This window comes from Entelurus aequoreus, linkage group LG04 (assembly GCF_033978785.1).
Source record: "Entelurus aequoreus isolate RoL-2023_Sb linkage group LG04, RoL_Eaeq_v1.1, whole genome shotgun sequence".
In the NCBI taxonomy this organism is placed as follows: Eukaryota; Metazoa; Chordata; class Actinopteri; order Syngnathiformes; family Syngnathidae; genus Entelurus; species Entelurus aequoreus.
In genome coordinates, this window is record NC_084734.1 from 13,067,264 (window position 1) to 13,179,763 (window position 112,500).

Genomic DNA, 112,500 nt, shown 5'->3' on the forward strand with positions numbered 1-112,500 from the left:
ATGATGATCTATTTAATTAAAATATGACATTGTCAAATAATACTGCATATTATTCCAAATTATATTAGTTAGATTCTAGTACAGTGGTATATTTAGATTTTCTAGTATTGATAAAATTGATCGATTTCCTTTTAAACCTCGCTTTTTACTGCTTAGATGTTAATGACAGCTTTTGTTGAACTTTTGTGTATTTAAAGGCCTACTGGAACCCACTACTACCGACCACGCAGTCTGATAGTTTATATATCAATGATGAAATCTTAACATTGCAACACATGCCAATACGGCCGGGTTAACTTATAAAGTGCAATTTTAAATTTCCCGCTAAACTTCCGGTTGAAAAACGTCTATGTATGATGACGTATGCGCGTGACGTCAATAGTTAAACGGAAGTATTCGGAACCCATTGAATCCAATACAAAAAACTCTGTTTTCATCTCAAAATTCCACAGTATTCTGGACATCTGTGTTGGTGAATCTTTTGCAATTTGTTTAATGAACAATGAAGACTGCAAAGAAGAAAGTTGTAGGTGGGATCGGTGTATTAGCGGCTGGCTGTAGCAACACAACCAGGAGGACTTTGACTTGGATAGTAGACGCGCTAGCCGGCAACCGCACGGATGATCGGGTGAAGTCCTTCATCTTTCCGTCGATCGCTGGAACGCAGGTGAGCACGGGTGTTGATGAGCAGATGAGGGCTGGCTGGCGTAGGTGGAGAGCTAATGTTTTTAGCATAGCTCTGTCGGGGTCCGGTTGCTAAGATAGCTTCAATGGCGTCGTTAGCAACAGCATTGTTAACCTTCGCCAGGCTGGAAAGCATTAACCGTGTATTTACAGGTTCATGGTTTAATAGTATTGTCGATTTTCTGTCTATCCTTCCAGTTAGGGGTTTATTTCTTTTGTTTCTATATGCAGTTAAGCACGATGCTATCACGTTAGCTCCGTAGCTAAAGTGCTTCGCCGATGTATTGTAGTGGAGATAAAAATCACTGTGAATGTCCATTTCGCGTTCTCGACTCTCATTTTCAAGAGGATATAGTATCCGAGGTGGTTTAAAATACAAATCCGTGATCCACAATAGAAAAAGGAGAAAGTGTGGAATCCAATGAGCCAGCTTGTACCTAAGTTACGGTCAGAGCGAAAAAAGATATGTCCTGCACTGCACTCTAACGTTCCTCATCCACAAATCTTTCATCCTCGCTCAAATTAATGGGGTAATCGTCGCTTTCTCGGTCCGAATCGCTGTCGCTGTATTGAAAACAATGGGGAAATGTGAGGAGCCCTTCAGCCTGTGACGTCACGCTACTTCCGGTACAGGCAGGGCTTTTTTTATCAGCGACCAAAAGTTGCAACTTTATCGTCGATGTTCTCTACTAAATCCTTTCAGCAAAAATATGGTAATATCGTGAAATGATCAAGTATGACACATAGAATGGATCTGTTGTCCCTGTTTAAATAAAAAAAAATCATTTCAGTAGGCCTTTAAGTCCCATTTCCTCTTGGCAGTTTCTTACAGTTCACTCACACGGTGACTCCGGTTTCCAACCAGTCGCTCTGTTTGTTTTCAAGACATATTGCTTTAAGTTGTCTGTCTTGACGCGTCATTGGTCTACAAGTACGCTTGACTTTACAACCTTTGGTTTGACTTTATTTTGAACATGCATACTATTGTTTGTACTTGGTCTAGATTTTACACACAGCTGACTGATCCATCAACATATTTTGTAACATTGCTTGAAGATTGACATTCTTAAGGAAATTTAATCCTCTCCTTTGTTTCAATTGACATCTCTCACGTTCGAGGCATGATTCATGTTACTCCACCTGGTGCAACAGCTCTCGCAGGTATGAACACTCCTTTTTAACTGCAGACTAACAAACAAATCGGATGCAGGTGGTAATTTACAGGGTGTTTCTGTAATTTTTTGGACTGAGCTTGATCTAAAAAATGAAACTGTTACGATCACAATTTATATTTTTGATTTCTTTTAGTGTTCCTTAAAGCTAGAAAGTTGCCATTTGAAAATAATTGCGTCGTTATTTTTCTCTGCAAAATTAAACAACTGTATGAACATCCTCCAAGACTAGTGATTCCATAATTGTCTTGCCATACAAAAAAAACCTGTCTGGAGCCGCAAAAAATTAAAAGCCTTCAATAAGTGATATAATGAAGTCAACACAAAAGTGTCTATATTAGCTATATTAGCCTACTATCATAATGACTTTAAAAGTCTTATATAAGTGTTATAATGAGGACAACACATGATGTAAGTGTCTATATTAGCTATATTAGTCTATTATCAAAATGACTTTAAAAGTCTTATATAAGTGTTATAATGAAGACAACACATGATGTAAGTGTCTATATTAGCTATAGTAGCCTACTATCAAAATGACTTTAAAAGTCTTATATAAGTGTTATAATGAAGACAACACATGATGTAAGTGTCTATATTAGCGATATTAGCCTACTGTCAAAATTACTTTAAAAGTCTTGTACAAGTGTTATAATGAGGACAACACATGATGTAAGTGTGTCCATCCATCCATTTTCTACCGCTTATTCCCTTCGGGGTCGCGGGGGGCACTGGAGCCTATCTCAGCTACAATCGGACGGAAGGCGGGGTACACCCTGGACAAGTCGCCACCTCATCGCAGGGCCAACACAGATAGACAGACAACATTCACACTCACATTCACACACTATTCACACAATTTAGTGTTGCCAATCAACCTATCCCCAGGTGCATGTCTTTGGAGGTGGGAGGAAGCCGGAGTACCCGGAGGGAACCCACGCAGTCACGGGGAGAACATGCAAACTCCACACAGAAAGATCCCGAGGCCGGGATTGATCTCACGACTACTCAGGACCTTCGTATTGTGAGGCAGACGCACTAACCCCTCTGCCACCGTGCTGCCCATGTAAGTGTGTATATTAGCTATATTAGCCTACTATCAAAATGACTTTATAAGTCTTATATAAGTGTTATAAAGAAGGCAACACATGATGTAAGTGTCTATATTAGCCTACTATCAAAATGACTTTAAAAGTCTTACATAAGTGTTATAAGGAATCTATAAAGTACTATCTATCTATAATGAAGACAACAGATGATGTAAGTGTCTATATTAGCTATAATAGCCTAAAATCAAAATGACTGTGTCGCAGGCTGACACAAATCTTTGATGACAGAAATATGGAAATTAAATATTTATTCTACCTAGTTTTACAACATTGGAAAATATTAGTAAAACGCAGGCTTCTCAGAGGATGAGATAACTCCTCTAAATGACTGGCTTAGAATGACCAAAGGTATACATGTGTGTCCAACTTAAAGGAAATGGCGGGCTGTCTTCTTCGAAAGGATTTATAACAATCTATGCAAAAAGCTGGCTTACATTTGCTGTGGTCTGGAACAACATGGCGCACAAACAACTATCAGAAATGCAGCCAATATTACATAAAGATAATGTGTCATGAGAAATGCAGATATAAATTAAATACACAGAGGACATAGGAAATAAAATGAGCTCAAATATACCTTCAAGTGAGGCATTATGATGCAATATGTACATACTGCTAGCCGAAATAGCGTCGATTAGACCAAATATGCTTGATAAGCACTCCAACAAGTCAATATCATCAACAAAGTTCACCTTTGTGCATTCACACACAGCATAAAAAGATTGGTGGACAAAATGAGACAAAAGAATGAGTGGCATAAAATATGTCTTTCTGTGGCATCGTTGAAGAAAGTTGTACATGTAAACAAACTACGGTGAGTTCAAGGACCGCCAAAATTAGGATAAAACGGCGCTCGCCAAATACTCTCATCGGAGAATCATGTTTAGTATAAACAGTGTGATTTCTAACAATTAGGGAGGTTTGTGTCATGTTTTCCTCCTACAGAAACCATATTTAAAGTAATATATATATTTTTTCTATTTTCATACATTTTTGAAAAAGCTTGAGGGAGCCACTAGGGCGGTGCTAAAGAGCCGCAGGTTGCAGACCCCCGTGCTAGAATGCCACCAACTATAGCATCACAATTATTGTATGTTGATACTTGGCTGATCTAAATGATGGTTCTGATTGTCATCTCCAGTGGACCAACCTTCTCCATGTTCTTGTAATACTGATCTTTGCTTGCTGCCACGGCTGCCAGGTTGTTGGCCTCAGCGGTAGCCTTGTAAGACAAGACAGACACCTCTTTTTAATATTCTCAACCAAACACGACGATGATGATCCTGAACTAACCATGAGCATACTCTTTGGCTCTGGCAAGTCCTCTCCCTGGTAGATCTTGATGTAAGCCTGGTAAAATACATTTTACATGTGACAAACTGGTTTTAAAAGCTTGGTAGCGACATGCGGATTGAGAGGACGTTACCTTGAAAAACTCCAGCAGGCCTCTGCAGGTGACTTTGTTGCCATTGATTTCTTTCACGGCCAGGTTGTCCGGATACAGGAGATTAGGGATCAAAATCTTCAGTTGATCTTTGAACTCGGGCGCCACAGCTGACAACGAGAGATGAGCAAATAAATATGAGCGTGCACATTGTGTCCAATGAAGTGAAGGGGAAAAAAAACCTGGGGCTCTCACCGTTGAGTTGTCCCTCAAAGGAAGGGCTGGTGGCAACATTCAAGCCTGGGTGAGGCAGCAGGAAGCAGGAAATGTGGGTAAAGCAGGAGTGGATGTGCTCCCTCACTGTTTGCAGCTCCTCGTGTTGTTGATCTGTAACCTTCACGAGCAAAGCAGCAAAGTTAATCACTCGAAATAGGAATGGAACAAATCCTAAATCTCACCAAACCAATCACAACTTTTAATTACAGGACTTTTGCAAAAGTAAACTTGGAGACCCCATAACTGAACTTTTTTGTGGGCCACTTTTCCAGACAGCCAAAAGAAGGGAAGTCAGACTTCTCCCTTTTCTATTAGTCTTCTTTTGTATACCGGTATCTTGGAGAACCAGTGTCCTCTACAATGACATTTGATTTTCTTCTATTTTGTCTGCTGTTTTTAAAGGGGAACTACACTTTTTTTTGGAATGTTGCCCATCGTTCAATGTTTTCATTCAATGTTTACTTAGATAGCTCTAAATCACGAGTGTCTCAAAGGGCTGCACAAGCCACAACGGCATCCTCGGCTCAGATCCCACATCAGGGCAAGAACAAACTCAACAGAAAAGGGAGAATGGATGCATTTTGGCTTAAAAAGTAAAGATAAAGGTGAAGTTATAACACTGAAACGTCCTCAGGAAGAGGTGTTTTAAGACATGGCTAGCTAGCTAGCGGCGAACGTCCATCCGCAGTCTACAGTGTTTTAGCTACTTCTAAATCACTAATCCTCACCTCCATGGCGACAAATAAAGTGCATTTCTTACAATTATCATTATCACTGGAGGACGAGGAACAGCTAAACATGCTTCACTACACACCGTAGCTCACCGGTGTCACAATGTAAACAAACGCCATGGGTGGATCTACACCTGACATCCACTGTAATTATACCAAGTACAGGAGCGTATCTAGTCAATACTACTATGATTACATTGATATTTTCTATTGTCACACAATCTTTTTTCCTTTTTTTAAAATTCATATTATGTTTATAATTCAGGAAATATGTCCCTGGACACATGAGGACTTTGAATATGACCAATGTATGATCCTGTAACTACTTGGTAACGGATCGATACCCAAATTTGTGGTATCATCCAAAACTAATGTAAAGTATCCAAACAACAGAAGAATAAGTGATTGTTACTTTTTAACAGAAGTGTACATAGAACATGTTAAAACATAAAATTAGCAGATATTAACAGTAAATGAACAAGTAGATTAATATACAATTTTTACAGCTTGTCCCTCATAATGTGTACAAAATAATAGGTAGATAAATGACAATATGTTACTGCATACATCAGCAGACTAATTAGGAGTCTTTTGTTTGTTTACTTACTACTTAAAGACAAGGTGTCTAGTGTGTTCTGGACTAAATTACAATAATAAACATATGTTTAATGTACCCTAAGATTTTTTGTTAAAATAAAGCCAATAATGCCATTTTTTGTGGTCCCCCTTATTTAGAAAAGCACCGAAAAGTATCGAAAAGTATCGAAATACATTTTGGTACCGGTACTAAAATGTTGGTATCAGGACAACCCTAATGGATGGTTATGTCCACAACCGCTTAAGTCATCGGCCTGAGTCGGCGTCTACTTAAATGGATTCCCACTTATGTGAGACACTGAAAATGAGTTACCTGTAGCCGCTTATCCAGGAATTCATTGCCTCCAATGAAGCCATATTGGTATTCATAAGGAAAGCTCCAATCACGAATCAGAAACATCAAGGACTGCAAAGGAATAGTTGTTGAATCAGATTCAGGAAACAAAATCTAACGTTCTTTGTCTTGGGAGGATTTATACCTGAAAGGGCTTCAGGAAGATTTCATCCAAGGCGAGGCGTCCATACTCTGTGAAGAGCTGTGAAGGAAGCCAGGGGATAGATTTAGAAAGAGGCCATGTTAAACATTTGCACAAAAGCGACTACATTCCTCACATTTCAGCAACAATTTTTTAACAGAGTCTCAAGAGACAAAAGGGCTGACATGTGAGTGATGTACTCACTTTTGTGAGGTACTGTGAAAATAAAGCAATCATGTTTTAGTCAAGAAAATGTTCAAAGAAGCAACCTCAACATACTTGTAGCTGCTGCAGATCGTCTTCTTGGATGTTCTGAGACAGATTGTAGAGCTACAAACAGAAAAGTGAAACTCTATCAAATGTTTCATATCACTAACAGTTGTTGTCTTTTTGCTTCTTGTACTGAGAGTACAGTCTACCAAACCAAATGACTGGTGTGTTAAACATACTTGACCAATAAATCTGATACTGATAATATACTGATATACAAAACCCAAAAGCACTGAAGTTGTCACGTTGTGTAAATGGTAAATAAAAACAGAATACAATGATTTACAAATCATTTTCAACTTATGTTCAATTGAATAAACTGCAAAGACAAGATATTTAATGTTCCAACCGAGAAACATTAATGGTGCCTTCACAGATGTGTAAGTTACCCATGCCTTGGGCACTAATACACCCCCATACCATCACACATGCTGGCTTTTCAACTTTGCGCCTATAACAATCCGTATGGTTCTTTTCCTCATTGTTCCCGAGGACACGACGTCCACAGTTTCCAAAAACAATTTAAAATGTGGACTCCTCAGACCACAACACTTTTACACTTTGCATCAGTCCATCTTAGATGTGCTCGGGCCCAGAAAAGCCGGTGGCGTTTATGGGTGTTGTTGATAAATGGCTTTGGCTTCGCATTGTAGAGTTTTAACTTGCACTTACAGATGTAACGACGAACTGTAGTTACTGACAGTGGTTTTCTGAAGTGTTCCTGAGCCCATGTGGTGATATCCTTTACACACGTATGTCGGTTTTTGATGCAGTAGTACCTGAGGCATCGAAGGTCTGTATTTTCTTTGCTTACGTGCAGTGATTTCTCCAGATTCTCTGAACATTTGATTATATTACGGACCGTAGATGGAGAAATCCCTAAAATCCTTGCAATAGCTCGTTGAGAAATGCTGTTCTTAAACTGTTCGACAATTTGCTCATGCATTTGTTGACAAAGTGGTGACCCTCGCCCCGTCCTTGTTTGTGAATGACTGAGCATTTCATGGAAGCTGCTTTTATACCAAATCATGGCATCCACCTGTTCCCAATTAGCCTGTTCACCTGTGGGATGTTCCAAATAAGTCTTTGATGAGCATTCATCAACTTTCTCAGTCTTGTTTGCCACTTGTGCCAGCTTTTTTGAAACCAGTTGCAGGCATCAAATTCCAAATGAGCTAATATTCGCAAAAAATAACAACCTTTTCCAGTTCGAACGTTAAGTATCTTGTCTTTGCAGTCTATTCAATTGAATATAAGTTGAAAAGGATTTGCAAATCATTTTATTCTCTTTTTATTTACCATTTACACAACGTGACAACTTCACTGCTTTTGGGGTTTGTATATAATAGTGATCGGTCAAATGATAATGATGCATCGATGCATTTCGAAACACACACTGTGTTCCTCTATGTGTGTTTCACTTTAAGAATAAAAACATGACAGATACACTCGCTGCGTCATTTGACTGTGAAGCGCCAACTGTGTTAATCAGGAAGCGCTTCTTTCGGCTCACAAGTGACAGCTCATACTGAAAGAAGTCGGAGGAGTGGGGCATTGATTTCCGTAGCCATCAATGATCTAAATGGAACCAAGAAAAACTAAACATTCCAAAGTGTGGAATCATTTTGATCTTGTAGCACTAAATGAGTTGAATGTTCCCCTTTTCCTGTTTACTATTTGGGCTCATTGACAAGAGTAAGACATTTCCTTTCTGCTAGGGATGTCCTGTTCCAAATATCGGTCGGATAGCAGCAAAAAAAACAGTACTAAATGATATCGGCTTGCATCTAAAATCGCTGATGTAAGCTCCGATACAAGCAGTCCATTTAAAGTTAAAGTTAAAAGTACAGTGGTGTAATGTGTGACAGACAGTTAACATCTAAATGTCCTTCAATAAGCACACACGGTTGGCCATTTCTTGTATCTCAGTCAAGTCATTGACAAAAGTTAAACACGGTAGGCTATAGCAGTGTTTTTCAACCACTGTGCCGCAATCTGGTGTGCTGTGGGAGATTATCTAATTTCACCTATTTGGGGTAAAAAAAATATTATTTGCAGACCAGTAATTCTAGTCTGCAAATGATGTGTTGTTGTTGTTGAGTGTTGGTGCTGTCTAGAGCTCGGCAGAGTAACCGTGTAATACTCTTCCGTATCAGTAGGTGGCGGACGGTAGCTAATTGCTTTGTAGATGTCGGAAACAGCGGGAAGCAGTGTGCAGGTAAAAAGGTATTTAATGCTTAAACAGAAAATAAACAAAAGGTAAGTGCCCCTAAGAAAAGGCATTGAATCTTAGGGAAGGCTATGCAGAACAAAACTAAAACTGAACGGGCTACAAAGTCAACAAAAAACAGAATGCTGGACGACAGCAAAGACTTACTGCGGAGCAAAGACGGCGTCCACAATGTACATCCGAACATGACATGACAATCGACAATGTCCCCACAAAGAAGGATAAAAACAAAGTAGATGCGGGAAACATCGCTCAAAGGAAGACATGAAACTGCTACAGGAAAATACCAAAAAAAGAGAAAAAGCCATTCAAATAGGAGCGCAAGACAAGAACTAAAACACTGCACAAAGGAAAACAGCAAAAAAAGTCTAAATAAGTCAGGGTGTGATGTGACAGGTGGTGACAGTACACCTACTCTTTGAGACAAGAGCTATAGTGATGCATGCTTGGTTATGCTTTAAAGTCATATCCAACAATTGCGACGACGACTTTATACTGTCAACCGAGTTTAGTTTTTTTAATGATTTCTGCTGGTGGTGTGCCTCTGCATTTTTTCAACGCAAAAAATGTGCCTTGGCTCAAAAAAGGTTGAAAAACACTGGGCTATAGGACCGAGGTTCTTAACTTTTTTGACCTCGGGGTCCAACTTTTCCACTACTCAAATATCAACACTGAATTAGTAATCTTATTCTTGATTTTACACGTATTTAATTATTATATCTAATGTACTTACAGTTAAACAGGATAAACGTTATCAAATGGTATGAAAGCATGTGTTCACAAAGATTATTATCAAGGCTTTTATGTCAGGCTGAATACAAAAATAAATACTAACGAAATATACTACAAAAGAAGGGACTGATGAAAAATAGATTCAATAGATTAACATACATTACGCAGTGCTAAACTTAATCAATTCTAACTAAATTAATGATAAACAATAACATATTTGTTATTAAAATAAACTGTCAATTAAATTAAAGTGCAAATTAATATACAGCTTCACCACTGTGGTCATAATTTTTGCGCTTATACTTCTCTTTGACTTTAGCTCCAGACTTCTTCTGTTTGTTTGAGATTGTCATTACTGCCACAAGTGGTAAAAAAAAGTGCATTACAACTGAGTACAGCTGCGGCCCATATGGACCACTGTTGAGAAACAGATATTTTTTGGAGGCCCTCTCGGGGTCCTGTGGTTAAGAAACACTGCTATAGGCTGTAGAAGCTAGCAGCTACTGTGCACAGCAGCTAAGCACACAATGGCGCACAAGCTAGACATACGTTGGTTGGTTGTGGTTTATTTCGAACATATATGCAATTTCAGCGTGACACACATTATTTTTCCAATTCTCGTAACATGTCCGAAAAGGAGCAGGAAGAAGCAACACTTATTTAATACTAGCCCTTTCCACTTCATAGCAACTACTAACACATTTGTTCACTTCCTGTTCTCAATATGTAACACAGTTTACATCAATAAATTCAAAGTACAACAGTTATCTTACAGCAGGGGTCGGCAACCTTTACCACCCAAAGAGCCATTTTGGCAAGTTTCACAAATTAAAGAAAGTAATGGGAGCCCAAAAAAAAATTTTTAATTTTAAAATGAAAAACACCGCATACAAAGCTTAAATGCTTTGTGCTATGTTAACCAGGGGTCTCCGACACACGCACCGGCACGCACTTTAATGTGGAAATTTGATGTTAGTGCAGCCCGCGAGTTTTGAATGAATGGCGCTTGATAGCGTCATACTTGCCAACCCTCTCATTTTTCCCGGGAGACTCCCGAATATCAGAGCGTGATGACACTGCATTTGGCGCCCTCTACTGTCTGCCCTAACAGTGTACCTGCTCGACCACACGTAGAATGCAATTTCAGCTTGCTCACGTAAGTGACAGCAAGGCGTACTACCTCAGCAGCCACACATCTTACACTGACGGTACCAATACCCAGAATCCCATGCAGCCCTAACTCTTCCGCTCAACCAACGCACGGAGAGGGGGGGGGGGGGGGGTGTTGATGTGTGGGGGGATTTGGTGGTAGCGGGGGTGTATAATGTAGACCGGAAGAGTTAGGGCTGCATGGGATTCTGGGTAATGGTTGTGTTGTGTTTATGTTGTGTTACGGTGGGATGTTCTCCAGAAATGTGTTTTTCATTCTTTTTTGGTGTGGGTTCACAGTGTGGCGCATATTTGTAACGTAACAATGTTAAAGTTGTTTGATACGGCTACCGTCAGTGTCTCCTGTGTGTGCAAGTAATAACAACATGCAACATGTGGCTGGACTGGCACGCTGTATGTAAATGCTATAGAGGACAATTACTGCAGTGCAATTAGGGCACGCCCTTTATTTAGTAATTAGAGTGTAAATAGGATTATTTTTTCCCTGGGAGTAATCTATGAGAGACGCTGAGATCCATAAGTCTCCTGGGAAAATCGGGGGGTCGCCATGTATGTAGCTGAGCCGCATCAGAGTGGTCAAGGAGCCGCATGCGGCTCCGGAGCCGCGGGTTGCAGACCCCTGTCTTACAGTAATAAATCATTGAGTCAAGTTATAATTAACATAATAACATTAATCTTTTTTTCCCAATAAGTTCAAGACGATTATCAAAATGATTTTTCATTGTACTTTGTAAACACTTGTTGTTTGAACATGCTCTTAAACTGCATCAAATTAGTACATTGCTGGAGTTCTTTACTTAACCCAATAGTAATAAGCGTCCTGAATTGAACAAATATAAAATGATAGTTCCATAGTACTTAAAGATACACATACAAAGAAGCAAGAAAGTATCTACTAACATACGTGTCTGGATCATTCAGTTTACTGTGTCATGAACTTAATGAATTATTGTAAATGATTGTCACACAAAAAAACACTATTTCAATTTAAATACAGTGTAAGTCTGTCATAAGGTTAATGTTTTTCATACCTAGCATTGTTTTCAGAGTAATTTTACTTTATCAAGCCTCTTCCATTCTCACCATTCCACACAACAAAATAATATAAGTATGTATTATGATTCCTGCTGATATCGTATCTGATTGATATCGGTGTCAGCCAATACTCAGGACTCAAATATAAGTATTGTATCGGAAATCACTTGTGATTTAGGACTATATAAATCAGGCATGTGATTTAACCACAATGAAAAAGACTGAAAAAATTTCCGGGGGTCTGGGGGACGAAGGCCCCCAGCCAGGTCCAGGGGGCTCTGGTGGGGGGACAAGGGGGGCAACGCCCCCCCGAAGCTCCTGGTTTTTCACCAATTTAACATGCTAAAATTAACAAAGACAGCACCATTTGAAGAAAATGTTTTAGTGTTTAAAGACATGAAAACATCATTAATAGAACATACATAACCCAATTATCCTAATGAATCACTGTATATGGTTCAGTCCCAACAGTATTTAGTCACTAATATTTACATCTTGTGTTCATTTCACATCCACGGGTGTCACATTGATCAGTGTTATTATCTACAGTTTATTTACAGTATTACCACATTACTTCAGTTCATGTAATGTAATGTAAACATTTCATTCTTTTCGCCAAAATAGGATATACATTTATGAAAATAATTAAACATGTTTAGTATTGTTTACTCATATTTGAAAATAGGAAATAATAATAATGTGAGGACACTGACATATTGCATGAAACAAGTGTGAAAATATTTACCTTCAAGATTGTTACACCACTGACAATAGTTTCAACAGACTACATAAGAACTTAATATTACAAAATAGTATTATATGCAAATTTATTTCAAATAAATTGTTAACTGGAATCAATAATGCGACTCTTTGAATTTCTGTAATTTCATAATATATTTTCACGTGGCTTTTTATTTTTCGAAAAACCCATTTATATTTCGCAAAGCAATAATTGGTTAATATTTCAAACAAACATGCGTATTTCGCAAGCAAATATTTTTTAGCTTACCTCATTATTAACAACCCTGTCTGCAACTGAAGTGGGTGGATCTTTCCTCTCGATGTCTACGGCAGTTGTCGATGTAAACAAAAGATGAAGTCCGTAAGGTTTGCTCACTTTCGGTTGACATCCAAAAGTACCAGTGAAAAGTTTGTTTTCCTTGCTTCAAGTTGTTTCATATGTTTTTGGCGTTTCACATGTACTTCCAAAGCCTTGAAACCTTGTGATCCATAGTCAATATTATCATGACACCACGTGCACAAAACCTTTCCGGGACGATCGATTTTCCGAATAAAATGACCGAACAAAGTCGTAACTTTCTTCTTCCCAACAGTATCAGTGATTTCCCTTTCCATCCAGTCCCATCGAAACTTATTTTTGACATGTTTATCAATTTCTTTTACTCATAAAGCGTCCTTTCTCTCGAGAACCGACATCGTTTACATATGGAAAATGGCCGTAATAACCATTATGAATGATGACGTTATTAACGTCATCATTCATAACGATGTCCTGATTGGTCACAAGGAACATATCGACCAATCAACTACGGCGTAATTTAAACTACGTCTGGAATCTTGATTTAGGGTCGGGAAAAAAAACGGAAAAACGGGAGATAATTTTTTTCCCCCCCGAGATTAAAAGACGGAATTCCGAGTTTAGACGGAAAAATCACATGCCTGATAAATAAACATCGATTGATGATTGATTGAAGTGAAAACGTTGTATACAAGCTCATCGAGAGAATGCCAAGAGTGTGCAAAACAGTAATCAGAGCAAAGGGTGGGTATTTTGAAGGAACTAGAATATAAAACATGTTTTCAGTTATTTCACCTTTTTTTGTTAAGTACATAACTCCACATGTGTTTATTCATAGTTTTGATGCCTTCAGTGACAATCTACAATAGTCATGAAAATAAAGATAAATGATAAATGGGTTATACTTGTATAGCGCTTTTCTACCTTCAAGGTACTCAAAGCGCTTTAACAGTATTTCCACATTCATCCATTCACACACACATTCACACACTGATGGCGGGAGCTGCCATGCAAGGCGCTAACCAGCAGCCATCAGAGGCAAAGGGTGAAGTGTCTTGCCCAAGGACACAACGGACGTGACTAGGAAGGTAGAAGGTGGGAATTGAACCCCAGTAACCAGCAACACTCCGATTGCTGGCACAGCCACTCTACCAACTTCGCCACGCCGTCCCTGCACACAAAAGCTCCTGGTTTTTCAGCAATTGAACATGCAAACATTAGCAAAAAAAGCACCATTTACAGATGTTTTAGTGTTTAAAGAATTGAAAAATTATGAATAGAGTTGACATAAATACATAGCCCATTCATCAAAATGAATCACTATGTCTATTTCGGTCACTATGTTATTTAGTCACTACAGTAATTACAACTTGTGTTCACATCCACAGGAACCACATGGGTTAGCCTACTCTATACAGTATTTACAACCTTACTAGTGTTCACTTCACAGCCACAGATGGTTCATCTAGTTATTGACATTATTTACACATTACTTTGCCATTTTATTGTATCGGAAGTGAAAACGTTGTATAGGGACACCCTTACTCTCTGTGGAGCTATTCTTAAAACACAAAACAAATTATATTCACTAAGTTTTATTGTTATTTTCAGGCCAAATGTAGTTGACTTTTTTTAATCAAACTGATGAAACACCCACACAGTATCAGTGCACTGTCAATACAGCCAGTGAGTACCCATCACTAATATATATCATTACTGCACCTGAATGGAGCTGGTCATGGTGCTGAGGGCAAAGATGGTGGCACAGTCTTTCACTGTCGACTCGTTGTCGAACGCTCCTTGAGTGTCCATTAACACAACAGCCAACTACAGGAGGAAACACAACAAAGGACACATTTCAGGTTGCATTTCTATTCCGCAGGCAAAAAAATTTATGTAGAAATTAGGGCTGCAACTAACGATTAATTTGATAATCGATTAATCTGTCGATTATTACTTCGATTAATCGATTAATAATCGGGTAAAAGAGACAAACTACATTTCTATCCTATCCAGTATTTTATTGAAAAAAAAACAGCATACTGGCACCATACTTATTTTGATTATTGTTTCTCAGCTGTTTGTAAATGTTGCAATTTATAAATAAAGGTTTATTAAAAAAAAAAAAAATTTTTTTTTTTTTAAATAAAAACAAAAACAAAAAACAAACAAACAAAAAACTCTGCGCATGCGCATAGCATAGCTCCAACGAATCGATGACTAAATTAATCGGCAACTATTTTAATAATCGATGTTAATCGATTTAATCGATTAGTTGTTGCAGCCCTAGTAGAAATACAGCTCACTTGGATATTATTAGTCTGTGCAAGAGGCAGTTGGGAATTGTTCACACGTGCATCACCCAAATTGTTTCTATAGCGCCTTTATCTGTAAATAAATACTATGGTACCTCCGTTCCATCAGTCTTTTTGACGAGGAAGACCTCGCTCCAAATCTGGATGCCGGTCGTCTCCGGTTCTGAACCGCCCCTCCAAGAGAATCCGGTGAGCGGCTCATCATCCCGACCCAGCCAGTTTGCGTCGCCCTGCAGTAACACAACAACACAAGGGAGAGGTCATGTGACGCTGCAAAGGTTATTGGTCTGTAATCACGTGGGTTGCATCCTAAAATGGGAAAGGTAATGCTTTAGTTCAGTGGTGTCAAACGTAGGGCCCACAGGCATGAACAGGTTTCATCCTGCCCGCGAGAAGAGTTTGCAAAGTATAAAAATGAGCTGAAAATTTGGAATGAAAGAAACTGCTGTTCTAAATGTGTCCACTGGATGTCGCGATAGCAATTCTTTGTATCCATGACTTCAGAGGGGGCGGAGCTATGTTCCCTGTTAAGATAGAGACAATGCTTCTGTGTTTATAGGGTTGTCCCGATACCATTAATTTGGTACCGGTACCAAAATGTATATTGATACTTTTCAAAATAAAGGGAACTACAAAAAATTTCAATATTGGCTTTATTTTACAGAAAATCTTACAATACAATAAACACATGTTTCCTATTGTACTCAAAGAACAATTTTAGAAGGTTTAAATATAAATTAAAAAGCATTAAACATGTGTTTTTCTTCTTGCACTCAAAGAACAATTTTCCTTTTTGCATATAGTCTGCCATAATCAAAGATTAGGTTAGAATATAATAAAAAGCTTTGTTAACATTATATTAAATGCTTCATGATTTATGGTTGCCAATCCTGGTCTGTGCTTTAAGAAAAATACAATTATTAGTAAGTACTAAAAACCAAACTATGGATAAATGTACACAGATAAGCCATGTAGCAGGTAAAACACACTTTTTGTTAAAGATAAAACACAAATTGCATTCATAAACGGTTAAAAAAAACAACTAAAGTGATATTTTGGACGTAAGAACTAATGTTTAAAAACGCAAATTGACGCATTTTTGCGGACGTTTCACATGCCTGAAATAAACGTGTCCACTTATTCAACTATAGCCCTTCTCCATTTCTCAGCAATTACTGATGAGTTTGTTCACTTCCTAAACAACCTCTGAAATTTGGTGCACAACTTCAGGACACTGACAAGCATGTGTGTGGAAAATTTAATGAGGGTTCAAAATTGTGGCTACCATCAAACCAGGGGTGCCCGCGGTGGATGGTGGAGGGTGTGTCAGTCGATCGCCAGCCAGGCATTAAAAAAGTAGACCTAAAAATGAGCGATCGTCAATCTTCACCAAGACGTCACTTTCGTCACTTGATTGACATTCTCGACACCAGAGGGTCTTGTGAGATTAAGCTGGCTGCTGCCAGATCATTATTAAGAAAAAATGACCGACAGGAAGGCGAGAAACACTTTTTATTTCAACAGACTCTCGTCAACTCTAAAGACCGACCGCAGTTCCTATCTTCACAAAAAAAGTGCTGCTTCATCCTGCCTGCGCGAACAAAATAAGAGTCTCAGAAAGCTGGCGTGTACGAGCTAGCAAGCTACGGAGTTTGCCGCCAATGTATTTCATGTAAAGTGTATAAAAAGGAGTATGGAAGTTGGACAAATAAGATGGCAAAAACTAACTACTTTCATGTGGTATTGGACAGAAAGAAGGACTTTTTTTGTCTTCCGTTTAAAAATGTGGACGTTATCATGACTACTGTCCAATCAATGCAAGTCATTAGAATCAGGTAATACACCAACTTTTATTATTGACTCTATATGTGTTAGCATTATAATACATGCTTGTATTATAATTAAACACATTTAACTTGTTAACAAAACTTTCATAAATAAATCAATATAAATGATATACATGAACTAGATGAGGCCATTCCTAAAGGAATTGCGTGTGAATGCTCCAATGCTGAGGCTGAACTGAAATCCTGGAATTTTTTTTAGAATTATTGAAGTAGAGCACACAATTCCCAAACAGGCTGAATATTTTGAAGTTGGAAAAGTTTTAATCAGATGAAAAATGTGGGAGTTGTGGAACTTTGAATGTCCCGTTGATTTCAACGAGAATTTCCAAAACATTTGGTAATTTCGGGAAAAGCAGGAATTTTTTTGAAAATGGTAAAAAAAACTTGAATGAGTTGAAATTGTTGGTGTTGGAATTTTTCTAATCGGTCGAGAAATGTTGAAGTAGTAACATGTTGAATTCAGAAATGGTTTTACGGAATTCCTGGACTTTCAGGAAAACCGGGAATTTTTTAAGTTAAAAAAACAACTTCGTTTTTTGTCCTGATTAAGAGGAAAGTTTTCACGGTGGAACGGTTGAAATGAGTTGAAAAATGTGGAAGGAGTGGTCGCCAGAAAAAAATGTGGAAATAGGGCTTTGGAAAACCAGGAATTCTTTAAAATCCTGGAATTTTTTTGAACTTGGAGATAGGGTAGTTTGAATTTCCAAGATTGTGAAATGTGTTGAAGGTGGAATGGTTTGAATAGGTTGACAAAAGTGGAAATGGTGGAAATTAGAAAAATGGCCAATTCATTTTGAATGGAAAAAATGTCCAGGAAAACCTGGAATTCCGGGAAATCTGGGAATTTTTGGAATTTGTCAAGGGAAAGCCCGCGATTCACGAATAGGCTGAACAGTTTGAAGTTGGAACGGTTTGAATCAGATGAAAAATTTGGGAATTGTGGAACTTTGAATGTCCTATTGATTTCAATGAGAATTTCCAAAACATTTGGGATTTTCGGGAAAAGCGGGAATTTTTTTTTTTTTTTTTTAAATGGTAAAAAACTTGAATGTTCTGAATAAGTTGAAATAGTTGGTGTTGGAATTTTTCAAATCGGTCAAGAAATGTTGAAGTAGTAACATGTTGAATTGAGAAATGGTATTAAAGTTAAAAGTTAAAGTACCAGGGATTGTCACACACACACTAGGTGTGGTGAAATTTGTCCTCTGCATTTGACCCATCCCCTTGTTCACCCCCTGGGAGGTGAGGGGAGCAGTGGGCAGAAGCGGTGCCCCGCCCGGGAATCATTTTTGGTGATTTAACCACCAATTCCAACCCTTGATGCTGAGTGCCAAGCAGGGAGGTAATGGCTCCCATTTTTATAGTCTTTGGTATGACTCGGCCGGGGTTTGTACTCACAACCTACCCATCTCAGGGCGGACACTCTAACCCAGGGGTGGGCAATTAATTTTTACCGAGGGCCGCATGAGCAACCCGAGCACTGCTGGAGGGCCACACCGACAATATTTCAATTAAATTTTGCTCAAATTATTTTTGATATACCGTAAGATAAATAATAATAATAATAATATTTTCATTTAACCTAACTTATCTTTATACAAAAGCAGATGGCTTTTAATGGTTTTATTTTTAACACTTTCTTACACAACACTTCCTGATGTATAATACAATGCAAAAATTTTAATTTCTGTCACTTTATCCTGCATCCTCTTTGTTGTGAACGTAGCACGCCTGTAAGGTGATTGGCGAAGAAGGAGGAATGATAAATGATAAATGGCTTATACTTGTATAGCGCTTTTCTACCTTCAAGGTACTCAAAGCGCTTTGACAGTATTTCCACATTCACCCATTCACACACACATTCACACACTGATGGCAGGAGCTGCCATGCAAGGCGCTAACCAGCAGCCATCAGGAGCAAGGGTGAAGTGTCTTGCCCAAGGACACAACGGACGTGGCTAGGATGGTAGAAGGTGGGGATTGAACCCCAGTAACCAGCAACCCTCCGATTGCTGGCACAGCCACTCTACCAACTTCGCCACGCGTTGCTGTTGCGGAAATGAGGAGTGAGGATAGACGTGCGTGTGGAAAGAACGAGATAAGTTGAGCTGTGTTAGTATAGGTTGCTCAATAAAAGTTTAAAAAGAGCGTCAGACTTGGTGTGCACTTCTTCTGGACGCGACAATTGGTGTCAGAAGTGGGATGAAATGCCTCCCAGTTCGCCTTGCCATCAAACCTGGGAGTCTTCATTGAGGGCAGAATTCCCCCATGCTAAGCAGCGTGCGCTGCACCTGTAGACGCTGCCTCTCTCCTTCCTCCCTTTCTCTCTCTCTTTGCGACGAGTTTCTCACGTCCGGGATACACACAGACATCTGCAGTGCTGCCGGCACCATAAGTCCCCACTCAATGTCCTTTCCCTCCCGTTCCATCTTGACAAAGTCGCCAGGAAACATCGTGGCACGTACCTCCCGATGACGTAGCAGGCTGAGCACACAAGCAGCGCAGTATGCGCACACAATTAAGCAGCGGCAGTATGCACAAAGTTTTACTTATGATACCAAATGTAGCGTCCAGAAGAAGTGCACACCAAGTCTGACGCTCTTTTTAAACTTTTATTGAGCAACCTATACTAACACAGCTCAACTTATCTCGTTCCTTCCACACGCACGTCCCTCACTCCTCATTTACGCAACTCAAAAACACAACATCAACTTCAGCAGGTCGTTACACTATATTCTTTAAACACAGCAACCAGTGCAGTCCATGTCTTGTTGAAAACACGCCATTCGTCATCAACTTTTCTTTTTTTAGCGTCTCGGGGATAACCGGGCATCACTTGTCGCTGCATGTGCACCTTCACTCACAGGACATACGTCCATAAATAGCACTTTTCAAAATAAAAGCAGCACAGTTGTATTGCACGCACGACATAGATGTTTTTTTACATTTATTTTGTAATTTGTGATTGCCGCTGCGCGCACGAGCATATGTCCACACGGAATTAATACAAATAACGTTTTTCAAAACAAAAGCAGCACCGTTGTATTGCACACTCGAAATAGATACTTTTTAAAATTTATTTTGTAATTTATGATTGGCCTCACGCGGGCCGGACAGGGACGTACAAAGGGCCGGATGCGGCCCGCGGGCCGCAGAATGCCCAGGTCTGCTCTAACCACTAGGCCACTGAGTAGGTGTATTACAGAATTCCTGGAATTTCAGGAAAACCGGGAATTTTTTAAGTTTAAAAAACAACTTCGTTTTTTTGTCCTGATTAAGAGGAATGTTTTCACGGTTGAACGGTTGAAGTGGGTTGAAAAATATGGAAAGAGTAGTCAACAGAAAAAAGGGTGGAAATAGGGCTTTGGAAAACCAGGAATTCTGGAAAATCCTGGAATTTTTTTTAACTTGGAAAAAGGGTACCGGTAGTTTGAATTTCCAGGATGGTGAAATGTGTTGAAGGTGGAATGTTTTTAATAGGTTGAAAAATTTGGAAATGGTGGAAATTTGAAAAATGGCCAATTCATTTTGAATGGGAAAAATGGCCCGGAAAACCTGGAATTCCGGGAAATCTGGGAATTTTTGGAATTTGTCAAGGGAAAGCCCGCGATTCACGAACAGGCTGAACAGTTTGAAGTTGGAACGGTTTGAATAGGGTTAAAAATGTGGACGGTAGAGCGCGCCAAAATTTGGAGAAGAAGAAGTTGAATAATAAATAGATGAATTTTGGTGTAGAAAACCATTTGTGTGAATTCACACAATAAGGTAGATCCCCTCCACTTGGTCAATTGAAAAGTAGCTGGCCTGCAGAAAAAGTGTGGACACCCCTGATTTTCATGTATGCTATCATGTCTTCCAAAGCATTTAGACCACAACCTGTAATACCACAAATGGTATTTACAGTCATGTGAGAAAACGAAGATAACACCCTATGGGGTAGATTTTCACATGATCGCATTTGGAACAACTGAACTGGTCTGACGACTGAAGTCAATGAAACAACGCATTTATAACATAGTACTACTACACACAGAAGAGAGTGATGAACTAAACTGTGGATCATTTCTCTTTGGCAAACTTGTCAGTTCACATGTTGCAGCAGGGAGGGGCAATAATGTGACTTGACTGCCTGTGGAGGTCTTGTGTTCAACTTTTCCCTTTAACCTGAATAACCTGCATGTACTAAGCCACTGTTTTTCAACCACTGTGCCGCGGTACACTAGTGTGCCGTGAGATACAGTCTGGTGTGCCGTGGGAGATTATCTAATTTCACCTACTTGGGTTAAAAATGTTTTTTGCAAACCAGTAATTATAATCCGCAAATAATGTGCCGTTGTTGAGTGTCTGTGCTGTATGGAGATCGGCAGACTTACCACGTTATACTCTTCCATATCAGTAGGTGGCAGCAGGTATCTAATTGCTTTGTAGATGTCGGAAACAGCGGGAGGCAGCGTGCAGGTAAAAAGGTATCTAATGCTTAAACCAAAAATAAACAAAAGGTGAGTGCCCCTAAGAAAAGGCATTGAAGCTTAGGGAAGGCTATGCAGAACGAAACTAAAACTGAACAGGATACAAAGTAAACAAAAACAGAATGCTGGACGACAGCAAAGACTTAATGTGGAGCAAAGACGGCATCCACAAAGTACATCCTAACATGACATGACAATCAACAATGTCCCCACAATGAAGGATAAAAACAACTGAAATATTCTAGATTGCTAAAACAAAGCAGGTGTGGGGAATAGCGGTCAAGGAAGACATGAAACTGCTACAGGAAAATACCAAATAAAGAGAAAAAGCCACCAAAATAGGAGCGCAAGACAAGAACTAAAACTATACGCATGGGAAAACAGCAAAAAATTCCAAATAAGTCATGATGTGATGTGACAGGTGGTGACAGTACACCTACTTTGAGACAAGAGATATAGTGATGCATGCTTGGTTATGGTTTAAAGTCATATCCAACAATTGCGACAACAAATTTTTATTGTCTACTGAGTTTCGTTTTTTAAATGACTTCTGCTGGTGGTGTGCCTCCGCATTTTTTCAATGAAAAAAATGCGCCTTGGCTCAAAAAAGGTTGGAAAAACACTGCCTTAAATGATAGGCATGAAAAGGCATTGAAGCTTAGGGAAGGCTATGCAGAACAAAACTAAAACTGAACTGGCTACAAAGTAAACAAAAACAGAATGCTGGACGACAGCAAAGACTTAATGTGGCGCAAAGACGGCATCCACAAAGTACATCCGAACATGACATGACAGTCAACAATGTCCCCACAAAGAAGGATAAAAACAACTGAAATAGTCTTGATTGCTAAAACAAAGCAGGTGTGGGGAATAGCGGTCAAGGAAGACATGAAACTGCTACAGGAAAATACCAAATAAAGAGAAAAAGTCACCAAAATAGGAGCACAAGACAAGAACTAAAACACTACACACAGGAAAACAGCAAAAACTCCAAGTAAGTTAGGGCGTGATGTGACAGGTCGTGACAGTACACATACTTTGAGACAAGAGCTATAGTAATGCATGCTTGGTGATGGTTTAAAGTCATATCCAACAACTGCGAGAACAACTTTTTATTGACAATATCGGCTGCTGAGTTTAATTTTTTAATGTTTTGTGCTGGTGGTGTGCCTTCAATGAAAAAAATGTGCCTTGGCTCAAAAAAGGTTGAAAAACACTGTACAAAGCAATGCGGCACTTTCTCTCCTTAGACACAACTTCCAGGTAAAACATGGCCCACCTGTCTGTGCATGTAGCGCAGCATGAAGTCAAGCAGGAAGCTCTTCCCCTTCCTGAAGGCCCCGGCCACCGACAGAACCACCACATTTTTGTCCCGGACGTTGGGGGCCAACAGGACACGTGCCAAGGCCTCCTCGTTCAGCGTGAAGGAGTGCTCCTCCTTACACACCGACACAATCTGAACTGCACACGGTTCACTGCCCATTGTTCCCGGCTCCTGGTCCCTGTGGTGACAGAGCAGGGAGTGAAAACGTGATCATCAACAAGTTATTTGGAAGCACATTGTGTACAGTCATTTTTACTTGGAAGGTGCACTATGAGCTGGAGTTTGGTGGTAACACCTATAAATTGTATGAAGAGGATATAGGGGGTCATTTGCTAGGTTTCGATATATCATAATCAGAATCCTTTTTATTGCCATTGTTTGAGAACGGGATCACTAACTAGGAATTTTACTTGGTGCAATCGTGCAACATAAAACACATAACACAGAATAGAATAACATGAGCTGTAACTGAGCTATCAGATCTTGTTATTGTTCATGTGCCGGATGGCCGAGGGGAAAAAACTGTTCAGGTGGCGGGAGGTGTGGGTCTGGATGGACTGTAGTCTCCTGCCTGAGAGGAGAATAGTTTGTGCAAAACAGGCAATAGCTGGGTTGCATATGACATCACATCCGTGTTTCTTCTAGGCAGCTTAATTCCCACCATGGTCAAATAGCTTGAGTGTAGCATTGAAACAAGTGAGAGTGAGTGTAGAGTTTGGGCAGAAAATGCCGTACTGCTGTTCTGTTCTTGGGTGTTCCAGTCGTTCAAATAAAGAAATAAAAAATAACTTTTATAGAGTCCCGGTTTATAAAAGAGCTTCAAAGAAAATGGCTCTTAAAAACATCACTTTCATTGTCTTGTCGAATACAATCGGACCGCTTGTGTCTGCAGTGATCACTTTGTAAAATGTTTGCTTGTTGTTTGAGAAACTTTCTGTGATGCAATCGAGTTTAAAGGCCTACTGAAAGCCACTACTACCGACCACGCAGTCTGATAGTTTATATATCAATGATGAAATCTTAACATTGCAACACATGCCAATACGGCCGGGTTAACTTATAAAATGCAATTTTAAATTTCCCGCTAAACTTCCGGTTGAAAACTCCTGCGTGTGACGTAGCCAGTGAAACAGAGGTATGGATAACCCATTGAAGCCAATACAAATTAGCTCTGTTTTCATCTCATTATTCCACAGTATTCTGGACATCTGTGTTGGTGAATCTGTTGCAATTTGTTCATTGCATTATGGAGAAAGAAGCTGAGCAAGCAAAGAAGAAAGTTGTCGGTGCCAAGCGGAGTATTTTGCGAGGGAAGTCAGCAACACAACACAGCCGGTGTTTCATTGTTTACATTCCCGAAAGATGCAGTCAAGATCGAAGAACTCGGACAACAGAGACTCTTATCAGGAGGACTTTGACTTCGATACACAGACGCCTGTAGAGAACTGGGACAACACAGACTCTTACCAGGATTACTTTGATTTGGATACACAGACGCTGTACCGTGAGTACGCAGCTGCGCTTCCAAACATTTGATCGCTTGCCCGTACGTGCGTGTCACGTACGTAACTTTGGTTAAATATATAAGCTTTATGAACCTTGGGTTAGGTGAACGGTCCTTTGGGCTGAGTGATTGTGTGTGTTGTGCAAGTGTTTGAATTGTATTGGCGGGTTACATGGACGGGAGCTAGTAGCTAGGAGCTAGGAGCTAGCATAACAAACACCTAGGTGTTTTTATGCTGGATTAATTTGTGGCATATTAAATATAAGCCTGGTTGTGTTGTGGCTAATAGAGTATATATATGTCTTGTGTTTATTTACTGTTGTAGTCATTCCCAGCTGAATATCAGGTCCCACTCGCGCGCTTCCAAACATTTGATCGCTTGCCCGTACGTCCTTCATTTGCACTTTCCTCATCCACAATTCTTTCATCCTCGCTCAAAATAATGGGGAAATCAGGATGTCTGTCTTTGTCGTCTTACTTGTTATATGATTGTGCCATATGTCCCTTGTTGGTGTGACCTGAGTGGGGCGGGAGGGTGGGTGGGGATTTGGGTTTTAAGGGAAAGGGTGTGAAGAATTTTCTGACTTTAAAATTGTACTGTTTCGACTTGCACTTTTTTCTGTATTTGAAAATGCCAATAAAAAAAGTTGGATTAAAATAATGGGGAAATCGTCGCTTTCTCGGTCCGAATCGCTCTCACTTCTGGCCGCCATCACTGTAAACAATAGGGAACTTTGCGGAAATGTTCAACTGACTACGTCACGCTACTTCCGGTAGGGGCAAGGCTTTTTTTTGTCAGATACCAAAAGTTGCGATCTTTATCGTCGTCGTTCTCAACTAAATCCTTTCAGCAAAAATATGGCAATATCGCGAAATGATCAAGTATGACACATAGAATACATCTGCTGTCCCCGTTTAAATAAAAAAAAATCATTTCAGTAGGCCTTTAATCTCTACTGTATTAGTAGTAGTGTTTGAGAGCAGAACTAAACGTAAAAAAAAGACAAGATGTTACATTAGTTGGTGTTCTTTTGTCGTTACCATGCCTAAATATAACTAGAAGACCTGCTTGTGCAAATAAACTAAACGTCATGTTAAATATTAGTCGTAGCTATTGTAATTGTTGGCCCAACCCACCCTGTTTTCGTTGTCCATTTTCATAACAGAAACTAAAAGCTTTGTTGTTGTTGGTCAGAAAACCAAGTGCTTTATTAGACATGGATGTAGGGCTGGGCGATATATGGAATGTACTCGATATATCGCGGGTTTGTCTGTGTGCGATATAGAAAATGTCTATATGGTGATATTGGAGGATACGTTCTCACACAGTTGCTTTTAGCTCCAGGCATTACACTACAGGCGTTTCTCACTCTCTTTCTTGTCTCTCCTCACAGAGACATAAAACAAGCGCACCTTCTTACATACGTCACATACTGTCACGCGTGCAACGTCATATGCTCTCGCGGAGCAGAGAGGTAGCGGCATGGTAACGTTAGCTTTGGTGCTAGCGGAGCGGTAATACCAGAGAGAGAGAAGGTGCGAATCTGGTAACAAATGAAGGAAGAAGAATTAATTCCCAAGAAAAACAGCACGGGGTCCATCGTCAGGCAGTGGTTTGGCTTCAAGCGGGAAGATGTCGAACAGACAACCGTAATATGTCAAGTATGCAGCAAAAGCGTTGCTACAAAAAGTAGCATTACTGCTAATTTGCAGCATCACTTGAAAAGTCACCCGCTAGAGAATAAAGAGTGCTTGAAACTCCACATGTCAACATCTCAGTTCGGTGCCACACCCACAAAATGCCGAAGCAACCATTTCCAGATCAACACAGTATGAAAAAAATAGTCAACAACAGAAGGAGATAACGTCCGCAGGAATCTACCACATAGCGAAGGACATACACTATTTGATTTGTTATTATGCAGCTCATTTTTATTTGACACTTATTGAAATATCTTGAGTGACATCATGCACAAAAGTGCACTTTATTTGTTTTAAACTATTGTAGTGGCGTTCTGTACAAAAAGTGCACTTTAATTTAGTGTCGTTTTGATATGTCATCTTAGTGACATCATGCACAAAAGTGCACTAATAGCTTGTTTTAAAATGTCTCTGACAATCTTGCACTTTCTGTTTTGGAAATGACATGAATGTTTGTGCCACTGCTTAATAACTGTTTAATAAATACTGTTTTACTAAATTGACATAGTTGTGATTTCCCTCTCTGCATGAAAGTTTAAAATGAGCATATATTAATGCAGTATGAAGAAGAATGTTTTAATGTAGACACATAGAATCATCATGTGGGTCGGATCACAGCTGACTCTTCTCACCCTGGACACAAACTATTCTCCCCTCTCCCCTCAGGCAGGAGACTACGGTCCTTCCAGACCCACACCTGAACAGTTTTTTCCCCTCGGCCATCAGGCATATGAACAATAACTCCTAACAGTAGCTCCTTTGAATTCCTTCTAAGTCTATAACAAGATCTGATAGCTCAGTTACAGCTCTTGTTATTACCAAATCTGTGTTATATGTGTTTTATGTTGCACGATTGCACCAAGAAAAATTCCTAGTTTGTGAAACCCTTCTCAAACAACGGCAATAAAACTATTCTGATTCTGATACTGCTGTGATTATATGCATCAAGTGTTCATTCAAGGCTAAGGCAAAATATGGAGATATATATGGTGTATCGTGACATGGCCTAAAAATATTGAGATACTAATAAAAGGCCATATCGCCCAGCCCTACATGGATGACCACATTATAGCGTCTTTGGTGCTATTTGTTAGCATCAAGAAAATACCCTTAATAGTATTAATTAAGTAGATGAATAAATCTCTATTAGCATATATTGAATCTTGATATCGCTAGCAGACATTGCTGAACAACAGGGACATCTATAGCTAAATAATGAGACAAAATATGAACCTCACAGCATTAAAAACAACTGCAGACATGATTTATAGATGAGACTAATATTTGTAGCAGGAAATCAACTGCAAAAAACCGTATCCTTTTTCTCATTAGCGTCATGATCACAGCAGCACGGCACTCGTTGTCATTCAAATATGTTACTTAGCGATGCACATATAAGTCCAACTTTGTCTTTCATGGATTAATGTTAAATTTGTAGAGCCCTCAGATGTAAAGACATGATGTGCCTCCAATCTTCTTCCTTTAAATCTGTGACCTCACTTCCTGTGTCACAGGAAGTGAGGTCGTAGCAAGCGTACTATTTGTGATGATGAATTGTATAAATCTTTCAAGAGTGATTTCAAAAAAACATTTTTCTTAAGAGTCAATAAATCCACTTTATCCCATTTTAAATATTATTTTCACGATCCCTTATACATATATATTTGCCTCTCAACTAGGGCTGGGCGATTAGGCCTTTTATTAATATCTCAATATTTTTAGGCCATGTCACGATACACCATATATATCTCCATATTTTGCCTTAGCCTTGAATGAACACTTGATGCATATAATCACAGCAGTATGATGATTCTATGTGTCTACATTAAAACATTCTTCTTCATACTGCATTAATATATGCTCATTTTAAACTTTCATGCAGAGAGGGAAATCACAACTAAGTCAATTTACCAAAACAGTATTTATTAAACAGTTATTAAGCAGTGGCACAAACATTCATGTCATTTCAAAACAGAAAGTGGAAGATTGTCAGAAACATTTTAAAACAAGCTATGAGTGCACTTTTGTGCATGATGTCACTAAGATGACATATCAAAACAACACTAAATTAAAGTGCACTTTTTGTACAGAACGCCACTACAATAGTTTAAAACAAATAAAGTGCACTTTTGTGCATGATGTAACACAAGATATTTCAATAAGTGTCAAATAAAATGAGCTGCATAATAGGAAATCAAATAGTGTATGTCCTTCGCTATGTGGTAGGTTCCTGCGGACGTTATCTCCTTCTGTTGTTGACTATTTGTTTCATACGGTGTTGATCTGGAAATGGTTGCTTCGACATTTTGTTGGTCTGGCACCGAACGGAGATGTTGACATGCACTCCTCATTCTCTAGCGGGTTACTTTTCAAAGGATGGTACAAATTAGCAGTGCTACTTTTTGTAGCAACGCTTTTGCCGCATACTTGACATATTACGGTTGTCTGTTCAACATCTTGCCGCTTGAAGCCAAACCACCGCCAGACGATGGACCCCGTCCTGTTTTTCTTGGGAATTAATTCTTCTTCCTTCATTTGTTACCAGATTCGCACCTTCTTTCTCTCGTATTACCACTCGCACGGCTGTGCTAGCACCACAGCTAACGTTACCCATGCCGCTACATCTCTGCTCGGCGAGGGCGTATACGTATGTGACGTATGACGTGACAGTATGTGACATGTGTAAGAAGCTGCGCTTGCTGTCTGTGAGAAGGAGACACAGGAAAGAGCGAGGAGAGCCTGTAGTGTAATGCCAGCAGCTAAAAGCAACTGCGTGAGAACGTATACTCGAATATCACGATATAGTCATTTTCTATATCGCACAGAGACAAACCCGCGATATATCGCATATATCGATATATCGCCCAGCCCTACTTGCGGGTGTGTTTTACTTCTTTTACACTTGCAAGGCAGCAAAGCATGCTAAAATTGCACAAAACAATTGACTCCAAAGTTAATAAAGGTTTTTTGATGGTGACAGTTTATGAATTTCTGTTTTTCCCCCAGGAGTGTACATTTTTTTAACAGATTTATTTTTGGGAGCCACTTATTTTGGTTGTATGACAATTAAGAGCATTCAAATAATACAAAACCCAAAACCAGTGAAGTTGTCACATTGTGTAAATGGTAAATAAAAAGAGAACACACTGATTTGCAAATCCTTTTCAACTTATATTCAATTGAATGGACTGCAAAGACAAGATATTTCATGTTCACACTGAGAAACTTCATTTTTTTTGCAAATAATCATGAACTTAGAATGTAATGGCAGCAACACATTGCAAAAAAAGTTATCAGAGGAGCTTTTTACCACTGTGTTACATGGCCTTTCCTTTTAACAACACTCATTAAATGTTTGGGAACTTAGGAGACACATTTTTGAAGTGGAATTATTTCCCAATCTTGCTTGATGTACAGCTTAAGTTGTTCAACAGTCTCCCTTCTGATATTTTATCCTTCATATTGCACCACACATTTTCAATGGGAGACATGTCTGGACTACAGGCAGGCCAGTCTAGTACCCACACTCTTTTACTATGAAGCCACGCTGTTGTAACACGTGGCTTGGCATCGTCTTGCTGAAATAAGAAGGGTCGTCCATGATAACGTTGCTAGGATGGCAACAACGTCATTTTCCCTAGCTCATGACATCACATCTTTCCCCCTATAAAGAAAGATTTTAACTCAATAAAGTGTATTTCTTTTTTTAGCTTTAACTTTTCATTTTTTAGCATTGTAACCACATTTGCAAACAACTTTTCTCTTCATAGAATTTTCTTTCAATAAAGAAATAAAGTGCAAAAATGTCAAAGCATCATAACAAACAGTTATGTCAAATAGCAGCAGAAGTGCACTTTTTGGAGAGCTGTATTATTTTCAGTTTTGTGCCCAAGGGACTGATTTTATTTAACACTATATTATTATTTATACACCTATAGTGATCACAGAGACAGGTTGTTTTTTTGTTACTGTATATATTTGTTTTTCTGAAAAATCCCACTTAATATACTTTGGGTAACAACAGTCAATATTTATTTATTTTATTTTATTTTTTTTTAGGGGGTAACAGTCAATATTTATTTATTTATTAGATTTTATTTTTTTCTTATATACTAAAAGTGAGCTTTTGTTAAACCAAATATTGGGTGTTTTTTCCATATACAACAACCTATCTGGACTCGATAAGAGAATCGATAAGGAATCGGTTCGATAAGAGGATTCGATAATAGGCTCGAACTCGATAATTTCTTATCAAACATCATCCCTAATGACTGTAGACTACTCCAGCAGACTTACACTCAAGCTGTTCCTGTACTTGTTAAATTATTTTGGGGCCAATATCTCTAGCTAGCTAGGTTTATGTACCACCACAGTCTCTTAATGAACCGAAAATATTTCTCCGTTAGCCGTGATGCTAATTTTCCCTATGTTAAATCCCATTAATTTATGCTAACAACGTTAGCGATCCGAATTGACCTTTTTTGTGATCTGTAAAGTTCAACTAGCAAATACTAAATGAAAAGGTGTAGTTTCCTCTGCCTTCTGTTCTGCTAGCCATTCTGTTGTCATACTAGAATGTACAAACCCCGTTTCCATATGAGTTGGGAAATTGTGTTATATGTAAATATAAACGGAATACAATGATTTGCAAATCCTTTTCAACCCATATTCAATTGAATGCACTACAAAGACAAGATATTTGATGTTCAAACTCATAAACTTTATTTTTTTTTGCAAATAATAATTAACTTAGAATTTCATGGCTACAACACGTGCCAAAGTAGTTGGGAAAGGGCATGTTCACCACTGTGTTACATGGCCTTTCCTTTTAACAACACTCATTAAACGTTTGGGAACTGAGGAGACACATTTTTGAAGCTTCTCAGGTGGAATTCTTTCCCATTCTTGCTTGATGTACAGCTTAAGTTGTTCAACAGTCCGGGGGTCTCCGTTGTGCTATTTTAGGCTTCATAATGCGCCACACATTTTCAATGGGAGACAGGTCTGGACTACAGGCAGGCCAGTCTAGTACCCGCACTCTTTTACCATGAAGCCACGTTGATGTAACACGTGGCTTGGCATTGTCTTGCTGAAATAAGCAGGGGCGTCCATGGTAACGTTGCTTGGATGGCAACATATGTTGCTCCAAAACCTGTATGTACCTTTCAGCATTAATGGCGCCTTCACAGATGTGTAAGTTACTCATGTCTTGGGCACTAATACACCCCCATACCATCACACATGCTGGCTTTTCAACTTTGCGCCTATAACAATCCGGATGGTTCTTTTCCTCTTTGGCCTGGAGGACACAATGCCCACAGTTTCCAAAAACAATTTGAAATGTGGACTCGTCAGACCACAGAACACTTTTCCACTTTGTATCAGTCCATCTTAGATGAGCTCAGGCCCAGCGAAGCCAACGGCGTTTCTGGGTGTTGTTGATAAACGGTTTTCGCCTTGCATAGGAGAGTATTAACTTGCACTTACAGATGTAGCGACCAACTGTAGTTACTGACAGTGGGTTTCTGAAGTGTTCCTGAGCCCATGGTGATATCCTTTACACACTGATGTCGCTTGTTGATGCAGTACAGCCTGAGGGATCGAAGGTCACGGGCTTAGCTGCTTACGTGCAGTGATTTCTCCGGATTCTCTGAACCCTTTGATGATATTACGGAGCGTAGATGGTGAAATCCCTAAATTCCTTGCAATAGCTGGTTGAGAAAGGGTTTTCTTAAACTGTTCAACAATTTGCTCACGCATTTGTTGACAAAGTGGTGACCCTCGCCCCATCCTTGTTTGTGAATGACTGAGCATTTCATGGAAGCTGCTTTTATACCCAATCATGGCACCCACCTGTTCCCAATTTGCCTGTTCACCTATGGGATGTTCCAAATAAGTGTTTGATGAGCATTCCTCAACTTTATCAGTATTTATTGACACCTTTCCCAACTTCTTTGTCACGTGTTGCTGGCATCAAATTCTAAAGTTAATGATTGTTTGCAAAAAAAAAAAGTTTTATCAGTTTGAACATCAAATATGTTGTCTTTGTAGCATATTCAACTGAATATGGGTTGAAAATTATTTGCAAATCATTGTATTCCGATTATATTTACATCTAACACAATTTCCCAACTTATATGGAAACGGGGTTTGTAGGTTATAGTTTGATTTAGCATGCTGATTGAGTGTTCATTTATTCATCTAGCCTATTTCTATTCATTTGTCCATCAGTCAAATATTTTTAAAGACTACTCCAATTGTTTAGCTGACTATTTATATCTGTGTGTGGCATTGCATAAGTGTTTTACAAGAATAAATAAATAAAAACAGAATAATGCCACGTACACCATCTGATGTGTGGAGACATTTCACCCCAACCAATGTAGGCGGAAAGGTGGTGTACATTTGCAAATACTGTGCAAAGAGCTACTTCAAAAATGCCACAAAGATGCAGCAGCATGTAGACCATACTTGCCAACCCTCCCAATTTTCCCGGAGTCACAAATTTCAGTGCCCCTCCCAAAAATCTCCCAGGGCAACCATTCTCACAAATTTCTCTGGATTTCCACCCGGACAACAATATTGGGGGCGTGCCTTTAGCGTCCTCTCTCAAAAAGTCTGCCGCAGCTGTGATTGGACCTGGATAGCCTCCGGGAAGAAGTAGTGGAGTAGCAAGTGCTTGGCAGGGAAGATCTTCCCCAGGAAGCAAGGATTGACCGGTTTTGGGCCATGCTAGTGAGAGATGGAAGATTCTAGACTCTGGTGCATTTGATGAAGGCACTTTTGTGCGTGCCACACAGCAATGCATCATCAGAGAGGGTGTTCAGCATGGTTAGAAAGATAGTGACAGAATAGAACGAGGATGGACAATTCCACCCTTAACTCACTCCTTTCCTGCAAATTAAATTTCACAGGTGCTGACCATACCTATGCTCCTTCAAGGGCTGTGCTACTGGCTGCGAAGCATTGCACCTTCAAATACAACCACATGTAGAGGAGTGTTATGTGTGTATATGTGTAAATAAATGAACACTGAAATTCAAATATTTCTTTATATATATATATATATATATATATATATATATATATATATATATATATATATATATATATATATATATATATATATATATATATATATATATATATATATAGCTGTAATTCACTGAAATTCATTTATTATATATATATATATATATATATATATATATATATATATATATATATATATATATATATAGCTGTAATTCACTGAAATTCAAGTATTTATTTTATATATATATATATATATATATATATATATATATATATATATATATATATATATATATATATATATATATACATATATATATATATATATATAATATATATAAAATAAATACTTGAATTTCAGTGAATTACAGCTATATATATATATATATATATATATATATATATATATATATATATATATATATATAAAATAAATGAATTTCAGTGAATTACAGCTATATATATATATATATATATATATATATATATATATATATATATATATATATATATAGCTGTAATTCACGGAAATTCAAGTATTTCTTATATATATATATATATATATATATATATATATATATATATATATATATATATATATATATATATATATATATATATATATATATATATATATATATATATATATATATACCTGTAATTCACAGAAATTCAAGTATTTCTTATATATATATATATTAGGGCTGCAACTAACGATTAATTTGATAATCGATTAATCTGTCGATTATTACTTCGCTTAATCGATTAATAATCGGATAAAAGAGACAAACTACATTTCTATCCTTTCCAGTATTTTATTGAAAAAAACCCAGCATACTGGCACCATGTTGTGGACATTGGGGGTGCAGCATACACCAATAATAACACAGAAATGTAACTCATCAGAAGTGAATCAGATATTGTACACGTTTCTGTTGTGAATAATAAAGGATTAATTTTAGGCTGCCTCTGAATAATAGCATGAAATATTCCAGCACCTTCATAACGTTTAGTTATACTAAAGCGTCACTCAAATCTAAATATATTTATATAGCTTTATCGGGCCCGGCTACATTGATCCATTATGAAACCAACCTGAGATATTTCTGTCCGTTACGTTTATTTCGAAATTGGTAACCGTGCGTTTTCTCTCTCAAAACGGAGTCAAATGTGCCGGAGACACATTATCAGCCCCGCGTTGCAACAAAGGAATAACGTTAACGTTACTCACAAAAAAGCTGAACTCATGAATGCCTGTTGCCACTATGGAGTTAAAAAGTTACGTACTGTGAGTTCCCTTCATCCATGGCTCCAACATGTTTCCTTTTCAGGTGCTCCTGAAGCAATGTTGTACTTCCGTGCCATTTTGCAGGAAACGGTGTTCTTTGAAGTCTTTAAAGTGAAGTGTTCCCACACTTTTGACGACTTAGGTCGTACACTTTTCTTCATTGAAGCAATAACCTCAAGATGTTTTTCTGCTGAACTATCCGTACGGTTTACCTGCGCCATTTTTCTAATGTTTCTAGACGGCGTCGTCACGTGAGCTGCACATGACACATCATTGGCTAGCTTACCTCCACCTCATGAGACGTAGCCTCAGCGCCGCCCTGGCGCTGTTTTGTACTGTTTTTGTACTTACTTTGATTATTGTTTCTCAGCTGTTTGTAAATGTTGCAGTTTATAAATAAAGGTTTGTAAAAAAAAAAATTAAAACTTTTTTTTTTTTAAATAAAATAAAAAAAGCCTCGGCGCATGCGCATAGCATAGTTCCAACGAATCGATGACTAAATTAATCGCCAACTATTTTTATAATCGATTTTAATCGATTAGTTGTTGCAGCCCTAATATATATATATATATATATATATATATATATATATATATATATATATACATATGTATATATTATATATATAATAAAATAAATACTTGAATTTCAGTGAATTACAGCTATATATATATATATATATATACCCCACCCCAGCGGGCCTTTTGAATATCTCCTTAATTCTAAGGTCTCAAGGTTGGCGAGTATGATGTAGACAAGTGCCCGATAATATATAATAATTGTAATTCCCCATTAATTCCCATGGACGGTGTCCAACTTTGAATAATCAAAAAATGGCCAATACTTCCAAAGTTCCCGAAGTAAATTTCCGGGAAGTTTCCGGCAATTTACCGGAAACTTTCCATCCCTTTGCAACCCTAGCATTAAATGAGATGAGACAATGTTGAGCTGTGTGTTAATAAATATGTGTGCAGTGTGCTTCCAGCATAGTTCATTGGACATCCTTAAAGAAGATCCTTGTGGTTCTCTGTAGGAAGTCATTCCACCATGGCCGCACACTGTGTTGACTGTGTTATTCTTTTTTCTTTTTTTTTTAAACTCAACTTTCTCACCAAAAAAAAAGTGAACTAGTGAAGGGCGTGGCGCTCAGATGCCAAACACTGAATGTCTTTAATCAGCTCCGTGAAATGTAAAAATGCCTTAGTAATGTAACTTATTTCGCAAGGATACAGAGTAGTCGAATATGTTGCAGAACGTAGTTGCATTACGTTTTGTTATAAAAAAAGATGACGTTTGTGACTCAGCGAGTTTTAGCTAACCAACTTAACATACAACAACTAGTTAGCAGTGTCGACAAGACGGAAAACAATAGAAAAGCTAACATTTAGCTAACATTTAGCCGGGCAACCACACACCAATTTCGCACAACTGCAACGCCAAAATACGGTCGTAACAAGATCACTTTACCTCAGCTGCGGCTTATTCTTCTCACTTGCGAAGTGCCTCCAAACGACGTCAAACACAAACTCGCTACGAGTCGAAAAAAGACGAACGTAACTTTTTTTTTTTTTTCCCTCCTCTAGACTGGCATGAAAACAACCATGTCAACTTACTCGGGTATTACATCCGCGCAATGGCTTGTGGGAAGTGAAGTTGGACCGCGCGTTCATAAGCGATTGTGTCAGTCGGAGGGAAACTACAATGACCGTCATGCCGCTGAGAGGCTGTGATGCACGGGAAATGTAGTTTACTCACGCAGAAACACGAATCAGAGTCTCCTCTGTGACTCACTTCGTAGTCATGTGTTTTGGTTTTACAGGAGAGGATTAAGGCCAGAAAAAAAGGACTTTTCAAAAGAAATATATCACAAGCGGTAGGAAAATGGATGGATGGATATATCGCTTAGGGATTTTGAAATGTGGTATTTAAGTAAATGTAGTTCCAGATTAAATATTTACATATACTTGACAACAAATCGGTTATATCTATAACTTTGAATCTCATAATTATGACTTTTAGCTCATAATTTCAACTTGTTAATGTGATGATGACCTTTTCCTTACAATTATGACTTTTTATCTCATAACTATGACTTTTTCCTCACAATTTGTATCTCACATTTATGACTTTTTAGCTCATAATTTCGACTTTTTAATGTCATAATGTTGATTTTTTCCTTACAATTATGACTTTTTATCTCATCACTATGACTTTTTCCTCACAATTTGTATCTCATAATTATGACTTTTTAGCTCATAATTTCGACTTTTTAATGTCATAATGATGACTTTTCCCTTACAATTATGACAATTATGACTTTTTATCTCATAACTATGACTTTCCCCTCACAATTATGACTTTTTATTTCATAACTATGACTTTTTCCTCACAATTATAACTTTGAGTCTCATAATAATGACTTTTTAGCTCATAATTTCGACTTGTTAATGTCATAACAACTTTTTCCTTACAATTATGACTTTTTATCTCATAACTATGACTTTTTCCTCACAATTTGTATCTCATAATTATGACTTTTTAGCTCATAATTTCGACTTTTTAATGTCATAATGATGACTTTTTCCTCACAATTATAACTTTGAATCTCATAATTGTGACTTTTTAGCTCATAATTTCGACTTGTTAATGTCCTAATGACTTTTTCCTTACAATTATGACTTTTTTATCTCATAACTATGACTTTCCCCTCACAATTATGACTTTTTATCTCATAACTATGACTTTTCCCTCACAATTATGACTTTTTATCTCATAACTATGACTTTTTCCTCACAATTATAACTTTGAATCTCATAATTATGACTTTTTAGCTCATAATTTCGACTTTTCAATGTCATAATGATGACTTTTTCCTTACAATTATGACTTTTTATCTCATAACTATGACTTTCCCCTCACAATTGACTTTTTATCTCATAACTATGACTTTTTCCTCACAATTATAACTTTGAATCTCATAATTATGACTTTTTAGCTCACAATTTCGACTTTTTAATGTCATAATGATGACTTTTTTTATCTCATAACTATGACTTTCCCCTCACAATTATGACTTTTTATCTCATAACTATGACTTTTCCCTCACAATTATGACTTTTTATCTCATAACTATGACTTTTTCCTCACAATTATAACTTTGAATCTCATAATTATGACTTTTTAGCTCATAATTTCGACTTTTCAATGTCATAATGATGACTTTTTCCTTACAATTATGACTTTTTATCTCATAACTATGACTTTCCCCTCACAATTATGACTTTTTATCTCATAACTATGACTTTTTCCTCACAATTATAACTTTGAATCTCATAATTATGACTTTTTAGCTCACAATTTCGACTTTTTAATGTCATAATGATGACTTTTTCCTTACAATTATGACTTTTTATCTCATAACTATGACTTTCCCCTCACAATTATGACTTTTTATCTCATAACTATGACTTTTTCCTCACAATTATAACTTTGAATCTCATAACTATGACTTTTTAGCTCATAATTTCGACTTTTTAATGTCAGAATGATGACTTTTTCCTTACAATTATGACTTTTTATCTCATAACTATGACTTTTTCCTTACAATTTGTATCTCATAATTATGACTTTTTAGCTCATAATTTCGACTTGTTAATGTCACAATGATGACTTTTTCCTTACAATTATGACTTTTTATCTCATAGCTATGACTTTTTCCTCACAATTATAACTTTGAATCTCCTATATTATGACTTTTTAGCTCATAATTTCGACTTGTTAATGTCACAATGACGACTTTTTCCTTACAACTATGACTTTTTATCTCATAGCTATTACGTTTTCCTTACAATTATGACTTTTTATCTCATAACAATGACTTATTCCTTACAATTATGACTTTTTATCTCATAACTATGACTTTTTCCTCACAATTATGACCTTTTATCTCATAATTATAACTTACCATTTTTTTAGTGGGAAAACTGGCTTCCACAATATACACAAAATCATTAAAAAAATAAAAAAAATAAATATATATATATATATAAAGAAAATTACATTTCGGATTTAAAAAAATGTAAGGGACAATACCAGAATTACAGATTTAATGTGTTAGATAAAAAATCAAGCAAAAAATAACATTTGTAGGATTTGAGGTGATCAGTTCAGAGGACCCTGACATGGCAGTGTTGTTATGATGGTGTAGGACATTAAACAATGCCAAAATAAACATTTATATCCAGATTCTCACATTTTACAGGAATATAAAGACACTAAAAAACAGAATGACCACAAACAAAATGAGACTAATCGAGAATAAAAATCCAAATAATCACTAAATGAATATACAGCGAACCTTAAGTAAAAAGTTCATACAAAACTCATTTGAAATGACAGTATGTTGATGTTGTTTAGTCATTTAACTATATCCTATAAAATGAGGCCACAATTAGGTGTTCAGACAGAATAAAAGTGTTATACATAAAAAAAAAGTGTTAAAATCTTTTCCACAGCAGAAACACTGAAGGTTGCAATTTCTTAGTTTTAAACTTTTCAGCCACTCTGACAAATCATATAGTTGATGTAGATAATCAATATCTGCTGTACACATTTACTTTAGAAAAGAGAAGTGTTGGATCGCCTATGATATCGCCTTGAGGTTTGATTTCACATTTTCAGGACTTACGGGGATCCCGAACACTCACAAACAGGTACCCGGGTGAGAAAAGTTTGGCATAAAATGACCCCTTTCAGGTATTTCCATATCCTTTTATTTTTCTCTAACCTTTTAATTTTTTTCCCCATCCTCTGTAATGTTCTGCTGCATGCAATGTTTTAGTTTTATTTCGGGAATTATGCCGCAGGCCATTAGAAAAAAACGGTCCGCAAACCTTGGCCGCAGTTTGATCGCCCCTGCTTCAAAAGTAGCTGACGTGACATTTTGAAAATGGAGTTCTATCAAATATCAAGAAAACAACGTATGTCTTATATTTGCGTCATAATCTCTTTTGGCTGCTTGGGGTGTTGTTGATATCTGCATGACAGTGGGACAATATGAAGAAAAATGGGTGCTATTTCAGTCAGAAGGACATCTTCCGCACCTGAGATTGACAGACAATTATGAATACTCCCCTAAAAAGTCTATATTTTGTCCACAAAGTGCTGACTTATCAGGATCTACATCTAAATCACCGGGCAGTGCCATCGTCACAGATAAGAGGCAAAATACGAGAATTATCCGATCCGTGGATATTAATATACGCCCCCTGCCAAGTCCAGGAGGGACCCGGCAGCTTCCTGGGCCTCCACGTCCAGCTGGAGTATCTCCACGGTCTCCAAGTCCAGCTCGGTGTCGTCCGGCAACACCAGGTACTCGTACTCTTGAGACTGGTAGTAATGCAACTCGATGTAGCCGCTGTCCCCCAGGGGGTCTTTCTCTAAGTCCGCCCCGCTCAGCTCCTCTTGTTGGTATTCCACCGGCTCTATGGCGACCAGCTCCTCGTGATCCGGGGTCAAAGGAAAATCCGGGTGGTCGGCGAAGGTCGGGTTGTCAGGGGTCAGCATGAGGGAGGGGGAAAGGGAATCTGGAAGGGGGAAAACAGGAAGAAATATGGGTGACATTTTAAAATAGGCAATAAGTTGCAAAGTCCCGCAAAAAATATGTTTCTCAACTCAGCTGTAATACACTTTTACACCACCTGTGGCAGTAGAGACAATATCAAACAAACAGAAGAAGTCTGGAGCTAAACTGATAGAGAAGTTGCTTAAGCGCAAAAAATATGACTAAACTGGTGAAGCTGTATTTTCATTTGCACTTAAATTGTTATGGACAGTCTATTTAAGAAACATATATACTGTATTATTATTATTTATTATTATTTCATGTAGAATTTATTTATTTTAGCAAAGAAAATATTACCAAATTGAATAAACTGTTTTTTCATTTGCACTTAAATTTTTATTTACATTCTATTTAAGAAACATGTATACTGTATCATTATTATTTATTATTATTTCATGTAGAATTTATTTATTTTAGCCAAATAATATGACTAAATTGATGAAGCTGTATTTTCATTTGCACTTAAATTTTTATGGACAGTTTATTTAAGAGACATATATACTGTATTATTATTATTTTTTATTATTTCATGTAGAATTTATTTTAGCCAAAAAATATGACTAAATTGATGAAGCTGTATTTTCATTTGCACTTTAATTGTTATGGACAGTCTAAGAAACATATGCTGTATTATTATTATTTATTATTATTTCATGTAGAATTTCTTTATTTTAGCAAAAAAAATGACTAAATTGATGAAGCTGTATTTTCATTTGCACTTACATTTTTATGGACAGTCTATTTAAGAAACAAAAATACTGTATTATTATTATTTATTATTAATTTGTGTACAATTTATTTATTTTAGCAAAAAAAAATACTAAATTGATGAAGCTGTTTTTTGATTTGCACTTACATTTTTATGGACAATCTATTTAAGAAACATATATACTGTATTATTATTATTTATTATTAATTCATGTAGAATTTATTTATTTTAGCAAAAAAAATTACTAAATTGATGAAGCTGTATTTTCATTTGCACTTAAATTCTTATGGACAGTCTATTTAAGAAACATATATACTGTATTATTATTATTTATTATTATTTCATGTAGAATTTATTTATTTTAGCAAAAAATATGACTAAATTGATGAAGCTGTTTTTTCATTTGTACTTACATTTTTATGGTCAGTCTATTTAAGAAACAAATACTGTATTATTATTTATCATTTCATGTAGAATTTATTTATTTTAGCAAAAAATATGACTAAATTGATGAAGCTGTTTTTTCATTTGCACTTACATTTTTATGGTCAGTCTATTTAAGAAACGTATATACTGTATTATTATTATTTCATGTAGAATAAAAAAATTTTAGCCAAAAAAAAATTACTAAATCGATGAAACAGTTTTTTCATTTGCATTTAGATTTTTATTTACATTCTATTTAAGAAACATATATACTGTATTATTATTTTTTTATTATTATTTCATGTAAAATTTAGTTATTTTAGCCAAAAAATATGACTAAATTGATGAAGCTGTTTTTTCATTTGCACTTACATTTTTATGGTCAGTCTATTTAAGAAACATGTATACTGTATTATTATTATTTATAATTATTTCATGTAGAATTTATTTATTTTCACCAAAAAATATGACTAAATTGATGAAGCTGTATTTTCCTTTTCACTTAAATTTTTATGGACAGTCTATTTAAGAAACTTATATACTGTATTATTATTATTTATCATTATTTAATGTAGAAATTATTTATTTTAGCCAAAAAAATATGACCAAATTGATTAAACAGTTTTTTCATTTGAATTTAAATTTTTATTTAAATTCTATTTAAGAAACATGTATACTGTATTATTATTATTTATTATTAATTCATGTAGAATTTATTTATTTTAGCAAAACAAATATGACTAAATTGATGAAGCTGTATTTTCATTTGCACTTAAATTGTTATGGACAGTCTATTTAAGAAACATATATACTGTATAATTATTATTTATTATTATTTCATGTAGAATTTATTTATTTGAGCCCAAAAATATGACTAAATTGATGAAGCTGTATTTTCATTTGCACTTAAATTCTTATGGACAGTCTATTTAAGAAACATATACTGTATTGTTATTAGTTATTATTATTTCATGTAGAATTTATTTATTTTAGCAAAAATATGACTAAATTGATGAAGCTGTTTTTTCATTTGCACTTACATTTTTATGGTCAGTCTATTTAAGAAACAAATACTGTATTATTATTTATCATTATTTCATGTATAATTTATTTATTTTAGCAAAAAATATGACTAAATTGATTAAGCTGTTTTTTTCATTTGCACTTACATTTTTATGGTCAGTCTATTTAAGAAACATACACACTGTATTATTATTATTTATTATTATTTCATGTAGAATTTATTTATTTTAGCCAAAAAAATATGACTAAATTGATGAAACAGTTTTTTCATTTGCATTTAAATTTTTTATTTACATTCTATTTAACAAACATATATACTGTATTATTATTATTTATTATTTCATGTAGAATTTATTTATTTTAGCCAAAAAATATGACTAAATTGATGAAGCTGTATTTTCATTTGCACTTAAATTTTTATGGACAGTCTATTTAAGAAACATATATACTGTATTATTATTATTTATTATTATTTCATGTAGAATTGATTTATTTTAGCACTGCATAAATTTATTTTTCCATCAGTTTTTACATGTTTTTTCTTTTGCAGTGAATTAATTTTTGTAATTAGTTTGATAAAAAATATTTGCGATTAATACAAGGTTTCATATCACCACTGTAAGTAGGTTAGCTGTAACTATTGAATACCATTCCAATCTAGAGTGAGATTACTAATGTGTTAATATTTGAGTCGGCCCCAGGCCTTTGTGTAGTGGAAAAGTTGGGGCCCGAGGTCTAAAAGGTTAAGAACCCCTGCTAAACACTAGACATCCTAAAGTGATACAATTAATGTTTTTGTAGCGTCAAAAAGGAAAGTCAATCTAATTCATGGGATTGCATAACAGCGCCACCATGTGGTGTGTTTGTTGTTTCATGCACATGACATGCGCAGTCATGGAAAAGACCCTCTGGATGGGGGCCCCATGGACACGTAGACATTTATACGTACGGAGGCTTGCATATAAAACACATGGACGTTAAGGAGGCTATTGCTGCGTTACCGGGGAAATAGAAGGTCGTTGCCAGGGCAACAGAATGCAAACACAGGAACAATGTCGCATGCTGAGAGAAAGCCGGTGAGGGGTTGAGAAGACGGCGGCAATAAAAGTGACACGGAGCGCTGTTACGGCCGCGATGAAACACAAAATCCATAGAGAAGGGTCGCATGTGCGCTAATTGAAAAGTCTTAATGAGCTGGTCTACTGACCTGACATCTCCATGGAGTCGCACACCACAGACACGCCGTAGTCCACGCCTTCCAGTCTGCGCAGGCGAGAAAGAAAGACTTAAAAAGTCTCGTTTGGGGTATTTGCAATGAAAAAGGGGTAAGAAGTTGTTCTTACAGGGCGGGCTTGTTGATCAGACTGCAGTTGGTGCCGTGGTAAGTGTGGGTCTTCCGGAGCACCTCCAGGAGCGCCGCTCGATGCTCCGGACTCACACGCCACAGAGATCCCTTCCCCACCGACTGAAAACAAGCATAGAATAGAATAGAATAGAAAGTACTTTATTGATCCCGGGGGGGAATTCAGCACCACAGTTCGCTCACAATAGACAATAAACACTTGGGTATTTTTTACATGTGAATAACATAAATACATTCTATTATACAGCATTATTCACATGTGAATAACATAAATACAGTCTATTATACAGCATTATTCACATGTGAATAAGATAAATACAGTCTATTATACAGCCTTATTCACATGTGAAAAACATAAATACAGTCTATTAAACAGCATTATTCACATGTGAATAACATAAATACAGTCTATTATACAGCATTATTCACATGTGAATAACATAAATACATTCTATTATACAGCATTATTCACATGTGAATAATATAAATACAGTCTATTATACAGCATTATTTACATGTGAGTAATATAAATACAGTCTATTATACAACATTATTCACATGTGAATAACATAAATACAGTCTATTATACAGCATTATTCACATGTGAATAACATAAATACAGTCTATTATACAGCCTTATTCACATGTGAAAAACATAAATACAGTCTATTAAACAGCATTATTCACATGTGAATAACATAAATACAGTCTATTATACAGCATTATTCACATGTGAATAACAAATACATTCTATTATACAGCATTATTCACATGTGAATAATATAAATACAGTCTATTATACAGCATTATTTACATGTGAGTAATATAAATACAGTCTATTATACAACATTATTCACATGTGAATAACATAAATACAGTCTATTATACAGCATTATTCACATGTGAATAACATAAATACAGTCTATTATACAGCCTTATTCACATGTGAAAAACATAAATACAGTCTATTAAACAGCATTATTCACATGTGAATAACATAAATACAGTCTATTATACAGCATTATTCACATGTGAATAACATAAATACATTCTATTATACAGCATTATTCACATGTGAATAATATAAATACAGTCTATTATACAGCATTATCTACATGTGAGTAATATAAATACAGTCTATTATACAACATTATTCACATGTAAATAACATAAATACAGTCTATTATACAGCATTATTCACATGTGAATAACATAAATACATTCTATTATACAGCATTATTCACATGTGAATAATATAAATACAGTCTATTATACAGCATTATTCACATGTGAATAACATAAATACATTCTATTATACAGCATTATTCACATGTGAATAATATAAATACAGTCTATTATACAGCATTATTCACATGTGAATAATATAAATACAGTCTATTATACAGCATTATTCACATGGGAATAACATAAATACAGTCTATTATACAGCATTATTTACATGTGAGTAATATAAATACAGTCTATTATACAGCATTATTCACATGTGAACAACATAAATGCAGTCTATTATACAGCATTATTCACATGTGAACAACATAAATACAGTCTATTATATAGCATTATTTACATGTGAGTAATATAAATACAGTCTATTACACAACATTATTCACATGTGAATAACATAAATACAGTCTATTATACAGCATTATTCACATGTGAATAACATAAATACAGTCTATTATACAGCATTATTCACATGTGAATAACATAAATACATTCTATTATACAGCATTATTCACATGTGAATAATATAAATACAGTCTATTATACAGCATTATTCACATGTGAATAATATAAATACAGTCTATAACACAGCATTATTCACATGTGAATAACATAAATACAGTCTATTATACAGCATTATTCACATGTGAATAACATAAATACAGTCTATTATACAGCATTATTCACATGTGAATCACATAAATACAGTCTATTATACAGCATTATTCACATGTGAATCACATAAATACATTCTATTATACAGCATTATTCACATGTGAATAATATAAATACAGTCTATTATACAGCATTATTCACATGGGAATAACATAAATACAGTCTATTATACAGCATTATTCACATGTGAATAACATAAATACAGTCTATTATACAGCCTTATTCACATGTGAAAAACATAAATACAGTCTATTATACAGCATTATTCACATGTGAATAACAAATACAGTCTATTATACAGCATTATTCACATGCGAATAACATAAATACATTCTATTATACAGCATTATTCACATGTGAATAATATAAATACAGTCTATTATACAGCATTATTCACATGTGAATAATATAAATACAGTCTATTATACAGCATTATTTACATGTGAGTAATATAAATACAGTCTATTATACAACATTATTCACATGTGAATAACATAAATACAGTCTATTATACAGCATTATTCACATGTGAATAACATAAATACAGTCTATTATACAGCATTATTCACATGTGAATAACAAATACATTCTATTATACAGCATTATTCACATGTGAATAATATAAATACAGTCTATTATACAGCATTATTCACATGTGAATAATATAAATACAGTCTATTATACAGCATTATTCACATGTGAATAACATAAATACAGTCTATTATACAGCATTATTCACATGTGAATAACATAAATACAGTCTATTACACAGCATTATTCACATGTGAATAATATAAATACTGTCTATTACACAGCATTATTCACATGTGAATAATATAAATACAGTCTATTATACAGCATTATTCACATGTGAATAACATAAATACAGTCTATTATACAGCATTATTTACATGTGAGTAATATAAATACAGTCTATTATACAGCATTATTCACATGTGATTAACATAAATACAGTCTATTACACAGCATTATTCACATGTGAATAACATAAATACAGTCTATTACACAGCATTATTCACATGTGAATAATATAAATACAGTCTATTATACAGCATTATTCACATGTGAATAACATAAATACAGTCTATTATACAGCATTATTTACATGTGAGTAATATAAATACAGTCTATTATACAGCATTATTCACATGTGAATAACATAAATACAGTCTATTATACAGCATTATTCACATGTGAATAATATAAATACAGTGTATTATACAGCATTATTCACATGTGAATAACATAAATACAGTCTATTATACAGTATTATTTACATGTGAATAATATAAATACAGTCTATTATACATCATTATTCACATGTGAATAACATAACTACAGTCTATTATACATTATCATTTACATGTGAATAATATAAATACAGTCTATTATACAGCATTATTCGCATGTGAATAATATAAATACAGTCTATTATACAGCATTATTCACATGTGAATAACATAAATGCAGTCTATTATACAGCATTATTCACATGTGAATAATATAAATACAGTCTATTATACAGCATTATTCACATGTGAATAACATACATACAGTCTATTATACAGCATTATTCACATGTGAATAACATAAATACAATCTATTATACAGCATTATTCACATGTGAATAACATAAATACAGTCTATTATACAGCATTATTCACATGTGAATAACATAAATACAGTCTATTATACAGCATTATTCACATGTGAATAATATAAATACAGTCTATTATACAGCATTATTCGCATGTGAATAATATAAATACAGTCTATTATACAGCATTATTCGCATGTGAATAATATAAATACAGTCTATTATACAGCATTATTCACATGTGAGTAATATAAATAGGTTATACATTTACAGTTTATGTAGAGTCAAAGAAACATATGCATTATACAGTCTGATGGCTGTCGGTATGAAGGACCGTAAGAATAATATATAATAATATATAATAAATAAACAACCGTTAATGTGGCCCTTTATTAAAGCAAGGAACCACATTTGGCAACGTCACCTGATTGACATTCGAGGGTCTTGGGAGATGACGCTGGCTGCTGCCAGATCATTATTAAGAAAAAACGACCGACAGGAAGGCGATAAAAACTTTTTATTTCAACAGACTCTTGGGTAAACTCTAAAAACCGACCGCACAGTTCCTGCCGTCACAATAAAAGCGCAGCTTCCCGCCTGCGCTAGCAAAAAGAGAGTCTCAGAAAGCTGCCGCTAATTATTATTATTCCTGGGATTAAAGGCCTCACCTTTTCTCCTCCATACATATTGCTGGGTATTGTGGCCAAACAGCTCCATTTTTGTTTCATCTGACCACAGAACTTTCCTCCATAAGGTCTTATCTTTGTCCATGTGATGTCAGATGAAACAAAAATAGAGCTGTTTGGCCACAATACCCAGCAATATGTATGGAGGAGAAAAGGTGAGGCCTTTAATCCCAGGAACACCATTCCTACCGTCAAGCATGGTTATGTTTGGAGGAGAAAAGGTTAATATTTGCTTACATGTCCCTTGGCAAGTTTCACTGCAAAAAGGCGCTTTTGGTAGCCATCCACAAGCTTCTGCTTGAATTTTTGACCACTCCTCTTGAGAAAATTGGTGCAGTTCAGCTAAATGTGTTGCTTTTCTGACATGGACTTGTTTCTTCAGCATTGTCCACACAGGACTTTGGAAAGGCCATTCTAAAACCTTCATTCTAGCCTGATTTAGCCATTCCTTTACCACTTTTGACGTGTGTTTGGGGTCATTGTCCTGTTGGAACACCCAACTGAGCCCAAGACCCAACCTCCGGGCTGATGATTTTAGCTTGTCCTGAAGAATTTGGAGGTCATTCTCCCATTTACTCTCTGTAAAGCAGCAGTTTCATTGGCAGCAAAACAGGCCCAGAGCATAATACTACCACCACCATGCTTGACGGTAGGGGTGGTGTTCCTGGGATTAAAGGCCTCACATTTCCCCCTCCAAACATATTGCTAGGTATTGTGGCCAAACAGCTCCATTTTTGTTTCATCTGACCACAGAACTTTCCTCCAGAAGGTCTTATCTTTGTCCATGTGATGTCATTCAGTATTTAGTATAAAAACTAATATTTGTGTGGAGATACATAATAGAAATACAGTCTATTATACAGCATTATTCACATGTGAATAACATAAATACAGTCTATTATACAGCATTATTCACATGTGAATAACATAAATACAGTCTATTATACAGAATTATTCACATGTGAATAACATAAATACAGTCTATTATACAGCATTAGTCACATGTGAATAATATAAATACAGTCTATTACACAGCATTATTCACATGTGAATAACATAAATACAGTCTATTATACAGCATTATTCACATGTGAATAACATAAATACAGTCTATTATACAGCATTATTCACATGTGAATAACATAAATACAGTCTATTATACAGCATTATTCACATGTGAATAACATAAATACAGTATTATACAGCATTATTCACATGTGAATAACATTAATACAGTCTATTATACAGCATTATTCACATGTGAATAACATAAATACAGTCTATTACACAGCATTATTCACATGTGAATAATATAAATACCGTCTATAATACAGCATTATTTACATGTGAATAACATAAATACAGTCTATTATACAGCGTTATTCACATGTGAATAATATAAATACAGTCTATTATACAGCATTATTCACATGTGAATAATATAAATACAGTCTATTATACAGCATTATTCACATGTGAATAATATAAATACAGTCTATTATACAGCATTATTCACATGTGAATAACATAAATACAGTGTAATACACAGCATTATTCACATGTGAATAACATAAATACAGTCTATTATACAGCATTATTCACATGTGAATAACATAAATACAGTCTATTATACAGCATTATTCACATGTGAATAACATAAATACAGTCTATTATACAGCATTATTCACATGTGAATAACATAAATACAGTCTATTATACAGCATTAGTCACATGTGAATAATATAAATACAGTCTATTACACAGCATTATTCACATGTGAATAACATAAATACAGTCTATTATACAGCATTATGCACTTGTGAATAACATAAATACGGTCTATTATTCAGCATTATTCACATGTGAATAACATAAATACAGTCTATTATACAGCATTATACACATGTGAATAACATAAATACAGTCTATTATACAGCATTATTCACATGTGAATAACATAAATACAGTCTATTATACAGCATTATTCACATGTGAATAACATAAATACAGTCTATTATACAGCATTATTCACATGTGAATAACATAAATACAGTCTATTACACAGCATTATTCACATGTGAATAACATAAATACAGTCTATTATACAGTGTTATTCACATGTGAATAATATAAATACAGTCTATTATACAGCATTATTCACACGTCAATAATATAAATACAGTCTATTGTACAGCATTATTCACATGTGAATAATATAAATAAAGTCTATATTACAGCATTATTCACATGTGAATAATATAAATACAGTCTATTATACAGCGTTATTCACATGTGAATAATATAAATACAGTCTATTATACAGCATTATTCACATGTGAATAATATAAATACAGTCTATTACACAGCATTATTCACATGTGAATAACATAAATACAGTCTATTATACAGCATTATTCACATGTGAATAACATAAATACGGTCTATTATACAGCATTATTCACATGTGAATAATATAAATACAGTCTATTACACAGCATTATTCACATGTGAATAACATAAATACAGTCTATTATACAGCATTATTCACATGTGAATAATATAAATACAGTCTATTATACAGCATTATTCACATGTGAATAACATAAATACAGTCTATTATACAGCATTATTCACATGTGAATAACATAAATACAGTATTATACAGCATTATTCACATGTGAATAACATTAATACAGTCTATTATACAGCATTATTCACATGTGAATAACATAAATACAGTCTATTACACAGCATTATTCACATGTGAATGATATAAATACCGTCTATAATACAGCATTATTTACATGTGAATAACATAAATACAGTCTATTATACAGCGTTATTCACATGTGAATAATATAAATACAGTCTATTATACAGCATTATTCACATGTGAATAATATAAATACAGTCTATTATACAGCATTATTCACATGTGAATAATATAAATACAGTCTATTATACAGCATTATTCACATGTGAATAACATAAATACAGTCTAATACACAGCATTATTCACATGTGAATAACATAAATACAGTCTATTATACAGCATTATTCACATGTGAATAACATAAATACGGTCTATTATACAGCATTATTCACATGTGAATAATATAAATACAGTCTATTATACAGCATTATTCACATGTGAATAATATAAATACAGTCTATTATACAGCATTATTCACATGTGAATAACATAAATACAGTCTATTATACAGCATTATTCACATGTGAATAACATAAATACAGTCTATTATACAGAATTATTCACATGTGAATAACATAAATACAGTCTATTATACAGCATTAGTCACATGTGAATAATATAAATACAGTCTATTACACAGCATTATTCACATGTGAATAACATAAATACAGTCTATTATACAGCATTATTCACATGTGAATAACATAAATACAGTCTATTATACAGCATTATTCACATGTGAATAACATAAATACAGTCTATTATACAGCATTATTCACATGTGAATAACATAAATACAGTATTATACAGCATTATTCACATGTGAATAACATTAATACAGTCTATTATACAGCATTATTCACATGTGAATAACATAAATACAGTCTATTACACAGCATTATTCACATGTGAATAATATAAATACCGTCTATAATACAGCATTATTTACATGTGAATAACATAAATACAGTCTATTATACAGCGTTATTCACATGTGAATAATATAAATACAGTCTATTATACAGCATTATTCACATGTGAATAATATAAATACAGTCTATTATACAGCATTATTCACATGTGAATAATATAAATACAGTCTATTATACAGCATTATTCACATGTGAATAACATAAATACAGTGTAATACACAGCATTATTCACATGTGAATAACATAAATACAGTCTATTATACAGCATTATTCACATGTGAATAACATAAATACAGTCTATTATACAGCATTATTCACATGTGAATAACATAAATACAGTCTATTATACAGCATTATTCACATGTGAATAACATAAATACAGTCTATTATACAGCATTAGTCACATGTGAATAATATAAATACAGTCTATTACACAGCATTATTCACATGTGAATAACATAAATACAGTCTATTATACAGCATTATGCACTTGTGAATAACATAAATACGGTCTATTATTCAGCATTATTCACATGTGAATAACATAAATACAGTCTATTATACAGCATTATACACATGTGAATAACATAAATACAGTCTATTATACAGCATTATTCACATGTGAATAACATAAATACAGTCTATTATACAGCATTATTCACATGTGAATAACATAAATACAGTCTATTATACAGCATTATTCACATGTGAATAACATAAATACAGTCTATTACACAGCATTATTCACATGTGAATAACATAAATACAGTCTATTATACAGTGTTATTCACATGTGAATAATATAAATACAGTCTATTATACAGCATTATTCACACGTCAATAATATAAATACAGTCTATTGTACAGCATTATTCACATGTGAATAATATAAATAAAGTCTATATTACAGCATTATTCACATGTGAATAATATAAATACAGTCTATTATACAGCGTTATTCACATGTGAATAATATAAATACAGTCTATTATACAGCATTATTCACATGTGAATAATATAAATACAGTCTATTACACAGCATTATTCACATGTGAATAACATAAATACAGTCTATTATACAGCATTATTCACATGTGAATAACATAAATACGGTCTATTATACAGCATTATTCACATGTGAATAATATAAATACAGTCTATTACACAGCATTATTCACATGTGAATAACATAAATACAGTCTATTATACAGCATTATTCACATGTGAATAATATAAATACAGTCTATTATACAGCATTATTCACATGTGAATAACATAAATACAGTCTATTATACAGCATTATTCACATGTGAATAACATAAATACAGTATTATACAGCATTATTCACATGTGAATAACATTAATACAGTCTATTATACAGCATTATTCACATGTGAATAACATAAATACAGTCTATTACACAGCATTATTCACATGTGAATAATATAAATACCGTCTATAATACAGCATTATTTACATGTGAATAACATAAATACAGTCTATTATACAGCGTTATTCACATGTGAATAATATAAATACAGTCTATTATACAGCATTATTCACATGTGAATAATATAAATACAGTCTATTATACAGCATTATTCACATGTGAATAATATAAATACAGTCTATTATACAGCATTATTCACATGTGAATAACATAAATACAGTCTAATACACAGCATTATTCACATGTGAATAACATAAATACAGTCTATTATACAGCATTATTCACATGTGAATAACATAAATACGGTCTATTATACAGCATTATTCACATGTGAATAATATAAATACAGTCTATTATACAGCATTATTCACATGTGAATAATATAAATACAGTCTATTATACAGCATTATTCACATGTGAATAACATAAATACAGTCTATTATACAGCATTATTCACATGTGAATAACATAAATACAGTCTATTACACAGCATTATTCACATGTGAATAACATAAATACAGTCTATTATACAGCGTTATTCACATGTGAATAATATAAATACAGTCTATTATACAGCATTATTCACACGTCAATGATATAAATACAGTCTATTGTACAGCCTTATTCACATGTGAATAATATAAATAAAGTCTATATTACAGCATTATTCACATGTGAATAATATAAATACAGTCTATTATACAGCGTTATTCACATGTGAATAATATAAATACAGTCTATTATACAGCATTATTCACATGTGAATAATATAAATACAGTCTATTACACAGCATTATTCACATGTGAATAACATAAATACAGTCTATTATACAGCATTATTCACACGTCAATGATATAAATACAGTCTATTGTACAGCCTTATTCACATGTGAATAATATAAATAAAGTCTATATTACAGCATTATTCACATGTGAATAATATAAATACAGTCTATTATACAGCGTTATTCACATGTGAATAATATAAATACAGTCTATAATACAGCATTATTCACATGTGAATAACATAAATACAGTCTATTATACAGCATTATTCACATGTGAATAACATAAATACAGTATTATACAGCATTATTCACATGTGAATAACATTAATACAGTCTATTATACAGCATTATTCACATGTGAATAACATAAATACAGTCTATTACACAGCATTATTCACATGTGAATAATATAAATACAGTCTATAATACAGCATTATTTACATGTGAATAACATAAATACAGTCTATTATACAGCGTTATTCACATGTGAATAATATAAATACAGTCTATTATACAGCATTATTCACATGTGAATAACATAAATACAGTCTATTATACAGCATTATTCACATGTGAATAATATAAATACAGTCTATTATACAGCATTATTCACATGTGAATAATATAAATACAGTCTATTATACAGCATTATTCACATGTGAATAACATTAATACAGTCTATTATACAGCATTATTCACATGTGAATAATATAAATACAGTCTATTACACAGCATTATTCACATGTGAATAATATAAATACCGTCTATAATACAGCATTATTTACATGTGAATAACATAAATACAGTCTATTATACAGCGTTATTCACATGTGAATAATATAAATACAGTCTATTATACAGCATTATTCACATGTGAATAATATAAATACAGTCTATTACACAGCATTATTCACATGTGAATAACATAAATACAGTCTATTATACAGCATTATTCACACGTCAATGATATAAATACAGTCTATTGTACAGCCTTATTCACATGTGAATAATATAAATAAAGTCTATATTACAGCATTATTCACATGTGAATAATATAAATACAGTCTATTACACAGCATTATTCACATGTGAATAATATAAATACCGTCTATAATACAGCATTATTTACATGTGAATAACATAAATACAGTCTATTATACAGCGTTATTCACATGTGAATAATATAAATACAGTCTATTATACAGCATTATTCACATGTGAATAATATAAATACAGTCTATTATACAGCATTATTCACATATGAATAATATAAATACAGTCTATTATACAGCATTATTCACATGTGAATAACATAAATACGGTCTATTATACAGCATTATTCACATGTGAATAACATAAATGCAGTCTATTATACAGCATTATTCACATGTGAATAATATAAATACAGTCTATTATACAGCATTATTCACATGTGAATAACATAAATACAGTCTATTATACAGCATTATTCACATGTGAATAATATAAATACAGTCTATTATACAGTATTATTCACATGTGAATAATATAAATACAGTCTATTATACAGTATTATTCACATGTGAATAATATAAATACAGTCTATTATACAGTATTATTCACATGTGAATAATATAAATACAGTCTATTATACAGCATTATTCACGTGTGAATAATATAAATACGGTCTATTATACAGCATTATTCACATGGGAATAATATAAATACAGCATTATTCACATGTGAATAACATAAAGTTCATCCCACAAACATGGTGGTCAGTGCACTAGAACCTATGGATGAAGTGCACTGAGAGGTTCTCACCTGGCTTTTGTCCCTCTCCATGCGACAGAAGCTCTTGCTCAAGGACAGGTTGTGGCGTACCGAGTTCCTCCATCCCGCGCTGGCCGTCCTGTAGTAGGGGAACTGGTCCACGATCCACCCGTAGATGTCTTTCACCGGCAGCCTTTTGTCTGGCGAGTCTTCTATGGCCATGAAGATGAGACTACTGAAGGAGTACGGCGGCTTGGACGAGGCGGGGTGCTGGCCCAGCGACTCCAGCTGAGCCGGGGCCAGGGTCCCTTTGGAGAGGGGCTGCAGGGGGAGCAGGTTCCCCCTCTGATGCAGCCAGCTCAGGCAGGTCAGGTCATCCTGGTCCCAGATGTTTGGAGGACTCGGCGTGGGAGGTCCCAATCCCGGGTGATGGGACGCGGTGGAGAGGGGGGACCAGGAGGACTGCGGGGAATCTGCCGAGGTCGGGGATGGCGGGAAGGAGATGGGCGAGAGAGGGAAGGAGATGTGCGGGGAGAGAGAGAAGGTGGTGGGACACGGAGACATGTTGTCCATCTCGCTCTCAGGAAGTCCTTCACCTCGACCGCTGAAAGAAACACAAACATTTTCAATTAAAAAGCCTTTAATAGATTTTTGAAAAGCTAAAATGTAAAATAAAAGTTGCAAAAATTTCACCTCAAAATGTAGTGTATATTACTGTAAATGGAAACACAGTACTGATGTTTTTATGGTAAAAAAAAAAAAAAAAAAAGCAGCTCAGTTGCCAGAATTTTACTGTAAAATTTACATTTGTTTTTTTTTTATGTAAATTAAAAAAAAATGCAATTTTACAGTAAAATTTTGGCACCTGTGCTGCTTTTTTTTTTTTTTTTAACCGTAAATCAACAAGTGTAGATTTTTGGGTGTATTATTGTAAATGCCAAAACGACACCACAGTTTATTACAGTAAAAAAAAAGTACTGTTTTTTTTTAATTTAGAGAAAAATGTTGTAAAAACGCAGTAAATTTCACAAATTCAGCATGAAATCTACTGCTACTTTTACATTGCACAATTTGATGGATAACTTGCCTTGAAATTATTATTATTAGTATTTATTTCTATTTAAAAAAATGCTTTGAATATTTGATAATATATTTTTGCATAATTAGACAATATTTAAGATAACATAATTTGCGATTACATGACTTAGACTTAGACAAACTTTAATGATCCACAAGGGAAATTGTTCAACACATGTAGCTCAGACCCTCGCCATGATGGATCCAAATTCCAAAATGTGATGAATCTGCACTTGAGTTAGCAGCAGCAACAAGTGTCATGTTGCCATGTGTTGATGGAGAAACACTTCCTGGACATAGACGTCAACATCCTTGCCTCCGATTTCAATGAAGAGCCGGTACTTGCAGTTTGATGCTGCCTTTGAATTTCCCTGGCATCTTGTTGTGCGTGTAGGGAGACAGACAAATGTGCGCATTCATGTGTCATCACCCTCCCCATATGCATATAACATACATATAATATGCATATCCTTACAAATAATATACATATGATATACATACTGTATAATATACATATAATATACATATCCTTACATATAATATACATATAATATACAAATAACATACATATAATACACATATCCTTACATATAATTTGCATATCCTTACATATAATATACATATAATATACATATCCTTACATATAATATGCATATCCTTACATATAATATACATATAATATACAGATAATATACATATGATATACATATAATATACATATCCTTACATATAATATACGTATAATATGCATATCCTTACATATAATATGCATATCCTTACATATAATATGCATGTCCTTACATATAATATACATACAATATACATATGATAAACATATAATATACATATGATATACATATAATATACAAATAACATACATATAATATACATATCCTTACATATAATATGCATATCCTTACATATAATATACATATGATGTACATGTAATATACAAATAATATACAAGTAACATACATATAATATACATATAACATACATATGATACACATATAATATCCATTTAATATACATATAATAAACATAACATACATATGATATACAAGTAATACACTTTTTACATACATATAATATACATATGAATGATATACATATTATGTACATATAACATACATATAATATACATATAACATACATATGATATGTACATAATATACATATGATATACATAAAACATATATATAATATACATATAACATACATATATCCATATAATATACATATAACATACATATAACATACATATAATATATATATATATAGTACACATAATGTACCTACAATAAACATTATAAACATAAGAGAAACATATAATATACATATAACATACAGATAATTATTATGCATATCCTTACATATAAGTTGGCAGATTCAAATATGCGTCTAATTGGAATATATGGTACTTCAAGGTACTATGGCGGCATCTAGTGGTTGAGAGATTGAATTACACCTCTTGTAGGATTTGCACTCATTTCAAAGGAAATTATTGAATTTATTTAGTTTTCATGAAAAAATATAACAGGTTTATAATATATATATATATATATATATATATATGTGTGTGTCTATATATATATATATATATATATATATATATATATATATATATATGTATATATATATATATAAATAAAAAAATTCCTAGTTTGTGAACCCGTTCTCAAACAATGACAATAAAACTATTCTGATTCTGATATATACAGTATATATACAGTGGGGCAAAAAAGTATTTAGTCAGCCACCCATTGATTGTCAATGGGTGGCTGACTAAATACTTTTTTGCCCCACTGTATATATATATATATATATATATATATATATATATATATATATATATATATATATATATATATATATATATATATATATATATATATATATATATAAATCAGAATCAGAATCAGAATAGTTTTATTGCCATTGTTTGAGAACGGGTTCACAAACTAGGAATTTTTCTATATACATATATATATATATATATACATAAATATATACATATATATATATATACATATATATATATATATATATATATATACATATATATATACATATATATATATATATATATATATATATATATATATATATATATATATATATATATATATATATATATATATATATATATATATATATATATATACATATATATATATATATAAAAATATATATATACACATATATATATACATATAAGTGTGTGCGTGTGTGTGTGTGTGTGTGTGTGTGCGTGTACATATACATACCGGTATATGTGTGTGTATAGGGTTAGGGTTAACCTTAGCCCTAATCCTAACCCTCCAGCTCTAACCCTATATTTGACTTTCAGTGTTGCATGTGATTGCACATAACTGTGGTATGTTCATTAATGACAGTTATAAAGAAAGTGGTTGTAGGTTTAAAAGACAGAGAGAATGAACCAGGAGGTGCACTAATAATAATGATGTAATCATATGATCTCATCACACGTCATGAGACTAATCTCTGCTTTACTCTCTTAAGTCAGAGAGAACTTGACCCATTTCAATCATATTTAAGTGAAGGATACAGAGAAGTCATGTGATCACTTGTTGACGTTAAAGGCCTACTGAAATGATTTTTTTTTATTTAAACGGGGATAGCAGATGTATTCTATGTGTCATACTTGATCATTTCGCGATATTGCCATATTTTTGCTGAAAGGATTTAGTATAGAACAACGACGATAAAGATTGCAACTTTTGGTCTCTGATAAAAAAAAGGCTTGCCCCTACCGGAAGTAGCGTGACGTAGTCAGTTGAACATATACGCAAAGTTCCCTATTGTTTACAATGATGGCCGCATGAAGTGAGAGAGATTCGGACCGAGAAAGCGACAATTTCCCCATAAATTGAGCGAGGATGAAAGATTTGTGGATGAGTAAAGTGCAAGTGAAGGACTAGTGGGGAGTTGAAGCTATTCAGATAGGGAAGATGCTGTGAGAGCCGGGGGTGACCTGATATTCAGCTGGGAATGACTACAACAGTAAATAAACACAAGACATATATATACTCTATTAGCCACAACACAACCAGGCTTATATTTAATATGCCACAAATTAATCCTGCATAAAAACACCTGCGTGTTTGTTATGCTAGCTCCTAGCTCCTCTGCTAGCTCCTAGCTCCATAGAACACGCCAATACAATTCAAACACCTGATCAACACACACAATCACTCAGCCCAAAAGACCGTTCACCTAACCCAAGGTTCATAAAGCTTATATATTTTTAAAAAGTTACGTACATACGCAAAAAAAAAGTTGCGCACATACGGTCAAGCGATCAAATGTTTAGAAGCCAAAGCTGCATACTCACAGTAGCACGTCTGCGTCTTTGTCATCCAAATCAAAGTAATCCTGGTAAGAGTCTGTGTTGTCCCAGTTCTCTACAGGCGTCTGTGTATCGAAGTCAAAAGTCCTCCTGGTTAGAGTCTCTGTTATCCGAGTTCTTCCATCTTGACTGCATCTTTCGGGAATGTAAACAAAGAAGCGCCGGCTGTGTACTGTTGTTGCTGACTTCGTTCGAAAAATACGTCCGTTTCGCACCGACAACTTTCTTCTTTGCTGGCTCAGCTTCCTTCTTCATAATGCAATGAACATAATTGCAACAGATTCACGAACACAGATGTCCAGAATACTGTGGAATTATGAAATGAAAACAGAGCTTTTTTGTATTGTATTCAATGGGGAAGGCATACCTCTGTTCCCCGGTCTACGTCACGCGCATACGTCATCCTCAGAGGCGTTTCGAACCGGAAGTTTAGCTGCAAATTTAAAATGTCACTTTATAAGTTAACCCGGCCGTATTGGCATGTGTTATAATGTTAAGATTTCGTCATTGATGTATAAACTATCAGACTGCGTGGTCGGTAGTAGTGGCTTTCAGTAGGCCTTTAAGTCACAGCAAAATGATAAGTCAGCAAAATCTGCTTTGTAAATTTACCATAAACTAATAATTGTGTTACTTTCACAATAAAATACTGTAAATGTTACTGTGCAATACTTTCACAATAAAATACTGTAAATGTTACTGTGCAATACTTTCACAATAAAATACTGTAAATGTTACTGTGCATAACTTTCACAATAAAATACTGTAAATGTTACTGTGCATTACTTTCACAGTAAAATACTGTAAATGTTACTGTGAATTATTTTCACAGTAAAATACTGTAAATGTTATTGTGCATTATTTTCACAATAAAATACTGTAAATGTTACTGTGCATTACTTTCACAATAAAATACTATAAATGTTACCATGCATTACTTTCACAATAAAATACTGTAAATGTTACTGTGCATAACTTTCACAGTAAAATACTGTAAATGTTACTGTGCATTACTTTCACAATAAAATACTATAAATGTTACCATGCATTACTTTCATAATAAAATACTGTAAATGTAACCGTGCATTACTTTCACAGTAAAATACTGTAAATGTTACTGTGCATAACTTTCACAATAAAATACTGTAAATGTTACTGTGCATTACCTTCAAAGTAAAATCCTGTAAATGTTAATGTGCATTACTTTCACAATAAAATACTGTAAATGTTACTGTGCATAACTTTCACAATAAAATACTGTAAATGTTAATGTGCATTGCTTTCACAATAAAATACTGTAAATGTTACTGTGCATAACTTTCACAATAAAATACTGTAAATGTTACTGTGCATTACTTTCACAATAAAATACTGTAAATGTTACCATGCATTACTTTCATAATAAAATACTGTAAATGTAACCGTGCATTACTTTCACAGTAAAATACTGTAAATGTTACTGTGCATAACTTTCACAATAAAATACTGTAAATGTTACTGTGCATTACCTTCAAAGTAAAATCCTGTAAATGTTCATGTGCATTACTTTCACAATAAAATACTGTAAATGTTACTGTGCATAACTTTCACAATAAAATACTGTAAATGTTAATGTGCATTGCTTTCACAATAAAATACTGTAAATGTTACTGTGCATAACTTTCACAATAAAATACTGTAAATGTTACTGTGCATTACTTTCACAATAAAATACTGTAAATGTTACCGTGCATTACTTTCACAAAAAAATACTGTAAATGTTACTGTGCCTAACTTTCACAATAAAATACTGTAAATGTTACCGTGCATTACTTTCACAAAAAAATACTGTAAATGTTACTGTGCCTAACTTTCACAATAAAATACTGTAAATGTTACTGTGCATTGCTTTCACAATAAAATACTGTAAATGTTACTGTGCAATACTTTCACAGTAAAATACTGTAAATATTATTGTGAAAGTATAATGCAATTGTTAGCCACTCATTTGCATTTACAGCATTTTACTGTGAACTGGCAGCTCATTGCTGCCCCCCCCCGTCTTCTTTACAGTCATTTAAGTGACAACACATTTGCATTACAGTATTTTACTGTGAAATCCTGGTAAATGTTCCACAGTGCAGCTCTGACTGGTGTACTTTATTATGAAAGAGTAATATTTTGGTGTCAGAATACTGCAAACATGCAGTGAAGTTGGACACGCATGATACAAATAATGAGGGTTATAAATTAACTCTCGTTAATTGGCTGTGCAGTTAAATGTTAGCCACTTCCTGCTGGGCCTTCAACCACAACGTTCAAAGTCCACCATCACCACCACCATCATCATCATCATCATCATGATGGTGTATTACGTCACAAACGCTTTGAACAAATATGTGTCCTGCAAGGTTGTCCTTGTTGTCACAAAGCGTGCAGTTCAGGCAGCAAATGGCGGAACAATATAAAGTTTCAAGAAAGACGCCTTTTGTTCCCTTCAGGTGAGCACCTGCATGCCGCGTCCATTCACGTCCCTCTTTGTGGCGCACGAATGACAAGAATTAAAAAAAAACAAAAAATAAACTTACCGAAGGCGCCCTGAAGGTTCCGCTGGAAAGAAAGCCGGCCAAAGTGCGTCTTTTTGGGGGTTGAAAGGTGGACTTGTGTGGGAGGAAAACTTGCAAAGCAGGGGAGAGAGAGAGAGGGAGAGAGAAAGAGAGAGGGAGAGAGAGAGAGACTCGCTGGGTGCGGGTTGAGTTGTCGTAGGGTTGCCATGGCAACCAAAAGGACGCTTTGCTGCCTGCGGGTCCCCGAGCGCGCTCCCGGTGGAGGAGTGTCGCCAAAAAGACTGCTTGAAAAATGACACGAACACAGAAAAAATATGTGACAGGACAGCTGGATGACAGACTGTCATTAAAAACCGCAGGTGTAATATTTCTTTTTGATCAGGCGCTCTGCTGGGAACACGTGACCGCGGGAGACATTTGTGACGTCACACCATTCAATGCGCGGCGGGCAGGGCTGAGGGGAAACAAACACGCGTGTGTATTTTGGACCCAGTTGGTTGGGAAATGACTATATTTCAATGTTAAATCAACGTCATAACCTGACATTGAATAAACGTCGTCAAAAAGTATGTCGTTTCAACGTTGGGAAATGACCAAAATTCAATGGTCAAATCAACGTCACAACCCAACATTAATTTAACATCGTCAAAAAGCATGTTGTTTCAACGTTGTATTTGTGTTGTAGAATATTGGTTGGGAAATGACTATATTTCCATGTTAAATCAACGTCACAACCTGACATTGATTAAACGTCGTCAAAAAGCATGTTGTTTCAACGTTGAAAAATGACCAAAATTCAATGGTCAAATCAACAACCCAACATTAATTATACATAGTCAAAAAGCATGTTGTTTCAACGTTGTATTTGTGTGGTAGAATATTGGTTGGGAAATGACCATATTTCCATGTTAAATCAACGTCACAACCTGACATTGATTAAACGTTGTCAAAAAGCATGTTGTTTCAACGTTGAAAAATGACCAAAATTCAATGGTCAAATCAACGTCACAACCCAACATTAATTAAACATCGTCAAAAAGCATGTTGTTTCAACGTTGTATTTTTGTGGTAGAATATTGGTTGGGAAATGACTATATTTCCATGTTAAATCAACGTCACAACCTGACATTGATTAAACGTTGTCAAAAAGCATGTTGTTTCAACGTTGAAAAATGACCAAAATTCAATGGTCAAATCAACGTCACAACCCAACATTAATTAAACATCGTCAAAAAGCATGTTGTTTCAACGTTGTATTTGTGTGGTAGAATATTGGTTGGGAAATGACTATATTTCCATGTTAGATCAACGTCACAACCTGACATTGAATAAACGTCGTCACAATCAATCAATGTCAATCAATCAATGTTTATTTATATAGCCCTAAATCACAAGCATGAAGGCATGTTGCTTCAACGTTGCATTTGTGTTGTAGAATATTGGTTGGGAAAATGACCAAAATTCAATGGTCAAGTCAACGTCACAATTCAACATTGATTAAACGTTGTCAAAAAGTATTTTGTTTTAACGTTATATTTGTGTTGTAGAAGATTGGTAGGGATATGACCAAAATTCAATGTTAAATCAATGTCACAACCTGACATTGAATAAACGATGTCAAAAAGCATGTTGTTTCAACGTTATATTTGTGTTGTAGAATATTCGTTAGGAAATTACCAAATTTCAATGGTCAAGTCAACGTCACAACCTGACATTGATTAAACGTTGTCAAAAAGCATGTTGTTTCAACGTTGAAAAATGACCAAAATTCAATGGTCAAATCAACGTCACAACCCAACATTAATTAAACATAGTCAAAAAGCATGTTGTTTCAACGTTGTATTTTTGTGGTAGAATATTGGTTGGGAAATGACTATATTTCCATGTTAGATCAACGTCACAACCTGACATTGATTAAACGTCGTCAAAAAGCATGTTGTTTCAACGTTGAAAAATGACCAAAATTCAATGGTCAAATCAACAACCCAACATTAATTAAACATCGTCAAAAAGCATGTTGTTTCAACGTTGTATTTGTGTGGTAGAATATTGGTTGGGAAATGACTATATTTCCATGTTAAATCAACGTCACAACCTGACATTGATTAAACGTTGTCAAAAAGCATGTTGTTTCAACGTTGAAAAATGACCAAAATTCAATGGTCAAATCAACGTCACAACCCAACATTAATTTAACATCGTCAAAAAGTATGTTGTTTCAACGTTGAAAAATGACCAAAATTCAATGGTCAAATCAACGTCACAACCCAACATTAATTTAACATCGTCAAAAAGTATTTTGTTTTAACGTTATATTTGTGTTGTAGAAGATTGGTAGGGAAATGACCAAAATTCAATGTTAAATCAATGTCACAACCTGACATTGAATAAACGTTGTCAAAAAGCATGTTGTTTCAACGTTGTATTTGTGTTGTAGAATATTGGTTAGGAAATTACCAAAATTCAATGGTCAAGTCAACGTCACAACCTGACATTGATTAAACGTTGTCAAAAAGCATGTTGTTTCAACGTTGAAAAATGACCAAAATTCAATGGTCAAATCAACGTCACAACCCAACATTAATTAAACATCGTCAAAAAGCATGTTTCAACGTTGTATTTGTGTGGTAGAATATTGGTTGGGAAATGACTATATTTCCATGTTAAATCAACGTCACAACCTGACATTGAATAAACGTCGTCAAAAAGTATGTCGTTTCAACGTTGGGAAATGACCAAAATTCAATGGTCAAGTCAACGTCACAACCTGACATTAATTTAACATAGTCAAAAAGCATGTTGTTTCAACGTTGTATTTGTGTTGTAGAATATTGGTTGGGAAATGACCAAATTTCAATGTTAAATCAACGTCACAACCTGACATTGATTAAACGTTGTCAAAAAGCATGTTGTTTCAACGTTGAAAAATGACCAAAATTCAATGGTCAAATCAACGTCACAACCCAACATTAATTTAACATCGTCAAAAAGTATTTTGTTTTAACGTTATATTTGTGTTGTAGAAGATTGGTAGGGAAATGACCAAAATTCAATGTTAAATCAATGTCACAACCTGACATTGAATAAACGTTGTCAAAAAGCATGTTGTTTCAACGTTGTATTTGTGTTGTAGAATATTGGTTAGGAAATTACCAAAATTCAATGGTCAAGTCAACGTCACAACCTGACATTGATTAAACGTTGTCAAAAAGCATGTTGTTTCAACGTTGTATTTATGTTGTAGAATATTGGTTGGGAAATGACCAAATTTCAATGTTAAATCAACGTCACAACCTGACATTGAATAAACGTCGTCAAAAAGCATGTTGTTTCAACGTTGAAAAATGACCAAAATTCAATGGTCAAATCAACGTCACAACCCAACATTAATTAAACATCGTCAAAAAGCATGTTGTTTCAACGTTGTATTTGTGTGGTAGAATATTGGTAGGGAAATGACCAAAATTCAATGTTAAATCAATGTCACAACCTGACATTGAATAAACGTTGTCAAAAAGCATGTTGTTTCAACGTTGTATTTGTGTTGTAGAATATTGGTTAGGAAATTACCAAAATTCAATGGTCAAGTCAACGTCACAATTCAACATTGATTAAACGTTGTCAAAAAGTATTTTGTTTTAACGTTATATTTGTGTTGTAGAAGATTGGTAGGGATATGACCAAAATTCAATGTTAAATCAACGTCACAACCTGACATTGATTAAACGTTGTCAAAAAGCATGTTGTTTCAACGTTGAAAAATGACCAAAATTCAATGGTCAAATCAACGTCACAACCCAACATTAATTAAACATAGTCAAAAAGCATGTTGTTTCAACGTTGTATTTGTGTGGTAGAATATTGGTTGGGAAATGACTATATTTCCATGTTAAATCAACGTCACAACCTGACATTGAATAAACGTCGTCACAAGGCATGTTGCTTCAACGTTGTATGTGTTGTAGAATATTGGTTGGGAAAATGACCAAAATTCAATGGTCAAGTCAACGTCACAATTCAACATTGATTAAACGTTGTCAAAAAGTATTTTGTTTTAACGTTATATTTGTGTTGTAGAAGATTGGTAGGGATATGACCAAAATTCAATGTTAAATCAATGTCACAACCTGACATTGAATAAACGTTGTCAAAAAGCATGTTGTTTCAACGTTATATTTGTGTTGTAGAATATTCGTTAGGAAATTACCAAATTTCAATGGTCAAGTCAACGTCACAACCTGACTATGAATAAACATCGTCAAAAAGTATTTTGTTTTAACGTTATATTTGTGTTGTAGAATATTGGTTGGGAAATGACCAAATTTCAATGTTAAATCAACGTCACAACCTGACATTGATTAAACGTTGTCAAAAAGCATGTTGTTTTGACATTGTATTTATGTTGTAGAATATTGGTTGGGAAATGACCACATTTCAATGTTAAATCAACGTCACAACCTGACATTGATTAAACGTTGTCAAAAAGTATGTTGTTTCAAAGGCCTACTGAAAGCCACTACTACAGACAACGCAGTCTGATAGTTTATATATCAATGATGAAATCTTAACATTGCAACACATGCCAATACGGCCGGGTTAACTTATAAAGTGCAATTTTAAATTTCCCGCCACATTTTCGGTTGAAAACATCTGGATATGATGACGTATGCGCGTGACGTCACGGAGAGAACGGACCCCATTGGATCCAATACAAAAAAGCTCTGTTTTCATTTCATAATTCCACAGTATTCTGGACATCTGTGTTGGTGAATATTTTGCAATTTGTTTAATGAACAATGAAGACTGCAAAGAAGAAAGCTGTAGGTGGGATCGGTGTATTAGCGGCGGACTACAGCAACACAACCAGGAGGACTTTGAGATGGATAGCAGACGCACTAGCCGCTGACCTCACCTTGACTTCCTCCGTCTCCGGGCCGCCGACCGCATCGGTGATCGGGTGAAGTCCTTTGTCGCTCCGTCGATCGCTGGAACGCAGGTTGATGAGCAGATGAGGGCTGGCTGGCGTAGGTGGATAGCTAATGTTTTTAGCATAGCTCTGTGAGGTCCCGTTGCTAAGTTAGCTTCAATGGCGTCGTTAGCAACAGCATTGTTAGGCTTCGCCAGGCTGGAAAGCATTAACCGTGTATTTACATGTCCATGGTTTAATAGTATTGTTGATCTTCTGTATATCCTTCCAGTCAGGGGTTTATTTATTTTGTTTCTATCTGCATTTGAGCCCGATGCTATCACGTTAGCTCCGTAGCTAAAGTGTTTCGCCGATGTATTGTCGTGGAGATAAAAGTCACTGTGAATGTCCATTTCGCGTTCTCGACTCTCATTTTCAAGAGGATATAGTATCCGAGGTGGTTTAAAATACAAATCCGTGATCCACAATAGAAAAAGGAGAAAGTGTGGAATCCAATGAACCCTTGTACCTAAGTTACGGTCACAGCGAAAAAAGATACGTCCTGCACTGCACGCTAGTCCTTCATTCTCATGTTCCTCATCCACAAATCTTTCATCCTCGCTCAAATTAATGGGGTAATCGCCGCTTTCTCGGTCCGAATCTCTCTCACTGCATTGTAAACAATGGGAAAATGTGAGCAGCTCTTCCTCCGGTGACGTCACGCGACTTCCGGTACAGGCAAGGCTGTTTTTTTTTATCAGCGACCAAAAGTTGCGAACTTTATCGTCGTTGTTCTCTACTAAATCCTTTCAGCAAAAATATGGCAATATCGCGAAATTATCAAGTATGACACATAGAATGGATCTCCTATCCCCGTTTAAATAAAACAAAATCATTTCAGTAGGCCTTTAACGTTGTATTTATGTTGTAGAATATTGGTTGGGAAATGATCAAATTTCAATGTTAAATCAACGTCACAACCTGACATTGAATAAACGTCGTCAAAAAGTATGTTGTTTCAACGTTGTATTTGTGTTGTAGAATATTGGTTGGGAAGAGACTATATTTCAATGTTAAATCAACGTCACAACCTGACATTGAATAAACGTCGTCAAAAAGCATGTTGTTTCAACGTATTTGTGTTGTAGAATATTGGTTGGGAAATGACCAAATTTCAATGTTAAATCAACGTCACAACCTGACATTGAATAAACATCGTCAAAAAGTATGTTGTTTCAACGTATTTGTGTTGTAGAACATTGGTTGGGAAATGACCAAATTTCAATGTTAAATCAACGTCCCAACCTGATATTGATTAAACCTTGCCAAAAAATATGATGTATCAATGTTGTATTTGTGTTGTAGAATATTGGATGGGAAATGACCACACTTCAATGTTAAATCAACGTCACAACCTGACATTGAATAAACCTCGTCAAAAATAATGTTATTTCTACGTTATGTTTGAGCTGCTCAACATCGGGATCTAATTCAACAAGTTCTGAACGTTGTTTCCATGTCTGGTGCCTGCTTGGGGTTTCTGCAGGTACTCTAGTTTAATGTTTTTTAATGCCACTTAAAACGGATTTAATGTCCATGTGCTAATGCAGATTGTTATTATTACACACAATTGTTAGCATGTGACAATGATGGTCTTGAACAGTTGAAAAGTTTACATGAACTGTTACTATCTGGTGAATTAGACCGTTTATGAGAATGTATTTATTTTTCTGTAATGGTAGCAGCAGCTGCCAGTTGTGGTGGCGTCGTAGCTTTTTTGGTCACACCAAAGAAACTTGGCCGTTGAGCCCATCCGGCGTCCCAGGTGTGCCCCCCACCCCTCTGCCTTTACCCCAAGGTGTCATTTTGCAGCCTAGTTGGGTCCTTCCTCTTCATCCATATCCACCTGCTACTTCGTTCGGCAGCATCCGACAGCGATGTGACAGCCCGCCGGAAGGCCCGACCTCTCACTCCCATTCCTTTCAGAAGCTTGGTTGAGGACGTGGCAACGAAGCCTCTGCACCCGACTTCAACTGGAAGCACTCGGGCACGCCAGCCGTGCTGCTCAGCCTCGGCTGCTATGTCCGCATACCTCAGTTGTTTGCGCTTATATGCTTCACCAACTGCTGCTTCCCATGGTACAGTTAGTTCAACGATGAACACAGTCTTCTGGGAGGTTGATCACAGGACCAGGTCCGGCCCGAAGCTGGTTGTAATGATCTCTGGCGGGAAGATGAGTTTCTGGTCTAAGTCTATCTGCATTTTCCAGTCCTGGGCAGAATCCAGAAGGGTTGCCTCCACTCTTGCGGGTGGTTTTGCTGGGAGTTGTCCTGCTTTTTCTTCCAGGGTGATCACCAGTTGTTTTAGGACCTGGTTGTGCCTCCAGGTGTAGCGGCCTAGAGACAAACTGGTTTAGCAGCCGGTGAGGATGTGAGGGGTTTGACAGAGTGCACAAGAAGGATCTTCTCCAAACCATTGGTTTAAGTTCTTGGGTGTGGGAAGAACATGGTAGGTGGCTCTGATGAGGAGGCTGATTTGGCTCCCTTCCATTTCCCAAAGATCCTTCCATGTGAGCCTACAATGCTCCAGGTTTTGCCAGCTAGTCCACTGTCCCTGTTTGGACTGTGCCACTGCTGTTGCCTCCTCGTGTTGCCGAACCTGATCCAACAACCAGCTTTCTCCTCTGGGCAGATGTTGCCTTGTGCCATGTGGGTCGACTAGCTCCAAGTCCAAACCCACCTCTTCCATGCTGCACTTGTCCCACAATGTCTACATGCCTGAGAGCAGATTTTGCTTGCTACGCTGCCTCAGATGGGATCCATTTCCTCCCAGTTGCCAGTCTGGGAGCAACCGCTCGGATCACCTCATCTTGACTCAGTCAAGGTCATGCTCAGACTCACCTTGGTGCATTTAAACTCCTCCCTGAGGCTAGAGATGGGCAGTTCCAGGGCACCATGACCATATAGGCCAATGTTACTGAGACACCGTGGGATGCCAAGCCACTTCTTGATGTATGCACTTACTGTTCTCTCCAGCTTCTCGACTTTGGTCATGGGGAACTCGTAAACTGTTAGTGGCCACAGCAAACAGGGGAGCAATCCAAACTGTAGGCACCAAAGTTTTAACTTGCCAGGAAGTAAGGTCTTGTCTATGCGGACAAGGCCTTTGATTTCCTCAGCTGATGGCTTATTTCTTTATTTTTTCACGTTTAATATATTTTTTGCGACTTTAATTGTGACAGTAGGCAAGGCAAGGCAACTTTATTTATATAGCACGTTTACAACAATTAAAACATTGGACCAAAGTGCTTTACAGGTTAAAAAGCATAGAGCAAAAAACAAAGAACATAAACAATGCATAAGCTAAACAAGATAGTGCAAAAGAAATACGCTGAAAGGGTTCAGATAAAAAGTACAAATGTAAGATAAAAATAATAATAAAAGTGTGACAAATTGAAAAAACTAAAGCGAAGGGGGGGTACTAGAAAGGCTGACCTAGTGGGCGGGCTCAGCTCTGGTTAAAGGCCAGCATGAAGAGATAGGTCTTAAGAAGGGTTTTGAAGACCCCTAGGCTCTGTGCTGACCTGATGTGGAGTGGAAGGCTGTTCCAGAGCTTAGGGGTGGCAACGGAGAAGGCTCTGTCCCCTCTGGTCTTTAGCCTGGATCTGGGGGCCGCCAGCAGCAGTTGGTCAGCTTATCTTAGGGCTCTAGACGAGGTATGATGGTGCAGAAGCTCGGTCAGGTATTGTGGGGCCAGGCCATTTAGGGATTTAAAAACAATTACAAGTAATTTAAAATCAATGCAGTGATGGACAGGGAGCCAGTGGAGTGAGGCCAGGACTGGGGTGATGTGCTCACGTTTTTTGGTGCTGGTGAGGAGACGGTCAGCCGCGTTTTGCACAAGCTGCAGACGGCGGAGTGATGCCTGTTTAATGCCAGCGTACGCTGAGTTGTTGTTGTCTAGCCGGTGTGTGATGAAGGCGTGGATTGCAGTCAGGAGAGATAGGCCTTGGTCTTTGCTAGGGTTCTGAGATGGTAAAAGCTGGTCCGAACCACTGGGCTGACCTGTTTGGTGAATTTAAAGGCACTATTGAAGATCAGTCCGAGATTTACCAGAGTCAGATCGTTTTGCACTCTCAGGAGTGTCGTTTCAGTGCTGTGAGATGTTTTGAAACCAGACTGGAATTTCTCATGGATGTTATTGATAGCTAGAAAAGATTGTAGCTGGACATACACTACTCTCTCAAGGACTTTGGACAGAAAGGGTAACTGAGAGATGGGCCTGAAGTTGGAAAGAACAGAGGGGTCGAGGTTTTTCTTTTAAGGCTGCACCACAGCATGCTTGAAAGCAGCCGGGACACATCCAGAGGTGAGGCAGGTGTTAATCAACCATAAAATAGTTGGGCAGACTGAATCAAGGACTTCTTTGAGAAGGCGAGAGGGAAGGCTATCTGATGGGCGATATGTGGGCCGCGGGTGTTTGACTGCGTTCGAGAGGGAGATGGGCTCGAACCGCTCGAAAACAACAAGCTGGGGGAGCCGGGGAGGGGGAGGGAGAGGAGGAGCAGAGGTGTCAGATGGTCTGAGTGAAGAGATTTTGTGATGTGAGGGGACAACAGGTGACACATCACAGGGGTTGATGAATGGTAAATGGGTTATACTTCTATAGCGCTTTTCTACGTTCAAGGTACTCAAAGCGCTTTGACACTATTTCCACATTCACACACTGATGGCGGGAGCTGCCATGCAAGGCCCTAACCACGATCCATCAGGAGCAAGGGCGAAGTGACAAGGACACACGGATTGTGACGAGGTTGGTAGAAGGTGGGGATTGAACCTGTAGCCCCTCAGGTTGCTGGCTGCTGGCACGGCCACTCTCCCAACTGCGCCACGAGAGAGTTTAAACTTTAAAAAGAACCTGGTGTTTTTAACTGTTGCTGGAGATCAAGGTAGAAATATACTTTGTTTTCTATGCTTTTACGGCTCGTTGGTGTTCAGACATGGAGTCCCGCAGGATTTGGAGGGAGACATGAAGCCTATCCTTCACCCACTTTCGGTCCGCGTGCCTGCAAGCGCGTCTAAGAGCCCGCGTGGAGTCATTTAGCCACGGTATTAGAAGAGCTTTATTACGTTTGTATCTGAGGGGCGCAACAGAGTCTAAAATATCAGCACAAGTCGAGGTAAACATGGAAAAAAACCTCGTCAGCAGTTCATTCAGAGTCGCAGTTCAAAACTAGCATAGGCAGCATGTGGAATCTGCCGGCAAGTGAACAAAGATTTATAAACAGAGGCTAAACCTCCTCCGCACCTGCCCGTAGTCCTGGGAGAGTTGAGGAAATCACAATCCGGTGGAAGCAATTCAGAGAAGGCCACATTGTCTCCAACAGTCAACCAGGTCTCGGTGAGGAACATAAAATCCAACTCACGGGTGGTAAAGAAGTCAATGAGCCAGAACGTTTTGTTTCGCCAAGGACATTAATCAGGGCCATCCGAAGATTAAACTCCTCGCTCGCAGGTGATACAGCACGCTTCAGCATGCGTAGTGTAGAGTGGTCTACACCACGCCTACACCTATGGGTCGGAGAGTGCCAGGAGACCAGGCCAGGAGGAGTGAGGCCTGGTGATGCCGCCGGGTCAATCGGGAGGAGAAGCAGCGGAGAAGAGTGCCAGGACGTCGCCCAGGGCAGGGATGACAGGTCGGATCCAGCGCGCTATGCGCTGGGCATCGGAAGGAGGCCATGATCGAACGGGCGAGAGGATGTCAACAGGATCTTAAGTTTCACCAAAATACCTCCCCGATTCCCCCGCCCTTGGAGCGCTTTTTTCGTGATGGAGCCGCCGGTGTATGACGCAGGTAAGCGGGGATACCTGACAGCACGGGAGGGGGGTTTGTCCAGTTTCCCAAGTCGAATCTGGGTACCCATGTCTCGCTAAAGTTTTGAGCTCGGATATTAAGCAGTTCTTGCCGATCATAGCACAGTAGTGCGGAGACATCCCAGTAAGCGCATAAAAAAAAGGCTACAGCAAACGAAAAACAGAGAAAGACTTGTCCAGGGTGTACCCTGGCTTCCGCCCGAATGCAGCTGAGATAGGCTCCAGCACCCCCCGCGACCCCAAATGGGACAAGCGGTAGAAAATGGATAGATGGATGGATGGAACATTTAAACATTTGACAGCCCCACTTAAAAGGTAAAAAAACCAGTTACCAAGTTCTGTGCAAATAAATGAAATGCAATCAAGTAAAGATGAGATTAGTAATGATTAATAATGAGAATCAGTCCGAGTCCATGGTTCTCACCCGGAAAAGGGTGGAGTGCCATCTCCGGATTGGGGAGGAGACCCTGCCCCAAGTGGAGGAGTTCAAGTACCTCGGAGTCTGGTTCACGAGTGAGGGAAGAGTGGATGGTGAGATCGGTGCGGCGTCTTCAGTAATGCGGACGCTGTATCGATCCGTTGTGGTGAAGAAGGAGCTGAGCCGGAAGGCAAAGCTCTCAATTTACCGGTCGATCTACGTTCCCATCCTCACCTATGGTCATGAGCTTTGCGTTATGACCGAAAGGACAAGATCACAGGCACAAGCGGCCCAAATGAGTTTCCTCCGCCGGGTGGCGGGTCTCTCCCTTAGAGATAGGGTGAGAAGCTCTGTCATCCGGGAGGAGCTCAAAGTAAAGCCGGTGCTCCTCCACATGGAGAGGAGCCAGATGAGGTGGCTCGAGCATCTGCTCAGGATGCCACCCGAACGCCTCCCTAGGGAGGTGTTTAGGGCACGTCCGACCGGTAGGAGACCACGGGGAAGACCCAGGACACGTTGGGAAGACTATGTCTCCCGGCTGGCCTGGGAACGCCTCGGGATCCCCCGGGAAGAGCTGGACCAAGTGGCTGGGGAGAGGGAAGTCTGGGCTTCCCTGCTTAGGCTGCTGCCCCCGCGACCCGACCTCGGATAAGCGGAAGAAGATGGATTGGCATTCAAGTAAAATACTTTAAAACATTCTGAAATTAAAATTGCATTTGTGTATAAATATTTGGGTCTTTTCTTGAGTAAATTGTAATCATACAAGCGAGCAATCAGCTGTCAATAATCACGATTAATTAACCAAAGGTGATGAATCTGAGTGGAAAAAAAGGCTGAAAAAGTGGAGCAAGTTCAATACACAAAGCTGAATATATTTATTTTTCCCTACAAAAATCCAAGCCTCATGCTTTGTCATATTTAGATAAATAAAATAGGGACTGGTGGTAATGATGCAGACAAGTTATTATGTTTGTGTACTGGCATGTGCTCTCCACAGCACAATCTTAACAGCCCTTCTTTAAAAAATAATATTTGTGGGAATCACTGCACGAGATGTCTTATTTTCACTGACTGACCCATCTTGTGTGGACCTGGCTGGCCAAGGCGTGTGTTAAAGAAGGCAGGCGTACAAACAGTCACACACGCTTCGTCTTGTGGGGGCGCGTCCCAAACACACCTGGACGTCACAGTCACCTGACCAGGTGAGACGTCAGCCAGTAAATGATGACGGGCTGGAAAATGGCGGTGGCCACCGTCATGTACATGCGGACTTGGGGTTTGGCGCTGGAGCCGGTGGACATGGAGTCTGACGCCAGAGAAGTGAGGATCTTCATTTTCAGAGAGCGGACCTGCTCAGAGTGAACAAGAGTTAGTGACGTGTGTCCTACTTCAAGTCAGTACAAAGTATTTGACTACACTCATCCCTCATTTATCACTGGTAATTGTTCTGGACATGACCGCCATAAATCTGAATCATTTAATTAAACACAATACAATGATTTGCAAATCTTTTTCAACTTATATTCAATTGAATAGACTGCAAAGACAAGATATTTAACGTTCAAACTGGTAAACTTTGTTATTTTCTGCAAATATTAGCTCATTTGGAATTTGATGCCTGCAATATGTTTAAAAAAAACTGGCACAAGTGGCAAAAAAGAGTGAGAAAGTTGAGGAATGCTCATCAAAGACGTATTTGGTACATCCCACAGGTGAACAGGCTAATTGGGAACAGGTGGGTGCCATGATTGGGTATAAAAGCAGCTTCCATGAAATGCTCAGTCATTCACAAACAAGGATGGGGCGAGGGTCACCACTTTGTCAACAAATGCCTGAGCAAATTGTCTAAAAACAACATTTCTCAACCAGCTATTGCAAGGAATTTAGGGATTTCACCAGCTACGCTCTGTAATATCATCAAAAGGTTCAGAGAATCTGGAGAAATCACTGCACGTAAGCGGCAATGCCCGGGACCTTGGATCCCTCAGGCGGTTCTGCATCAAAAAGCGACATCAGTGTGTAAAGGATATCACCACATGGGCTCAGGAACACTTCAGAAACCCACTGTCAGTAACTACAGTTGGTCGCTACATCTGTAAGTGCAAGTTAAAACTCTACTATGCAAAGTCAAAGCCATTTATCAACAACATCCAGAAACGCCGCCGGCTTCGCTGGGCCCGAGCTCATCTAAGATGGACTGATGCAAAGTGGAAAAGTGTTCTGTGGTCTGACGAGTCCACACTTCAAATTGTTTTTGGAAACTTTGGACGTTGTGTCCTCCGGAACAAAGAGGAAAAAAACATCTGGATTGTTCTAGGCGCAAAGTGTAAAAGCCAGCATGTGTGATGGTATGGGGGTGTATTAGTGCCCAAGGCATGGGTAACTTACACATCTGTGAATGCTGAAAGGTACATAGAGCTTTTGGAGCACCATATGTTGCCATCCAAGCAACGTCATGGACGCCCCTGCTTATTTCAGCAAGACAATGCCAAGCCCCATTCTGCACGTGTTACAACAGCGTGGCGCAATATGAAGGCTAAAATAGCAGAAGGCAGACTGTTGAATAACTTAAGCTGTACATCAAGCAAGAATGGGAAAGAATTCCACTTCAAAAATGTGTCTCCTCAGTTCCCAAACCTTTACTGAGTGTTGTTAAAAGGAAAGGCCATGTAACACAGTGGTGAACATGCCCCTGTGACAACTTTTTTGCCATGTGTTGCTGTCATTAAATTCCAAGTTAATTATTTGCAAAAAAAAATTACGTTTTCCAGTTGGAACGTTAAATATCTTGTCTTTGCAGTATATTCAATTGAATACAAGTTGAAAAGGATTTGCAAATCATTGTATTCTATTTTTATTTACCATTTACACAACGTGACAACTTCACTGCTTTTGCACATTTTTCAACATGAAATATCACCATTTGATCAACTCTATATTCAACAACAGTGGTTGTCAAACTTGTTTCAGAAAACTCTTGGCTCTCCAAGTACCACAATAATGACCAACATTAAAATACAGTGGCGTAGTAGGCCTAAGTATTCATAAAAAACAAGGCAGAAGTTTAATTTAGCAAGTATATTTAATATTTTTGGCCACTGTAAGATTTTGAACAGTAACACTGTGTTTGAATATTCCATTAAATGATTCTTTGGTGTACCACCAGGTACCGTACCAGTTTGAGAGTCAGTGCAATAATGCTGCCGGAGGATGAGCCAATCAGTGGCCACAATACTGAGCAGTGTGATACACAGCAGCCGACACTATTGTAGTAGTTATATTTTTTATTCATTTAGCTATTTTTATACTTGGTTTAGGGCAAAAATGTCATATAGAAGTGGCTCTCAAACTCTTTTCCTAAGTACCACCGTATACGGTATCATAGTAGGCCTAAGTATTCATTAAAAACAAGGCAGCGGTTTAATCAAGTATATTTAATATTTAGGCCACTAACATGACACAGAGTTTGAATGTTTAAAAAGAAAACACTGAAGTGATTCTTAGGCGTACCAGTAGATGGAGCCAGCGTGCCACAGTTTGAGAACCACTGTGGAAAGAGCTTTACAAAAATCTGCAATGTGGTACAACTGCAATATTTGACTGTATGATATTTCAACACTAGGGAAATACACTTCAGCATCATTTGTCTGAGGCTGCCGCCACTGGGGAGCGCCGGTTCTTTAAGGGACACATGAATTCCACCAGAAGCAGAGCCCGATCCTCCCTGGGAACCGATTTTTTTCATTTTTTATTTAGCCTTTATTTAACCAGGTAAAATCCCATTGAGATCAAAGATCTATTTTCCAAGGGAGACCTGTGCAGTTTTTTTAACATGAGAAGGAGCCCACACACATCTCCCACATGACACTGTGAGTGAAGGTATACCAGATGTACACGGACTACTCTAAAGCAGTGGTTCTCAAAACTTTTTCCACTTAAGAAAAAACTTGGCTGGCCAAATACCACCATATTACCATACCACATTAAAACAGTAGCGTAGTAGGCCTAAATATTCATTAAAAACAAGGCACATTTGTTTGATATTTTTGAACACTAACACAACACAGTTTGAATATTGAAAAAAAAAAAAAACCCCACTTAATTTAAATTATAATCAAATCTTTGGCGTACCTTTAGATGGAGCCCACGTACCACTAGTGCAGAGGTCTGAGACCCATCCATTTTCTACCGCTTGTCCCGTTCGGGGTCGCGGGGGGTGCTGGGGCCTATCTCAGCTGCATTTGGGCGGAAGGCGGGGTACACCCTGGACAAGTCGCCACCTCATCACAGGGCCAACACAGATAGACAACATTCACACACTAGGGACCATTTAGTGTTGCTAATCAACCTATCCCCAGGTGCTTGTCTTTGGAAGTGGGAGGAGCCTATCCCCAGGTGCATGTCTTTGGAAGTGGGAGGAGCCTATCCCCAGGTGCATGTCTTTGGAGGTGGGAGGAAGCCGGAGTACCCGGAGGGAACCCACGCAGTCACGGGGAGAACATGCAAACTCCACACAGAGAGATGCCGAGCGCAGGATCGAACCCAGGACCTTCGTATAGTGAGGCAGACGCACTAACCCCTCTACCACCGTGCTGTATCAAAACTTTTTCCGGAAAGGGCCGCATCCTGAAAAGTCAATGCATGAGGGGGTATTTTAGGGTAAATAAAAAATAAAAAAACCCAATGTGTCTCAGTTTTGTTCTGTAAGTGACAATGTTTATTATTATTATGTTATTGGAATCATAATGGCTTTTGAACTTTGCGCCTAGAACAATCCGGATGGTTCTTTTCCTCTTTGGTCCAGAGGACACGACGTCAACAGTTTCCAAAAACAATTTGAAATGTGGACTCGTCAGACCACAGAACACTTTTACACTTTGCATCAATCCATCTTAGATGAGCTCGGGCCCAGCGAAGCCGGCAGCGTTTCTGGGTGTTGTTGATAAATGCCCAGTGTATGCATTATCATTTTGTCAAAGAGGCTACCTGGGGGCTATGGGCTCCTGTAAGGATGAGGCATAAATACCCAAAAGTAAAGGGGCTAAAAAGGGCAGCACAAGAAACAGGGGTTAGTGCGTGTGCCTCACAATACGAAGGTCCTGGGTTCAATCCTGGGCTCGGGATCTTTCTGTGTGGAGTGTGCATGTTCTCCCCCGTGACTGCGTACTCCGGCTTCCTCCCACCTCCAAAGACATGCACCTGGGGATAGGTTGATTGGCAACACTAAATTGGCCCTAGTGTGTGAACGTGAGTGTGAATGTTGTCTATCTGTGTTGGCCCTGTCGTCGGCGATCACTCATAACGAGTATGATTGTCCGCCTTCAGGAGAACGCCTGTGCGTGGAATCTTTTAAGGTGGGGAGACTGGTGCACAGACAGCCACCACACTGTCCTTGGCAAAGAGAAGGCCAGGGTCCAATGGCATGGAGACCAAGACAATTGGGGGCCCAGCTTTGCTGCAGCCTTCTTCCACCTTTGTGACCGTTGTGGAGCTCCTATGCAACCATCATCCGCCCACTTCGCCGTTGAGGTCTTTTTTGTGTTGGCCCTGTGATGAGGTGGTGACTAGTCCAGGGTGTACCCCGCCTTCCGCCCGAATGTAGCCGAGATAGGCTTCAGCACCGCCCGCGACACCGAACGGGACAAGCGGTAGAAATTGGATGGATGGATGGAATCAAAATTTCATCTTTTTACTTTTTTTTCTTTCTTTCTTTTTTTGGACAACGTGTTGCGGGCCAACAAAACTGGCAAATGGCCCCTTGGCCGTATTTTGGACACACTTGATCCAAAAATACATTTTGCCACCTCTTCCACTAAAGAAAACTAGTATAGAACCCCAAAACATAACATAGCTTATAAACTTTTAAACGTTTTCATCATGTTTAATTGTAAAGGAAAAGCAATCTGTCCATGTGACTTTAAAGAGTTTCCCCTTTTCTTTTATGGCGAGTATTCAAGGTCTTGCACACTCCACAGGCTAAGACTGCCGTCCTAGCCCCCAGGACTCAGCCTGTGCGCTTTCACGGCCTCAGAGACAGTCATAAATGATAAAACTCGTTTTAAAAATGCAAACTTTTCTCACGCCGGGGTTAAGAAAAATCAGAAGGGAGGCAGAAGAGCCAGTTTGACAAGTGTTGTCCTTTGTGAAATGTGAGGTATGGTGTGTAGAAAGGACTTACTATGAAGAACATCAGGGCACAAGAGGACCAGGCCAGGGCCACAAAGTAGCCGTCGCTGCCAAAGAGCAAGCCACACAGCACGGTGAAGATCATCCTGGACAGAAGACAACATTTAGCAACCCGTGCGGGTTTCAACAAGTCAAGAATTTTCAATACTTCTTTTTAAGGCTGTAATGAATATAATTCAAGACCATTTCATAATGGACAAAAAAGTGAATAATGAATAACATATGAATGGATTCACTTCTTTCAAATTGGAAAACAAAATGGTTAAATACGCCAGAAGCCTCTCTATTGTACACAATGGAAAAACATATTAGCAAATATAAAAACAGCTATTTTCAGATTTGCCACAGAAGTGTGTTCTTGCATACATGTGCGGTGTGTTCATGGAACAACAAGCACAAAAATACATTGTCTGTGAAAGGCACTGTTAGCATCTCTGCTAAAGCTAAATGTGTACAGTTGCAGTGTTTTTGTGGCAATCAGAATGTAGCAAACAGATCAAAACATCACTATATTGCCAAAAGTATTTGGCCACCCATCCAAATGATGAGAATCAGGTGTCCCAATCACTTGGCTTGGTGTATAAAATCAAGCACTTAGGCATGGAGACTGTTTCTACAAACATTTGTGAAAGAATGGGCCGCTTTCAGTGATTTCCAGCGTGGAACTGTCATAGGATGCCACCTGTGCTACAAATCCAGTCGTGAAATTTCCTCGCTCTAAATATTCCAAAGTCAACTGTTGGCTTTATTATGAGAAAATGGAAGAGTTTGGGAACAGCAACTCAGCCACCAAGTGGTAGGCAATGTAAACTGACAGAGAGGTCAGCATAGTGCAAAGACTTTCTGCACAGTCTGTTGCTACAGAGCTCCAAACTTCATGTGACCTTCCAATTAGCCCACGTACAGTACGCAGAGAGCTTCATGGAATGGGTTTCCATGGCCGAGAAGCTGTATCTAAGCCATACATCACCAAGTCCAATGCAAAACGTCGGATGCAGTGGTGTAAAGCACGTCGCCACTGGACTGGATGAATCACACTTTTTCATCTGGCAAATCTGATGGACCAGTCTGGGTTTGGAGGTTGCCAGGAGAATGCTACATTTCGGACTGCATTGTGCCGAGTGTGAAATTTGGTGGCGGAGGAATTATTGTGTGGGGTTGTTTTTCCAGGAGTTGGGCTTGGCCCCTTAGTTCCAGTGAAAGGAACTTTGAATGCTCCAGGATACCAAAACATTTTGGACAATTCCATGCTCCCAATCTTGTGGGAACAGTTTGGAGCGGGCCCCTTTCCTCGTCCAACATGACTGTGCACCAGTGCACAAAGCAAGGTCCATAAAGACATGGATGACAGAGTCTGGGGTGGATGAACTTGACTGGCCTGCACAGAGTCCTGACCTGAACCCGATAGAACACCTTTGCGATGACTTAGAACGAAGACTGAGAGCCAGGCCTTCTCCACCAACATCAGTGTGTGACCTCACCAATGCACTTTTGGAAGAATGGTGGAAAATTCCTATAAACACACTCCGCAACCTTGTGGACAGCCTTCTCAGAAGTGTTGAAGCTGTAATAGCTGAAAAATGTGGACCGACATCATATTGAACCCTATGGGTTAGGAATGGGATGGCACTTCAAGTTCATATGTGAGTCAAGGAAGGTGGCCAAATACTTTTGGCAATATAGTGTAGTTGTGTAATTTTCTGAAAAGAAAGAAGGCGATTATTGCTTGCAAGCCTCAAACACAATTTAGATGTGAAAAATGTGGAGAACACTCAAATTTGCTCTGCTCATTTTCTATCTGGTACATAGGAATATATTTTTACCTGTTTGTGTGACTTTTTTTTTTTAAACATATTGCTAATAAACAAGGACTAGTTTTTATTTAAACATGACGAGATGACATTCCTCACCCCACCATAAACTAAAAGCACTAAACAAACAACCTTTACGGGTTTTAAGGCAGCAGTCGAGTCTCTATGACACCGAAAGACTTATAAAGTGTGAATTTAAGGCATTTTGTGAAGTTTAGACGGTATTTTCACATACTTTGCGGATTGTAAACACAATTGGATACGGATGAAGGGATACAATGAAACACAATCAAGCATATGAAGTCAAATTGTTTTTCCACACTACTGCTACTTTAATGTCGGTTGCTGTATAAACTTTGAGAAAAGATTAGACATGAGTAGGGTTTCAAAATTCCGGGAATATTCAAAGTGGGAAACTTTCCATGGGAATTAACGGGAATATATGGGAATTAACGGTAATTAATGGGAATAAACATTGAATGCAACATGCTAGATCTTGCAGCATGATTATTAGCTAAAACAACCTGATTTAATGCAAATTCAGTAGAATTTCAACCCTGCACGGTGCATTCCTCCATCACATGTGCAGATAATTCCCAGCATGCTACACACTACAGCAGGGCTATTGAGGCCACACTAGTATTTGAGCCCAAGGACTTCATCCAGTCAGGTAAGTGTTGATGATATTACTGGGGTAAATATATTTGATCTACGGTTTTTAAGTTTAATAGAGGTGTAATTGCTTGTTACTGTATGACTACACTACAATACAATCAATCAATCAATGAAAGTTTACTTATATAGCCCTAAATCACAAGTGTCTCAAAGGGCTGCACAAGCCACAAGGACATCCTCGGCTCAGACCCAACATCAGGGCAAGAAAAAACTCAACCCAAGGGGATGACTATGAGAAACCTTGGAGGGCGACCGGTGCAATGGACGTCGAGTGGATCTAACATAATAGTGTGAGAGTCCAGTCCATAGTGGATCTAACATAATAGTGAGAGTCCAGTCCATAGTGGATCTAACATAATAGTGTGAGAGTCCAGTCCATAGTGGATCTAGCATAATATTGTGAGAGTCCAGTCCATAGTGGATCTAACATAATAGTGTGAGAGTCCAGTCCATAGTGGATCTAACATAATAGTGTGAGAGTCCAGTCCATAGTGGATCTAGCATAATAGTGTGAGAGTCCAGTCCATAGTGGATCTAGCATAATATTGTGAGAGTCCAGTCCATAGTGGATCTAGTTAATAGTGTGAGAGTCCAGTCCATAGTGGATCTAACATAATAGTGTGAGAGTCCAGTCCACAGTCGATCTAACATAATAGTGTGAGAGTCCAGTCCACAGTCGATCTAACATAATAGTGTGAGAGTCCAGTCCATAGTGGATCTAGTTAATAGTGTGAGAGTCCACTCCATAGTGGATCTAGCATAATATTGTGAGAGTCCAGTCCATAGTGGATCTAGCATAATATTGTGAGAGTCCAGTCCATAGTGGATCTAACATAATAGTGTGAGAGTCCAGTCCATAGTGGATCTAACATAATAGTGTGAGAGTCCAGTCCATAGTGGATCTAGCAAAATATTGTGAGAGTCCAGTCCATAGTGGATCTAACATAATAGTGTGAGAGTCCAGTCCATAGTGGATCTAACATAATAGTGTGAGAGTCCAGTCCATAGTGGATCTAGCATAATATTGTGAGAGTCCAGTCCATAGTGGATCTAGTTAATAGTGTGAGAGTCCAGTCCATAGTGGATCTAGCATAATATTGTGAGAGTCCAGTCCATAGTGGATCTAGCATAATATTGTGAGAGTCCAGTCCATAGTGGATCTAATATAATAGTGTGAGAGTCCAGTCCATAGTGGATCTAACATAATAGTGTGAGAGTCCAGTCCATAGTGGATCTAACATAATAGTGTGAGAGTCCAGTCCATACTGGATCTAACATAATAGTGTGAGAGTCCAGTCCATAGTGGATCTAGCATAATATTGTGAGAGTCCAGTCCATAGTGGATCTAGCATAATATTGTGAGAGTCCAGTCCATAGTGGATCTAACATAATAGTGTGAGAGTCCAGTCCATAGTGGATCTAACATAATAGTGTGAGAGTCCAGTCCATAGTGGATCTAACATAATAGTGTGAGAGTCCAGTCCATTGTGGATCTAACATAATAATGTGAGAGTCCAGTCCATAGTGGATCTAACATAATAGTGTGAGTCCAGTCCATAGTGGATCTAACATAATAGTGTGAGAGTCCAGTCCATAGTGGATCTAACATAATAGTGTGAGAGTCCAGTCCATAGTGGATCTAGCATAATATTGTGAGAGTCCAGTCCATAGTGGATCAAGTTAATAGTGTGAGAGTCCAGTCCATAGTGGGTCCAGCAGGAGATCATCTTGAGAGGAGACAGGTCAGCAGTGCAGACACGTCCCCAACTGATGCACAGATGAGTGGTCCACCCTGGGTCCCGACTTTGGACAGCTAGCGCGTCATCTGTGGTCACCGAATCTGTCCCCCCCCCCCCCCCCCCTCCACGAAGGCACCGCAATTTGGCATCGCCGTGGGCTTTTCTTAAGTTTTCTCTGCTGCTATGCTAAGCTGCAGAACACTACGTGGTGCGCGATTAATTCTGACCGGGCAGCACAGGTAGCCTACCTTAGTTCCGTTTTGTAGTTACATTATAGCGTCCTCAAAAATCTATACATTTAAAAGCAAGACTGAAGTGAGACCGTTCAAAATCGGATTTAAGACCTTTTATGAGATTTTATGAGACATTTTAAGACCTTAAATTCAAATTGTTGGGTTTAAGACTTTTTAAGACCGTACAGATATGGTAAAAAAGGACAAACATTTACCCGACATATTTGTATCCACTGTAGGCGAGGAGGTCAAAGGTGGACAAGTCGCTGTGTACCGTCAACAAGTACAAACTCAGCAACATCACCAAGACCTCGATGATGACCCACACCAAGGCAGTGCTGGCACAAAGTCCGAGCACCTCTGGACTGAACCTTGGTGCACAGCAGGACAAGACAATTAGCGGTCTGATTCTAAAACATTTAACTTCATTGTTAATGGAGGGAACTTCTCACCTTTTCTGAATGCCCAGAGCCATCCCAGCAAGTAGAATGTAGGTGATGAAAGCCATGGCTAGAAAAGCAAAAAGACACGTTTTAACGGTCTAAAGAAATTCCAACATGCTTCACATGATATGCAAGCTCACTAGGTATGTAAAGATCAGGTGCGTTCACATCTTGTCTTGGAGGCAGCGGAGTGTCCCGGTGGTAGCGAACTTCCCAATCCTAGAGCCACCGTAGAAAAATGTTCACAAAAAGTTACATGAAATCACTCGCTCAGAGTTTCAAACCACTGAGACTCCAGCGCCATCAGACGCCTCATTTCTTGTTTTAGGGATCTTGACGTGGCTAACTTCTTTTTACACTTGTGTGACGTGTGTATTTGCCACTCACCCTAGCAAAAAAAAAAGTTTACTTAAAAAGACTTCATATTTGTTATGCCAAACCAACTTTTATTACCTGTTGGCACCCGTTTTGTGTATTTGGGATCCCCGTAAGTCTTGAAAATTTGAAACCAAACCATGGAGGCATGGTAGAGATATTTATAAAACACTCTTGCGTTAGTTAAAAAATTAGCCCTTTGGAATTTAGGACTTTAGTGAGATATTTTGCCTTAGTTACGTTGGCGGAAATCTCCATATATGGTAGAAGTTTACCCGAAAACCTTTGCGTGAGTCTGTTTTTTTCCCCGAGTTGTAGTCAAAAGTTGTAATCGATAAGTGCCTTTTTTCTCTCTCCTCTCGTTGTGGGGGAGCACGCTACAATCCTTCGCTGTTGCTATTGCTAATAAAAAAGTAGCTAATAGTTCTAACTAGGGTTGTCCTCATACCAATATTTTGGTAAAGGTACCAAAATGTATTTTGATACTTTTCTAAATAAAGGGGACCACAAAAAATGCATTATTGTCTTTATTTGAACAAAAAATGTTAGGGTACATGAAACATATGTTTATTATTGTAATTTAGTCCTTAAATAAAATAGTGAACGTACTAGACAACTTGTCTTTTAGTAGTAAGTAAACAAACAAAGACTCCTAATTAGTCTGCTGACATATGCAGTAACATATTGTGTCATTTATCTACCTATTATTTTGTCTACATTATGAGGGACAAGCTGTAAAAATGGATTATTAATTTACTTGTTCATTTACTGTTAATATCTGCTTATTTTCTGTTTTAACATGTTCTATCTACACTTCTGCTAAAATGTAATAATCACTTATTATTCTCTTCTTTGATACTTTACATTAGTTTTGGATGATACCACACATTTAGGTATCGATCCGATACCAAGTAGTTACAGGATCATACATTGGTCATTTTAAAGTGAAGTGAATTGAAGTGAATTGTATTTATATAGCGCTTTTCTCTAGTGACTCAAAGCGCTTTAAATAGTGAAAGCCATTATCTAAGTTACATTTAAACCAGTGTGCGTGGCACTGGGAGCAGGTGGGTAAAGTGTCTTGCCCAAGGACACAACGGAAGTGACGAGGTTGGCAGAAGCGGGGATCGAACCTGGAACCCTCATGTGGCTGGCCCGGCCATTCTACCAACCGAGCTATACCGTCCCACCCAAAGTCCTCATGTGTCCAGGGACGTATTTACTGAGTTTATAAACATAATATGAATTAAAAAAAAAAAAAAAAGATTTTGTTACGATAAAAAATATAGATGTAATCATAGTTATCGACTAGATACGCTATTGTACTTGGTATCATTACAGTGGATGTCAGGTGTAGATCCAACTCATGGCATTTGTTTACATTCAAGCGCGCTAACTTTTGTAAGCGGGGACGTAGGTGAGCTATTGTATCCTCCTACCGTGTGTAGTGAAACATGTTTAGCTATTCCTCGTCCTGCAGTAAGAAACTTACTTTATTTGTCAGGTGAGGATTAGTGATATAGAAGTAGCTAAAACACTGTGGATGGATGTTAGCTGCTAGCTAGCTAGCCATGTCTTAAAGCACCTCTTCCTGAGGGTGTTTCAGTGTTATAACTTCACCTTTATCTTTACTTTTGCACCAAAATGCGTCCGTTCTCCCTTTTCTGTCTATACACTGTGTCTGCTTGTAAGTACTTCCGCGTGTGCGCGGTGCCGAACATGCTCCTCAGCTCGTAAAACCAGCAATGTCACGACGTGAAGGCACGCCGTCATGCCCGTTAAAAAAATAAATAAATAAGTACATTTGGGACCGGTACTTTTCAAACAGAGTATAGTACCGTTTTTGATTCATTAGTACTGCGATACTATACTAGTACCGGTATACCGTACAACCCTAGTTCTAACTTGTATCTGTCAGTAAACTCGATATGGAAGCGCTAAAAATGTGGCTGACGAGGTGAATATCCAGTCTAGGGGCGCTTGGCCTGGAGGATAGTTTCGGCACATAAATAAGACCGCCCACTAAAAACGGCGCATTCTGAAGAGTCCTCAGAAAGGCTTGAAGAGGTTTTGTAAAACAAAATCTATGCCAATTTCGGCCAAAGCGCCACTATTACATGTTATGTAGTGTTTTAGATGTACCGGTATTTTCCGCACTATAAGGCGCACTCGGATTATAATGCGCACCTATGCATCATTAGATGGAGCTGCGCTAAGGGAATGTCAACAATACAGTCAGATAGGTCAGTCAAACTTTATTAATAGATTACAAACCAGCGTTCTGACAACTCTGTTCACTCCCAAAATGAATAAACAGCTGTTTTAATTATTTCCCCCAGGTAAAGTCAGTGACGTGGTGTTTTGTTTATCTTTTAACAACAGCAAGGTATAACATGTAGTGCAACATTTATATCACATAGTGGAGGGGAACTTTTCCCTGATTCAATAAACAGGTAAATAACAGTGATACTGTTACGGTAAATCAAACGTTAGTGCAATCACAATATAGTAACACTCGAAATAGTGCAGAGCAATAACAATATCAATAACTCAACGTTGCTCAAACGTTAATGTCACACAACACAACACACAAAATAAACATGTAAGGCTCATTTTATGAAGTTATTCCTCATCCACGAATCCCATCGAATTCTTCTTCTTCAGTGTCCAAATTAAACACCATTGATTCGTTTATGTTAAATTCTCTCGCTGCTGCTCTATTCCCGTCTTCTACTGCGTGACTGATCGTCTTAAGTTTAAACTCTGCGTCGTAAGCGTGTCTCTTAATAGGAGCCATTTTTGGGTTAGAAGCGCTTCTTCTCTACGGGAGAAAATGAACTCGGCGGCTGCTTACCGTAGAAGAAGAAGCGCTTCTTCTTCTACGGGGGAAAAAGAAGTTGGCGGCTGTTTACCGTAGTTGCGAGACCTAAACTTTATGAAAATGAAGTTTAAGTTTGTTGTGGCTCAATATTGGTCCATATATAAGGCGCACCGGATTATAAGGGGCACTGTCAGCTTTTGAGAAAATTGGGAGGTTTTTAGGTGCACCTTATAGTGCGGAAAAAATACGGTATACAAAAAATCATAATATGAGCCCGGAAAAGGGTGAAGTGCCATCTCCGGGTTGGGGAGGAGATCTTGCCCCAAGTGGAGGAGTTCAAGTACCTCAGAATCTTGTTCACGAGTGAGGAAGAGTGGATCGTGAGATCGACAGGCGGATCGGGCGGCGTCTTCGGTAATGCGGATGCTGTATCGATCCGTTGTGGTGAAGAAGGAGCTGAGCCGGAAGGCAAAGCTCTCAATTTACCGGTCGATCTACGTTCCCATCCTCACCTATGGTCATGAGCTTTGGGTTATGACCGAACGGACAAGATCACAGGTACAAGCGGCCGAAATGAGTTTCCTCCGCCGGGTGGCGGGTCTCTCCCTTAGATATAGGGTGAGAAGCTCTGCCATCCGGGGGAGCTCAAACTAAAGCCGCTGCTCCTCCACATGGAGAGGAGCCAGATGAGGTGGTTTGGGCTTCTGGTCAGAATGCCACCCGAACGCCTCCCTAGGGAGGTGTTTAGGGCACGTCCTACCGGTAGGAGGCCACGGGGAAGACCCAGGACACGTTGGGAAGACTGTGTCTTCCGGCTGGCCTGGGAACGCCTCGGGATCCCCCGAGAGGAGTTGGACGAAATGGCTGGGGAGAGGGAAGTCTGGGCTTCCCTGTTTAGGCGGCTGCCCCTGCGACCCGAGCAGAAGAAGATGGATGGATGACCCCATAATATGATCATAATTTTAAGACTGATGATTATTAAGGCCGTTGCATCAAGTCACAACGGCGCGAAGAGCTTTTGAAACTGCAGCGTCAAATTATATTGTTTGTGCAAACCCAACAGGATCTGAATTAATATATTGCTCATTGTTTCTTTGGGAAAAACTGTTTATAAATCCAAATAAACTTGGTCGACTCTCATTATACAGTACAGTATAACATATTGTATTCACAAGTCCCTAGATTAACCATAAAGATTTCTCACTTGCTAGGTCAAACCATAGTATTTATTTTACAAACTTCAGCTTCTCCAGAACTCTGCAGCCCGGATAATCACCAGAACCCCTTCAATCCAGCACATCACCCCTGTTCTGCAGCAACTCCGCTGGCTACCCATCAAACACCGTATCCACTTTAAAATAATTATCCTCACTTTCAAAGCTATCCATAACCTCTCTCTGTCATATCTCTCTGACCTGCTCCATGTCGCCACGGCCTCACGTTCCCCAACATCTTCTTCATCCATCCATCTCACTGTCCCCTTATTTAAACTGTCCACCGTGGGTGCCCGAGCTTTCAGCCGCTCTGCCCCTCATCTTTGGAACTCTTTACCACCAGACCTTCGTAACTTGGACTCATTATCCCTCTTCAAATCAAGACTTAAAACACTCCTATTCCTGACTGCTTATTCATTGTAAATGTTATCGATCTTTGTTGTTGTTGTTGTTTTTATCCAATGGATTTTATTGTTTTGATTTTGTACGATGCCCTTGTGTTCCCAGAAAGGCGCCTTATACCGTATTTTTCGGAGTATAAATCGCTCCAGAGTATAAGTCGCACCGGCCGAAAATGCATAATAAAGAAGGAAAAAAACATATATAAGTCGCACTGGAGTATAAGTCGCATTTTTGGGGGAAATTTATTTGATAAAAGCCAACACCAAGAATAGACATTTGAAAGGCAATTTAAAATAAATAAAGAATAGTGAACAACAGGCTGAATAAGTGTACGTTATATGAGGCATAAATAACCAACTGAGAACGTGCTTGGTATGTTAACGTAACATATTATGGTAAGAGTCATTCAAATAACTACCAGCATTTTTTGGACTATAAGTCACAGTTTTTTTCATAGTTTGGCCGGGGGTGCGACTTATACTCAGGAGCGACTTATGTGTGAAATTATTAACACCATCCATCCATCCATCCATTTTCTACCGCTTATTCCCTTCAGGGTCGCTGGAGCCTATCTCAGCTACAATCGGGCGGAAGGCGGGGTACACCCTGGACAAGTCGCCACCTCATCGCAGGGCAAACACAGATAGACAGACAACATTCACACTTACATTCACACACTAGGGCCAATTTAGTGTTGCCAATCAACCTATCCCCAGGTGCATGTCTTTTGAGGTGGGAGGAAGCCGGAGTACCCGGAGGGAACCCACACAGTCACGGGGAGAACATGCAAACTCCACACAGAAAGATCCCGAGGCCGGGATTGAACTCACGACTACTCAGGACCTTCATATTGTGAGGCAGACGCACTAACCCCTCTTCCACCGTGCAACACATTACCGTAAAATATCAAATAATATTATTTAGCTCATTCACGTAAGAGACGAGACGTATAAGATTTCATCGGATTTAACGATTAGGAGTATAGCATGTTCTATATGTTATAGTTATTTGAATGACTCTTACCATAATATGTTACGTTAACATACCAAGCACGTTCTCAGTTGGTTATTTATGCCTCATATAACGTACACTTATTCAGCCTGTTGTTCACTATTCTTGATTTATTTTAAATTGCCTTTCAAATGTCTATTCTTGGTGTTGGCTTTTATCAAATGCGACTTATACTCCGGAGCGATTTATACTCCGAAAAATACGGTATAACATATATAACATGCTATACTTTTACCAAACAATCTGTCCCTCCTAATCGCTAAATCCGATGAAATCTTATACGTCTAGTCTCTTACGTGAATTAGCTAAATAATATTATTTGATATTTTATGATAATGTGTTAATAATTTCACACATAAGTCGCTCCTGAGTATAAGTCGCACCCCCAGCCAAACTATGAAAAAAACTGTGACTTATAGTCCGAAAAGTATGGTAAGTAAAATGTATTATTATTATTATTTTCTTGTAGAGTTTGGGGTCCAATTATTTTCATTATCAGAGCACAGAATGTTGACTTGTAATTTAAATTGTATTCACTGTGTTTGTACATATGCTGTTCCTATCATTCCTACCAGCCACTGATTAAGTCAGTATCTCCTTTGAGCTGGTTAAGTGGTAGGAAGTATCATACCCAAAAAGATCATCATGAACTTGTGAACACTGTGTGTCATGTTCTGATTACCTGATGTGTGTAAGGGAACATGAGGATCATGAGCTTCTTCAGCACGTATCTGGTGTCCACGGCGAAGAAGTATTTCAGCTTGTTCACAGACATGAACCTGCTGATCTGCAAGTCAAACAAAGGGCATTTTAATAGTTGGATGTTCTCCACGTGTCTGCCAAAGTCAACAACCACTCATGAGTCATTTTTAAGGACAGGCGGTAGCAGCATTGCGTAAAGTTTGGGTTTCACACGGAACATGTAGTTTGATGTCAGAACGGTAGAATTGCATCTATTTACGGTAAATTGGTGCCTTTCCCAATCAACATTCATAATAAGTTATGCATACTTATCACATTTTAATTGCGACAATGAGGAAGGACTGTTGACAGGTACTTTCACTGGTTATGAGTCAACAAATAGGCAGTGGGGAAATGCACAGGCAGAATAGGCCAGGATGATATTTGATATACAGTGGTACTTCAACGTGCACATGCCCAAACTTACAAGGGTTTTGTGTTATGCTTCGGGGTGCCAGCAAAAAATTGGAGTTGCCAGCCTCCCCGCCGCTAGTTAGCATCGCAAATGTCGCAGTGAACTCCTACAATCTGCCCAAAAAATCGGGTCTATGCTCGCTAGCATTCGCTTATAGCGACAGATTGACATTACTGTGTTTTACAACCATTGGAATAGAGCAGGGCTGTCAAACTCATTTTAGCTTAAGGGCCGCATGAAGGAAAATCTATTCCCACGCGGGCCGGACTGGTAAAATCATGGCATATGACCTCAAAAATAAAGACAACTTCAGATTATTTTCTCTGTTTTACTTTGGCCAAAAATAGAACAGGTACATTCTGAAAATGTACATACTACAAATAATCCTCATGGCAAAACACTTGACGTAAATTGAAAACTGAGGAAAAAATTGGTGGAGTTTTAAAAACACCATGAACTTAGACTTTGTCATTAAAGGCATTAAACTTTAAGCACTTCCTGTTTAGCATTCTAACGTTGGCAGTATAGATGTCCGAAAATGGCTTTTTTGCCGATATCAAATATTCCGATATTGTCCAACTCTTAATTACAGATTCCGATATCAACCGATACCGATATATACAATCGTGGAATTAACACATTATTATGTCTAATTTTGTTGTGATGCCCCGCTGGATGCATTAAACAATGTAACAAGGTTTTCCAAAATAAATCAACTCAAGTTATGGAAAAAAATGCCAACATGGCACTGCCATATTTATTATTGAAGTCACAAAGTGCATTATTTTTTTTAACATGCCTCAAAACAGCAGCTTGGAATTTGGGACATGCTCTCCTTGAGAGAGCATGAGGAGGTTAAGGTGGGCGGGGTTTAGGTGGTGGTGGGGGTGGGGGGTAGCGGGGGGTGTATATTGTAGCGTCCCGGAAGAGTTAGTGCTGCAAGAGGTTCTGGGTATTTGTTCTGTTGTGTTTATGTTGTGTTACGGTGCGGATGTTCTCCCGAAATGTGTTTGGTGTGGGTTCACAGTGTGGCGCATAGTTGTAACAGTGTTGAACTTGTTTATACGACCACCCTCAGTGTGACCTGTATGGCTGTTGACCAAGTATGCATTGCATTCACTTGTGTGTGTGAAAAGCCCTAGATATTATGTGATTGGGCCGGCACGCAAAGGCAGTGCCTTTAAAGTTTATTGGCGCTCTGGACTTCTCCCTACGTCCGTGTACACAGCTGCGTTTTAAAAAGTCATACATTTTACTTTTTGAAACCGATACCGATAATTTTGAAACAGATACAGATAATTTCCGTTATTACATTTTAAAGCATTTATCGGCCGATAATATCGGCAGTCCGATATTATCGGACATCCCTAGTTGGCAGTTTACTAAAAATGTTTTGGAAAAGCAACCAATTGTTTTCACAAACTGCCGCATTGGTGAAATCCGCATACTGCCACAACACATTCATTTATCATCATTCAAATATCACAATTATATTTAAACATGGTGTCAGTTATCAAATTGACACCACAGCTTTGTGATGTGGCTTTACTGAACAGAGCCTGCCGGGACTTAAGACCTCGTTTTTAATTCTTCCACCTTCTGTAGCTTTTGTTCCGTGTCCATATTCTTGTCTTTGGGTTTCTTAGACGTTTCAAAGTGCCTTCTTAGATGATATTCTTTCATTACAGCCACACTTTCTCCCCACTGGCTTTCCTTTTACCTCCGTGAACATGTACTCTGCCTCCCACCTGGCTTGAAACCCCCTGTTCTCACCGCCCACCTTCCGTGTAGCCATTATTGGGGAGGTGGGTTGCTGAAAGTTGACATCTTCCGTGAATGTTGATGAATAATGAAGCCGAGGCCCACTTGCGGCGCTGTAGCGAAATCATCAAAACACATACCAGTCTGCACAATACTGAAGCAGGAGGCCAGCCTAGGGTGTTAAAATAATATCTAAACTGCGGACATTTATGCATTAAAATATGGAGAAGCTGCTGATGGATGGGTTTGACTGCTGGAAGGAGACACCATAGAAGTCCGCTCTCTAAGATAAATACTGTCCATTATTATTACAATACTTTTAAATTTGACATAGTTTGTAGAACAGGGGTGGGCAATTCATTTTTACCGGGGGCCGCATGAGCAACCCGAGCACTGCTGGAGGGCCACACCGACAATATTTCAATTAAATTTTGCTTAAATTATTTTTGATATACCGTAAGATAGATAATAATAATAATAATAATAATATTTTCATTTAACCTAACTTATCTTTATACAAAAGCAGATGGCTTTTGATGGTTTTATTTTTAACACTTTCTTATACAACACTTCCTGATGTATATTACAATACAAAAATTTCAATTTCTGTCACTTTATCCTGCATCCTCTTTGTTGTGAACGTAGCACGCCTGTAAGGTGATTGGCGAAGAAGGAGGAAGCGTTGCTGTTGCGGAAATGTGAGGATAGACGTGCGTGTGGAAAGAACGAGATAAGTTGAGCTGTGTTAGTATAGGTTGCTCAATAAAAGTTTAAAAAGAGCATCAGACTTGGTGTGCACTTCTTCTGGACGCTACAATTGATGTCAGAAGTGGGATGAAATGCCTCCCAGTTCGCCTTGCCATCAAACCTGGGAGTCTTCATTGAGGGCGGAATTCCCCCATGGCAAGCAACGTGCGCTGCACCTGTAGTCACTGCCTCGCTCTCTCTCTCTCTCTCTTTCTCTCTCTTTGCGGCGAGCTCCTCACGTGGCACGTACCTCCCGATGACGTAGCCGGCTGAGCACACAAACAGCGCAGTATGCGCAAAGTTTTACTTCTGCCACCAATTGTAGCGTCCAAAAGAAGTGCACACCAAGTCTGACGCTCTTTTTAAACTTTTATTGAGCAAGCTATACTAACACAGCTCAACTTATCTCGTTCCTTCCACACGCACGTCTATCCTCGCTCCTCATTTGCGCAACTCAAGAAGACCACAAATTAAGCACACGGCTTTACCTTTACTTGGCAGTCCATGTCTTGTTGAAAACACGCCATTCGTCATCAACTTTTCTTTTTTTAGCCTCTCGGGGATAACCGGGCATCACTTGTCGCTATGCGCCTTCACTCACAGGACGCCCATAAATAACACTTTTCAGAATAAAAGCAGCACAGTTGTATTGCACGCACGACATAGATGTTTTTTTTAATTTATTTTGTAATTTGTGATTGCAGCTGCGCGCACGAGCATACGTCCACACGGAAGTAATACAAATAACGCTTTTCAAAACAAAAGCAGCACCGTTGTATTGCACACTCGAAATAGATACATTTTTAAATGTATTTTGTAATTTATGATTGGCCTCACGCGGGCCGGACAGGGACGTACAAAGGGCTTGATGCGGCCCGGGGGCCGCAGAATGCCCAGGTCTGTTGTAGAACATGGAGTGTCTGCCCTGAGATCGGTAGGTCGTGAGTTCAAACCCCAGCCAAGTCATACCAAAGACTATAAAAATGGGAGCCATTACCTCCCTGTTTGGCACTCAGCATCAAGGGTTGGAATTGGGGGTTAAATCACCAAAAATTATTCCCGGGCACGGCCACCGCTGCTGCTCACTGCTCCCCTCACCTCCCAGGGGGTGAACAAGGGGACAAATGCAGAGGACAAATTTCACCACACCTAGTGTGTGTGTGACAGTCATTGGTACATTTAACTTTGTTTTTCATGCACTTTTTCCTTATATAATGGTAAAATTGTGCCATTTTTGGGGGCCAAGCACCAATTAAATTGATTTCAACTCCTTTCAATGGGCAACATAAGTTGAGGTACCACTGTATTGACCCACATAAACACTCAGTGATTCATGTCACATGGCCCTTGTAATAACACAGGCGAGCTCACCTCCTTGCCCACCATATCCTTGCCCTGGTTGGCTAAGGACGAGCCGTATATCATTGCAGCGTTGGCCATGGGATCAGCAAACAAATTGTTCCCTCCAGGTTGCATTTCGCTTGGGGGCCCCGCCATGTTGTATCCTGGAGTGTAATAACCCTGAGTGTTGACGGCTGATGTGCTGGTGTCGTCAAAAAGCACGGATTCTCCCCCCATCGGAGCAGCACGACCTCTCTGTTTACCTGGAGGGAAAGAGGTAAACAAGACAGAATACATTTCTTTACAAATAATCTCTCTGATAACAGTGTTTCCCATAAACTGCCAAGATACCTGTGATGGTGGGGGCGTGGCTATGGGCGTGGTCACCATGACATCGAGTAATTTGCATAATTTACTACAATGATATGAATTTCTCTAAAAAGGCTCAAAAAATGTATACTTACTAATTAATAATAACAGTTTTGTTTTAAACGTCCATCCATACATCCATTTTACAATATAATTACACTTTATGTACATATTTATATACAGATTTGAACAATAAGTTATTCACTGAAATATATTTATTAATTGTGGTTCTTACAAAAAATATATCTTATAAAAATATAAAAGCTAAAATGTTTCTTAAAGCTCTGCCCCTTTAATTAGTGCATACTAAATAATTTAACTTTAGCCTACTACTACAACCATATTATTTACCAGCAACATAAAGTGAAACAGAGGCAGAGGTGTCCTGCCACAGTCAGTAACAAATAAACAGAAAACAGTAGTGGTGGTAGATAGACACAGAGCTTCATCAAACATCTGATCCACTGAACAAAGAGCTCCAAAAATCTTGATCCTACACTTCTCTTTTGTAAAGTAAATCTGAACAGCCGATATGGGCATCTACATCAACTATATGATTTGCCTGAGAAGCTGGACAGGACAAAAAAAAAAAAAAAAAAAAGACGAAAAATCTATTTGTTGCGGCCTTAATTATTTCGTGGCAAGCCGCCACAAATAAATGAATGTGTGGCAACACTGGATAATGTGTCAGATGCTGCGTTCCATTTTTATGCAGATGACACGGCCATATATTGTTCATCCCCTGCGGTTGCTCGAACCCTTGAGCTCCTGCAGTCTGCTTTTGATGTTGTTCAGTACCAGCTGACTCAGCTGAGACTAGTGCTTAATGCAGTGACATCTAAAGTGATGTAATTTTCAAATGGTAAACAATTTCCATTTAACACTCCGATAATATCAACTGCTCAAAAGGTTGAACTTGAAATAGAACTTGGGGGTTGTTACAAGAACTTGGGGATTGTTATTGATGAGAATTTGTCTTTAAAATCTCACATTGAAGAACTTGTGGCTGAACTTAAATTTAAATTTGGATTTTTCTTTAAAAACAAGTCCTACTTTTCACGACAAGTTAGTAAACGCTTGACTCGAACCACTTTTATGCCTTTGCTAGATTATGGACACTTGCTTTTCATGAATGCACCCAAAACCTATTTGAAAAAAGTGGATACTCTTAATCACTGAGCATTATGTTTGATTACTGGTTGTGGTAGCCATTTTCACCTTTGCACTTTATATGCAAAGGCAAACTGTCAATTTTTGTCAAATCGCCGATTTTATCAGCGGATAGTTTTTATATATACAGTAAATCACTCCTTGGTCTGGTATATGATGTAAGGACACAAACATTAGCATACGTATATATATACAGTATATATATATATACAGTATATATATAACAAATCCTAATTATCATGTACAATATTACAGTATATGTAACAGCTGCAGCATAAAAAGAGTGTGAAAGAAGAAATGAACAGGCTTCGCTACAGATCCTAAAACAGAAACCTGTTGTTCAGTCAGTCCGACATGAGAGCAGTTTGTTTGACTTTTTGTTTATTCAGCAAATAGACTAACCTAGCATGATTTAGCACTGTAGATCATATATGTACTGTATGTGTATATATATATATATATTATATGCTGCATATATAATATGTAAATATTACATATATGTTATATTTATATTGATACTATGGTAAATTTTGTGTCTACTTTATACCTTTTGTTTTCGCCCTCTTTTTGTGCCCTTGGGTGCATTATCCTTTCCATCCTTTGTAACTGAGCTACTGTGTGGAACAATTTCCCTTGTGGGTCATTAAAGTTTGTCTAAGTCTAAGTTTACTAGGGATGTAACAGTACTGTGGGTACCGTGCTATTACGGTTTCAAAATCCTCACAATAATGCTGTGACCTGTGACGGTGTCAAAACAACAACTTGGTGATTGTAGTTTTTTCTGGTGCCTTTGCATTGGCCGGCCTAAATACAGACTACATCTCCCAGAATCCTTTGCGCAGCATAGGACCGGCAAGATGGAACGCCGTAGAGGAGAGAAATGGAAGAAGCATGTTTCGAGGCATGTTTAAAAAAAATAATGCACTTTGTGAAATTCAAAGTATAGTGTTTCCCATAGTTGTAGTGGGCATCAGGATTATCTCAGGGAGAGCATGTCCCAAATTGCAAGCTTCTGTTTTGAGGCATGTTAAAAAAAATAATGCACTTTGTGACTTCAATAACTATGGCAGTGCCATGTTGGCACTTTTTTCCATAACTGGAGTTGAAGTTGTTCTCTTATTTTGGAAAACCTTGTTTTTGATTGATTGATTGACACTTGTATTAGTAGACTGTACGGAATATGTACTGTACTGTGCAATTGACCACTAAATGGTAACACCCGAATACGTTTTTCAACTTGTTTAAGTCGGGGTCCACGTTAATCAATTCATGGTAAAGTTACATTGTTTAATGCATCCAGCGGGGCATCACAACAAAATTAGGCATAATGTGTTAATTCCACGACTGTATATATCGGTATCGGTTGATATCGGAATCGGTACTTAGGGATTGGACAATATCGGCAAAAAAGCTATTATCGGACATCTCTAGTTTTTTACTTTGTAAAGCACTTTGCGTTGCATTTCTTTTATGTATGAAAAGCGCTTTATAAATAAAGCTTGATTTAGATTGGATTTGAAAAGATCCACAGTTATGGAGGAGCTGGTCTGAGAAGTAAAACATGTCCATATATTGTTAATATTCAGTTTTTTATTGTTCATATTTCATATTGTAAATCCCACTTTCTTTATTTTCATGTACATTTTGGGTGTCCCATTCAGTAAAAAATTTTTAAATTCCATTCCGTTTTTGAAGGTGGTCTGTCGTTGGCCCGGACACGGAAAGGATTGACAGATTGATGGCTCTTTCTCGATTCTGTGGATGGTGGTGCATGGCCGTTCTTAGTTGGTGGAGCGATTTGTCTGGTTAATTCCGATAACGAACGAGACTCTGGCATGATAACTAGTTACGCGGCCCGTAACGTTTTTAGCATTCATTTAGACATTATTGTGAGGTTTTGTATTAGTGTTCCTAAAAATAGGTATACAGGCCCCCAGACAAAAAAATGTTCTCTAAATTTGGCCCCCCGAGTTAAAATAATTGCCCAGGCTTGTTGTAGATAAGAGGAATTGTTTTATTAATAGACATCTCCTGAACATTTCATCAAAATCCATCCATAACTTTTTGAGTTATGTTGCTAACAACAGACCAACAAACGCTGGCAAAAACATAAGCTCTTTGGCGGAGGTAATGAAGTCTGCGTACTAAAGCGCTGCCTTCGCCTCAAGCGTTTAATTTTGCATTGTAAATTCCACTTTCTTTATTTTCATGTACATTTTGGGTGTCCCATTCAGTAAAAAACTGTAAAATTCCATTCCGCTTTTTGAGATGGTCTGTCATAACGTTTTTAAAATTCTGTCAGACATTGTGACTTTTGGTATTAGTGTTTCTGAAAAAAGGGACCCAAACACACATACTGTACAGCAGGATTTTACAGCTAAATGTGTACATATCATTTATACACACATACACATTGGACCCCCAGACACATTTTTTCTCTCAATGTGGCCCCCAAGTCCAAATACACTCTATTGCCAAAAGTATTTGGTCACCTGCCTTGACTCACATATGAACTTGAAGTGCCATCCCATTCCTAACCCATAGGGTTCAATATGTCGGTCCACCTTTTGCAACTATCACTGCTTCAACTCTTCTGGGAAGGCTGTCCACAAGGTTGCGGAGTGTGTTTATAGGAATTTTCCACCATTCTTCCAAATGTGCATTGGTGAGGTCACACATTGATGTTGGTGGAGAAGGCCTGGCTCTCAGTCTCCGTTCTAATTCATCGCAAAGGTGTTCTATCGGGTTCAGGTCAGGACTCTGTGCAGGCCAGTCAAGTTCATCCACACCAGACTCTGTCATCCATTTCTTTATGGACCTTGCTTTGTGCACTGCTGCACAGTCATGTTCCCACAAGGTTGGGAGCATGGAATTGTCCAAAATGTGTTGGTATTCTGGAGCATTCAAAGTTCCTTTCACTGGAACTAAGGGGCCAAGCCCAACTCCTGAAAAACAACCCCACACCATCATTCCTTCTCCACCAAATTTCACACTCGGCACAATGCAGTCCGAAATGTAGCGTTCTCCTGGCAACTTCCAAACCCAGACCGGTCCATCAGATTGCCAGATGGAAAAGCGTGACTCATCAGTCCAGAGAAGGCGTCTCCACTGCTCTAGAGTCCAGTGGCGACGTGCTTTACGCCACTGCATCCCACGCTTTGCATTGGACTTGGTGATGTATGGCTTAGATGCAGCTGCTCGGCCATGGAAACCCATCCCATGAAGCTCTCTGCGTACTGTATGTGGGCTAATTGGAAGGTCACATGAAAGTTTGGAGCTCTGTAGCAACAGAACGTCTTTGCACTATAAAGTTAAAGTACCAATGATTGTCACACACACACGAGGTGTGGCGAAATTATTCCCTGCATTTGACCCATCACCCTTGATCACCCCCCCTGGGAGGTGAGGGGAGGAGTGAGCAGCAGCGGTGGCCGCGCCCGGGAATCATTTTTGGGGATTTAACCCCCAATTCCAACTCTTGATGCTGAATGTCAAACAGGGAGGTAATGGCTCCCATTTTTTATAGTTTTTGGTATGACTCGGCCGGGGTTTGAACTCACGACCTACCGATCTCAGGGCGGACACACTATCCGCTTCAGCATCCGCTGACCCCTCTCTGTCAGTTTACGTGGCCTACCACTTGGTGGCTGACGTGCTGTTGTTCCCAAACTCTTCACTTTTCTTATAATAAAGTTGACTTTGGAATATTTAGGAGCGAGGAAATTTCACGACTGGATTCGTTGCACGGGTGGCAGCCTGTGACAGTTCCACGCTGGAAATCACTGAGAGCGGCTCATTCTTTCACAAATGTTTGTAGAAACAGTCTCCATGCCTAAGTGCTTGATTTTATACACCGGGCCAAGTGATTAGGACACCTGATTCTCATCATTTGGATGGGTGGCCAAATACTTTTGGCAATATAGTGTATAATATATACACACATACACCGTGGCCCCCTCAGACACATTTTTTTCTCTCAATGTGGCCCCCCGGGGCCAAATATTTGCCCAACTCTGCATTAGGTAGTAGACTGCAGGTGTGCCTAATGTTATGGCCTGTGTCGGCACGGTTCCTAATGTTGTGACCCTTCGGACCTCCTTAATTCCTCTGCAAAGGCGGGAACTAATAATTGACTGCGGTTATATTTAAAACAAGAAAAAAGATAATTGTGTGACGTCACATGGTGATTAATGATTAGTGATTAACTTACTTGCTCGGTATCCTTGATGTGGCAAATCCATCCTAACGTTCGCTGACGTTCGCTTCCAAAATAAGAACAGTGGCACATTAGCTAATGCATGTTTAGTAAAATACAACACAAATAAGCCCTCACGTTGATAATGTTAGTGGTTATTCAAAATAAATGTATCTATAAAGTAGAGGGGGTACAAATGCTAATGCTACTTAGCTAACAACTTTTAACGTTAGCTGGCTGTCAAAGCACATGTGTTGACACAAGTAACACTAGTATATTATAGTTGATACATCTCCGAGGCATAATTACACATGTCGTCTAAAACGGTATAAAATGTCACACAAGGTAAATAACAAAGAAACTTACCTAGACTGCCAACGTTTGGTAGCTTAGCTACGTGGCTATGAGAAATGCTAGGCTGGCCCCGCCCACTCGATGTGATTGGCTGACGTGCCGCTGCCTGCGTGGCAGTGCACGTAAAGGCCGGGCGGGGGGAGTACTTCCGCCTGGACTGTGGAAACTGCTGCGGTCTTCATCGACCATTTGTTGTTGTTTTTTTGTGGACGGCGCGGTAAAGTGGCCTCGTAAAAGTAATTAAGAAACGAACATTTAAAAAAAAAAATTCTAACTCCTGCTTTCAGTTAAATGATCTGTTTGTTGTTACGTGACGTCACACCTGCCTATTTATTCTAATCTAATGTGACCCAATACCATACTTGCCAACCCTCCCGTTTTTAGCGGGAGAATCCCGATATTCAGCGCCTCTTGTATTGTATTGGGCCAATACATAATTTAATTTGCATTGTGCACTGGCTGACTTACCCAGATTGTATATAGTGCATTAAAATCCAAAAATAATAAATATAAATAATATATAATAATATAATGATATATATAAATATAAATAAATCAATAATAAGAAAAATTTCGCTTGTGGATCATTAAAGTTTGTCTAAGTCTAAATAACAAATATAGGGCAACATACAGACCAGGGGTCCCCAAAATAAATGTATTTTAAAATCTGTCCTAACCAGCCCTCCCATCCATCCATTACCTACCGCTTATCTCTCTGGGGGTTGCCACTCAGGCATATCATATGTATATATATATATATATATATATATATATATATATATATATATATATATATATATATATATATATATATATATATATATATATATACATCCATCCATTCATCCATCCATCCATTTTCTACCGCTTGTCCCTTTTTTTGGATAGCGGGGGGTGCTGGAGCCTATATATATATATATATATATATATATATATATATATATATATATATATATATATATATATATATATATATACAGTACAGGCCAAAAGTTTGGACACACCTTCTCATTCAATGTGTTTTCTTTATTTCCATGACTATTTACATTGTAGATTGTCACATCAAAACTATGAATGAACACATGTGGAGTTATGTACTTAACAAAAAAAAGGTGAAATAACTGAAAACATGTTTTATATTCTAGTTTCTTCAAAATAGCCACCCTTTGCTCTGATAACTGCTTTGCACACTCTTGGCATTCTCTTCATGAGCTTCAAAAGGTAGTCACCTGAAATGGTTTTCACTTCACAGTTTTGATGTCTTCAATGACAATCTACAATGTAAATAGTCATGAAAATAAAGAAAAGGCATTGAAATGAGAAGCTGTGTCCAAACGTTCGGCCTGTGGTGTATATATATGTATATACATGTGTATAAATCATTTGTTTTTAGATACAATTTTCGTTATCCGGTCTTATTAACTAGCATTAGCTTATAGCTAGAAATGGACATACATTTTTTCTTTCAAAAAATGGGAAGGAACAAAGTGAGGGTGAAGCACAGCAATGAGAATAAGTGGAGGATATTACTTGAATTAAATAAATACATCATTTTAAAAAATGACTGAGCGTTTTGCCAATTTGATGAGGCAATTGGAGCGCTCCATACTGAAGCAGGAGGAGTCTAACGTCAGCCAACAATGTTAGAAAATCGAGAAAATGCAGTACAGTCATCCATGAAAATACCGAGGAGCTGCTTATGGTGTGTTTGACTAAGAAGCAGGTCAAATGAGACACCGTAGAAGTCCACTTTCCAAGGTAAATGCTGCACATTATCATGACATGACTTCCTAAAACTACTGTAGTTCTTTGTACTACATTCTACGGTTGCTTCGATACCAATATTTTGGTACCGGCAAATCCCAAAATGTATTTTGATACTTTTCCATATAAAGGGGACCACAAAAAATGTCAATATTGTCTTTATTTCAACAAAAAATCTTAGGGTACATGAAACATATGTTTATTATTGTAATTTAGTCCTTAAATAAAATAGTGAACATAGTAGACAACTTGTCTTTTAGTAGTAAGTAAACAAACAAAGACTCCTAATTAGTCTGCTGACGTATGCAGTAACATATTGTGTCATTTATCTACCTATTATTTTGTACACATTATTAAGGACAAACTGTAAAAATTGATTATTAATCTACTTGTTCATTTACTGTTAATATCTGCTTATTTTCTGTTTTAACATGTTCTATCTACACTTCTGTTAAAATATAATAATCACTTATTCTTCTCTTCTTTGATACTTTACATTAGTTTTGGATGATACCACACATTTGGGTATCGATACGATACCAAGTAGTTACAGGATCATACATTGGTCATATTCAAAGTCCTCATGTGTCCAGGGACGTATTTCCTGAGTTTATAAACAATATATTAATTTTTTTCTTTTAAAAATTAAAAAGATTTTGTGGTGATAAAAAATATTGATGAAAATCATAGTAGTATCGACTAGACACGCTCTTGTACTTGGTATCATTACAGTGGATGTCAGGTGTAGATCCACCAAAGGCGTTTGTTTACATTGTGACGCCGTGAGCTATTGTATCTTCCTATGGTGTGTAGTGAAGCATGTTTAGCTATTCCTCGTCCTCCGGTGATAATGATAATTGTAATAAACTTACTTTATTTGTCACCATGGAAACATCTTAAAGCACCCCTTCCTGAGGGTGTTTCAGTGTTATAACTTCACCTTTATCTTTACTTTTTACACCAAAATGCGTCCGTTCTCCCTTTTCTGTGTACACACTGTGTCTGCTTGTAAGTACTCCATGTGTGCGCGCTGCCGAACATGCTCCTCTGCTCGTAAAACCAGCAACGTCATGCCTGTAAAAAAATACAACCCTAATACATTCTATTCTTTTGTTTTTTTCATAATATTTCTTATGTAAACGTTTGTTTTTCTTTTTAAAAGGCATGGTAAATGTTCAATTTGTGCTGTTTTGGAGCAACAACTGATATAGGGCGGCGCTAATGAAAGATACAAGTGTTTGGAATAAAGCGCTCTATCACAGAAGCAATTAGGCTTGTAAGTTGAGGTCCTCCTGTACAGTCCTTCATTTGTACCATGGACATTTTGTCATGTTATCAGTACACAGAACTACAAACGTCTTCCTGACGGGCACAGTCAGTGCAGTCCTGACTGGGAAAGTCTAGCTCAGGGATGTCAAAGTGGTTTTCATTGAGGGCCACATGGCAGTTATAATAATAAATAATAATAATGGATTAGATTTTATATAGCGCTTTTCTATTATTAGATACTCAAAGTTATGGCTGGCTTGTAACAGTCAATAATGTATGAATTTGCCTCTGGATTTCATCATGAATTATACACAACTGTCGATTTTACGGTAAAAACTTTACATTTACGAAATTTTACTGTAAAATATAGTGTTTTTTTTTGTTTTTTTTACAACATTTTACGGTAAATGGAAAAATAGTACCAATTTTTTGGGTTGTTTTTTTTTACGGAAAAAGCTGGCAGCTTAGTTGCCAGAATGTTTGTGTTAAATTGACATTGTTTTTTTACAACATTGTATTGTTCATGGAAAAACAGTACAAGTTTTTTTTTTTATTCTGGCAACTTCACTGCCAGTTTTTCTCCCGTAATTTTTTTCCCCCGTCTTTCCATTTAAAGTAATACAACGTAAAAAACAACAACCCTAGATTTTACAGTCAAAAGCTGGCAACTCAGTCAACAGAATTTTAAAGGCCTACTGAAAGCCACTACTACCGACCACGCAGTCTGATAGTTTATATATCATTGATGAAATCTTAACATTGCAACACATGCCAATACGGCCGGGTTAACTTATAAAGTGCAATTTTAAATTTCCCGCGACACTTCCGGTTGAAAACGTCTAGATATGATGACGTTTGCGCGTGACGTCACAGAGAGAACGGAAGTATTCGGACCCCATTGGATCCAATACAAAAAAGCTCTGTTTTCATCCCAAAATTCCACAGTATTCTGGACATCTGTGTTGGTGAATTTTTGCAATTTGTTTAATGAACAATGGAGACTGCAAAGAAGAAAGCTGTAGGTGGGATCGGTGTATTAGCGGCGGGCTACAGCAACACAACCAGGAGGACTTTGAGATGGATAGCAGACGCACTAGCCGCCGACCTCACCTTGACTTCCTCCGTCTCCGGGCCGCCGACCGCATCGGTGATCGGGTGAAGTCCTTCGTCGCACCGTCGATCGCTGGAGCGCAGGTGAGCACGGGTGTTGATGAGCAGATGAGGGCTGGCTGGCGTAGGTGGAGAGCTAATGTTTTTAGCAAAGCTCTGTGAGGTCCCGTTGCTAAGTTAGCTTCAATGGCGTCGTTAGCAACAGCATTGTTAAGCTTTGACAGGCTGGAAAGCATTAACCGTGTATTTACATGTCCACGGTTTAATAGTATTGTTGATCTTCTGTCTATCCCAGGGGTCACCAACCTTTTTGAAACCAAGAGCTACTTCTTGGGTACTGATTAATGCGAAGGGCTACCAGTTTGATACACACTTAAATAAATAGCCAGAAATAGCCAATTTGCTCAATTTACCTTTAACTCTATGTTATTATTAATAATTAATGATATTTACACTTAATTGAACGGTTTAAAAGAGGAGAAAACACGAAAAAAATTACAATTAATTTTGAAACATAGTTTATCTTCAATTTCGACTCTTTAAAATTCAAAATTCAACCGAAAAAAAGAAGAGAAAAACTAGCTAATTCGAATCTTTTTGAAAAAATAAAAAAAATAATTTATGGAACATCATTAGTAATTTTTCCTGATTAAGATTAATTTTACAATTTTGATGACATATTTTAAATAGGTTAAAATCCAATCTACACTTTGTTAGAATATATAACAAATTGGACCAAGCTATATTTCTAACAAAGACAAATCATTATTTCTTCTAGATTTTCCAGAACAAAAATTTTAAAAGAAATTCAAAAGACTTTGAAATAAGATTTAAATTTGATTCTACAGATTTTCTAGATTTGCCAGAATATTTTTATTTTTATTTTAATCATAATAAGTTTGAAGAAATATTTCACAAATATTCTTCGTCGAAAAAACAGAAGCTAAAATGAAGAATTAAATTAGAATGTATTTATTATTCTTTACAATAAAATTTTTTTTTTTACCTGAACATTGATTTAAATTGTCAGGAAAGAAGAAGGAATTTAAAAGGTAAAAAGGTAGATGTGTTTAAAAATCCTAAAATCATTTTTAAGGTTGTATTTTTTCTCTAAAATTGTCTTTCTGAAAGTTATAAGAAGCAAAGTAAAAAAATTAATGAATTTATTTAAACAAGTGAAGACCAAGTCTTTAAAATATTTTCTTGGATTTTCAAATTCTATTTGAGTTTTGTCTCTCTTAGAATTAAAAATGTCGGGCAAAGCGAGACCAGCTTGCTAGTAAATAAATAAAATTGAAAAAATAGAGGCAGCTCACTGGTAAGTGCTGCTATTTGAGCTGTTTTTAGAACAGGCCAGCGGGCTACTCATCTGGTCCTTACGGGCTACCTGGTGCCCGCGGGCACCGCGTTGGTGACCCCTGGTCTATCCTTCCAGTCAGGGGTTTATTTATTTTGTTTCTATCAACATTTGAGCCCGATGCTATTATGTAAGCTCAGTAGCTAAAGAGCTTCACCGATGTATTGTCGTGGAGATAAAAGTCACTGTGAATGTTCATTTCGCGTTCTCGACTCTCATTTTCAAGAGGATATAGTATCCGAGGTGGTTTAAAATACAAATCCGTGATCCACAATAGAAAAAGGAGAAAGTGTGGAATCCAATGAGCCAGCTTGTACCTAAGTTACGGTCAGAGCGAAAAAAGATACGTCCTGCACTGCACGCTAGTCCTTCACTCTCAAGTTCCTCATCCACAAATCTTTCATCCTCGCTCAAATTAACGGGGTAATCGTCGCTTTCTCAGTCCGAATCTCTCTCGCTGCTGGTGTAAACAACGGGAAAAAATGAGCAGCCCTTCCTCCTGTGACGTCACGCTACTTCCGGTACAGGCAGGGCTTTTTTTATCAGCGACCAAAAGTTGCGAACTTTATCGTCGATGTTCTCTACTAAATCCTTTCAGCAAAAATATGGCAATATCGCAAAATGATCAAGTATGACACATAGAATGGATCTGCTATACCCGTTTAAATAAAAAAAATTCATTTCAGTAGGCCTTTAACGCAAAAAAACTGTAGTAGTTTTTTTTAATTTATAGTAATATTCTGATGTGTAGTTTTCTGTAAAGTTAAGTATTTTTATTTAGACAAAAACATGTTTGGAAAGTATGATAATATTCGGTACTACATGAGGCAATTCCTGAAGGAACTGCGTGCCAGTGCTCCAATGCTGAAGTTGAACTGAAATCCTGTAATAGTTTTAGAATTGTTGAAGTAGAGCACACAAGTACAATTCCTAAGTTGCACCAAGTAAAATTCCTAGTTTGTGAACCCGTTCTCAAACAATGGCAATTAAAACCATTCTGATTCCTATTCTGATTCAATTCCCAAACAGGTTGAATATTTTGAAGTTGGAACAGTTTGAATCAAATGAAAAATGTGGGAGTTGTGGAACTTTGAAGAATGTCCCGTTCATTTCAATGGGAATTTTGGGAAAAGCAGGAATTAAAAAAAAAAAAAGGTTAAAAACTTGAATGATCTGAATGAGTTGAAATGGTTGGTGTTGGAATTTTTCAAATCGGTGGAGAAATGTTGAAGTAGCAACATGTTGAATTGAGAAATAGTATTACCGAATTCCTGGAATTTTGGGAAAACCGGGATTTTTTCCAGTTCAAAAAACAACTTTGTTGTTTGTCCTGATTAAGAGGAATGTTTTGACGGTGGAATGGTTGAAAAATGTGGAAGGATTAGTCGCCAGAAAAAAGTGTAGAAATAGGGCTTTGGAAAAGCAGGAATTCTGGAAAATCCTGGAATTTTTTTTAACTTGGAAAAGGGGAAGTTTGAATTTCCAGAATGGTGGAATGTGTTAAAGGTGGAATGGTTTGAGTGGGTGTAAGAATATGGGAATTGTGGAACTTTGAAGAATGTCCCATTCATTTCAATGGGAAGTGAAGGGAACTTTGAATGCTCTAGGATACCAAAACATTTTGGACAATCCCATACTCCCAACCTTGTGGGAACAGTTTGGAGCGGGCCCCTTCCTCTTCCAACATGACTGTGCACCAGTGCACAAAGCAAGGTCCATAAAAACATGGATGACAGAGTCTGGTGTGGATGAACTTGACTGGCCTGCACAGAGTCCTGACCTGAACCCGATAGAACACCTTTGCGATGAATTACAACGGCGACTGAGAGCCAGGCCTTCTCCACCAACACCAGTGTGTGACCTCACCAATGCGCTTTTGAAGAATGGTGGAATATTCCTGTAAATAATCCCCGCAACCTTGTGGACAGCCTTCCCAGAAGAGTTGAAGCTGTAATAGCTGCAAAAAGTGGACCCACATCATATTGAACCCTATGGGTTAGGAATGGGATGGCACTTCAAGTTCATATGTGAGTCAAGAAAGGTGGCCAAATACTTTTGTCAATATAGTGTATATTCAACTGTTAGTCTGAATGCAGTGTGTGTGTGTGTGTGTGGGATGTGTGTGGGATGTGTGTGGGTGTGTGGGTGTGTGGGGGCCACAGTCAATGACTAAGTGATTCAATGTAGCTTTAAGGGTGAGTAGATCACATTGGAATCCACACTTCCTTAAGCTCCCCACTGAGTAGTTCACTTTTTGGAGGGAAAGTGAGCAGAGGAAATGAGATGAAAAACCCATCCATCCATCCATTCATCCATTTTCTACCGATTGTCTGCGATGAGGTGGCAATTTGTCCAGGGTGTACCCCGCCTTCCGCCCGAATGCAGCTGAGATGAAAAACAAAACAAGAAAATTAACTAGAAGAGGCAATTCCTGAAGGAACTGCGTGTGAACGCTCCAATGCTGAAGTTGATCTGAAATGCTGACAGAATGTAGTGTGAATGTAAGAATAGTTTGAATGTTGAAGAGTTTGAATTTCCAGGAAAACCGGAATTTGGTTTGGAACTTGGGAAAGTGTTAGTTTGAATGTCCAGGATGAGTGGAATGTGTTGATGTTGGAATGGTTTGAATAGGTTGAAAAATGTGGGAATTGTGCAACTTGGAAAAATGTCCCATTCATTTCAATGGGAACTTCCTGGAAATTTGGGAATTTTGGGAAAAGCAGGATTTTTTTTGGAAAATTATTAAGAGCGTTAATTACCTGAATGAGCTGAATTGGTTGGTGTTGGAATTGTTTAAATCAGGCAAGAAATGTTGAAGTAGTAAATGGTATTAGGGAATTTTGGGAAAATCTGGATTTTTTTTTAACTTGGTTAAAAGGGTAGTTTGAATTTCCAGAATGGTGGAATGTGTTAAAGGTGGAATGGTTTGAGTGGGTTTAAGAATGTGGGAATTGTGGAACTTTGAAGAATGTCCCATTCATTACGATGGGAATTTCCGAAAAATTAGGGAATTTTGGGAAAAGCAGGAATTTTTTTGAAAATGATGAAAAAAAAAAAACTTTGAATGGTCTGAATGAGTTGAAATGGTTGGTGTTGGAATTTTTCAAATCGGTGGAGAAATGTTGAAGTAGCAACATGTTGAATTGAGAAATGGTATTACGGAATTCCTGGAATTTCGGGAAAACCGGGAATTTTTCCAGTTCAAAAAACAACTTCGTTTTTTGTCCTGATTAAGAGGAATGTTTTGACGGTGGAATGGTTGAAGTGGGTTGAAAAATGTGGGAGGAGTAGTCGCCAGAAAAAAGGGTGGGATTAGGGCTTTGGAAAACCAGGAATTCTGGAAAATCCTGGAATTTTTTTGAACTTGGAAAAGCAGAAGTTTGAAATTCCAGAATGGTGGAATATGTTGAAGGTGGAATAGTTTGAATAGGTTGAAAAACGTGGGAATTTGAAAAACGGCCCATTCATTTTGAATGGGAAAAATGTCCCGGAAAACCTGGAATTCTGGGAAATTTGGGAATTTTTTGAATTTGGAAAAAGGGTAGTTTGAATTTCCAGAATGGTGGAATATGTTGAAGGTAGAATGGTTTGAATAAGTTGAAAAAGGTGGAAATGGTGGAAGTTTGAAAAACGGCCAAATCATTTTGAATGGGAAAAATGTCCCGAAAAACCTGAAATTCTGGGAAATCTGGGAATTTTTGGAATTTGGAAAAAGGGAAGTTTGAATTCCCAGAATGGTGGAATATGTTAAAGGTGGAATGGTTTGAATAGGTTGAAAAATGTGGAAATGGTGGAAGTTTGAAAAATGTCTGATTCCTTTTGAATGGGAAAAATGTCCTGAAAAACCTGGAAATCTGGGAATTTTTGGAATTTGGAAAAAGGGAAGTTTGAATTTCCAGAATGGTGGAATATGTTGAAGGTAGAATGGTTTGAATAAGTTGAAAAAGGTGGAAATGGTGGAAGTTTGAAAAACAGCCAATTCATTTTGAATGGGAAAAATGTCCCGGAAAACCTGGAATTCTGGGAAATCAGGTCATTTTTTGAATTAGGAAAAAGGGTCATTTGAATTTACAGAATGGTGGAATATATTGAAGGTAGAATGGTTTGAATAGGTTGAAAAAGGTGGAAATGGTGGAAGTTTGAAAAACGACCAATTCATTTTGAATGGGAAAAATGTCCCGGAAAACCTGGAATTCTGGGAAATCTGGGAATTTTTTGAATTTGGAAAAAGGAGTTTGAATTTCCAGAATGGTGGAATATGTTGACGGTAGAATGGTTTGAATAAGTTGAAAAAGGTGGAAATGGTGGAAGTTTGAAAAACGGCCAATTCATTTTGAATGGGAAAAATGTCCCGAAAAAACTGAAATTCTGGGAAATCTGGGAATTTTTGGAATTTGGAAAAAGGGAAGTTTGAATTCCCAGAATGGTGGAATATGTTAAAGGTGGAATGGTTTGAATAGGTTGAAAAATGTGGAAATGGTGGAAGTTTGAAAAATGTCTGATTCCTTTTGAATGGGAAAAATGTCCTGAAAAACCTGGAAATCTGGGAATTTTTGGAATTTGGAGAAAGGGAAGTTTGAATTTCCAGAATGGTGGAATATGTTGAAGGTAGAATGGTTTGAATAAGTTGAAAAAGGTGGAAATGGTGGAAGTTTGAAAAACGGCCAATTCATTTTGAATGGGAAAAATGTCCATGAAAACCTGGAATTCTGGGAAATCAGGGCATTTTTTGAATTAGGGAAGAGGGTCATTTGAATTTACAGAATGGTGGAATATATTGAAGGAAGAATGGTTTGAATAGGTTGAAAAAGGTGGAAATGGTGGAAGTTTGAAAAACGGCCAATTCATTTTGAATGGGAAAAATGTCCCGAAAAACCTCGAATTCTGGGAAATCTGGGAATTTTTGGAATTTGGAAAAAGGGAAGTTTGAATTTACAGAATGGTGAAATATGTTAAAGGTGGAATGGTTTGAATAGGTTGAAAAATGTGGAAATGGTGGAAGTTTGAAAAATGTCTGATTCATTTTGAATGGGAAAAATGTCCAGAAAAACCTGGAAATCTGGGAATTTGGAAAAAGGGAAGTTTGAATTTCCAGAATGGTGGAATATGTTGAAGGTAGAATGGTTTGAATAAGTTGAAAAAGGTGGAAATGGTTGAAGTTTGAAAAACGGCCAATTCATTTTGAATGGAAAAAATGTCCCGAAAAACCTGAAATTCTGGGAAATCTGGGAATTTTTGGAATTTGGAAAAAGGGAAGTTTGAATTCCCAGAATGGTGGAATATGTTAAAGGTGGAATGGTTTGAATAGGTTGAAAAATGTGGAAATGGTGGAAGTTTGAAAAATGTCTGATTCCTTTTGAATGGGAAAAATGTCCTGAAAAACCTGGAAATCTGGGAATTTTTGGAATTTGGAAAA

At 37.4% G+C, this 112,500-nt stretch overlaps 3 protein-coding genes across 3 annotated transcripts in view; all 3 read right to left on the reverse strand.

Moving 5' to 3' along the window:
* Positions 1-36,026, reverse strand: part of atl3 (atlastin 3) — a 49,993-nt gene extending 13,967 nt beyond the window's left edge. The window contains exons 1-11 of the mRNA XM_062043431.1: positions 35,856-36,026; positions 22,816-23,038; positions 15,316-15,450; positions 14,628-14,732; positions 6,709-6,759; positions 6,433-6,489; positions 6,267-6,359; positions 4,605-4,743; positions 4,392-4,519; positions 4,259-4,315; positions 4,116-4,187 (exon numbers count right to left, since the gene is read on the reverse strand). Of these exons, the coding sequence (XP_061899415.1) occupies positions 4,116-4,187; positions 4,259-4,315; positions 4,392-4,519; positions 4,605-4,743; positions 6,267-6,359; positions 6,433-6,489; positions 6,709-6,759; positions 14,628-14,732; positions 15,316-15,450; positions 22,816-23,019 (1,041 nt within the window). The 5' untranslated portion in view covers positions 23,020-23,038; positions 35,856-36,026. The remainder of the gene's footprint in view (positions 1-4,115; positions 4,188-4,258; positions 4,316-4,391; positions 4,520-4,604; positions 4,744-6,266; positions 6,360-6,432; positions 6,490-6,708; positions 6,760-14,627; positions 14,733-15,315; positions 15,451-22,815; positions 23,039-35,855) is intronic.
* Positions 36,027-38,513: 2,487 nt separating this feature from the next.
* si:ch211-145o7.3 (forkhead box protein N2) lies at positions 38,514-62,612 on the reverse strand. Its single transcript, XM_062043432.1, has 5 exons — positions 62,406-62,612; positions 55,443-55,995; positions 43,513-43,634; positions 43,377-43,432; positions 38,514-39,973 (listed from the first exon to the last, which is right to left on the reverse strand). The coding sequence occupies exons 2-5, from the start codon at positions 55,962-55,964 to the stop codon at positions 39,642-39,644; spliced, it is 1,032 nt and encodes a 343-aa protein (XP_061899416.1). The 5' UTR covers positions 55,965-55,995; positions 62,406-62,612; the 3' UTR covers positions 38,514-39,641.
* Positions 62,613-74,432: 11,820 nt separating this feature from the next.
* yif1a (Yip1 interacting factor homolog A (S. cerevisiae)) lies at positions 74,433-101,713 on the reverse strand. The gene is made up of 9 exons (XM_062044265.1): positions 101,597-101,713; positions 101,246-101,297; positions 95,527-95,759; positions 91,174-91,278; positions 84,809-84,887; positions 84,678-84,735; positions 84,441-84,596; positions 79,760-79,853; positions 74,433-74,930 (listed from the first exon to the last, which is right to left on the reverse strand). Exons 2-9 carry the CDS (start codon positions 101,274-101,276, stop codon positions 74,772-74,774), a joined length of 915 nt encoding a protein of 304 aa, XP_061900249.1. The 5' UTR covers positions 101,277-101,297; positions 101,597-101,713; the 3' UTR covers positions 74,433-74,771.
* Between the last annotated feature and the right edge of the window lie 10,787 nt (positions 101,714-112,500).

Excerpts from the sequence above, each read along its gene's own strand:
- yif1a (XM_062044265.1), bottom strand. The coding sequence starts at position 101,276 with ATGGATTTGCCACATCAAGGATACCGAGCAA. Across the intron at positions 84,736-84,808 it reads ACCTGATCTTTACATACCTA|CCATGGCTTTCATCACCTAC; the intron begins GTGAGCTTGCAT and ends TTGCTTTTCTAG. Across the intron at positions 74,931-79,759 it reads GTGCCCTGATGTTCTTCATA|GTCCGCTCTCTGAAAATGAA; the intron begins GTAAGTCCTTTC and ends CACTCTGAGCAG.
- si:ch211-145o7.3 (XM_062043432.1), bottom strand. The coding sequence starts at position 55,964 with ATGGACAACATGTCTCCGTGTCCCACCACCTTCTCTCTCTCCCCGCAC. Across the intron at positions 43,635-55,442 it reads TGGAGAGGGACAAAAGCCAG|TCGGTGGGGAAGGGATCTCT; the intron begins GTGAGAACCTCT and ends GCTTGTTTTCAG. Across the intron at positions 39,974-43,376 it reads CGACTCCATGGAGATGTCAG|ATTCCCTTTCCCCCTCCCTC; the intron begins GTCAGTAGACCA and ends TCCCCCTTCCAG.